We start from the raw sequence: 121,896 nt of genomic DNA, 5'->3' as shown, positions 1-121,896 counted from the left end.
AAGACCGGAGACACCCTCTTACTACACCAAAGTATTTTCACATGTGCTAATTTTCTTGCATTTGAAACCTATACCCTAGTACAGTAATACACAGGAAATTAGGCTAATTAAATTATTGATGTTTGAGATATGACAGCCTTGGAAACCCAGGTAACTATATATCTCTATGGTAATCTGTATGTGTAGGCTGTACGTGTAGTCAAGTGGGTAACCCACAACAATGAATCAGGGATGAAATTTAACAGATCCATGAAATCTTGTGAAATTAATTTATTCACAATAGAAACATCACCGTACAATACCAAACAATTTCCATTCACATGATGACTTACATCTAACGTTTCGTTGTATAAACATTCTTTTCACCAATTTCACATTCAGATTAATTCAGATGCACAACTTTTCACTCTAACTTCCTTACAATAATATTTACATGTATACACACTATCAAAAGTAGCTACATGATTGTGTTTTATGTATATTACTTGTTGGTATGGTACAAACTGCTAAATTTTCTGAGTTTTTTCTTCTATTGATTATATCTATAGAAATGTCATGTGGATCACCATATTAACATACATTTGATACCTTTAATATCACAATATCCATTACAACTTTACTTAGCAGTCCTGTTTACACACACGTACCTGTAAACCTTAACTTTATTTCGTGTGAAATTTATTTTCACAAACTTTCCATTCAAAGTTTTGTGATTATTAATCTTGGAGAAGAAGTAAGATTCCAAGTCATAAATTCATAGGTATGTGAATTTGTATGTTATTCTACAAAATGTTGATCCCTGTGAAGTTGTTTTGGAATGGAAATCACCTAACTTTATTGCCATGATCATGAATTCCAGTTCTGGTAAAAGGCAAGGATGAATACTATAAAGCACTTTAATACTTTAGGGGATCAATATTTCGCAGTTTCCTATGCCGGGCATATTTGCGGAGGATAAATATTGTGATCAGGAAAATCAATGAATTTCTGAATATTTCACTTGTGTATAGAATTTGTGGATTTCAGTGAGAACGTAAATAAAGTACAAATAAACCAGCCATGAATATAAGTGTTATACTGTAGCATGTGTGATTTGTCTGTTTAACTTTGATACCAATGTTCCCTCCTCCCTGGTCCAGTTCATAGTCATATATTTTCTGTTCAACTCTTTCAACCTCCTGACATCAAGTTAAGAATTCTGATAACAGTTTGAACAAGTTTTCTCTCAACATAAATATACATGTCGGTATGTTATTTACATCCAATCAGTTCACATACGTAAATGTACATATCTTTATCACTTCTATCAGCCTCTTAAATTCAGGCTGAAGCCATTTAATAATAAAACAACTTATAACCTCTCAAATTCGACTTTGATCAAGATGTCTAAACTGTACAACAAGCCATTTCATGGTTTTGAGTTCTGGCTATTGGCATCACAACTTTGCATCAAGTTTGTCACATCCTTTTAGATTTAGTTTGTTGGCTTCAAACTTTAATGAAAAGAACAGCAAAAGTCTTCACATTTTCTCCAGCTCGTACTTGAAGTGTTTACACAAAAGTGAAAATTTATCACATCCTCTCTAGCTCGGACTGTAATCGTTTAAACTGAGCGACAAGCCTTCGGTGATGATCGGTCATTCTCATGGTCTGTAGTTCCACCAGGTAGGTCGCCACAAAATCCAGACAAAGCGTGGAGAAGGGTCGCCTTAAAATACAACAATAACTCAAAATCAAACATTTCATTTCCTTAATCTGTAAGTATGGTTTAATGCAAGCTTCAAAAAAATTCCAATACTACTTTTTATAACTAGAAATGGCAACAAGATATAACTGCAACAGTGGATATTCCACATGGTCTAAACCAACAGCGAACACCATGTTGGTATAAGAGATATGTTGACTGTAAGATGTGATAGGACATCTCGAAAATGTAATAGTTTTAACTACAGATACAAACCTTTCATATGTTGTTATAGGAGATGGGTTGGCCATAAGATGTGATAGAACATGCAGGTAATGTAATAGTTTTAACCTCAGATACAAACCTTTCATATGTTGGTATAAGAGATGGGTTAGCCGTAAGATGTGATAGGACATCTCGAAAATGTAATAGTTTTAACCTCAGATACAAACCTTTCATATGTTGATATAAGAGATGGGTTAGCCGTAAGATGTGATAGGAGATGCGATAGAACATCCAGCAAGTGTAATGGTTGTTGAATGGTCTGCCAATATGGATCCTAGAAAAAACGAATGGAATCTTAAAGAATGACCACCTAAAGTACAGATTCATTACAACAAGGATACACAAACTGTTTAGCTTGATAGGTGCTACACAACCGACAAATAGTCATTCCCGGTACAGGAAATTTGTATTTTCAATCAATAACAAAATTTTACACACATTTTACTCCATATTTTACTCTTTTGATACCCCTGGGCAGTTTGAGCTTCTTAAATGATGGGTTACTTCATATTCCTTTTACATTCTTTTAAAAGATTATAACTATAATGTACATTAACTGCTAAATCTTAAAATCATGTTTTTGGGAAAGTTTCTCGACCGAGAAGGACTTACTCGAGACTTGAACATCCTGTCGTATATCTCTAACAGTTTCGGGGGCGGTACTCCAATCTCCAGTAACATCTCGTACACCCAGGAGGGAGTGAAACCCAGCTCACAACTCCGCTGTTCTATATACTTCACCAGAAATGCTGAAAGACAGATAAAACGTATGATGTTTCTGTTGTTAGCAATTTTACTATATATATTTTTTAAATTACATGGGGGTCAAAATACCATATACAATACTACACCTATATTAAAAAGTAATTCAAATAGAATGACGTGCTCCTGGTATCACTTACTGTACACCAAATTCTATTTCAAAATCAATTCACAGAGAGTTAGTTTTGTTGATTTAAAAATTGGATCAAAATTCTTTTCAATATAAGAACTGTCCCCAGAGTGGCCGACTAATACCCCCGCTGCTCAAATTTAGTAATAACTGTATTAATATGGGACACTCCAGAACCATATATAGTTTACTCGACTCCCAAATTTTATCAAAATCTGTCTAGCAGTTTAGGAGGAGTTTGCTGGACAAATTTGTGTTTACAGACAGACAAGCCGATTCCAATAACCCACCCCAACCCTCTTATTTTTGTTGCGGGTATAATTACTACTACGAATAGGAAGATATCAATGTACAGAGACAAATTTAGCTCAATTTACAGAATTTGAGATGCAAAACTTCATGCAAATGGAGTGAAAGTGAAATACTTATTTGATGCATTCTTCCTTTCAACTTCTCAAATTGTTTTGATATTTTTTTGCATTAAAGTTACAAATTTATCCTAATACACACAAAATCATGCAAGATGCATCATTCTGGTGTATCAAAATCTATTTTAAAATGAAATGGATTAACTTGCCCCATCTCTTACCTAAGGGGAAGTATCGTTCTGTCTTGATATACTGCTTCCCAATCGGCTCCATTTTATTCCTGATATTTTTTATTCTGTTTGGAATGGCCATTCCAATCGTAGCATCTACTTCTGCAAAAGGAAAATAAACTTTTAGGAGCAAGAAGTGTACATATAGCCAAGGTAACTGTAAAAATTTGAGAAAAACATATTGCAGACTTCTTTATCACAATGCACAAAGTGTCTCGATCCATGAATATCAGGAAAGCAAACCAACTCCCATCAATGATTGTTGTGAGAATACTCGGATCTCATCTAACCTCTGGTTAGTCTCAATATCTAAATTTCAAAGGCTTCAATTATGCTTCTATGGCAAAAGATTGTTTTTGAAATGATCCCTTTCTCTTCTGTATCCTTAAACATGTAAATTTCACCCAATAAGAGAGCCCATTTTGTTACCATGGCAACAAATTATTTTGAAAATGTTGGCACTCACTCTGTATTGAATTTGCCATTCACCGATTGACATTCAACCTCCTATATTTGCCATCTGAATGTAGTGCAACGTTGACTACAGTGGTTTCAAAAATCCTTACAGGACATGAGTAAAGTATGATTTACCGTCAATTAGTCCCACCTTCCAATGATTGTGACCTCATCGTTTGACATAATTTCTGTGACGACATAATCACTGGAAGGTATGAATAATTTACAGACAATCGTACTTTAACCAGGTCGTTTTGGGATCTGGAAACCCTAGTAATGTCTGTTGATAACAACCTTTATCAATGGTTGAAACCTTAGTATTGTCTGTTGATACCAACCTTTATCAATGATTGAAACCCTAGTATTGTCTGTTGATACCAACCTTTATCAATGATTGAAACCCTAGTATTGTCTGTTGATACCAACCTTTATCAATGATTGAAACCCTAGTATTGTCTGTTGATACCAACCTTTATCAATGATTGAAACCCTAGTATTGTCTGTTGATACCAACCTTTATCAATGATTGAAACCCTAGTATTGTCTGTTGATACCAACCTTTATCAATGATTGAAAACCCTAGTAATTGTCTGTTGATACCAACCTTTATCAATGATTGAAACCCTAGTATTGTCTGTTGATACCAACCTTTATCAATGATTAAAACCCTAGTATTGTCTGTTGATACCAACCTTTATCAATGATATCAACTTTTATCAATGATTGAAACCCTAGTACTGTCTGTTGATACCAACCTTTATCAATGATTGAAAACCCTAGTATTGTCTGTTGATACCAACCTTTATCAATGATTGAAACCCTAGTATTGTCTGTTGATACCAACCTTTATCAATGATTGAAACCCTAGTATTGTCTGTTGATACCAACCTTTATCAATGATTGAAACCCTAGTATTGTCTGTTGATACCAACCTTTATCAATGATTGAAACCCTAGTATTGTCTGTTGATACCAACCTTTATCAATGATTGAAACCCTAGTATTGTCTGTTGATACCAACCTTTATCAATGATTGAAACCCTAGTATTGTCTGTTGATACCAACCTTTATCAATGATTGAAACCCTAGTATTGTCTGTTGATACCAACCTTTATCAATGATTGAAACCCTAGTATTGTCTGTTGATACCAACCTTTATCAATGATTGAAACCCTAGTATTGTCTGTTGATACCAACCTTTATCAATGATTGAAACCCTAGTATTGTCTGTTGATACCAACCTTTATCAATGATTGAAACCCTAGTATTGTCTGTTGATACCAACCTTTATCAATGATTGAAACCCTAGTATTGTCTGTTGATACCAACCTTTATTAATGATTGAAACCCTAGTATTGTCTGTTGATACCAACCTTTATCAATGATATCAACTTTTATCAATGATTGAAACCCTAGTACTGTCTGTTGATACCAACCTTTATCAATGATTGAAACCCTAGTAATGTCTGTTGATACCAACCTTTATCAATGATTGAAACCCTAGTATTGTCTGTTGATACCAACCTTTATCAATGGTTGAAACCCTAGTATTGTCTGTTGATACCAACCTTTATCAATGATTGAAACCCTAGTATTGTCTGTTGATACCAACCTTTATCAATGATTGAAACCCTAGTATTGTCTGTTGATACCAACCTTTATCAATGATTGAAACCCTAGTATTGTCTGTTGATACCAACCTTTATCAATGATTGAAACCCTAGTATTGTCTGTTGATACCAACCTTTATCAATGATTGAAACCCTGTATTGTCTGTTGATACCAACCTTTATCAATGATTGAAACCCTAGTATTGTCTGTTGATACCAACCTTTATCAATGATTGAAACCCTAGTATTGTCTGTTGATACCAACCTTTATCAATGATTGAAACCCTAGTATTGTCTGTTGATACCAACCTTTATCAATGATTGAAACCCTAGTATTGTCTGTTGATACCAACCTTTATCAATGATTGAAACCCTAGTATTGTCTGTTGATACCAACCTTTATCAATGATTGAAACCCTAGTATTGTCTGTTGATACCAACCTTTATCAATGATTGAAACCCTAGTATTGTCTGTTGATACCAACCTTTATCAATGATTGAAACCCTAGTATTGTCTGTTGATACCAACCTTTATCAATGATTGAAACCCTAGTATTGTCTGTTGATACCAACCTTTATCAATGATTGAAACCCTAGTATTGTCTGTTGATACCAACCTTTATCAATGATTGAAACCCTAGTATTGTCTGTTGATACCAACCTTTATCAATGATTGAAACCCTAGTATTGTCTGTTGATACCAACCTTTATCAATGATTGAAACCCTAGTATTGTCTGTTGATACCAACCTTTATCAATGATTGAAACCCTAGTATTGTCTGTTGATACCAACCTTTATCAATGATTAAAACCCTAGTATTGTCTGTTGATACCAACCTTTATCAATGATATCAACTTTTATCAATGATTGAAACCCTAGTACTGTCTGTTGATACCAACCTTTATCAATGATTGAAACCCTGGTATTGTCTGTTGATACCAACCTTTATCAATGATATCAACTTTTATCAATGATTGAAACCCTAGTACTGTCTGTTGATACCAACCTTTATTAATGATTGAAACCCTAGTATTGTCTGTTGATACCAACCTTTATCAATGATTGAAACCCTAGTATTGTCTGTTGATACCAACCTTTATCAATGATTGAAACCCTAGTATTGTCTGTTGATACCAACCTTTATCAATGATTGAAACCCTAGTATTGTCTGTTGATACCAACCTTTATCAATGATTGAAACCCTAGTATTGTCTGTTGATACCAACCTTTATCAATGATTGAAACCCTAGTATTGTCTGTTGATACCAACCTTTATCAATGATTGAAACCCTAGTATTGTCTGTTGATACCAACCTTTATCAATGATTGAAACCCTAGTATTGTCTGTTGATACCAACCTTTATCAATGGTTGAAACCCTAGTATTGTCTGTTGATACCAACCTTTATCAATGATTGAAACCCTAGTATTGTCTGTTGATACCAACCTTTATCAATGATTGAAACCCTAGTATTGTCTGTTGATACCAACCTTTATCAATGATTGAAACCCTAGTATTGTCTGTTGATACCAACCTTTATCAATGATTGAAACCCTAGTATTGTCTGTTGATACCAACCTTTATCAATGATTGAAACCCTAGTATTGTCTGTTGATACCAACCTTTATCAATGATTGAAACCCTAGTATTGTCTGTTGATACCAACCTTTATCAATGATTGAAACCCTAGTATTGTCTGTTGATACCAACCTTTATCAATGATTGAAACCCTTGTATTGTCTGTTGATACCAACCTTTATCAATGATTGAAACCCTAGTATTGTCTGTTGATACCAACCTTTATCAATGATTGAAACCCTAGTATTGTCTGTTGATACCAACCTTTATCAATGGATTGAAACCCTAGTATTGTCTGTTGATACCAACCTTTATCAATGATTGAAACCCTAGTATTGTCTGTTGATACCAACCTTTATCAATGATTGAAACCCTAGTATTGTCTGTTGATACCAACCTTTATCAATGGTTGAAACCCTAGTATTGTCTGTTGATACCAACCTTTATCAATGATTGAAACCCTAGTATTGTCTGTTGATACCAACCTTTATCAATGATTGAAACCCTAGTATTGTCTGTTGATACCAACCTTTATCAATGATTGAAACCCTAGTATTGTCTGTTGATACCAACCTTTATCAATGATTGAAACCCTAGTATTGTCTGTTGATACCAACCTTTATCAATGATTGAAACCCTAGTATTGTCTGTTGATACCAACCTTTATCAATGATTGAAACCCTAGTATTGTCTGTTGATACCAACCTTTATCAATGATTGAAACCCTAGTATTGTCTGTTGATACCAACCTTTATCAATGATTGAAACCCTAGTATTGTCTGTTGATACCAACCTTTATCAATGATTGAAACCCTAGTAATGTCTGTTGATACCAACCTTTATCAATGATATTGAAACCCTAGTATTGTCTGTTGATACCAACCTTTATCAATGATTGAAACCCTAGTATTGTTGTTAATTCTGTTGATACCAACCAATTTATCAATGATTGAAACCCTAGTATTGTCTGTTGATACCAACCTTTTATCAATGATTGAAACCCTGGTATTGTCTGTTGATACCAACCTTTATCAATGATTGAAACCCTAGTATTGTCTGTTGATACCAACCTTTATCAATGATTGAAACCCTAGTATTGTCTGTTGATACCAAACTTTATCAATGATTGAAAACCCTAGTATTGTCTGTTGATACCAACCTTTATCAATGATTGAAACCCTAGTATTGTCTGTTGATACCAACCTTTATCAATGATTGAAACCCTAGTATGTCTGTTGATACCAACCTTTATCAATGATTGAAACCCTAGTATTGTCTGTTGATACCAACCTTTATCAATGATTGAAACCCTAGTATTGTCTGTTGATACCAACCTTTATCAATGATTGAAAACCCTAGTATTGTCTGTTGATACCAACCTTTATCAATGATTGAAACCCTAGTATTGTCTGTTGATACCAACCTTTATCAATGATTGAAACCCTAGTATTGTCTGTTGATACCAACCTTTATCAATGATTGAAACCCTAGTATTGTCTGTTGATACCAACCTTTATCAATGATTGAAACCCTAGTATTGTCTGTTGATACCAACCTTTATCAATGATTGAAACCCTGGTATTGTCTGTTGATACCAACCTTTATCAATGATTGAAACCCTAGTATTGTCTGTTGATACCAACCTTTATCAATGATTGAAACCCTAGTATTGTCTGTTGATACCAACCTTTATCAATGATTGAAACCCTAGTATTGTCTGTTGATACCAACCTTTATCAATGATTGAAACCCTAGTATTGTCTGTTGATACCAACCTTTATCAATGATTGAAACCCTAGTATTGTCTGTTGATACCAACCTTTATCAATGATTGAAACCCTAGTATTGTCTGTTGATACCAACCTTTATCAATGATTGAAACCCTAGTATTGTCTGTTGATACCAACCTTTATCAATGATTGAAACCCTAGTATTGTCTGTTGATACCAACCTTTATCAATGATTGAAACCCTAGTATTGTCTGTTGATACCAACCTTTATCAATGATTGAAACCCTAGTATTGTCTGTTGATACCAACCTTTATCAATGATTGAAACCCTAGTATTGTCTGTTGATACCAACCTTTATCAATGATTGAAACCCAAGTAGTATGTCTGTTGATACCAACCTTTATCAATGATTGAAACCCTGGTATTGTCTGTTGATACCAACCTTTATCAATGTATTGTCGATTGAAACCCTAGTATTGTCTGTTGATACCAACCTTTATCAATGATTGAAACCCTAGTATTGTCTGTTGATACCAACCTTTATCAATGATTTGAAACCCTAGTATTGTCTGTTGATACCAACCTTTATCAATGGTTGAAACCCTAGTATTGTCTGTTGATACCAACCTTTATCAATGATTGAAACCCTAGTATTGTCTGTTGATACCAACCTTTATCAATGATTGAAACCCTAGTATTGTCTGTTGATACCAAACCTTTATCAATGATTGAAACCCTAGTATTGTCTGTTGATACCAACCTTTATCAATGATGAAACCCTGGTATTGTCTGTTGATACCAACCTTTATCATCAAACCCTGATTGAAACCCCATAGTACTGTATCAATGATGTGAAACCCTAGGTAATGTTGATACCAACCTTTATCAATGATTGAAACCCTAGTATTGTCTGTTGATACCAACCTTTATCAATGATTGAAACCCTAGTAATTGTCTGTTGATACCCAACCTTTTATCAATAGATTGAAACCCTAGTATTGTCTGTTGATACCAACCTTTATCAATGATTGAAACCCTAGTATTGTCTGTTGATACCAACCTTTATCAATGATTGAAACCCTAGGTATTGTCTGTTGATACAACCTTTATCAATGATATTGAACCCTAGTATTGTCTGTTGATACCAACCTTTTTATCAATGATTGAAACCCTAGTATTGTCTGTTGATACCAACCTTTATCAATGATTGAAACCCTAGTATTGTCTGTTGATACCAACCTTTATCAATGATTGAAACCCTAGTAATGTCTGTTGATACCAACCCTTTATCAATGATTGAAACCCTAGTATTGAGGCTGTTGATACCAAAACCTTTATCAATGATTGAAACCCTGGTATTGTCTGTTGATACCAACCTTTATCAATGATTGAAACCCTGGTATTTCGTCTGTTGATACCAAACTTTATCAATGATTGAAACCCTAGTATGTCTGTTGATACCAAAAACCTTTATCAATGATTGAAACCCTAGTATTGTCCTGTTGATACCAACCTTTATCAATGATTGAAACCCTAGTATTGTCCTGTTGAACCAACCTTTATCAATGATTGAAACTAGTATTGATCTGTGTGATACCAACCTTTATCAATGATTGAAACCCTAGTATTGTCTGTTGATACCAACCTTTAGTATCAATGATTGAAACCCTAGTATTGTTCATGTTGATACCAACCTTTATCAATGATTGAAACCCTAGTATTGTCTGTTGATACCAACCTTTATCAATGATTGAAACCCTAGTATTGTCTGTTGATAACCAACCTTATATCAATGATTGAAAACCCTAGTATTGTCTGTTGATACCAACCTTTATCAATGATTGAAACCCTAGTATTGTCTGTTGATACCAACCTTTATCAATGATTGAAACCCTAGTATTGTCTGTTGATACCAACCTTTATCAATGATTGAAACCCTAGTATTGTCCTGTTGATACCAACCTTTATCAATGATTGAAACCCTGGTATTGTCTGTTGATACCAACCTTTATCAATGATTGAAACCCTAGTATTGTCTGTTGATACCAACCTTTATCAATGATTGAAACCCTAGTATTGTCTGTAACCTTTATCAATGTCTGTTGATACCAACCTTTATCAATGATTGAAACCCTAGTATTGTCTGTTGATACAAAACCTTTATCAATGATTGAAAACCCTGTATTGTCTGTTGTTGATACCAACCTTTATCAATGATTGAAACCCTAGTATTGTCTGTTGATACCAACCTTTATCAATGATTGAAACCCTGGTATTGTCTGTTGATACCAACCTTTATCAATGATTGAAACCCTAGTATTGTCTGTTGATACCAACCTTTATCAATGATTGAAACCCTAGTATTGTCTGTTGATACCAACCTTTAATCAATGATTGAAACCCTGAGTATTGTCTGTTGATACCAACCTTTATCAATGATTGAAACCCTAGGTATTGTCTGTTGATACCAACCTTTATCAATGATTGAAAACCCTAGTATTGTATTGATACCAACCTTTATCAATGGTTGATAACCAACCTTTGATACAAACCTTTATCAATGATTGAAACCCTAGTAATTGTCTGTTGATACCAACCTTTATCAATGATTGAAACCCTAGTATTGTCTGTTTCGATACCAACCTTTATCAATGATTGAAACCCTAGTATTGTCTGTTGATACAAACCTTTATCAATGATACTCTGCCATAGGTTTTCTACCAGAGCAGCGTCAAACAACCCCAGCACAGTGGTTAAAATGGCCAGTTTACACTCGGGACAAGTCAAATTTGTCTGCAAACTCCTCTCATACAGCTACAACAAAGAGATTTCATTGATTTATTTAAGTTTCACACTTTTTATGGCTATAACTGTTACATTTATTCTATAATACTGGTGAGAGTGGTACAGGTGTTACCTAACAGGTTTGTTGGTGGACGAAAGCCACAAACCAGTGGTCAGTATCTGGTAACTGTCCCACATAGGATTCGAACTCGTGACCCAGAGGTGGGGGACTTATGGTCGAGACATCTTAACCACTCGGCCACCACGGGGCGGCCCTGTGTTCCAACACATTAGCACTACTCCTCAACATTTAGAATAGTGAGCCAGGTATTGATTGTGGTTTGTCACCTGGTACTCCGGCTTTCCTCCACCTTCTTAATTTGGCACGTTATTAAATGATCCTAGCTAGTGCAGTTAATAGGATATATAAAACAAATCTCATATCCGATGTTGGTGAAATTCAGATATAATACCCCGAAAATTATTCACACTGATATCTTTAATATCACAGATGAATTTTACTGTGACATGCCCTGGCCTACAAAAGCATCATTACAGCAAATCAGATCACCACTTAAAATATCCAACAAAATGTTTTGTACCGATTGGCTGCTGAAATTGACTACATACCATTTCAAAGTTTTAACTACACAATCAATGTAAGCATTCATCTCTGATTTATCAGTACACAATCTATTACAAGTGTGACCTACTCACCAGGGTGAGATCTAGCAGATCAGAATCAAGCCGACTCAAAGCTTCCGTAATACTCTGATGGTTACGGTCTCGTCTTTTACTTAAAGCGTTCTGAACTTGGAGCTGTAGTCTACCAACCTACAAGGAAGAGACATTTTACATTGTACCACTTTTCTCGGTTTATCAAACAATACAAAATTGTAAATTATATATACAACATGTGCTGTATTGCAGCATGGCATTATGCTAAATTGCAGTACATGCTGCAACCTTCTCTCTATTTTATCTAATTTGATAGAGTATGATTGCAGCATGTGTTGTAATGAAGCAATTGGCATATCTCATCAGCATATTTATGCTGTATTCATGCTCAAAAGCCTGTAGCATGATGCCAGCACACCCAGCAGCATGGTTTCAGTATATGCTACATTCAGTACATGCTGCAAATTGATAATGGGCATCATTCAATGCATCCATCTACCACTTCCTCACTTTTCTGACATTTCATTTCTGCATACACTTTGATCCTCATAGACTCACCTCCATTTTCTCCTCCAGTTCATGCAGGAATTCACCTTCCGCAGCAGAACAGGTGCGTGACGTGGAACTTTTGGCACACATAATGGCTCTGGATAAGTACTCAATCCTTTGTTGTAGTCTCACATCAGTTCTACAACAGCAGGATGAAAACATATATAGAGAGAGATGGTTTTAAGGTTTTACTTGGAGAGAGATGGTTTTAAGGTTTTACTTGTACTTTATACCAACTCATTTTCCTTTTTTTAAAAGAAATTCTCATTTTGCCTAACATTTTGTTTTTAAAATTGGCCCTAAATGATCCTGACAAACAAACAAAAGTCTAACACATTTTTCATGGCAATTTTAAATTTTGCGATTTAATGCATATTTGAACCAAAGCTTAAACACTTTTGCATAAATTTCATTTAGTCCTTGATATATCAAAGCTATATTACACATGTCTATCTGCTAGTCTTGATATATCAAAGCTATATTACACATGTCTATCTGCTAGTCTTGATATATCAAAGCTATATTACACATGTCTATCTGCTAGTCCTTGATATATCAAAGCTATAATTACACATGTCTATCTGCTAGTCTTGATATATCAAAGCTATATTACACATGTCTATCTGCTAGTCTTGATATATCAAAGCTTTATTACACATGTCTATCTGCTAGTCTTGATATATCAAAGCTATATTACACATGTCTATCTGCTAGTCTTGATATATCAAAGCTATATTACACATGTCTATCTGCTAGTCTTGATATATCAAAGCTATATTACACATGTCTATCTGCTAGTCTTGATATATCAAAGCTATATTACACATGTCTATCTGCTAGTCTTGATATATCAAAGCTCCCTTTTCTAGCTAGTATTACACATTCTATCTTGATATATCAAAGCTATATTACACATGTCTATCTGCTAGTCTTGATATATCAAAGCTATATTACACATGTCTATCTGCTAGTCTTGATATATCAAAGCTATATTACACATGTCTATCTGCTAGTCTTGATATATCAAAGCTATATTACACATGTCTATCTGCTAGTCTTGATATATCAAAGCTATATTACACATGTCTATCTGCTAGTCCTTGATATATCAAAGCTTTATTACACATGTCTATCTGCTAGTCTTGTATATATCACATGTCTATATGCTTCTTTTATATCACAGCATGTCTATCTGCTAGTCTTGATATATCAAAGCTATATTAACACATGTCTATCTGCTAGTCTATGATATATTCAAAGCTATATTACACATGTCTATCTGCTAGTCTTGATATATCAAAGCTTTATTACACATGTCTATCTGCTAGTCTTGATATATCAAAGCTATATTACACATGTCTATCAAAGATTTATTACACATGCTATGACTCTGTCTTGATATATCAAAGCTATATTACACATGTCTATCTGCTAGTCTTGATATATCAAAGCTTTATTACACATGTCTATCTGCTAGTCTTGTGTATATATCTTGGAAATCAAAGCTATATTACACATGTCTATCTGCTAGTCGCTTGATATATCAAAGCTATATTACACATGTCCTATCTGCTAGTCTGTATATCAAAGCTATATTACACATGCTATCTGCTAGTCTTAGATATATCAAAGCTTTATTACACATGTCTATCTGCTAGTCTTGATATATCAAAGCTATATATTACACATGGTCTATCTTTGCTAGTCTTGATATATCAACGCTTTATTACACATGTCTTATCTGCTAGTCTTGATATATCAAAGCTATATTACACATGTCTATCTGCTAGTCCTTGATATATCAAAGCTATATTACACATGTTCTATCTGTAGTCTATATATCAAAGCTATATTTACACATGTCTATCTGCTAGTCTTGATTATATTATTTACAATGTCTATCTGCTAGTCTTGATATATCAAAAGCTATATTACAACTTGTCTATCTGCTAGTCAAAAAGTCTATTTACAAATTCTATCTGATATATATCAAAGCTATATTACACATGTCTAACTGCTAGTCTTGATATATCAAAGCTAAATTACACATGTCTATCTGCTAGTCTTGATATATCAAAGCTAATATTACACATGTCTACTGCTAGTCTTGATATATCAAAGCTATATTTACACATGTCTATCTGCTATCTTGATATAACTAAAAGCTTATTACACATGTCTATCTGCTAGTCTTGATATATCAAAGCTTTTATTACACATGCTATCTTGCTAGTCTTGTTACATCAAGCTTTATTTACACCATGTCTATCTGCTAGTCGGTTGATATATCAGAAGCTTTATTACACATGTCTATCTGCTATATTGATAATATCAAAGCTATGATCTGCTAGTCTGGTTATATCAAAGCTTTATTACACATGTCTATCTGCTAGTCTTGATATATCAAAGCTATATTACACATGTCTATCTGCTAGTCTTGATATATCAAAGCTATATTACACATGTCTATCTGCTCTAGCTTGTTATATCAAAGTATTATTACACCCAAAGCTGTCTATCTACTACATGATATATCAAAGCTATATTACACCATGTCTATCTGTAGTCTTGATATATCAAAGCTATATTACACATGTCTATCTGTCTAGTCTATCAAAGCTTTATTACACATGTCTATCTGCTAGTGCTTGATATATCAAAGCTTTCATATTACACATGTCTATCTGCTAGTCTTGATATATCAAAGCTTTATTACACATGTCTATCTGCTAGTCTTGTTATATCAAAGCTTTATTACACATGTCTATCTGCTAGTTCTTGATATATCAAAGCTTTATTACACATGTCTATCTGCTAGTCTTGATATATCAAAGCTATATTACACATGTCTATCTGCTAGTCTTGATATATCAAAGCTTTATTACACATGTCTATCTGCTAGTCTTGATATATCAAAGCTATATTACACATGTCTATCTGCTAGTCTTGATATATCAAAGCTATATTTACACATGTCTATCTGCTAGTCTTGATATATCAAAGCTATATTACACATGTCTATCTGCTAGTCTTGATATATCAAAGCTATATTACACATGTCTATCTGCTAGTCTTGTTATATATCAAAGCTATATTATTATTTACACATGTCTATCTGCTAGTCTTGATATATCAAAGCTTTATTACACATGTCTATCTGCTAGTCTTGATATATCAAAGCTTTATTACACATGTCTATCTGCTAGTCTTGATATATCAAAGCTATATTACACATGTCTATCTGCTAGTCTTGATATATCAAAGCTTTATTACACATGTCTATCTGCTAGTCTTGATATATCAAAGCTTTATTACACATGTCTATCTGCTAGTCTTGATATATATCAAAGCTATATTACACATGTCTATCTGCTAGTCTTGATATATCAAAGCTATTATTACACATGTCTATCTGCTAGTCTTGATATATCAAAGCTATCTTATTAAAGCTATATTTAGATATCACATATCTATCTGCTAGTCTTGATATATCAAAGCTATATTACACATGTCTATCTGCTAGTCTTGATATATCAAAGCTTTATTACACATGTCTATCTGCTAGTCTTGTAATATATCAAAGCTATATTACACATGTCTATCTGCTAGTCTTGATATATCAAAGCTATATTACACATGTCTATCTGCTAGTCTTGATATATCAAAGCTATATTACACATGTCTATCTGCTAGTCTTGATATATCAAAGCTATATTACACATGTCTATCTGCTAGTCTTGATATATCAAAGCTATATTACACATGTCTATCTGCTAGTCTTGATATATCAAAGCTATATTACACATGTCTATCTGCTAGTCTTGATATATCAAAGCTATATTACACATGTCTATCTGCTAGTCTTGATATATCAAAGCTATATTACACATGTCTATCTGCTAGTCTTGATATATCAAAGCTTTATTACACATGTCTATCTTTGTCTAGTCTTGATATATCAAAGCTTTATTACACATGTCTATCTGCTAGTCTTGATATATCAAAGCTATATTACACATGTCTATCTGCTAGTCTTGATATATCAAAGCTATATTACACATGTCTATCTGCTAGTCTTGATATATCAAAGCTATATTACACATGTCTATCTGCTAGTCTTGATATTATCAAAGCTATATTACACATGTCTATCTGCTAGTCTTGATATATCAAAGCTTATATTACACATGTCTATCTGCTAGTCTTGATATATCAAAGCTATAATTACACATGTCTATCTGCTAGTCTTGATATATCAAAGCTATATTACACATGTCTATCTGCTAGTCTTGATATATCAAAGCTATATTACACATGTCTATCTGCTAGTCTTGATTATATCAAAGCTATATTACACATGTCTATCTGCTAGTCTTGTTATATCAAAGCTTTATTACACATGTCTATCTGCTAGTCTTGATATATCAAAGCTATATTACACATGTCTATCTGCTAGTCTTGATATATATCAAAGCTTTATTACACATGTCAATCTGCTAGTCTAATCAAAGCTATATTTACACATGTCTATCTGATAGTCTTGATATATCAAAGCTTTATTACACATGTCTATCTGCTAGTCTTGATATATCAAAGCTTTATTACACATGTCTATCTGCTAGTCTTGATATATCAAAGCTATATTACACATGTCTATCTGCTAGTCTTGATATATCAAAGCTATATTACACATGTCTATCTGCTAGTCTTGATATATCAAGCTATATTACACATGTCTATCTGCTAGTCTTGATATATCAAAGCTATATTACACATGTCTATCTGCTAGTCTTGATATATCAAAGCTATATTACACATGTCTATCTGCTAGTCTTGATATATCAAAGCTATATTACACATGTCTATCTGCTAGTCTTGATATATCAAAGCTATATTACACATGTCTATCTGCTAGTCTTGATATATCAAAGCTATATTACACATGTCTATCTGCTAGTCTTGATATATCAAAGCTTTATTACACATGTCTATCTGCTAGTCTTGATATATCAATGTTAACTTACCCGTGTCTATCTGCTAGCCTTGACAAGATCTTGGCAGCAGCAGGAAAGTTACGACTTTTTTCATAGTATTTCCACAACATATCTAATGCTCCCATAGCCTCAGCCTGATAACCGGTCTTCCTTTTCAGGTACGGTTCCATAAATGGCGATTGAATCTGAAGAAAAATATCATTCAAATATAATTTAATATGAATCTTATGCAATTGTTACAGAAACAGGAAATTTCAGAGATTTCTTCATTTGTGACTGACTAAATCACAATACATATTGTGACGGTCAAGTGGTCAGGACTCTGTATCCTGAACCGACTTGAAAATAACCAGTGGTAGCGCGGCTACTGCCACATAAGTATTTGAGGGGTAGAAGACTCTTGCCTAACTACCTTAACCCAACCCTGAAATATTTTGGTAAGTAGTTCTAATAATAGATGCATGAATTATCTGATTGCTTGTTTAAAACGTGTGATATACATAGAAGAATATTCGTACCGAAAGTATGACAAAACGTGGTGTTGTCACAATATCTCTAGATATTCAAATATCTTCGAAGATTCTATACCAGAAATAAAGTTTCAATCAATATACTAGACATGATTGGAAGGAAAGGACAGAGGACAGGACATGACAAGATACACATGTTTTATACACTATACGCCCCGCCCATTTCTTACCTACAATACTTTCTCTGTCTGGTTCATGCTGTACACTATATACCCCGCCCATTTCTTACCTCCAATACTTTCTCTGTCTGGTTCATGCTGTACACTATATACCCCGCCCATTTCTTACCTCCAATACTTTCTCTGTCTGGTTCATGCTGTACACTATATGCCCCGCCCATTTCTTACCTCCAATACTTTCTCTGTCTGGTACATGCTGTACACTATATACCCCACCCATTTCTTACCTCCAATAGTTTCTCTGTCTGGTTCATGCTGTACACTATATGCCCCACCCATTTCTTACCTCCAATACTTTCTCTGTCTGGTTCATGCTGTACACTATATACCCCCACCCATTTCTTACCTCCAATACTTTCTCTGTCTGGTTCATGCTGTACACTATACGCCCCACCCATTTCTTACCTCCAATACTTTCTCTGTCTGGTTCATGCTGTACACTATATACCCCGCCCATTTCTTACCTCCAATACTTTCTCTGTCTGGTTCATGCTGTACACTATATGCCCCACCCATTTCTTACCTCCAATAATTTCTCTGTCTGGTTCATGCTGTACACTATATGCCCCACCCATTTCTTACCTCCAATACTTTCTCTGTCTGGTTCATGCTGTACACTATATGCCCCCGCCCATTTCTTACCTCCAATACTTTCTCTGTCTGGTTCATGCTGTACACTATATGTCCCGCCCATTTCTTACCTCCAATACTTTCTCTGTCTGGTTCATGCTGTACACTATATGTCCCGCCCATTTCTTACCTCCAATACTTTCTCTGTCTGGTTCATGCTGTACACTATATGCCCCACCCATTTCTTACCTCCAATACTTTCTCTGTCTGGTTCATGCTGTACACTATATACCCCGCCCATTTCTTACCTCCAATACTTTCTCTGTCTGGTTCATGCTGTACACTATATGCCCCCCCATTTCTTACCTCCAATACTTTCTCTGTCTGGTTCATGCTGTACACTATATGCCCCGCCCATTTCTTACCTCCAATACTTTCTCTGTCTGGTTCATGCTGTACACTATATGCCCCGCCCATTTCTTACCTCCAATACTTTCTCTGTCTGGTTCATGCTGTACACTATATGCCCCGCCCATTTCTTACCTCCAATACTTTCTCTGTCTGGTTCATGCTGTACACTATATACCCCACCCATTTCTTACCTCCAATAGTTTCTCTGTCTGGTTCATGCTGTACACTATATACCCCACCCATTTCTTACCTCCAATAGTTTCTCTGTCTGGTACATGCTGTACACTATACGCCCCACCCATTTCTTACCTCCAATAATTTCTCTGTCTGGTTCATGCTGTACACTATATACCCCACCCATTTCTTACCTCCAATACTTTCTCTGTCTGGTTCATGCTGTACACTATACGCCCCGCCCATTTCTTACCTCCAATAGTTTCTCTGTCTGGTTCATGCTGTACACTATACGCCCCGCCCATTTCTTACCTCCAATAGTTTCTCTGTCTGGTTCATGCTGTACACTATATGCCCCGCCCCATTTCTTACCTCCAATACTTTCTCTGTCTGGTTCATGCTGTACACTATATACCCCCGCCCATTTCTTACCTCCAATACTTTCTCTGTCTGGTTCATGCTGTACACTATACGCCCCGCCCATTTCTTACCTCCAATACTTTCTCTGTCTGGTTCATGCTGTACACTATACGTCCCGCCCATTTCTTACCTCCAATAGTTTCTGTCTGGTACATGCTGTACACTAAACGCCCCGCCCATTTCTTACCTCCAATAGTTTCTCTGTCTGGTTCATGCTGTACACTATATGCCCGCCCCCCATTTCTTACCTCCAATACTTTCTCTGTCTGGTTCATGCTGTACACTAAATGCCCCACCCATTTCTTACCTCCAATAGTTTCTCTGTCTGGTTCATGCTGTACACTAAACGCCCCGCCCATTTCTTACCTCCAATACTTTCTCTGTCTGGTACATGCTGTACACTAAACGCCCCACCCATTTCTTACCTCCAATACTTTCTCTGTCTGGTTCATGCTGTACACTATATGCCCCGCCCATTTCTTACCTCCAATACTTTCTCTGTCTGGTACATGCTGTACACTAATGCCCCACCCATTTCTTACCTCCAATATTTCTCTGTCTGGTACATGCTGTACACTATATGCCCCCCCATTTCTTACCTCCAATAGTTTCTGTCTGGTACATGCTGTACACTATATCCCCCCCATTCTTACCTCCAATATTTCTCTGTCTGGTTCATGCTGTACACTATATGCCCCGCCCATTTCTTACCTCCAATACTTTCTCTGTCTGGTTCATGCTGTACACTATATGCCCCGCCCATTTCTTACCTCCAATACTTTCTCTGTCTGGTTCATGCTGTACACTATATGCCCACCCATTTCTTACCTCCAATACTTTCTCTGTCTGGTTCATGCTGTACACTATATCCCCCCCATTTCTTACCTCCAATACTTTCTCTGTCTGGTTCATGCTGTACACTATATACCCCCGCCCATTTCTTACCTCCAATACTTTCTCTGTCTGGTTCATGCTGTACACTAAACGCCCCGCCCATTTCTTACCTCCAATACTTTCTCTGTCTGGTTCATGCTGTACACTATATACCCCACCCATTTCTTACCTCCAATACTTTCTCTGTCTGGTTCATGCTGTACACTATATGCCCCGCCCATTTCTTACCTCCAATACTTTCTCTGTCTGGTTCATGCTGTACACTATATGCCCCACCCATTTCTTACCTCCAATACTTTCTCTGTCTGGTTCATGCTGTACACTATATGCCCCGCCCATTTCTTACCTCCAATACTTTCTCTGTCTGGTTCATGCTGTACACTATATGCCCCACCCATTTCTTACCTCCAATACTTTCTCTGTCTGGTTCATGCTGTACACTGTATGTCCCGCCCATTTCTTACCTCCAATAGTTTCTGTCTGGTTCATGCTGTACACTATATGCCCCACCCATTTCTTACCTCCAATACTTTCTCTGTCTGGTTCATGCTGTACACTATATACCCCACCCATTTCTTACCTCCAATACTTTCTCTGTCTGGTTCATGCTGTACACTATATCCCCACCCATTTCTTACCTCCAATACTTTCTCGTCTGGTTCATGCTGTACACTACCCCATTTCTTACCTCCAATACTTTCTGTCTGGTTCATGCTGTACACTATATGCCCCACCCATTTCTTACCTCCAATACTTTCTCTGTCTGGTTCATGCTGTACACTATATGCCCCGCCCATTTCTTACCTCCAATACTTTCTCTGTCTGGTTCATGCTGTACACTATATCCCCACCCATTTCTTACCTCATTTTCTCTATGCCTCCATTTCTTACCTCCAATACTTTCTCTGTCTGGTTCATGCTGTACACTATATACCCCACCCATTTCTTACCTCCAATACTTTCTCTGTCTGGTTCATGCTGTACACTATACGCCCCACCCATTTCTTACCTCCAATACTTTCTCTGTCTGGTTCATGCTGTACACTATATGCCCCGCCCATTTCTTACCTCCAATACTTTCTCTGTCTGGTTCATGCTGTACACTATATGCCCCACCCATTTCTTACCTCCAATACTTTCTCTGTCTGGTTCATGCTGTACACTATATGCCCCACCCATTTCTTACCTCCAATACTTTCTCTGTCTGGTTCATGCTGTACACTATATGCCCCGCCCATTTCTTACCTCCAATACTTTCTCTGTCTGGTTCATGCTGTACACTATATGCCCCACCCATTTCTTACCTCCAATACTTTCTCTGTCTGGTTCATGCTGTACACTATATGCCCCACCCATTTCTTACCTCCAATACTTTCTCTGTCTGGTTCATGCTGTACACTATATGCCCCCACCCATTTCTTACCTCCAATACTTTCTCTGTCTGGTTCATGCTGTACACTATACGCCCCGCCCATTTCTTACCTCCAATACTTTCTCTGTCTGGTTCATGCTGTACACTGTACGCCCCCCCATTTCTTACCTCCAATACTTTCTCTGTCTGGTTCATGCTGTACACTATATGCCCCGCCCATTTCTTACCTCCAATACTTTCTCTGTCTGGTTCATGCTGTACACTATATGCCCCGCCCATTTCTTACCTCCAATACTTTCTCTGTCTGGTTCATGCTGTACACTATAACGCCCCGCCCATTTCTTACCTCCAATAGTTTCTCTGTCTGGTTCATGCTGTACACTATATACCCCACCCATTTCTTACCTCCAATACTTTCTCTGTCTGGTTCATGCTGTACACTATATGCCCCGCCCATTTCTTACCTCCAATACTTTCTCTGTCTGGTTCATGCTGTACACTATACGCCCCACCCATTTCTTACCTCCAATACTTTCTGTCTGGTACATGCTGTACACTAAACGCCCCGCCCATTTCTTATCTCCAATAGTTTCTGTCTGGTACATGCTGTACACTAAACGCCCCGCCCATTTCTTACCTCCAATAGTTTCTGTCTGGTTCATGCTGTACACTATACGCCCCGCCCATTTCTTACCTCCAATACTTTCTCTGTCTGGTACATGCTGTACACTAAACGCCCCGCCCATTTCTTACCTCCAATACTTTCTCTGTCTGGTTCATGCTGTACACTGTATGCCCCGCCCATTTCTTACCTCCAATAGTTTCTGTCTGGTTCATGCTGTACACTATATGCCCCGCCCATTTCTTACCTCCAATACTTTCTCTGTCTGGTTCATGCTGTACACTATATACCCCACCCATTTCTTACCTCCAATACTTTCTCTGTCTGGTTCATGCTGTACACTATATACCCCCCCCATTTCTTACCTCCAATACTTTCTCTGTCTGGTTCATGCTGTACACTATACGCCCCACCCATTTCTTACCTCCAATACTTTCTCTGTCTGGTTCATGCTGTACACTATATCCCACCCATTTCTTACCTCCAATACTTTCTCTGTCTGGTCATGCTGTACACTATACCCCCCCATTTCTTACCTCCAATACTTTCTCTGTCTGGTTCATGCTGTACACTATATACCCCACCCATTTCTTACCTCCAATACTTTCTCTGTCTGGTTCATGCTGTACACTATATGCCCCACCCATTTCTTACCTCCAATACTTTCTCTGTCTGGTTCATGCTGTACACTATATGCCCCGCCCATTTCTTACCTCCAATACTTTCTCTGTCTGGTTCATGCTGTACACTATATGCCCCACCCATTTCTTACCTCCAATACTTTCTCTGTCTGGTTCATGCTGTACACTATATGCCCCACCCATTTCTTACCTCCAATACTTTCTCTGTCTGGTTCATGCTGTACACTATATGCCCCGCCCATTTCTTACCTCCAATACTTTCTCTGTCTGGTTCATGCTGTACACTATATGCCCCGCCCATTTCTTACCTCCAATAGTTTCTCTGTCTGGTTCATGCTGTACACTGTATGTCCCGCCCATTTCTTACCTCCAATACTTTCTCTGTCTGGTTCATGCTGTACACTATATGCCCCGCCCATTTCTTACCTCCAATACTTTCTCTGTCTGGTTCATGCTGTACACTATACGCCCCACCCATTTCTTACCTCCAATACTTTCTCTGTCTGGTTCATGCTGTACACTATACGCCCCACCCATTTCTTACCTCCAATACTTTCTCTGTCTGGTTCATGCTGTACACTATATGCCCCACCCATTTCTTACCTCCAATACTTTCTCTGTCTGGTTCATGCTGTACACTATACGCCCCGCCCATTTCTTACCTCCAATACTTTCTCTGTCTGGTTCATGCTGTACACTATATACCCCGCCCATTTCTTACCTCCAATACTTTCTCTGTCTGGTTCATGCTGTACACTATACGCCCCACCCATTTCTTACCTCCAATACTTTCTCTGTCTGGTTCATGCTGTACACTATATGCCCCGCCCATTTCTTACCTCCAATACTTTCTCTGTCTGGTTCATGCTGTACACTATATGCCCCGCCCATTTCTTACCTCCAATACTTTCTCTGTCTGGTTCATGCTGTACACTATATGCCCCGCCCATTTCTTACCTCCAATACTTTCTCTGTCTGGTACATGCTGTACACTATATGCCCCGCCCATTTCTTACCTCCAATACTTTCTCTGTCTGGTTCATGCTGTACACTGTATGTCCCGCCCATTTCTTACCTCCAATACTTTCTGTCTGGTTCATGCTGTACACTATATGCCCCACCCATTTCTTACCTCCAATACTTTCTCTGTCTGGTTCATGCTGTACACTATATGCCCCGCCCATTTCTTACCTCCAATACTTTCTCTGTCTGGTTCATGCTGTACACTATATACCCCCCATTTCTTACCTCCAATACTTTCTCTGTCTGGTTCATGCTGTACACTATATGCCCCACCCATTTCTTACCTCCAATACTTTCTCTGTCTGGTTCATGCTGTACACTATATGCCCCGCCCATTTCTTACCTCCAATACTTTCTCTGTCTGGTTCATGCTGTACACTATACGCCCCACCCATTTCTTACCTCCAATACTTTCTCTGTCTGGTTCATGCTGTACACTATATACCCCGCCCATTTCTTACCTCCAATACTTTCTCTGTCTGGTTCATGCTGTACACTATATCCCCCCCATTTCTTACCTCCAATATTTCTCTGTCTGGTTCATGCTGTACACTATATCGCCCGCCCATTTCTTACCTCCAATACTTTCTCTGTCTGGTTCATGCTGTACACTATATGCCCCGCCCATTTCTTACCTCCAATACTTTCTCTGTCTGGTTCATGCTGTACACTATATGCCCCGCCCATTTCTTACCTCCAATACTTTCTCTGTCTGGTTCATGCTGTACACTATATGCCCCGCCCATTTCTTACCTCCAATACTTTCTCTGTCTGGTTCATGCTGTACACTATATATACCCCGCCCATTTCTTACCTCCAATACTTTCTCTGTCTGGTTCATGCTGTACACTATATACCCCGCCCATTTCTTACCTCCAATACTTTCTCTGTCTGGTTCATGCTGTACACTATATGCCCCGCCCATTTCTTACCTCCAATACTTTCTGTCTGGTTCATGCTGTACACTATATGCCCCACCCATTTCTTACCTCCAATACTTTCTCTGTCTGGTTCATGCTGTACACTATATGCCCCGCCCATTTCTTACCTCCAATACTTTCTCTGTCTGGTTCATGCTGTACACTATACGCCCCGCCCATTTCTTACCTCCAATAGTTTCTCTGTCTGGTTCATGCTGTACACTATATCCCGCCCATTTCTTACCTCCAATAGTTTCTCTGTCTGGTTCATGCTGTACACTATATGCCCCGCCCATTTCTTACCTCCAATAGTTTCTCTGTCTGGTTCATGCTGTACACTATATGCCCCACCCATTTCTTACCTCCAATACTTTCTCTGTCTGGTTCATGCTGTACACTATACGCCCCGCCCATTTCTTACCTCCAATACTTTCTCTGTCTGGTTCATGCTGTACACTATACGCCCCGCCCATTTCTTACCTCCAATACTTTCTCTGTCTGGTTCATGCTGTACACTATATACCCCGCCCATTTCTTACCTCCAATACTTTCTCTGTCTGGTTCATGCTGTACACTATATGCCCCGCCCATTTCTTACCTCCAATAGTTTCTGTCTGGTACATGCTGTACACTATATACCCCACCCATTTCTTACCTCCAATAGTTTCTGTCTGGTTCATGCTGTACACTATATACCCCACCATTTCTTACCTCCAATACTTTCTCTGTCTGGTTCATGCTGTCACTACTTTCTTACTCAATATTTCTGTCTGGTCATGCTGTACACTAAACCCCCACCCATTTCTTACCTCCAATAATTTCTCTGTCTGGTTCATGCTGTACACTATATACCCCCACCCATTTCTTACCTCCAATACTTTCTCTGTCTGGTTCATGCTGTACACTATATACCCCGCCCCATTTCTTACCTCCAATAGTTTCTGTCTGGTACATGCTGTACACTAAACGCCCCACCCATTTCTTACCTCCAATAATTTCTCTGTCTGGTTCATGCTGTACACTATATGCCCCGCCCATTTCTTACCTCCAATACTTTCTCTGTCTGGTTCATGCTGTACACTATACGCCCCGCCCATTTCTTACCTCCAATAGTTTCTCTGTCTGGTTCATGCTGTACACTGTATGTCCCGCCCATTTCTTACCTCCAATAGTTTCTGTCTGGTTCATGCTGTACACTATACGCCCCACCCATTTCTTACCTCCAATACTTTCTCTGCCTGGTTCATGCTGTACACTATATACCCCACCCATTTCTTACCTCCAATAATTTCTCTGTCTGGTTCATGCTGTACACTATATACCCCGCCCATTTCTTACCTCCAATACTTTCTCTGTCTGGTTCATGCTGTACACTATATGCCCCACCCATTTCATACCTCCAATAATTTCTTTGTCTGGTTCATGCTGTACACTGTATGTCCCGCCCATTTCTTACCTCCAATACTTTCTCTGTCTGGTTCATGCTGTACACTGTATACCCCGCCCATTTCTTACCTCCAATAATTTCTCTGTCTGGTTCATGCTGTATAACCAGTCATACAAAGCTACATGGAACAGTTCATCTTCACTCTTCAGGGCCAGCCGGAATATGTCAGATTTCTGGAGGAGGAAGTTAGGTAAAGTATTGTAACCCTCAGAAATTGTGTTAAACAAAGCCTTCTACAAAGGAAGGCACATTAAAACACACATAAGGTATAGGATAACAAGTTTACTAACTTTGCCATTAATGTTTGCTGATGTTCAGAATTTTGAATACCAATGTAACACTCAGTTGACTGATTTTGGTAGCATTGAGTAGAAATGATTCATATGTAAGTAAGAGATGAAGTCAAAGAACAACAAATTAATTTTAGGAACAAATATAGCACAATCTTTATGGTTTAGGTAATATTGTTCTGTGTAACTCACAAACTGGTCGGCCTCCTGTGGGGAGAGCCTGCTGGGGTCGGGGGTTGGCGGGGGCCCAGGAACCTTTGGTGCCTGTGGAAACGATGTACTGGTGGTAGACAGGAATCCTAGTGTCCCAGTGATACAGTTATAACACTCCATCCTGTTAATATCAAATCACTCATACAAAACATTCTTCCTCAATTTTAATGTAACTTACCTGTTTTGATAATATCACTTTTCTCATACCTGGAATTCAGATTTTTGCCTCACAAATTACTTGGCTTAACAGCAATATACTTGTAGTTTTTTGATTTTCTTTAGCTCGCTAAATTTATTTTCATTTTTGCGATTTTTCTTTCTGAGGTCAAAGAAATAAGATTATGACTTAAGAGATCCAGCCTCCTCCTTTGGATTCAATCCTCCATTTAGATAAATTATCTATAGATTGTTGGTTGTGTATGTTTTCTGCGACACCCCACCTGGACATGTAAGCTGACATTCCCTGGAGATCCTCCGGGGGTTCCCCACTCCTGTAGAAGTGGATGGCCAGATTCTGGGGATCACGTTTATGTGCCAAGGTGAGACACAGGTCAACAATTCCATCATAGTAATGAACATTGGCAAACTGGCTACACACGACCGTTAGCTGGAGCGGCTGCGACACATTCTTATAGAGCTGAGCAAGAAACAAATCATGTTCAACACATCTTTATAAAGCTGAATAAAAACCAAATCCTCTTCAATCTTTTATCACAAATTGTAAGGGAAAAACTCATTCTTTAGTATTTTTAGTCAGAGGTACCTTTTGATTTAACCAGAGGCTCATGAGCATAATATATAACATATTCAAAATATTTTCAATAATGACCCTTTTTTACTCTTCTTAAACATTCGTTTCAGGGAAAATATTTCAACATTCTTCTTAGCTAAGTCTAACAAAGTTTGCATTAACCACCAAATTTCAGTCAGTGTCTGAAAACTAAATATTATATAACCCATGTAGAACTCAAACTCAAAACCAAGAGATGGATGGCTAGTGGTGATATGTCAGTTCTCAGCCACTGTGGAACCATTATTAACCAGAGGGATCTTGGCGCCCACCAAAGAATGATCTATGTCTGACAATGGAAAGATCGATCTTTTCTCTACTTTTTAAACTTTTTCAAACATACTACACATAAAATTTGAGACAGATCCCTTCAGTACCTTTTGAGATATAGCAGTAACAAACTTCAACTATCAAAATCCAAAATGGCGCCTTGGCGGCCATCTTGTCGATCAATCGGCCCCAAATCGCAATTTGCACAACTAGGGCCCTAGGGGAACCTACATGTGAAATTTGAGAATGATCCATTCAATACTTTCTGAGAAATAGCGATATCAAACTTTTAACTATCAAAATCAAAGATGGCTCCTTGGCAGCCATCTTGTTGATCAATCTGTCCCAAATAATACTATGCACAACTAGGGCCCTAGGGGAACCTACCTGTGAAATTTGAGAAAGATCCATTCAATACTTTCTGAGAAATAGAGATAACAAACTTTGAATATCAAAATCCAAGATGCATTATGCACAACTAGGTCCCTCGGGCAACCTACATATGAAATTTGAGACAGATCCCTTCAGTACTATCTGAGAAATAGCGATAACAAACTTTATCTATCAAAATCCAAGATGGCGGCCTGACGGCCATCTTGTTCACCGATTGGTCCAAAAATGCTATATGCAAAACCAGGGCCCTAAGGGAACCTACATATTAAATTTGAGAAAGATCCCTTCAGTACTTTCTGAAAATAGTGATAACAAACCTTAACTTATCAAAATCCAAGATGGCTGCCTGGCAGCCATCTTGTTATTCCGATCAGCCACAAAACCTGTATGGCACAACTAGGGACCAAGGGTATCCTCCATGTGAAGTTTGAACAAAATCCCTTTAGTAGTTCTCAAGACATATCAATAACAATTTTCAACTGCCAAAATCAAAGATGGCTGCCTGGCGGCCATCTTGTTTTTCCGATCAGCCACAAAACCTGTATGGCACAACTATGGACCAAGGGGACCCTCCATGTGAAGTTTGAACAAAATCCCTTCAGTAGTTTTTAAGAAATAGTGATAACAAGCATTGTTTATGGACGGACGACGGATGTTGGACGGCGGACGACGGACTACGGACGCAGGGCGATTTGAATAGCCCACCATCTGATGATGGTGGGCTAAAAAGAAGGGATCTAAGTATTAGACATATGAAAGCATGACATTAAAAACAATCAGAAGAGATCATTTATCTGGTGGCCTAAAGTGAGACTATCAACAAAACATTTGTCAGTGATGTTGAATCTTTTCTCCTCCGGTTACCTTCAATGCCTCCCCAAGCTGTCTTATCTTTTCTGCTTGATTCTGATTGACTCGTGCAGCTTGCAACAGTTCACTAGCCTACAAAAATAAAATATCTATGTCACATCATTGTTATCAGAGTTAACTGCACTCTTAGCAAGTAATTCTTTAATTATTTGTAGGGGGTGGGTATGAAGCGATTGTTAAAAGGGTAGTGAGTAATAAATCCTTTCTGCCAGTCTTCCTTTTACTTTATATATTTTTGTTTCCAGCCTAATATCCACATAGTTTTAGAAATATCTTAAATTTAGAAAATTATTGTCACATAATAATCAATTCTCCTTATAAAACAATTATCATTACCTATGAAATTGAAATGTACAAACAGAATTTGCCATGACGGACAGGACAGAATGACACATGACAGACATGGGTAAGAAATCAACCCCCCCCCCCCCTACTACACACACCAGATTCATGAGTAATAAAACCATACCTTGGAACATGTTGCATCATCACTGCTGTAAAGAGAGGGACAGATTTCCCGTAACTTATTGTTGATAGCATCTATTGTAGCATTGTCGTCAAGGTAACGATTGATAAGGCATGTTATCAGGGAGGCGCAGATCTAATGAAAGATAATACAAGGTAACGATTGATAAGGCATGTTATCAGGGAGGCGCAGATCTAATGAAAGATAATACAAGGTAACGATTGATAAGGCATGTTATCAGGGAGGCGCAGATCTAATGAAAGATAATACAAGGTAACGATTGATAAGGCATGTTATCAGGGAGGCGCAGATCTAATGAAGGATAATACAAGGTAACGATTGATAAGGCATGTTATCAGGGAGGCGCAGATCTAATGAAAGATAATACAAGGTAACGATTGATAAGGCATGTTATCAGGGAGGCGCAGATCTAATGAAAGATAATAAACAACAATCCTGACAGTAGGAATCAAAATTTCATCAACAAGTTTAGTGGGTTATCCTGTGATACTATAAACCATTTTTACTGGTGATTGATTTCTTACATTTCACAAATGATTCAGTTTTAGAAAAGTTAAACAAATATTTTCAATCACAGATTGAGTAAACTTATATGAGGATACTATGTCTACAACAAGATTGGACCCAAAATCCTCAAATCAAATTGCTTCAATACATTGAAATATTACCAAAACAGCTACTGGAAAACCTGTTTACAGATACTCACATCCTTACCACTGACAACAAGATGTTTAAACATCATGGTTCGCAGTTGATTCTGTTGGTCCTGAAAGATAAACGTTAAATTATGAGTAATTCTGGGTTAAACCAGAAAGTGTCTTTTTACCACTATGTACAGTATCTACATTTGAAGGGATATTCCTTTGTTTGAATCCTAGGAGTGTTTCGGTTAACCGAAAAAAATTCAACCGTACGGTTCGGTTCGGTACGATAATTCTTAGTTTCAGTTCGGTTCATTAAAAAAAATAACTGTCCTATAATACTTGTAATTTACGTGTATAAACTGTATTGCAGATTATTTCATTGAAAATATGGCGAAAATGTTTGTCAGAATCCCGAGAAATACACCTGTTGACCGACATATATGTGTAACACGTGTGCAAGTTCAGTCATTCAGAAGATCGTTTTTTGCTGTCTGCGGACATTTTTTTGCACATACATAATATCTAAATGATATATTTCACTAAATGTTTGATATTTTATAATTGATGATTCTTTTATTATATTTTTTTTGATAACAATCCCCCAGAATATCAGCAGCTAAATCAAGCCGCCATTGTGTTGCCGATTGTAAACAATCCCGTTTCCGTCGGCCAATATTCCGTGAATTAAACCATTTTACGATTGAACATGCACCTGGTACGTAATAATGTTTATCTTTATCATATTTCCAATACATAATACTTTATAAACACTTTTTCTGAGATAATACCGATGTATTGATTTGCGGTAAAACTTACGATTTTCACATGTCAATCATCACATAATTATGCGTCATGAAGGATACGGGAAAAGTTTTAGTGACGAAATAATGTATCATAAAGGATACAAGGACATATATCTCTCTGTGACTGATTAATGTGTCAATATAGTACTGAAAGAGTTAAAAAGATAAGTAAATGTTCAATTATGTTTTTTAAAGATGTTCCACTGCTGACAGATCATAAATGATACTCAATATTTGAACAAAAATTGGTATTTGATCGTGTTATATGTCTAATTAAGACACAAAATGATATAAAATAATAAATTAATTTCTTTGCTGCATGCACTTTTAGAACTTCTATATAGGATATAGTGCTGTGGATTATTTTTCAGGACACAATTGTATGTTTTTAATTAGAAGTAAAATTTTGATATAGAAAAAAAAATTGTTGAAGTGATATACCATCTTTAAATCTAAAGCAAAACTTGTTTTTAACAGAAAATAGACTTAAAAAGTGTTCAAGTAAGATTTGTCTGAACCAAACCGAAAAAAACGAAAACCGATCAAAAAAAGTTGAAACCGAACCGAGCTGAAAAAACATGAACCGTGACATCCCTATTGAATCCATTTTAGAGAGTCAAAATACACTGAATGACAAAGCAGTATAATTTCATTCTTCACATCAAAGCAGCAATAATACACTCTGGTTAACTGAAAGTTTTAACACAAGTCCTCAAACTTCATGATTGAGACCTAAAATATCCCGAATTACTGCTGAACAATGTAAGAAAAGACCGTATTGTTTTTATGTTATATCTATTCCCCTCACAATGTGGTAATGACTATTAATGATAAGCATTTTATCACATGCAATCAACTTTCTAGTACATGTATTTATTATGTTGAGAATTTCAGCACTTGTTTGATGTCTAAAAGCTACAAATGTATAGACCAACCTTGGGTAACTGACTGACGACAATATGAAACTGGTGGTCTACAAGGATCTTCAGTAGACCCAACACCTCCTCAATTCTGTGGATCAGATCTTGGATGTGTTGTAAAGAAATCTTCTCCATTTTCTGGGCTTCACCTAGAAAATACAGGCAGCAAGGTATAACCGCGGGGCAGAGTAATTCTAGACTCCAGAGGCACTGTATGGGGGAGGTCAGAGTCGGACTAGAAATGTCTGTACGGGATGTGTATTATTTACCTGTCCAGTAAACAACAAAACAAATTGATAACTTCTTAAATAGTCACTCAATATTATAGCACGAAATTTATTTTAATCCTTGAAAATCAAACAAAATGGTCGGTCAATGAGTGTAGGTGAAAGGGAGACATACTGTAAGCTGTTTGTGTGTGTTTTTGTGTATATTATACTCCGAGTCTCTCACTTTGTATGCTGTTTGTGTGTGTTTTTGTGTATATTATACTCCGAGTCTCTCACTTTGTATGCTGTTTGTGTGTGTTTTTGTGTATATTATACTCCGAGTCTCTCACTTTGTATGCTGTTTGTGTGTGTTTTTGTGTATATTATACTCCGAGTCTCTCACTTTGTATGCTGTTTGTGTGTGTTTTTGTGTATATTATACTCCGAGTCTCTCACTTTGTATGCTGTTTGTGTGTGTTTTTGTGTATATTATACTCCGAGTCTCTCACTTTGTATGCTGTTTGTGTGTGTTTTTGTGTATATTATACTCCGAGTCTCTCACTTTGTATGCTGTTTGTGTGTGTGTTTTTGTGTATATTATACTCCGAGTCTCTCACTTTGTATGCTGTTTGTGTGTGTTTTTGTGTATATTATACTCCGAGTCTCTCACTTTGTATGCTGTTTGTGTGTGTTTTTGTGTATATTATACTCCGAGTCTCTCACTTTGTATGCTGTTTGTGTGTGTTTTTGTGTATATTATACTCCGAGTCTCTCACTTTGTATGCTGTTTGTGTGTGTTTTTGTGTATATTATACTCCGAGTCTCTCACTTTGTATGCTGTTTGTGTGTGTTTTTGTGTATATTATACTCCGAGTCTCTCACTTTGTATGCTGTTTGTGTGTGTTTTTGTGTATATTATACTCCGAGTCTCTCACTTTGTATGCTGTTTGTGTGTGTTTTTGTGTATATTATACTCCGAGTCTCTCACTTTGTATGCTGTTTGTGTGTGTTTTTGTGTATATTATACTCCGAGTCTCTCACTTTGTATGCTGTTTGTTTGTGTTTTTGTGTATATTATACTCCGAGTCTCTCACTTTGTATGCTGTTTGTGTGTGTTTTTGTGTATATTATACTCCGAGTCTCTCACTTTGTATGCTGTTTGTGTGTGTTTTTGTGTATATTATACTCGAGTCTCTCACTTTGTATGCTGTTTGTGTGTGTTTTTTGTGTATATTATACTCACTCGAGTCTCTCACTTTGTATGCTGTTTGTGTGTGTTTTTGTGTATATTATACTCCGAGTCTCTCACTTTGTATGCTGTTTGTGTTGTGTTTTTGTGTATATTATACTCCGAGTCTCTCACTTTGTATGCTGTTTGTGTGTGTTTTTGTGTATATATACTCCGAGTCTCTCACTTTGTATGCTGTTTGTGTGTGTTTTTGTGTATATTATACTCCGAGTCTCTCACTTTGTATGCTGTTTGTGTGTGTTTTTGTGTTATTGTGTATATTATACTCCGAGTCTCTCACTTTGTATGCTGTTTGTGTGTGTTTTTGTGTATAATATACTCCGAGTCTCTCACTTTGTATGCTGTTTGTGTGTGTTTTTTGTGTATATTATACTCCGAGTCTCTCACTTTGTATGCTGTTTGTGTGTGTTTTTGTGTATATTATACTCCGAGTCTCTCACTTTGTATGCTGTTTGTGTGTGTTTTTGTGTATATTATACTCCGAGTCTCTCACTTTGTATGCTGTTTGTGTGTGTGTTTTTGTGTATATTATACTCCGAGTCTCTCACTTTGTATGCTGTTTGTGTGTGTTTTTGTGTATATTATACTCCGAGTCTCTCACTTTGTATGCTGTTTGTTGTGTTTTTGTGTATATTATACTCCGAGTCTCTCACTTTGTATGTTGTATTTTGTGTGTTGTGTTTTTGTGTATATTATACTCCGAGTCTCTCACTTTGTATGCTGTTTGTGTGTGTTTTTGTGTATATTATACTCCGAGTCTCTCACTTTGTATGCTGTTTGTGTGTGTTTTTGTGTATATTATACTCCGAGTCTCTCACTTTGTATGCTGTTTGTGTGTGTTTTTGTGTATATTATACTCCGAGTCTCTCACTTTGTATGCTGTTTGTGTGTGTTTTTGTGTATATTATACTCCGAGTCTCTCACTTTGTATGCTGTTTGTGTGTGTTTTTGTGTATATTATACTCCGAGTCTCTCACTTTGTATGCTGTTTGTGTGTGTTTTTGTGTATATTATACTCCGAGTCTCTCACTTTGTATGCTGTTTGTGTGTGTTTTTGTGTATATTATACTCCGAGTCTCTCACTTTGTATGCTGTTTGTGTGTGTTTTTGTGTATATTATACTCCGAGTCTCTCACTTTGTATGCTGTTTGTGTGTGTTTTTGTGTATATTATACTCCGAGTCTCTCACTTTGTATGCTGTTTGTGTGTGTTTTTGTGTATATTATACTCCGAGTCTCTCACTTTGTATGCTGTTTGTGTGTGTGTTTTTGTGTATATTATACTCCGAGTCTCTCACTTTGTATGCTGTTTGTGTGTGTTTTTGTGTATATTATACTCCGAGTCTCTCACTTTGTATGCTGTTTGTGTGTGTTTTTGTGTATATTATACTCGAGTCTCTCACTTTGTATGCTGTTTGTGTGTTTTTGTGTATATTATACTCCGAGTCTCTCACTTTGTATGCTGTTTGTGTGTGTTTTTGTGTATATTATACTCCGAGTCTCTCACTTTGTATGCTGTTTGTGTGTGTTTTTGTGTATATTATACTCCGAGTCTCTCACTTTGTATGCTGTTTGTGTGTGTTTTTGTGTATATTATACTCCGAGTCTCTCACTTTGTATGCTGTTTGTGTGTGTTTTTGTGTATATTATACTCCGAGTCTCTCACTTTGTATGCTGTTTGTGTGTGTTTTTGTGTATATTATACTCCGAGTCTCTCACTTTGTATGCTGTTTGTGTGTGTTTTTGTGTATATTATACTCCGAGTCTCTCACTTTGTATGCTGTTTGTGTGTGTTTTTGTGTATATTATACTCCGAGTCTCTCACTTTGTATGCTGTTTGTGTGTGTTTTTGTGTATATTATACTCCGAGTCTCTCACTTTGTATGCTGTTTGTGTGTGTTTTTGTGTATATTATACTCCGAGTCTCTCACTTTGTAAGCTGTTTGTGTGTGTTTTTGTGTATATTATACTCCGAGTCTCTCACTTTGTATGCTGTTTGTGTGTGTTTTTGTGTATAATATACTCCGAGTCTCTCACTTTGTATGCTGTTTGTGTGTGTTTTTGTGTATAATATACTCCGAGTCTCTCACTTTGTATGCTGTTTGTGTGTGTTTTTGTGTATATTATACTCCGAGTCTCTCACTTTGTATGCTGTTTGTGTGTGTTTTTGTGTATATTATACTCCGAGTCTCTCACTTTGTATGCTGTTTGTGTGTGTTTTTGTGTATATTATACTCCGAGTCTCTCACTTTGTATGCTGTTTGTGTGTGTTTTTGTGTATATTATACTCCGAGTCTCTCACTTTGTATGCTGTTTGTGTGTGTTTTTGTGTATATTATACTCCGAGTCTCTCACTTTGTATGCTGTTTGTGTGTGTTTTTGTGTATATTATACTCCGAGTCTCTCACTTTGTATGCTGTTTGTGTGTGTTTTTGTGTATATTATACTCCGAGTCTCTCACTTTGTATGCTGTTTGTGTGTGTTTTTGTGTATATTATACTCCGAGTCTCTCACTTTGTAAGCTGTTTGTGTGTGTTTTTTGTGTATATTATACTCCGAGTCTCTCACTTTGTATGCTGTTTGTGTGTGTTTTTGTGTATATTATACTCCGAGTCTCTCACTTTGTATGCTGTTTGTGTGTGTTTTTGTGTATATTATACTCCGAGTCTCTCACTTTGTATGCTGTTTGTGTGTGTTTTTGTGTATATTATACTCCGAGTCTCTCACTTTGTATGCTGTTTGTGTTGTGTGTTTTTGTGTATATTATACTCCGAGTCTCTCACTTTGTATGCTGTTTGTGTGTGTTTTTGTGTATATTATACTCCGAGTCTCTCACTTTGTATGCTGTTTGTGTGTGTTTTTGTGTATATTATACTCCGAGTCTCTCACTTTGTATGCTGTTTGTTTGTGTTTTTGTGTATATTATACTCCGAGTCTCTCACTTTGTATGCTGTTTGTGTGTGTTTTTGTGTATATTATACTCCGAGTCTCTCACTTTGTATGCTGTTTGTGTGTGTTTTTGTGTATATTATACTCCGAGTCTCTCACTTTGTATGCTGTTTGTGTGTGTTTTTGTGTATAATATACTCCGAGTCTCTCACTTTGTATGCTGTTTGTGTGTGTTTTTGTGTATAATTATACTCCGAGTCTCTCACTTTGTATGCTGTTTGTGTGTGTTTTTGTGTATATATATACTCCGAGTCTCTCACTTTGTATGCTGTTTGTGTGTGTTTTTGTGTATATTATACTCCGAGTCTCTCACTTTGTATGCTGTTTGTGTGTGTTTTTGTGTATATTATACTCCGAGTCTCTCACTTTGTATGCTGTTTGTGTGTGTTTTTGTGTATATTATACTCCGAGTCTCTCACTTTGTAAGCTGTTTGTGTGTGTTTTTGTGTATATTATACTCCGAGTCTCTCACTTTGTATGCTGTTTGTGTGTGTTTTTGTGTATATTATACTCCGAGTCTCTCACTTTGTATGCTGTTTGTGTGTGTTTTTGTGTATATTATACTCCGAGTCTCTCACTTTGTATGCTGTTTGTGTGTGTTTTTGTGTATATTATACTCCGAGTCTCTCACTTTGTAAGCTGTTTGTGTGTGTTTTTTGTGTATATTATACTCCGAGTCTCTCACTTGTATGCTGTTTGTGTGTGTTTTTGTGTATATTATACTCCGAGTCTCTCACTTTGTATGCTGTTTGTGTGTGTTTTTGTGTATAATATACTCCGAGTCTCTCACTTTGTATGCTGTTTGTGTGTGTTTTTGTGTATATATTACTCCGAGTCTCTCACTGCTGTTTGTGTGTGTTTTTTGTGTATATTTACTACTCCGAGTCTCTCACTTTGTATGCTGTTTGTGTGTGTTTTTGTGTATATTATACTCCGAGTCTCTCACTTTGTATGCTGTTTGTGTGTGTTTTTGTGTATATTATATACTCCGAGTCTCTCACTTTGTATGCTGTTTGTGTGTGTTTTTGTGTATATTATACTCCGAGTCTCTCACTTTGTATGCTGTTTTGTGTGTGTTTTTGTGTGTATAATATACTCCGAGTCTCTCACTTTGTATGCTGTTTGTGTGTGTTTTTGTGTATATTATACTCCGAGTCTCTCACTTTGTATGCTGTTTGTGTGTGTTTTTGTGTATAATATACTCCGAGTCACTCACTTTGTTTGCTTTTTGTGTATAATATACTCCGAGTCTCTCACTTTGTATGCTGTTTGTGTGTGTTTTTGTGTATAATTATACTCCGAGTCTCTCACTTTGTATTGCTGTTTGTGTGTGTTTTTGTGTATATTATACTCCGAGTCTCTCACTTTGTATGCTGTTTGTGTGTGTTTTTGTGTATAATATACTCCGAGTCTCTCACTTTGTATGCTGTTTGTGTGTGTTTTTGTGTATAATATACTCCGAGTCTCTCACTTTGTATGCTGTTTGTGTGTGTTTTTGTGTATATTATATACTCCGAGTCTCTCACTTTGTATGCTGTTTGTGTGTGTTTTTGTGTATATTATACTCCGAGTCTCTCACTTTGTATGCTGTTTGTGTGTGTTTTTGTGTATATTATACTCCGAGTCTCTCACTTTGTATGCTGTTTGTGTGTGTTTTTGTGTATATTATACTCCGAGTCTCTCACTTTGTATGCTGTTTGTGTGTGTTTTTTGTGTATAATAGTACTCCGAGTCTCTCACTTTGTATGCTGTTTGTGTGTGTTTTTGTGTATAATATAACTCCGAGTCTCTCACTTTGTATGCTGTTTGTGTGTGTTTTTGTGTATATTATACTCCGAGTCTCTCACTTTGTATGCTGTTTGTGTGTGTTTTTGTGTATATATTATACTCCGAGTCTCTCACTTTGTATGCTGTTTGTGTGTGTTTTTGTTATTATACTCGTGTATATTATACTCTCCGAGTCTTCCCACTTTGTATGCTGTTTGTGTGTGTTTTTATGTGTATATTATACTCCGAGTCTCTCACCTTTGTAAGCTGTTTGTGTGTGTTTTTGTGTATATATTATACTCCGAGTCTCTCACTTTGTATGCTGTTTGTGTTGTTTTTGTGTATAAATTATACTCCGAGTCTCTCACCTTTGTAAGCTGTTTGTGTGTGTTTTTGTGTATAATTATACTCACGAGTCTTCTCACCTTGTTATGTGTTTGTGTGTGTTTTTGTGTCATAATTATTACTCCGTGTCACTTTGTATGCTGTTTGTGTGTGTGTTTTTGTGTATATTATACTCCGAGTCTCTCACTTTGTATGCTGTTTGTGTGTGTTTTTGTGTATTATATATACTCCGAGTCTCTCACTTGTTGCTGTTTGTGAGTGTTTTTGTGTATATTATTACTCTGAGTTCTCTCACTTTGTAAGCTGTTTTCAGTGTGTGTTTTTGTGTATATTATACTCCGAGTGTATGCTGTTTGTGTGTGTGTTTTTGTGTATAATTTACTCGAGTCTCTCACTTTGTATGCTGTTTGTGTGTGTTTTTGTGTATATTATACTCCGAGTCTCTCACTTTGTATGCTGTTTGTGTGTGTTTTTGTGTATATTATACTCCGAGTCTCTCACTTTGTATGCTGTTTGTGTGTGTGTTTTTGTGTATAATATACTCTGAGTCTCTCACTTTGTATGCTGTTTTGTGTGTGTTTTTTGTGTATAATATACTCAGAGTCTCTCACTTTGTATGCTGTTTGTGTGTGTTTTTGTGTATATTATACTCCGAGTCTCTCACTTTGTATGCTGTTTGTTGTGTGTTTTTGTGTATATTAATTTACTCCGAGTCTCTCACTTTGTATGCTGTTTGTGTGTGTTTTTTGTGTATAATATACTCCGAGTCTCTCACTTTGTATGCTAACTTTGTGTGTGTTTTTGTGTTATACTTAACACAATCCGACTCTGAATGTCTCTCACTTTGTTGCTGTAATTGGGTGGTTGTGTGTTTTTACTGTAACACAATGACTCCTGAAGACCAACTCTAATACTTTATGTTTTATAACTTAACACAACTACCAGTGAGAGTACCAACTCATTTCTTTTATGTTTTTTGTACTATAACATACTCTGAAGACCAACTCATTTCTAATACATTTATGTTTTATACTTAACACAATGAACACTGAAGACCAACTCATTTCTAATACATTTATGTTTTATACTTAACACAATGAACACTGAAGACCAACTCATTTCTAATAAATTTAAGTTTTATACTATCTAACACAAATGACCACTGAAGACCAACTCATTTCTAAATACATTTATGTTTTATACTTAACACAAAATGACCACTGAAGACCAACTCATTTCTAATACATTTATGTTTTATACTTAACACAATGACACCAGTGAAGACCAACTCATTTCTAATACATTTATGTTTTTATACTTAACACAATGACCAGTGAAGACCAACTCATTTCTAATACATTTATGTTTTATACTTAACACAATGACCACTGAAGACCAACTCATTTCTAATACATTTTATGTTTTATACTTAACACAATGACCACTGAAGACCAACTCATTTCTAACACATTTATGTTTTATACTTAACACAATGAACACTGAAGACCAACTCATTTCTAATACATTTATGTTTTATACTTAACACAATGAACACTGAAGACCAACTCATTTCTAATACATTTATGTTTTATACTTAACACAATGACTACTGAAGACCAACTCATTTCTAATACATCATTTATGTTTTTATACTTAACACAATGAACACTGAAGACCAACTCATTTTCTAATACATTTATGTTTTATACTTAACACAATGAACACTGAAGACCAACTCATTTCTAATACATTTATGTTTTATACTTAACACAATGACCAGTGAAGACCAACTCATTTCTAATACATTTATGTTTTATACTTAACACAATGAACACTGAAGACCAACTCATTTCTAATACATTTATGTTTTATACTTAACACAATGAAGACCAACTCATTTCTGAAACATTTTCATGTTTTACTTTAACACAATGACAACTGAAGACCATTTTCTAATACATTTATGTTTTATACTTAACACAATGAACACTGAAGACCAACTCATTTCTAATACATTTATGTTTTATACTTAACACAATGAACACTGAAGACCAACTCATTTCTAATACATTTATGTTTTATACTTAACACAATGAACACTGAAGACCAACTCATTTCTAATACATTTATGTTTTATACTTAACACAATGACCAGTGAAGACCAACTCATTTCTAATACATTTATGTTTTATACTTAACACAATGAACACTGAAGACCAACTCATTTCTAATACATTTATGTTTTATACTTAACACAATGACCACTGAAGACCAACTCATTTCTAATACACATTTATGTTTTATACTTAACACAATGACCACTGAAGACCAACTCATTTCTAATACATTTATGTTTTATACTTAACACAATGAACACTGAAGACCAACTCATTTCTAATACATTTATGTTTTATACTTAACACAATGACCAGTGAAGACCAACTCATTTCTAATACATTTATGTTTTATACTTAACACAATGACCACTGAAGACCAACTCATTTCTAATACATTTATGTTTTATACTTAACACAATGAACACTGAAGACCAACTCATTTCTAATACATTTATGTTTTATACTTAACACAATGAACAGTGAAGACCAACTCATTTCTAATACATTTATGTTTTATACTTAACACAATGAACACTGAAGACCAACTCATTTCTAATACATTTATGTTTTATACTTAACACAATGACCAGTGAAGACCAACTCATTTCTAATACATTTATGTTTTATACTTAACACAATGACCACTGAAGACCAACTCATTTCTAATACATTTATGTTTTATACTTAACACAATGACAGTGAAGACCAACTCATTTCTAATAACATTTATGTTTTATACTTAACACAATACCAGTGAAGACCAACTCATTTCTAATACATTTATGTTTTATACTTAACACAATGAACACTGAAGACCAACTCATTTCTAATACATTTATGTTTTATACTTAACACAATGAACACTGAAGACCAACTCATTTCTAATACATTTATGTTTTATACTTAACACAATGAACACTGAAGACCAACTCATTTCTAATACATTTATGTTTTATATACTTAACACAATGACCACTGAAGACCAACTCATTTCTAATACATTTATGTTTTATACTTAACACAATGAACACTGAAGACCAACTCATTTCTAATACATTTATGTTTTATACTTAACACAATGAACACTGAAGACCAACTCATTTCTAATACATTTATGTTTTATACTTAACACAATGACCACTGAAGACCAACTCATTTCTAATACATTTATGTTTTATACTTAACACAATGAACACTGAAGACCAACTCATTTCTAATACATTTATGTTTTATACTTAACACAATGACACTGAAGACCAACTCATTTCTAATACATTTATGTTTTATACTTAACACAATGAACACTGAAGACCAACTCATTTCTAATACATTTATGTTTTATACTTAACACAATGACACTGAAGACCAACTCATTTCTAATACATTTATGTTTTATACTTAACACAATGACCACTGAAGACCAACTCATTTCTAATACATTTATGTTTTATACTTAACACAATGACCACTGAAGACCAACTCATTTCTAATACATTTATGTTTTATACTTAACACAATGACTACTGAACACCAACTCATTTCTAATACATTTATGTTTTATACTTAACACAATGAACACTGAAGACCAACTCATTTCTAATACATTTATGTTTTATACTTAACACAATGACCACTGAAGACCAACTCATTTCTAATACATTTATGTTTTATACTTAACACAATGACCACTGAAGACCAACTCATTTCTAATACATTTATGTTTTATACTTAACACAATGACCACTGAAGACCAACTCATTTCTTAATACATTTATGTTTTATACTTAACACAATGACCACTGAAGACCAACTCATTTCTAATACATTTATGTTTTATACTTAACACAATGACCACTGAAGACCAACTCATTTCTAATACATTTATGTTTTATACTTAACACAATGACCACTGAAGACCAACTCATTTCTAATACATTTATGTTTTATACTTAACACAATGAACACTGAAGACCAACTCATTTCTAATACATTTATGTTTTATACTTAACACAATGAACACTGAAGACCAACTCATTTCTAATACATTTATGTTTTATACTTAACACAATGAACACTGAAGACCAACTCATTTCTAATACATTTATGTTTTATACTTAACACAATGAACACTGAAGACCAACTCATTTCTAATACATTTATGTTTTATACTTAACACAATGACTACTGAAGACCAACTCATTTCTAATACATTTATGTTTTATACTTAACACAATGAACACTGAAGACCAACTCATTTCTAATACATTTATGTTTTATACTTAACACAATGAACACTGAAGACCAACTCATTTCTAATACATTTATGTTTTATACTTAACACAATGAACACTGAAGACCAACTCATTTCTAATACATTTATGTTTTATACTTAACACAATGAACACTGAAGACCAACTCATTTCTAATACATTTATGTTTTATACTTAACACAATGAACACTGAAGACCAACTCATTTCTAATACATTTATGTTTTATACTTAACACAATGAACACTGAAGACCAACTCATTTCTAATACATTTATGTTTTATACTTAACACAATGAACATGAAACCAACTCATTTCTAATACATTTATGTTTTATACTTAACACAATGACACTGAAGACCAACTCATTTCTAATACATTTATGTTTTATTTTAACACAATGACACTGAAGACCAACTCATTTCTAATACATTTATGTTTTATACTTAACACAATCGAACTACTGAAGACCAACTCATTTCTAATACATTTATGTTTTATACTTAACACAATGACCACTGAAGACCAACTCATTTCTAATACATTTATGTTTTATACTTAACACAATGACCACTGAAGACCAACTCATTTCTAATACATTTATGTTTTATACTTAACACAATGACCACTGAAGACCAACTCATTTCTAATACACATTTATGTTTTATACTTAACACAATGAACACTGAAGACCAACTCATTTCTAATACATTTATGTTTTATACTTAACACAATGACTACTGAAGACCAACTCATTTCTAATACATTTATGTTTTATACTTAACACAATGAACACTGAAGACCAACTCATTTCTAATACATTTATGTTTTATACTTAACACAATGAACACTGAAGACCAACTCATTTCTAATACATTTATGTTTTATACTTAACACAATGACCAGTGAAGACCAACTCATTTCTAATACATTTATGTTTTATACTTAACACAATGACTACTGAAGACCAACTCATTTCTAATACATTTATGTTTTATACTTAACACAATGACTACTGAAGACCAACTCATTTCTAATACATTTATGTTTTATACTTAACACAATGAACACTGAAGACCAACTCATTTCTAATACATTTATGTTTTATACTTAACACAATGAACACTGAAGACCAACTCATTTCTAATACATTTATGTTTTATACTTAACACAATGACCAGTGAAGACCAACTCATTTCTAATACATTTATGTTTTATACTTAACACAATGACCACTGAAGACCAACTCATTTCTAATACATTTATGTTTTATACTTAACACAATGAACACTGAAGACCAACTCATTTCTAATACATTTATGTTTTATACTTAACACAATGACCACTGAAGACCAACTCATTTCTAATACATTTATGTTTTATACTTAACACAATGAACACTGAAGACCAACTCATTTCTAATACATTTATGTTTTATACTTAACACAATGAACACTGAAGACCAACTCATTTCTAATACATTTATGTTTTATACTTAACACAATGAACACTGAAGACCAACTCATTTCTAATACATTTATGTTTTATACTTAACACAATGAACACTGAAAGACCAACTCATTTCTAATACATTTATGTTTTATACTTAACACAATGAACACTGAAGACCAACTCATTTCTAATACATTTATGTTTTATACTTAACACAATGACCAGTGAAGACCAACTCATTTCTAATACATTTATGTTTTATACTTAACACAATGAACAGTGAAGACCAACTCATTTCTAATACATTTATGTTTTATACTTAACACAATGACCACTGAAGACCAACTCATTTCTAATACATTTATGTTTTATACTTAACACAATGACCAGTGAAGACCAACTCATTTCTAATACATTTATGTTTTATACTTAAACACAATGAACACTGAAGACCAACTCATTTCTAATACATTTATGTTTTATACTTAACACAATGAACACTGAAGACCAACTCATTTCTAATACATTTATGTTTTATACTTAACACAATGACCACTGAAGACCAACTCATTTCTAATACATTTATGTTTTATACTTAACACAATGACACTGAAGACCAACTCATTTCTAATACATTTATGTTTTATACTTAACACAATGAACACTGAAGACCAACTCATTTCTAATACATTTATGTTTTATACTTACTTAACACAATGAACACTGAAGACCAACTCATTTCTAATACATTTATGTTTTATACTTAACACAATGACTACTGAAGACCAACTCATTTCTAATACATTTATGTTTTATACTTAACACAATGACCACTGAAGACCAACTCATTTCTAATACATTTATGTTTTATACTTAACACAATGAACACTGAAGACCAACTCATTTCTAATACATTTATGTTTTATACTTAACACAATGACCAGTGAAGACCAACTCATTTCTAATACATTTATGTTTTATACTTAACACAATGAACACTGAAGACCAACTCATTTCTAATACATTTATGTTTTATACTTAACACAATGACCACTGAAGACCAACTCATTTCTAATACATTTATGTTTTATACTTAACACAATGACTACTGAAGACCAACTCATTTCTAATACATTTATGTTTTATACTTAACACAATGAACACTGAAGACCAACTCATTTCTAATACATTTATGTTTTATACTTAACACAATGACCAGTGAAGACCAACTCATTTCTAATACATTTATGTTTTATACTTAACACAATGACCAGTGAAGACCAACTCATTTCTAATACATTTATGTTTTATACTTAACACAATGAACACTGAAGACCAACTCATTTCTAATACATTTATGTTTTATACTTAACACAATGACTACTGAAGACCAACTCATTTCTAATACATTTATGTTTTATACTTAACACAATGAACACTGAAGACCAACTCATTTCTAATACATTTATGTTTTATACTTAACACAATGAACACTGAACCAACTCATTTCTAATACATTTATGTTTTATACTTAACACAATGACCAGTGAAGACCAACTCATTTCTAATACATTTATGTTTTATACTTAACACAATGAACACTGAAGACCAACTCATTTCTAATACATTTATGTTTTATACTTAACACAATGACCACTGAAGACCAACTCATTTCTAATACATTTATGTTTTATACTTAACACAATGACCACTGAAGACCAACTCATTTCTAATACATTTATGTTTTATACTTAACACAATGAACACTGAAGACCAACTCATTTCTAATACATTTATGTTTTATACTTAACACAATGAACACTGAAGACCAACTCATTTCTAATACATTTATGTTTTATACTTAACACAATGAACACTGAAGACCAACTCATTTCTAATACATTATTTTTAACAATGACATGAAGACCAATCATTTCTATACATTTATGTTTTATACTTAAACAATGACCACTGAAGACCAACTCATTTCTAATACATTTATGTTTTATACTTAACACAATGACCAGTGAAGACCAACTCATTTCTAATACATTTATGTTTTATACTTAACACAATGAACACTGAAGACCAACTCATTTCTAATACATTTATGTTTTATACTTAACACAATGACCACTGAAGACCAACTCATTTCTAATACATTTATGTTTTATACTTAACACAATGACACTGAAGACCAACTCATTTCTAATACATTTATGTTTTATACTTAACACAATGAACACTGAAGACCAACTCATTTCTAATACATTTATGTTTTATACTTAACACAATGACCACTGAAGACCAACTCATTTCTAATACATTTATGTTTTATACTTAACACAATGAACACTGAAGACCAACTCATTTCTAATACATTTATGTTTTTATACTTAACACAATGAACACTGAAGACCAACTCATTTCTAATACATTTATGTTTTATACTTAACACAATGACCAGTGAAGACCAACTCATTTCTAATACATTTATGTTTTATACTTAACACAATGAACACTGAAGACCAACTCATTTCTAATACATTTATGTTTTATACTTAACACAATGAACACTGAAGACCAACTCATTTCTAATACATTTATGTTTTATACTTAACACAATGAACACTGAAGACCAACTCATTTCTAATACATTTATGTTTTATACTTAACACAATGAACACTGAAGACCAACTCATTTCTAATACATTTATGTTTTATACTTAACACAATGAACACTGAAGACCAACTCATTTCTAATACATTTATGTTTTATACTTAACACAATGAACACTGAAGACCAACTCATTTCTAATACATTTATGTTTTATACTTAACACAATGACTACACTGAAGACCAACTCATTTCTAATACATTTATGTTTTATACTTAACACAATGAACACTGAAGACCAACTCATTTCTAATACATTTATGTTTTATACTTAACACAATGAACAGTGAAGACCAACTCATTTCTAATACATTTATGTTTTATACTTAACACAATGAACACTGAAGACCAACTCATTTCTAATACATTTATGTTTTATACTTAACACAATGAACACTGAAGACACCAACTCATTTCTAATACATTTATGTTTTATTACTTAACACAATGAACACTGAAGACCAACTCATTTCTAATACATTTATGTTTTATACTTAACACAATGAACACTGAACACCAACTCATTTCTAATACATTTATGTTTTATACTTAACACAATGAACACTGAAGACCCAACTCATTTCTAATACATTTATGTTTTATACTTAACACAATGAACACTGAAACACCAACTCATTTCTAATACATTTATGTTTTATACCATGAAACCAATATTTAATACATTTGTTTTATACTTAACACAATGAACACTGAAGACCAACTCATTTCTAATACATTTATGTTTTATACTTAACACAATGAACACTGAAGACCAACTCATTTCTAATACATTTATGTTTTATACTTAACACAATGAACACTGAAGACCAACTCATTTCTAATACATTTATGTTTTATACTTAACACAATGAACACTGAAGACCAACTCATTTCTAATACATTTATGTTTTATACTTAACACAATGAACACTGAAGACCAACTCATTTCTAATACATTTATGTTTTATACTTAACACAATGAACACTGAAGACCAACTCATTTCTAATACATTTATGTTTTATACTTAACACAATGAACACTGAAGACCACTCATTTCTAACTCATTTATGTTTTATACTTAACACAATACTAATTTTATGTTTTATACTTAACACAATGACCAGTGAAGACCAACTCATTTCTAATACATTTATGTTTTATACTTAACACAATGAACACTGAAGACCAACTCATTTCTAATACATTTATGTTTTATACTTAACACAATGAACACTGAAGACCAACTCATTTCTAATACATTTATGTTTTATACTTAACACAATGAACACTGAAGACCAACTCATTTCTAATACATTTATGTTTTATACTTAACACAATGACTACTGAAGACCAACTCATTTCTAATACATTTATGTTTTATACTTAACACAATGAACACTGAAGACCAACTCATTTCTAATACATTTATGTTTTATACTTAACACAATGAACACTGAAGACCAACTCATTTCTAATACATTTATGTTTTATACTTAACACAATGAACACTGAAGACCAACTCATTTCTAATACATTTATGTTTTATACTTAACACAATGACTACTGAAGACCAACTCATTTCTAATACATTTATGTTTTATACTTAACACAATGAACACTGAAGACCAACTCATTTCTAATACATTTATGTTTTATACTTAACACAATGAACACTGAAGACCAACTCATTTCTAATACATTTATGTTTTATACTTAACACAATGAACACTGAACACCAACTCATTTCTAATACATTTATGTTTTATACTTAACACAATGACCAGTGAAGACCAACTCATTTCTAATACATTTATGTTTTATACTTAACACAATGAACACTGAAGACCAACTCATTTCTAATACATTTATGTTTTATACTTAATACAATGAACACTGAAGACCAACTCATTTCTAATACATTTATGTTTTATACTTAACACAATGACCAGTGAAGACCAACTCATTTCTAATACATTTATGTTTTATACTTAACACAATGAACACTGAAGACCAACTCATTTCTAATACATTTATGTTTTATACTTAACACAATGAACACTGAAGACCAACTCATTTCTAACACATTTATGTTTTATACTTAACACAATGAACACTGAAGACCAACTCATTTCTAATACATTTATGTTTTATACTTAACACAATGAACACTGAACACCAACTCATTTCTAATACATTTATGTTTTATACTTAACACAATGAACACTGAAGACCAACTCATTTCTAATACATTTATGTTTTATACTTAACACAATGACCACTGAACACACCTTTCAACTCTTCTAATTCAAAGTATACAAAAGTCTCAACTCTAATGTGAACAAGAGTGCATTAAGAATTTCCAGGGATCAATGAGTGATTTTTGTTCTGATATGGTACACTAATCAGTACTGAATCCTTCGAGTCTTTTTACCTGCGGGTCCAATATTGGTGGCCATCAGAGAGCGGTCCATGGCCATCCCTCCACCAGCGTAGTTATACTGGGCCTCACCACCGTACATAAAGAACGCCATCGTCGCCCAGTTTGCAACCTATAATGTTCAGTAACATGGGGATAAAACCACTAAAACAAACTTTTTAATATGGATTTCTGAATAATCATGAATGCATACTTGATCAGTGTTATATTGAACTAAACAGAGGAACTCATTTTATTTTAAGTATTCTGCTGGTTCCAGCTATTTAAGTTAACTAAATACCTACATAATGTTTAATCCATCCCATTATTTAAAGATAATACATTTCAAATTGATAATATCTGCAACCTAATAGCCAATCAAGTGAACAATAATATAGAAATATGACAACAAGTTGACAAAGACCACTGTAAAAACTCATTCCTTGTTAGAACCTGTAAAGACTGAAATCAGCTTTGCAAGAGTGTAGCCATGCAGTGCCAAATCAGTCAAGTTGTTTAAACATGCACTGGTAATCGACATGCTGAGTAAATAACACCAGGCCACACCACCCTGTTGTTTTTTATACCAGAATTAAGAAATAAGGACGTGGGAGATACAGATGACACATGCTATACCTCTGTTCCTTTGGGTATATAATATAAACTTTATTTATTTTACATCGATTGAGAAACAAGTTATACAACTTATGTAAATCACTCTCGATGGCCCGGATGTAAGCGCGCGAGGGGTCTTAGTGTGGGAGGAAACCGGAGTGCCCGAAGAAAACCCACGTGATCGGGCAGGTGACACTTGACCTTTTCACGTCCTTGCCAGGGATCGAACCCCGGCCGGCTAGGTGAAAGGCGAGTGGCTTAACCACTACACCACCCGATCTCCCGGGTCCTTTGGGTACATATTGTTCTATTAACGTGTCCTACATGATAACTTACCGGTTGGTCAGCTGCAAGTCGAGAGCACGCCAGAATCAGGCATGTGGCACAGGCTTGTTCAATCTACAATAATAGAAACTATTGTTAATCAAATTGTTAATTATTTGAAGAGAATTCACTTACAGGTGTAGTGTTCATAGTTTCCTATTCACAACAGAAAATGTATAAAGACAGACATGTTTGTATCCTCTCGAGAAATGAAGGGAAATTTGTAAAGCCTTTGTTTGGCTTCTGTCATTCAATATACTAACAACAGCTGGTTTCATTTTAGAATGGGTTTTTTTTTAAGAAATAATTATATGTGAACAGTGCCTATGGACAGTTGTAATCTGTGGAATTGTTGAGCTCATTATAGAAGCACTGATTTCATATAGATTTTACCTCACTGACATATAGTGCTAAAAGAGATGCAAATAACAGTACCAAAAACAATATCCATTAAATATGTTAAAACTCCAAACCACAAACACGCTCTATGTTTTAACTTCAACAGAAGTAAAACATTTATCAAAGGTTAAATCCTAATTTGTGATTTGTTTTCAAGACAATATGTGAAGGAGAGCATTACCCTGAGGAGCCTAAAGTATTATCAAGATACTGGATGAAGATGAGAATTACCCTGAGGAGCCTAAAGAATTATCATGATACTGGATGAAGATGAGAATTACCCTGAGGAGCCTAAAGAATTATCAAGATACTGGGTGAAGATGAGAAATACCCTGAGGAGCCTAAAGTATTATCATGATACTGGGTGAAGATGAGAATTACCCTGAGGAGCCTAAAGAATTATCAAGATACTGGATGAAGATGAGAATTACCCTGAGGAGCCTAAAGAATTGTCATGATACCGGGTGAAGATGAGAATTACCCTGAGGAGCCTAAAGAATTATCAAGATACTGGGTGAAGATGAGAATTACCCTGAGGAGTCTAAAGAATTATCAAGATACTGGATGAAGATGAGATTTACCCTGAGGAGCCTAAAGTATTATCATGATACTGGGTGAAGATGAGAATTACCCTGAGGAGCCTAAAGAATTATCAAGATACTGGATGAAGATGAGATTTACCCTGAGGAGCCTAAAGAATTATCATGATACTGGATGAAGATGAGAATTACCCTGAGGAGCCTAAAGAATTATCAAGATACTGGATGAAGATGAGAATTACCCTGAGGAGCCTAAAGAATTATCATGATACTGGGTGAAGATGAGAATTACCCTGAGGAGCCTAAAGAATTATCATGATACTGGGTGAAGATGAGAATTACCCTGAGGAGCCTAAAGAATTATCAAGATACTGGATGAAGATGAGAATTACCCTGAGGAGCCTAAAGAATTGTCATGATACCGGGTGAAGATGAGAATTACCCTGAGGAGCCTAAAGAATTATCAAGATACTGGGTGAAGATGAGAATTACCCTGAGGAGTCTAAAGAATTATCAAGATACTGGATGAAGATGAGATTTACCCTGAGGAGCCTAAAGTATTATCATGATACTGGGTGAAGATGAGAATTACCCTGAGGAGCCTAAAGAATTATCAAGATACTGGATGAAGATGAGATTTACCCTGAGGAGCCTAAAGAATTATCAAGATACTGGATGAAGATGAGAATTACCCTGAGGAGCCTAAAGAATTATCAAGATACTGGATGAAGATGAGAATTACCCTGAGGAGCCTAAAGAATTATCAAGATACTGGATGAAGATGAGAATTACCCTGAGGAGCCTAAAGAATTGTCATGATACCGGGTGAAGATGAGAATTACCCTGAGGAGCCTAAAGAATTATCAAGATACTGGGTGAAGATGAGAATTACCCTGAGGAATCTAAAGAATTATCAAGATACTGGATGAAGATGAGATTTACCCTGAGGAGCCTAAAGAATTATCAAGATACTGGATGAAGATGAGAATTACCCTGAGGAGCCTAAAGAATTATCAAGATACTGGGTGAAGATGAGAATTACCCTGTGGAACCTAAAGAATTATCAAGATACTGGATGAAGATGAGAATTACCCTGAGGAGCCTAAAGAATTATCAAGATACTGGATGAAGATGAGATTTACCCTGAGGAGCCTAAAGAATTATCAAGATACTGGATGAAGATGAGAATTACCCTGAGGAGCCTAAAGAATTATCAAGATACTGGTTGAAGATGAGAATTACCCTGAGGAGACTAAAGAATTATCAAGATACTGGATGAAGATGAGAATTACCCTGAGGAGCCTAAAGAATTATCAAGATACTGGATGAAGATGAGAATTACCCTGAGGAGCCTAAAGAATTATCAAGATACTGGGTGAAGATGAGAATTACCCTGTGGAACCTAAAGTATTATCAAGATACTGGATGAAGATGAGAATTACCCATAGGAGCCTAAAGAATTATCAAGATACTGGATGAAGATGAGAAATACCCTGAGGAGCCTAAAGAATTGTCAAGATACTGGATGAAGATGAGAAATTACCCTGAGAATATCAAGAGCCTAAAGAATTATCATTATCAAGATACTGGATGAAGATGAGAATTACCCTGAGGAGCCTAAAGAATTATCAAGATACTGGATGAAGATGAGAATTACCCTGAGGAGCCTAAAGAATTATCAAGATACTGGGTGAAGATGAGAAATACCCTGAGGAGTCTAAAGTATTATCATGATACTGGGGTGAAGATGAGAATTACCCTGAGGAGCCTAAAGATTATCATGATACTGGGTGAAGATGAGAATTACCCTGAGGAGCCTAAAGTATTATCATGATACTGGGTGAAGATGAGAATTACCCTGTGGAGCCTAAAGTATTATCATGATACTGGGTGAAGATGAGAATTACCCTGTGGAGCCTAAAGTATTATCATGATACTGGGTGAAGATGAGAATTACCCTGTGGAGCCTAAAGTATTATCATGATACTGGGTGAAGATGAGAATTACCCTGAGGAGCCTAAAGTATTATCATGATACTGGGTGAAGATGAGAATTACCCTGAGGAGCCTAAAGTATTATCATGATACTGGGTGAAGATGAGAATTACCCTGTGGAGCCTAAAGAATTATCAAGATACTGGGTGAAGATGAGAATTACCCTGTGGAGCCTAAAGTATTATCATGATACTGGGTGAAGATGAGAATTACCCTGTGGAGCCTAAAGAATTATCAAGATACTGGATGAAGATGAGAATTACCCTGTGGAGCCTAAAGTAGAGCCTATCAAGATACTGGATGAAGATGAGAATTACCCTGTGGAGCCTAAAGTATTATCAAGATATGGTGAGATGAGAAATACCTGAGGAGCCTAAATTATCATGATACTGGGTGAAGATGAGAATTACCCTGAGGAGCCTAAAGAATTATCAAGATACTGGATGAAGATGAGAAATACCCTGAGGAGCCTTAAGAATTATCAAGATACTGGGTGAAGATGAGAAATACCCTGAGGAGTCTAAAGTATTATCATGATACTGGGTAAAGATGAAAAATTACCCTGTGGAGCCTAAAGTAGAGCCTATCAAGATACTGGATGAAGATGAGAATTACCCTGTGGAGCCTAAAGTAGAGCCTATCAAGATACTGGATGAAGATGAGAATTACCCTGTGGAGCCTAAAGTAGAGCCTATCAAGATACTGGATGAAGATGAGAATTGCCCTGTGGAGCCTAAAGTATTATCATAATACCGGGTGCAGATGAGAATTACCCTGTGGAGCCTAAAGTATTATCATGATACTGGGTGAAGATGAGAATTACCCTGTGGAGCCTAAAGTATTATCAAGATACTGGGTGAAGATGAGAATTACCCTGTGGAGCCTAAAGTATTATCATGATACTGGGTGAAGATGAGAATTACCCTGAGGAGCCTAAAGTATTATCATGATACCTGGGTGAAGATGAGAATTACCCTGTGGAGCCTAAAGTATTATCATGATACTGGGTGAAGATGAGAATTACCCTGTGGAGCCTAAAGTATTATCATGATACTGGGTGAAGATGAGAATTACCCTGTGGAGCCTAAAGTATCATCATGATACTGGGTGAAGATGAGAATTGCCCTGTGGAGCCTAAAGTATTATCATGATACCGGTTGAAGATGAGAATTACCCTGTGGAGTCTAAAGTATTATCATGATACTGGGTGAAGATGAGAATTGCCCTGTGGAGCCTAAAGTATTATCATGATACCGGGTGCAGATGAGAATTACCCTGTGGAGCCTAAAGTATTATCATGATACTGGGTGAAGATGAGAATTACCCTGTGGAGTCTAAAGTATTATCATGATACTGGGTGAAGATGAGAATTACCCTGTGGAGCCTAAAGTATTATCATGATACTGGGTGAAGATGAGAATTGCCCTGTGGAGCCTAAAGTATTATCATGATACCGGGTGCAGATGAGAATTACCCTGTGGAGCCTAAAGTATTATCATGATACTGGGTGAAGATGAGAATTACCCTGTGGAGCCTAAAGTATTATCATGATACTGGGTGAAGATGAGAATTACCCTGTGGAGCCTAAAGTATTATCATGATACTGGGTGAAGATGAGAATTACCCTGTGGAGCCTAAAGTATTATCATGATACTGGATGAAGATGAGAATTACCCTGTGGAGCCTAAAGTATTATCATGATACTGGATGAAGATGAGAATTACCCTGTGGAGTCTAAAGTATTATCATGATACTGGGTGAAGATGAGAATTACCCTGAGGAGCCTAAAGTATTATCATGATACTGGGTGAAGATGAGAATTACCCTGTGGAGTCTAAAGTATTATCATGATACTGGGTGAAGATGAGAATTACCCTGAGGAGCCTAAAGTATTATCATGATACTGGGTGAAGATGAGAATTACCCTGTGGAGTCTAAAGTATTATCATGATACTGGATGAAGATGAGAATTACCCTGTGGAGTCTAAAGTATTATCATGATACTGGATGAAGATGAGAATTACCCTGTGGAGTCTAAAGTATTATCATGATACTGGATGAAGATGAGAATTACCCTGTGGAGCCTAAAGTATTATCATGATACTGGATGAAGATGAGAATTACCCTGTGGAGCCTAAAGTATTATCATGATACTGGATGAAGATGAGAATTACCCTGTGGAGCCTAAAGTATTATCATGATACTGGATGAAGATGAGAATTACCCTGTGGAGCCTAAAGTATTATCATGATACTGGATGAAGATGAGAATTACCCTGTGGAGCCTAAAGTATTATCATGATACTGGGTGAAGATGAGAATTACCCTGAGGAGCCTAAAGTATTATCATGATACTGGGTGAAGATGAGAATTACCCTGTGGAGCCTAAAGAATCCCTTAACTTCCTCAGCATCTGGTCCTTGGCAGTCGATCAACAGCTGTCTTAACTGGTCCACTGGTCGTAGTTTACAGAGGATGTGACTTCCCTATAACAAACAATCATACATGTACCAGGTAATGAAGGAAATAAATTACAGGTAAAACTACAGTAATCAACAGGTGGCTCCACATGTCATATTGTTTATAAAAACTATACATACATAGAATGTATAGTAAACCACCTATATAACGAACACACTTACAAAGTTGTTACAATGTAGCAATTTTCATTCCCAGTCAAGGTTCCTAAAAGATGTTAACAACTAGAACTTGGAGTTGGAGAAAATCGCAGACATAGATAGAGATATTATGTAGATAGTACAATACATCTATCTGGAGATGTGTACCTGTGCAGTGAGGAGGATGAACCGCCTAGGTAATTCTGTGTGTTGTGTTACTACAGCCGGTGGATCAGCCTTCACGTTACCAGACTTATCTTGCCTGAATATGCCAGGTTCTAACGCAGGTGGAGGGATCTCACATACAGCCCAAGTCCTACCGTTAATAGGAATGGTCGTCTACAAAACACAATAGTGATATCATTAGGAAACAACTTACAGTTAAACTTCATTTATCACAAAAAGTATTATTTACAGAGATGGTAAGTCATGAAAATACTTAATAATATGCAATTAGGCTAGAAATCTGTCATCTTGTCTTATTATACATTTTTGTTCTACTTTTCTTCTTTTTTTTTCTTTTTTCTTTTTGTGTATTTTCTAATGCATAAGGTTATTTAAAGCTAAGAGGTCTTAAATCCAGTGTATCGCGTGAGTAGTGATACAGAATTCAAGGGACATTAAGAATTTTTATCAAGATCCTTTGATTTTAGAGAGATGGCATTAAAAATAATTTAAACGATGGACAGACAAATATTGTAAAGAAAGAGTTTGGTTATTTTACCTGTGCTTCCATGAGCTGACTCTGGAAGGGGAAGGAATCTCCACTGATTGTCCACATGGCGTCACTTTCTTCTGACTGTGACGACACCAACAGTAATGTGCCTAAAATAAACATCAGCATTTCAAACTGTGGCATAATTGGAGCATTAATTTACATATGACAACAAATACTGTAAAGAATCATTTTTTGGATGAGACTTCATTTTATGTTTTCATACCTGAAGACTTTTCACAGTGAATCCATTTCACATTTAACTGTTATCAAAATTCAATGGATTGAGTTGAAGCATTTTGAAACAATAAGTTTTTGTGCTTTGTAATATAACCAGGACAGTATTTTACCATTTTTGTGGTAGGTTGTATGGATATTGCTTGGTTTCTGTTATAAACATGACAGTATTTTACCATTTTTGTGGTAGGTTGTATGGATATTGCTTGGTTTCTGTTATAAACATGACAGTATTTTACCATTTTTTGTGGTAGGTTGTATGGATATTGCTTGTTTCTGTTATAAACATGACAGTATTTTACCATTTTTGTGGTAGGTTGTATGGATATTGCTTGGTTTCTGTTATAAACATGACAGTATTTTACCATTTTTTGGTGTAGGTTGTATGGATATTGCTTGGTTTCTGTTATAAACATGACAGTATTTTACCATTTTTGTGGTAGGTTGTATGGATATTGCTTGGTTTCTGTTATAAACATGACAGTATTTTACCATTTTTGTGGTAGGTTGTATGGATATTGCTTGTTTCTGTTATAAACATGACAGTATTTTACCATTTTTGTGGTAGGTTGTATGGATATTGCTTAGTTTCTGTTATAAACATGACAGTATTTTACCATTTTTGTGGTAGGTTGTATGGATATTGCTTAGTTTCTGTTATAAACATGACAGTATTTTACCATTTTTGTGGTAGGTTGTATGGATATTGCTTGGTTTCTGTTATAAACATGACAGTATTTTTACCATTTTTGTGGTAGGTTGTATGGATATTGCTTAGTTTCTGTTATAAACATGACAGTATTTTACCATTTTTGTGGTAGGTTGTATGGATATTGCTTAGTTTCTGTTATAAACATGACAGTATTTTACCATTTTTGTGGTAGGTTGTATGGTATTTTGTTTCTGGTATAAACATGACAGTATTTTACCATTTTTGTGGTAGGTTGTATGGATATTGCTTAGTTTCTGTTATAAACATGACAGTATTTTACCATTTTTGTGGTAGGTTGTATGGATATTGCTTAGTTTCTGTTATAAACATGACAGTATTTTACCATTTTTGTGGTAGGTTGTATGGATATTGCTTAGTTTCTGTTATAAACATGACAGTATTTTACCATTTTTGTGGTAGGTTGTATGGATATTGCTTAGTTTCTGTTATAAACATGACAGTATTTTACCATTTTTGTGGTAGGTTGTATGGATATTGCTTAGTTTCTGTTATAAACATGACAGTATTTTACCATTTTTGTGTAGGTAGTTGTATGGATATTGCTTGGTTTCTGTTATAAACATGACAGTATTTTACCATTTTTTGTGGTAGGTTGTATGGATATTGCTTAGTTTCTGTTATAAACATGACAGTATTTTACCATTTTTGTGGTAGGTTGTATGGATATTGCTTGGTTTCTGTTATAAACATGACAGTATTTTACCATTTTTGTGGTAGGTTGTATGGATATTGCTTGGTTTCTGTTATAAACATGACAGTATTTTACCATTTTTGTGGTAGGTTGTATGGATATTGCTTGTTTCTGTTCGTTTTGGTAGGTTGTTGGATATTGCTTAGTTTCTGTTATAAACATGACAGTATTTTACCATTTTTGTGGTAGGTTGTATGGATATTGCTTAGTTTCTGTTATAAACATGACAGTATTTTTACCATTTTTGTGGTAGGTTGTATGGATATTGCTTAGTTTCTGTTATAAACATGACAGTATTTTACCATTTTTGTGGTAGGTTGTATGGATATTGCTTGGTTTCTGTTATAAACATGACAGTATTTTACCATTTTTGTGGTAGGTTGTATGGATATTGCTTAGTTTCTGTTATAAACATGACAGTATTTTACCATTTTTGTGGTAGGTTGTATGGATATTGCTTAGTTTCTGTTATAAACATGACAGTATTTTTACCATTTTTGTGGTAGGTTGTATGGATATTGCTTAGTTTCTGTTATAAACATGACAGTATTTTACCATTTTTGTGGTAGGTTGTATGGATATTGCTTAGTTTCTGTTATAAACATGACAGTATTTTACCATTTTTGTGGTAGGTTGTATGGATATTGCTTGGTTTCTGTTATAAACATGACAGTATTTTACCATTTTTGTGGTAGGTTGTATGGATATTGCTTAGTTTCTGTTATAAACATGACAGTATTTTACCATTTTTGTGGTAGGTTGTATGGATATTGCTTGGTTTCTGTTATAAACATGACAGTATTTTACCATTTTTGTGGTAGGTTGTATGGATATTGCTTGGTTTTCTGTCTATAAACATGACAGTATTTTACCATTTTTGTGGTAGGTTGTATGGATATTGCTTAGTTTCTGTTATAAACATGACAGTATTTTACCAGTTTTTGTAGGTTGTATGGATATTGCTTAAGTTTCTGTAATAAACATGACAGCTATTTTCACCATTTTTGTGGTAGGTTGTTTGGATTATTGCATTAGTTTCTGTTATAAAAATGACTATTTTACCATTTTTGTGGTAGGTTGTATGGTATTGCCTTGGTTTTCTCGTTATTAACATGACAGTATTTTACCATTTTTGTGTAGACTGGTTATTGCTTAGTTTCGTTATAAACATGACAGTATTTTACCATTTTTGTGGTTTGTTGTATTGGATATTGCTTAATAAAACATGACTGTATTTTTACCATTCTTTCGTGTAGCTGTATGGATATTGCGTGGACTGAGAACCACGGAGGTAGACGTACATGAACCAGTGTTAAACATTATGGCGTCTTTTATTGTTCCCAAAGTTGATCACAGCTGGTAAACAGTCAAAAACTTTATGACGCAACCTAAGAGACAGAGAAATTATGTATCTTAATAGAAAATTGGTCTTTACGCACAGGTCCCAATTTGTAAAAAGATGGCAGGTTTATTTTGGCAATGTGGATTTTATTATTTAATGGCTCTAAGTTTGCACAACAAATCAAAAAGAAAATTGTCATTGTTTAAAGATGCATCCACCCATCGACAGAGCATTAATGATATTCTTCCTTTGAACAATAATTGGTGTTTAATTGTGTATATATATATGCATATTTAAAACAAGAAATAAAATATAATAATTTATTTCGCATTTGTACAGGGCTAAGTAAACAACCTTTCAGTATTTTTTGTATTTTTTTTTTTTTTTTTTGCGCGTCGTAAACCTGTGATCATACCTACCTGATTAAGTAAAAGCGACCAGGTGTACTATATCATACCTACCTGATTTAGTAACAGCGACCAGGTGTACTATATCATACCTACCTGATTTAGTAACAGCGACAAGGTGTATTATATCATACCTCCCTGATTTAGTAACAGCAAAACCAGGTGTACTATATCATACCTACCTGATTTAGTAACAGTGACCAGGTGTACTATATCATATCTACCTGATTTAGTAACAGTGACCAGGTGTACTATATCATACCTACCTGATTTAGTAACAGCGACCAGGTGTACTATATCATACCTACCTGATTTAGTAACAGTGACCAGGTGTACTATACCATACCTACCTGATTTAGTAACAGTGACCAGGTGTACTATACCATACCTACCTGATTTAGTAACAGCGACCAGGTGTACTATATCATACCTACCTGATTTAGTAACAGCGACCAGGTGTACTTTATCATACCTACCTGATTTAGTAACAGTGACCAGGTGTACTATACCATACCTACCTGATTAAGTAACAGTGACCAGGTGTACTATATCATACCTACATGATTTAGTAACAGTGACCAGGTGTACTATACCATACCTACCTGATTTAGTAACAGCGACCAGGTGTACATTATCATACCTACCTGATTTAGTAACAGTGACCAGGTGTACTTTATCATACCTACCTGATTTAGTAACAGTGACCAGGTGTACTCTATACCATACCTACCTGATTTAGTAACAGTGACCAGGTGTACTTTATCATACCTACCTGATTTAGTAACAGTGACCAGGTGTACTTTATCATACCTACCTGATTTAGTAACAGCGACCAGGTGTACTATATCATACCTACCTGATTTAGTAACAGCGACCAGGTGTACTATATCATACCTACCTGATTTAGTAACAGCGACCAGGTGTACTTTATCATACCTACCTGATTTAGTAACAGCGACCAGGTGTACTATATCATACCTACCTGATTTAGTAACAGCGACCAGGTGTACTATATCATACCTACCTGATTTAGTAACAGCGACCAGGTGTACTTTATCATACCTACCTGATTTAGTAACAGTGACCAGGTGTACTTTATCATACCTACCTGATTTAGTAACAGCGACCAGGTGTACTATATCATACCTACCTGATTTAGTAACAGCGACCAGGTGTACTATATCATACCTACCTGATTTAGTAACAGCGACCAGGTGTACTTTATCATACCTACCTGATTTAGTAACAGCGACCAGGTGTACTATATCATACCTACCTGATTTAGTAACAGCGACCAGGTGTACTATATCATACCTACCTGATTTAGTAACAGCGACCAGGTGTACTATATCATACCTACCTGATTTAGTAACAGCGACCAGGTGTACTATATCATACCTACCTGATTTAGTAACAGCGACCAGGTGTACTATATCATACCTACCTGATTTAGTAACAGCGACCAGGTGTACTATATCATACCTACCTGATTTAGTAACAGCGACCAGGTGTACTATATCATACCTACCTGATTTAGTAACAGCGACCAGGTGTACTATATCATACCTACCTGATTTAGTAACAGTGACCAGGTGTACTATATCATACCTACCTGATTTAGTAACAGTGACCAGGTGTACTATATCATACCTACCTGATTTAGTAACAGTGACCAGGTGTACTATATCATACCTACCTGATTTAGTAACAGTGACCAGGTGTACTATATCATACCTACCTGATTTAGTAACAGTGACCAGGTGTACTATACCATACCTACCTGATTTAGTAACAGCGACCAGGTGTACTATATCATACCTACCTGATTTAGTAACAGCGACCAGGTGTACTATATCATACCTACCTGATTTAGTAACAGTGACCAGGTGTACTATATCATACCTACCTGATTTAGTAACAGTGACCAGGTGTACTATATCATACCTACCTGATTTAGTAACAGCGACCAGGTGTACTATATCATACCTACCTGATTTAGTAACAGTGACCAGGTGTACTATATCATACCTACCTGATTTAGTAACAGTGACCAGGTGTACTATATCATACCTACCTGATTTAGTAACAGCGACCAGGTGTACTATATCATACCTACCTGATTTAGTAACAGCGACCAGGTGTACTATATCATACCTACCTGATTTAGTAACAGCGACCAGGTGTACTATATCATACCTACCTGATTTAGTAACAGTGACAGGTGTACTATATCATACCTACCTGATTTAGTAACAGCGACCAGGTGTACTATATCATACCTACCTGATTTAGTAACAGCGACCAGGTGTACTATATCATACCTACCTGATTTAGTAACAGCGACCAGGTGTACTATATCATACCTACCTGATTTAGTAACAGCGACCAGGTGTACTATATCATACCTACCTGATTTAGTAACAGCGACCAGGTGTACTATACCATACCTACCTGATTTAGTAACAGTGACCAGGTGTACTATACCATACCTACCTGATTTAGTAACAGCGACCAGGTGTACTATATCATACCTACCTGATTTAGTAACAGCGACCAGGTGTACTATATCATACCTACCTGATTTAGTAACAGCGACCAGGTGTACTATATCATACCTACCTGATTTAGTAACAGCGACCAGGTGTACTATATCATACCTACCTGATTTAGTAACAGTGACCAGGTGTACTATATCATACCTACCTGATTTAGTAACAGCGACCAGGTGTACTATACCATACCTACCTGATTTAGTAACAGCGACCAGGTGTACTATATCATACCTACCTGATTTAGTAACAGTGACCAGGTGTACTATACCATACCTACCTGATTTAGTAACAGCGACCAGGTGTACTATATCATACCTACCTGATTTAGTAACAGCGACCAGGTGTACTATACCATACCTACCTGATTTAGTAACAGCGACCAGGTGTACTATATCATACCTACCTGATTTAGTAACAGCGACCAGGTGTACTATACCATACCTACCTGATTTAGTAACAGCGACCAGGTGTACTATATCATACCTACCTGATTTAGTAACAGCGACCAGGTGTACTATATCATACCTACCTGATTTAGTAACAGCGACCAGGTGTACTATACCATACCTACCTGATTTAGTAACAGCGACCAGGTGTACTTTATCATACCTACCTGATTTAGTAACAGTGACCAGGTGTACTTTATCATACCTACCTGATTTAGTAACAGCGACCAGGTGTACTATATCATACCTACCTGATTTAGTAACAGTGACCAGGTGTACTATATCATACCTACCTGATTTAGTAACAGCGACCAGGTGTACTATACCATACCTACCTGATTTAGTAACAGCGACCAACGATTAGTGTACCAGGTGTACTATACCATACCTACCTGATTTAGTAACAGCGACCAGGTGTACTATATCATACCTACCTGATTTAGTAACAGCGACCAGGTGTACTATACCATACCTACCTGATTTAGTAACAGCGACCAGGTGTACTATATCATACCTACCTGATTTAGTAACAGCGACCAGGGTGTACTATATCATACCTACCTGATTTAGTAACAGCGACCAGGTGTACTATATCATACCTACCTGATTTAGTAACAGCGACCAGGTGTACTATATCATACCTACCTGATTTTAGTAACAGTGACCAGGTGTACTATATCATACCTACCTGATTTAGTAACAGTGACCAGGTGTACTATATCATACCTACCTGATTTAGTAACAGCGACCAGGTGTACTATATCATACCTACCTGATTTAGTAACAGCGACCAGGTGTACTATATCCTACCTATTTACCTACCTGATTTAGTAACAGCGACCAGGTGTACTATATCATACCTACCTGATTTAGTAACAGCGACCAGGTGTACTATATCATACCTACCTGATTTAGTAACAGCGACCAGGTGTACTATATCAGATTTAGTAACAGCGACCAGGTGTACTATATCATACCTACCTGATTTAGTAACAGCGACCAGGTGTACTATATCATACCTACCTGATTTAGTAACAGCGACCAGGTGTACTATATCATACCTACCTGATTTAGTAACAGCGACCAGGTGTACTATATCATACCTACCTGATTTAGTAACAGCGACCAGGTGTACTATATCATACCTACCTGATTTAGTAACAGCGACCAGGTGTACTATACCATACCTACCTGATTTAGTAACAGCGGACCAGGTGTACTATACCATACCTACCTGATTTAGTAACAGCGACCAGGTGTACTATATCATACCTACCTGATTTAGTAACAGCGACCAGGTGTACTATATCATACCTACCTGATTTAGTAACAGCGACCAGGTGTACTATATCATACCTACCTGATTTAGTAACAGCGACCAGGTGTACTATACCATACCTACCTGATTTAGTAACAGCGACCAGGTGTACTATATCATACCTACCTGATTTAGTAACAGCGACCAGGTGTACTATATCATACCTACCTGATTTAGTAACAGCGACCAGGTGTACTATATCATACCTACCTGATTTAGTAACAGCGACCAGGTGTACTATACCATACCTACCTGATTTAGTAACAGCGACCAGGTGTACTATATCATACCTACCTGATTTAGTAACAGCGACCAGGTGTACTATATCATACCTACCTGATTTAGTAACAGCGACCAGGTGTACTATATCATACCTACCTGATTTAGTAACAGCGACCAGGTGTACTATATCATACCTACCTGATTTAGTAACAGCGACCAGGTGTACTATATCATACCTACCTGATTTAGTAACAGCGACCAGGTGTACTATATCATACCTACCTGATTTAGTAACAGCGACCAGGTGTACTATATCATACCTACCTGATTTAGTAACAGCGACCAGGTGTACTATATCATACCTACCTGATTTAGTAACAGCGACCAGGTGTACTATATCATACCTACCTGATTTAGTAACAGCGACCAGGTGTACTATATCATACCTACCTGATTTAGTAACAGCGACCAGGTGTACTATATCATACCTACCTGATTTAGTAACAGCGACCAGGTGTACTATATCATACCTACCTGATTTAGTAACAGCGACCAGGTGTACTATATCATACCTACCTGATTTAGTAACAGCGACCAGGTGTACTTTATCATACCTACCTGATTTAGTAACAGCGACCAGGTGTACTATACCATACCTACCTGATTTAGTAACAGCGACCAGGTGTACTATATCACACCTACCTGATTTAGTAACAGCGACCAGGTGTACTATATCATACCTACCTGATTTAGTAACAGCGACCAGGTGTACTATATCATACCTACCTGATTTAGTAACAGCGACCAGGTGTACTATATCATACCTACCTGATTTAGTAACAGTGACCAGGTGTACTATATCATACCTACCTGATTTAGTAACAGCGACCAGGTGTACTATATCACACCTACCTGATTTAGTAACAGCGACCAGGTGTACTATATCATACCTACCTGATTTAGTAACAGCGACCAGGTGTACTATATCATACCTACCTGATTTAGTAACAGCGACCAGGTGTACTATATCATACCTACCTGATTTAGTAACAGCGACCAGGTGTACTATATCATACCTACCTGATTTAGTAACAGCGACCAGGTGTACTATATCATACCTACCTGATTTAGTAACAGCGACCAGGTGTACTATATCATACCTACCTGATTTAGTAACAGCGACCAGGTGTACTATATCATACCTACCTGATTTAGTAACAGCGACCAGGTGTACTATATCATACCTACCTGATTTAGTAACAGCGACCAGGTGTACTATACCATACCTACCTGATTTAGTAACAGCGACCAGGTGTACTTATATCATACCTACCTGATTTAGTAACAGCGACCAGGTGTACTATATCATACCTACCTGATTTAGTAACAGCGACCAGGTGTACTATATCATACCTACCTGATTTAGTAACAGTGACCAGGTGTACTATATCACACCTACCTGATTTAGTAACAGCGACCAGGTGTACTATATCATACCTACCTGATTTAGTAACAGCGACCAGGTGTACTATATCATACCTACCTGATTTAGTAACAGCGACCAGGTGTGTTACTTTATCATACCTACCTGATTTAGTAAACAGCGACCAGGTGTACTATATCATACCTACCTGATTTAGTAACAGCGACCAGGTGTACTATATCATACCTACCTGATTTTAGTAACAGCGACCAGGTGTACTTTATCATACCTACCTGATTTAGTACAGCGACCAGGTGATTTAGTAACAGTGACCAGGTGTACTATATCACACCTACCTGATTTAGTAACAGCCACCAGGTGTACTATATCATACCTACCTGATTTAGTAACAGCGACCAGGTGTACTTTATCATACCTACCTGATTTAGTAACAGTGACCAGGTGTACTATATCACACCTACCTGATTTAGTAACAGCGACCAGGTGTACTATACCATACCTACCTGATTTAGTAACAGCCACCAGGTGTACTATATCATACCTACCTGATTTAGTAACAGCGACCAGGTGTACTTTATCATACATACCTGATTTAGTAACAGTGACCAGGTGTACTATATCACACCTACCTGATTTAGTAACAGCGACCAGGTGTACTATACCATACCTACCTGATTTAGTAACAGCGACCAGGTGTACTTTATCACACCTACCTGATTTAGTAACAGCCACCAGGTGGATGTTGGTAGATTCCTGTCTTGTTATTGCACTAATATGAACTAGTGGCTTGAAGTTGGATCTTTCAATGGTCCTGAAAAAAAAAAACATTCAACTTTTACATAACATTTTAATTTTGATGTTTCATATATCTAAGAATACCATTTATTGAATGTGGTTGGTAAATTTTCTTTTATTTCTTTGATATTCTGACCCTAAAACAACACCTGATTTACAGCTATAAAACCTTATCTCACGGTATATGTCTTACCGAGCGATGTGCCAGGCATTCTGTACAGTGGTCTGTAGTGGAATTGAAGCTACTTTACCATACTGCTACCATCCTGGCCAAGATCAAATACCTACACAAAAACACAATGACATACTTTAAAGTCACACTATACGTAACTATCAACAAAAGTCAAGTTAGATTCCAGACCCAGTTATGTTAGTATTTGTAGATGTAGTAAATTAAGTTATAATCAAAGAATATTTATACTGATTCTTTATAACTTTGGTACAGCAAGTTGTTGAAAGTCGATTTGTAAACATGTCTTCATTTGAAACTGGTTGCCATAGAAGTTACGATTATTGCTGAACGAAAGTTGGAAAGTTCATGACCCGTTCTCAGAAGAATAGTTATGGTAGTCACTTTAAGTTATCAAAGTTTCTGAATCATTATCGCCCATGTTGACTTGCTCATTTATTCCGGTCTCTGCACGATTTACAACAGGATTTTTTTTCAAAATTCTTCTAAATCATGAAAAAAAAGACAGATAGGGATATTGGGACTTTAATAACTAATTCATTAAACAACTTATAACAAAGCATCAAACTGTAAAAACTTCTGTGCTAGGAATCAAACCGGCTTCCTTGTGTTTGACTTAAGTAATCAAATTTTCGAGAAAATCGAGTTAGTATTTATAAGGTTTACAAACATAACGATAATTTATGTGTTTTAAGCAATTTAAAAACAAACTCAGCAATTTTATTTGAGGCATCAAATAATGAATAATATTTTTTTTATTTTTTCTTCTAACAAAATTTCCTGAGAGAACCAAATGAGAAAATGTTCATAACTAAAAACCACCCCTCCTCCAAATAGGAATACAACACACAGCTTTTTATCAGTCCATTCCCTTTCAACACAAACAAAAGACTAAAACTTACCTGTATAGTGCCCTTCTCTGAGCGTTGCGTACAGTATATGTCGAGACTGGTCCAGGCTTAGTTGTAACTAGTGGATCTATCAAATAATATTAAATAATTTACCTAAAGTTTGAGAGATAACAACCTGGCTTAATAAAACTTTACCAAGAATATTTGTCTATGAATGCATAGTTTAGGCATGGGAAAATTCATCAAAAATATTATTTAACAAAGAACAGATGTGTTATTGATACAGACTAATCTTTGGTTAAAATAAAATTCAATTTTACAGTTAATATTCACACAGATAAATCCTGCTGTAACTTGAAAACTTTTGTTTAATTTGAAGCAATTTGTTAGTCTCTAAAACAATTTCCAATATGCATTCAATGATATTCAAAAAAGAGCTGTTTGAGAACAGCAAAGCTCGCCTCTGGAGATTTAATTTAGGTTCCTTGTAATTTACTCTATATGGACTACACATTCCCCGACCACTACAAGTGTGTGATGGCCTACCACACATTCCCTGACCACTACAAGTGTGTGATGGCCTACACATTCCCCGACCACTACATGTGTGTGGTGGCCTACACATTCCCCGACCACTACATGTGTGTGGTGGCCTACACATTCCCTGACCACTACAAGTGTGTAATGGCCTACACATTCCCCAACCACTACATGTGTGTGATGGCCTACACATTCCCCGACCACTACATGTGTGTGGTGGCCTACACATTCCCCGACCACTACATGTGTGTGGTGGCCTACACATTCCCCGACCACTACATGTGTGTGGTGGCCTACACATTCCCCGACCACTACATGTGTGTGATGGACTACACATTCCCCGACCACTACAAGTGTGTGATGGCCTACACATTCCCCGACCACTACAAGTGTGTGATGGCCTACACATTCCCCGACCACTACATGTGTGTGATGGCCTACACATTCCCCGACCACTACATGTGTGTGGTGGCCTACACATTCCCCGACCACTACATGTGTGTGATGGACTACACATTCCCCGACCACTACATGTGTGTGGTGGCCTACACATTCCCCGACCACTACATGTGTGTGGTGGCCTACACATTCCCCGACCACTACATGTGTGTGGTGGCCTACACATTCCCCGACCACTACATGTGTGTGGTGGCCTACACATTCCCCGACCACTACATGTGTGTGGTGGCCTACACATTCCCCGACCACTACATGTGTGTGGTGGCCTACACATTCCCCGACCACTACATGTGTGTGGTGGCCTACACATTCCCCGACCACTACATGTGTGTGGTGGCCTACACATTCCCCGCCGACCACTACATGTGTGTGGTGGCCTACACATTCCCCGACCACTACATGTGTGTGGTGGCCTACACATTCCCCGACCACTACATGTGTGTGGTGGCCTACACATTCCCCTGACCACTACATGTGTGTGGTGGCCTACACATTCCCCAACCACTACATGTGTGTGGTGGCCTACACATTCCCCGACCACTACATGTGTGTGGTGGCCTACACATTCCCCGACCACTACATGTGTGTGGTGGCCTACACATTCCCCAACCACTACATGTGTGTGGTGGCCTACACATTCCCCAACCACTACATGTGTGTGGTGGCCTACACATTCCCACCACTACATGTGTGTGATGGCCTACACATTCCCCGACCACTACATGTGTGTGATGGCCTACACATTCCCCGACCACTACATGTGTGTGGATGGCCTACACAGTCCCCGACCACTACATGTGTGTGGTGGCCTACACATTCCCCGACCACTACATGTGTGTGATGGCCTACACATTCCCTGACCACTACATGTGTGTGGTGGCCTACACATTCCCCGACCAATACATGTGTGTGATGGCCTACACATTCCCCGACCACTACATGTGTGTGATGGCCTACACATTCCCCGACCACTACATGTGTGTGATGGCCTACACATTCCCCGACCACTACATGTGTGTGATGGCCAACACATTCCCCGACCACTACATGTGTGTGATGGCCTACACATTCCCCGACCACTACTACATGTGTGTGTGGTGGCCTACACATTCCCCGACCACTACATGTGTGTGGTGGCCTACACATTCCCCGACCAATACATGTCTGTGTGGTGGCTACACCATTCCCCGACCACTACATGTGTGTGGTGGCCTACACATTCCCCGACCACTACATGTGTGTGGTGGCCTACACATTCCCCGACCACTACATGTGTGTGGTGGCCTACACATTCCCCGACCACTACATGTGTGTGGTGGCCTACACATTCCCCGACCACTACATGTGTGTGATGGCCTACACATTCCCCGACCACTACATGTGTGTGATGGCCTACACATTCCCCAACCATTAGATTTGTGTGGTGACCTATACATTCCCCAACCACTACATGTGTGTGGTGACCTACACATTCCCCGACGACTACATGTGTGTGGTGGCCTACACTTTCCCTGACCACTACATGTGTGTGGTGGCCTACACATTCCCCGACCACTACATGTTTGTGATGGCCTACACATTCCCCGACCACCACATGTGTGTGATGGCCTACACATTCCCCAACAACTTCATGTGTGTGGTGACCTACATTTTCCCCGACCACCCTTCACATTCCCCGACCACTACATGTGTGTGGTGGCCTACACATTCCCCGACCACTACATGTGTGTGGTGGCCTACACATTCCCCGACAACTACATGTGTGTGGTGGCCTACACATTCTCCGACCACTACATGTGTGTGGTGGCCTACACATTCCCCAACCACTACATCTGTGTGGTGGCCTACACATTCCCCGACCACTACATGTGTGTGGTGGCCTACACATTCCCTGACCACTACATGTTTGTGATGGCCTACACATTCCCCAACAACTTCATGTGTGTGGTGACCTACATTTTCCCCGACCACCCTTCACATTCCCCGACCACTACATGTGTGTGGTGGCCTACACATTCCCCGACCACTACATGTGTGTGGTGGCCTACACATTCCCCGACCACTACATGTGTGTGGTGGCCTACACATTCCCCGACCACTACATGTGTGTGGTGGCCTACACATTCCCCAACCACTACATCTGTGTGGTGGCCTACACATTCCCCGACCACTACATGTGTGTGATGGCGTACACATTCCCCAACTACTACATGTGTGTGATGGCCTACACATTCCCCGACCACTACATGTTTGTGATGAAGCTACCCACCGTCCTCACTGAAGCTGAAGTTGAGAAACGATGGGATGAGGAAAGAGAGTGTGCTGGTCGAATGGTTAATCTTCCGGCACTTTCGACTGAACCAGCCGTCATCTGCCTAAAATGTAAATAACAGTAATTTTTTAACAATGGAAATGCACATAATTAAGAAATAACAGAGTTTGCAGTTTTTTATTCTAAATGCACTAGTTGTTTTGGTTGTGCTCGACAAAGTCGGATAAGTTCATTATGATGACACAGGGGTGAGACTAATAATTGTTACCTGATATGCCAGCTCATAAAGACAACCATCCTTCCCTGCCATAAATATACGTCCATTGTCCGAGCCGATGATGTTCACGATGTATGTGTTGTCTGTAGGTATGGAGAACAGTGGCTCTGGTAACAGGTGCATCTCACCGTTCCCAAGTTCTCCTGGTATTCCTGTAAAAGTTCAACATCAAAATTAACTCCTCCTGGTATTCCTGTCAAAATTCAATCCTAAAAATTAACTTCTGATAATCCTGTCAAAATTCAACCCTCGAAACTGTTAAAGTTCTGGTAAGCCAACAATCTGAAATCACTTGACAGTTTTTTTGATATACATATATATCATAACCTAAATGGATATTGGTCTTGTGTTGCATGTGTATTGCTTGTCACCTCTTCTAAACATGTATGTCAAATTCATTATATATCAATAGTACAGCCAAGTGTGATACACATGCAATCATTGTAATGTATAGTGTCTGCAGTGTCTGTATTGTAGTGTAAGGTTTAGTTTTGTCCAATGTAATATTGTACTGTGTATATTATGAAAATCAATAAAAAAAAATTGAAATGTTAAAAAAAAAAAAAATAAAGTTCTGGTAAGCCTGTCAAAATACAATCCTCAAAATTAACTGAAGTCCTTGCTCTGTCAGCTTGTGTACATCAATGTTATAAAAAGACACGGTAACTTGATCAATTGTTAGAATTGGCGATAAAGAAATCTAATACCAAATGTCTCTATGTACCCCACAAAAACATTCTCCTTTTTTATTATTAAATACGGACCAATAATTGTATACACATGTTTGTAGTGTGTCCGTGCTACTTACCATCTCTGGGTTGTGAGAAACTGACCCCGAGCAGGACAATGTCCACTGGCGTGGCCAGACACAGAAGGTACTGTATGTGGGGCTGAAAAATTCCTGTAACAAGACGCCATCAAGAATGTCAACAGTGATAATAAAAAAATACTGATCAGAAACATGTTCTACTTTTTTTTTTAACTTAAAGAATGTATTGTTCATTAATAATTTCTACATTGTCCATATTCCTGGCATAACAATGATCACATTTGCACTCGTTGTTGGCTGCTTTACCGATGTGAAAAAATAAATACGGCTATATGATACACACCAACAAGAAGTGTAGGAAAAGTCAAAAGGAAGATTATACAAAGAAAGGACATTGGAAGGGATGACTCAAAACTATAGCCACCTCATCACAATGGTTCATAATAATGGTAAAAATGAAAACATGAGCCAAACCATCACTTTTCTTTGAATGTTAGTAAATACTATTAATCAGCAAATAAAACTGAATTTTGACCGCTTGTGACATTGAATTTTGATTGCTTGTGACATTGAATTTTGAACACTTGTGACATTGACTTTTTACCATTTGTGACATTGAATTTTTGAACGTGACACTTCAAACTTCAATCATATCTTGGATGTTACCTAGAGTTCTGAACATCAGATTTTGTTCATACAAAAGCTTCATAACCTTTTATCAACTCTGGGTTTAATTAAAGCGACACTCAGGGTGGTTTCTTACCAACTTTAGGTTTAACTAACGCAACACTCAGGATGGTTTCACTCAGCCCGTCGAAGTAAGCCAAGTCACTTCTGTATTAAAGACAAAAAGCAAATGTTAATATTCTCTTTCTGAAAAATAGATATATTGGTGATGTTTCTTAGAGTGTTGTATTACCTATTTTCAATTATTTTCTTATTTATGATTTTAAACGTCAATATGTTAACATTTTAATTTGTGAGTACCAGTATGGAATAAATTTCAAGCTTTATTGTCTAAAACAGGATCCACAGATAAAAACTCCATTTCAGATCTCTGTACTGTAAACCAACTTTACAGTGACATAATTGTGTGTTTATACCTCATGACTTCATCAAGATTTCATTTCTTGAATTAATCATATAGTTCTTATTTGTCGATTCACTAAATAGTTTTAAGTGATAAATTTCCATGGTTTTTAATTATGGGTCATACTCTGTATTTGGATATTGTAGTGTTATCTGCCCTTGCGGGTTTAGGTATTGATTGTGACGTCACATGTTTGTGAGCGTAACGTCATACTTTTCAGAGAAAATTGTGAGTTTTGCTCACAAAATGATGATGTAACTATGAATAGCTACCAACAAGGGAGGTAATTCTGTAATAAACACGGAATATGTAAAATTTAATCACATATAAAAACATGTTGGTTGACAGTATTATGCCTGTTTAACAATGAGTCACGTGGAAGACTCCTACTCACCCATCTTCATATCTCCACACAAATATGTCACTATCAATAGCCAGCCAAGCTCGCTCCACATCAGGGAACAGGCCCATCATACAGTTACACTGCATACCTTTACTTCAGTCAAGGATATAACCACAAAACTGTATCAGGTCAATCATACCTAGGGCTAACATTGATTCTATCATTCCCCTTTATCTGGTTTAATTTTGCATTAAACTTCTTAAAAATACAAAATAGGTTCAACTATTGCTGCACTACATATGTTGTCACTTTTCTCTTCTGTCAACAAAATGTGCTACTTCAACTATGAACCATGCATCATTCCCAACTTCATGCAATCATAGAATAAATTTTCATTTTAGACCGACTAAATGTTTAATTATTATTATTTTCAAACTCGTGAATTCTATATCAAATAATAATAGTATATGTATCGAACAACAGTTTGATCAACAGCATGATGTAATATGCATTTCAGGATACGTCCAAACTGTTCCATGAGCTCGGGAGGAAGAGGGACAAGTTTGGCATTGCTGATCTCAGGCAAACATTCGAGTCCGACTCTGGCTTCAGAAAGACTAGGATAGTCCAGCTCATTCAGGCCACTGATGCAGGGCTGGTCTACATAGAAATTCATCAGTTAAAATTCATGTTTCCTTAACTTGTGTAAATCATGTGATGATGTGGTTACCAGAACATCATTATTTATTTAATCAAGGTACAACCATTATTACTTGTAAACATACTTAATAATGAGGATTTTGTAAATATTAAATAAACATTCCTCTTCATTTTTGGCACCATCAATTCAATAGATAAAATTACGATTTATTTACATATGTATTTATAAAATATAATTTTCCAATATTTGAAATTAGAATTGTGTATCTGGTGTTTTTCTTTTCCTTTCTCCCCAAATTTCTCCATAATATGAGCAGGAACTTTGAGTTGATCTGAGAGATCTACATAATTTCTGGAGTAATTTTGGTTTGGGTTGTGTTTTAATTATGCCTTACTATATACATATGTATACATATGAACCTGAGAGTTGATTTGAGAGATCCACATAATTTCTGGAGTAATTTTGGTTTGGGTTGTGTTTTAATTATGCCTTACTATATACATATGTATACATATGAACCTGAAAGTTGATTTGAGAGATCCACATAATTTCTGGAGTAATTTTGGTTTGGGTTGTGTTTTGATTATGCCTTACTATATACATATGAACCTGAGAGTTGATTTGAGAGATCCACATAATTTCTGGAGTGATTTTGGTTTGTGTTATGTTTTTCCCCATACTATGAACAGGAACTTTAATTTGAGTTAATTGATCTGATAGATCCAGATAATTTCTGGGGTGATTCCCTTACTATGAACAGGAACTTTGAGTTGATCTGAGAGATCCAGATAATTTCTATCGTCTTGCATGTGTTTGTCGACGAGTCTCCCCGTACTGTCCATCACATCCTGGTGAGTGGGGGGAGGCATCACTCCGGGCGACATAAAGGAAGCCATCTTCTGCACATTAAAAAATAGGATACAAATTATCCAAGACCTAATAAACACAATTCAGAAAAATAAATAAGTCTTTCAAGTTATAAATATGTGCTGTAATTTCCATATTCCAACATTAAGAGACGGTATACTGACAAAATTTCCCATTTATGTCTGAGCGTAGTAAAAAGTTGTGACAGTTAACCATGAAGCTAGGTTGTGATCTACCATTTAATTTGACAATTTTATTGTTATATAATTAGTAATTACAAAGTGACTTCTACAGATATTTTTTTCATCTAAACCTACATCAAGCATAAAAAGAAGAATAATTATGTTCCAATAATTCTGCTTTTACAATACTTATAAATCACCATATATGTTTTTCCATGCCTTCGAATGATTTTCACATTCATCAAAACTATATGGTTTTCAATAGATCATACTTGAGAAAAAATATGTAAAAATGTTCATCCAGTTTAATGGCACATATCACTTTAATAGTAGCCACCAGGACTTAAAATAATGTCACCGATAAACAAGATGCAGATTTTATGCTTTCAAAAGGTGTTAACTGATGCTGTACCAAAATTAATGAGGATTATGGCAAAAATATTGTCTTCAGTTTAGTAACATGCACTTATAATTATGCGATTTGTAAAGTAGGCTAGGTGAAAAACTTAGAACTAAAATTAGAATAATAAAATTTCTCCCTAGTTTCAATAAGAGACGTTCTAGTCTCTGTGTTAGATCCATATGAAGTAGCAAGAAATTCAAGAAAACAACTTTCAGACATCTAAAAACATTATCTATTTTGAACAGTAGGGTTATTATTTTCATATCAATTGATTTACTCAGGGCGGGTTGTGAAAATAATTTAACTACATATCACTGCAGTTTGATCTTTAGTTTGATTGTATTCGTATGTGTAGATCCCACATATGTAGTTCGATCACGAGAAGGTGGGAATATAATTCAGTGTAGGCCTAACCTATAAATAGCATCAATGGAAATAACATTCAATTGTGAAAGTAAACATACATACTTACTACGGGGAAATGATAGAGTTAAGACTCTCAAATCTGTTTTTAAATCTCACTAATGACAACTAACAGTAAATTTCAATCTCTGAGGTATTAAAGCACCTCATCACTTCAGATTTGCAGTAGAACATGAGGTGCCCGCCATTATTTCTTGCCGGCTTGTGACTAATAATTTCAAGTGAGAACGGAGACGGAGAGGACCAATTCCGGATTTTATTTTTTTATTTTTATTTCTAATTATTTTTGGGGTCTTCAATAAAGTTTCAACTAATTATATAAAAAACTAAAAATAAGACCTAATGACTAATATACTAGAAGCCTAATAACTGTGTATGATCAGAAACATATATACCAAAAACACTACTGAGATTCTTTGTAAAAGTCTCTGCTGACGGTAAGACCTCCGGTTTAGAAGCATTTTCCCAGCACAAGGATCTGAGAACTAGTTACAGTAAAGTTTATATAATTATGGACTCAAGAGAGTGCCCAAAGACCATTTTTGGATGTTTTTGAGGTCTGGATAAAAAAAGGTTAAAATCATACTCTGTACATTCAGAAACATTTTGAGATTTTTACCGAATTGTATGTTTAGACCCCTAAAACATCTAGAAGTGGTCTATGGGAACTCTGATGGGTCCATAATTATATAAACTTTAACTAATCCCCAGATCACTGTAAATATCAATCTAACATATTGAAATATTATTCAACCGGACAATTAATTTATAACTTAGGGGAGAGTGGGAGTAGTTGAGCCATTTTATGCATATTAAAGCTCTTCGAAAAATTGGCACAGGGAAATATATTTATCTAATTCTATCGTAAAGTGCACATATGTCTCTATAATTTTGTATGTTAAAAGTATTTCCTTTGGCCTATATATTACAATAATAATCATTTCAAGTTCTCAGTTTAATGGCTCAACTTATCCCGTGTCCGGGGCTACTTGAACAACCAACCGGGGTAAGTTGAGCCACACACTTTTCGCGTACCAAGGACGTTGTTGGCGTTACTAATAAAGTAATAAAAGTATTATAATGATATCTGAATATGTATATACTGATGCACATGTATATCATCCATAAATCTTTAGCTTATTATTAACCAGTATGTTTTTTGCCAGCTTAAGATGCTCCACCGCTGACAAATGGTATTTTTTCACTATTAAAAACAGGAACAGACGATTAAATATTTTTCTTCAGTTACAAAAGTTACTTACTTTACACCATTACCACCATTGAAAAGTTTGAGCTTCTAATTTTACTTCAAGTTAAAGATATGAAAAATAATTAATTGCATCCCGAAAAAATTCCGTGTCACTATATCCTATATGGAAGGAAGTACTGACTGCGCATGCATCAAAGGCGAAATAAAGCATTTTATATGATTTTTTTGTGTCAATTAGACATATATATACATGATCAAACACCAATTATTGTTCAACTAATGAATATCATTTATGCTTTGTCGGCGGTGGAGCATCTTTAAGTTTACTTTGTGTACCTTGTGTAAGGGTGTGTGGGTGGGTGCACGTGTGTTTTTTTAAATGGTCTATATGAACTTTGTCTTGTTTTTTTTTTTTTTTTTTTTTTTGTCATGATATAACAAAGAAAAATGTTTACAAAAGTAGTTGAATGACAACGTATTACAAATGAGCGGTACAATTGTTCAAATACAATGTACAGTAACAAACATGTGCTGTTTTAACATAGGTCGATTTAGTCACGAATCCAAAATGCAACAAATCATTGATAAGCCTAGACTAAATATTACTTAACCTTAACTTTGTATAACGATCATATTCAAAATTAGACGAGGCAAATATAGCCAAAGGCAAATTGCTTGATCATGTATAAAATACATGTGTCTAGAGTGTCATTGTATGTACAAGCGTAGCGTACGCGTTCAAATATATATTATTCGTGAAATTATCAGAGAATCAATTCTTGTATGTATACTATGCAAAATATCAATATACAGAATATATTTGTATAAGACTTAATAGCAAAGAAAAACGGAATAATTCAAATACACTTTGTAATATGTAATTGAATAGCAGCGGCACAGGGTGAAGTAGTAGACACGTTCATTAAGTTTCTGATTCTGACTATATCAAAACATGCCTAGCAATCACCTCTGTATAAAGACCATCTGTTTAATGAGACTTTTTTTTCTAGCAACCCAAATGACCAATTTCACCACCTGACTATGTCCATTGGGTGGTCTTTATAGACGTTTCAGTTAATCTTTAAATTACCACGCATCTCAAAATAAATCATCATCAGATTCGCAGTTCTGGCAAATGTATACTGATGACCCATCGGTACATTCCTCGTGGATTCACAACTTGCAATTTATGCACTGAATCCAAGACGTTTTTGGTTCAATGGTAATGAATTCTTTGTTTCACTTGTAAAAGTAAGGGACTCGCGCCATCTCCTTGGCTTATAACTGGGAATATTAGAAACAGACATAGTTAGAGTATAATCTTTGACCCAGGTTGAACACTTGTTCTTGTTTCAAGCAATGCAACTTCCTTTTGTTTATGACCAATTCAATGGACTATCTCATAGTGAAATTGAAGGCAGCTCGGCGAAAAACATTTGACCAATCACAGGCTAGCAATGATTTCCTTTGAAGACTACAGAGAGAGCGATGCCTAACATCAAAGCCACACAATCAACCACAGTGTACCGTTATACGGCTCTTTTGATGTACATCAAAGGACTCAATTACCTGTTCTGTTCTGTTGTCTCCAGTTTTACTATGAGATAGTCCAGGGGTGTAGAGATTGTAAGTACTGGAGTATCGAGGATGGTTGTATGGGTGCTGCAAGGTTATATTATAACTGACAAAGGGAGATAATTGAGTTTTTAATGCATAAAGAATTATTCCCTCCATGGTATTCTCTTGTAACACTGTGAACAGTTGAAATAAAGATTTGGAACTGAACAGGGTGTTTGTTGTACTAAATGTAAGAGAAGAGTGAGCTCCCCACACAAAAGACCTAACTGCACTCCAAGAATGGTCGGGAAAAAGGTTCCTAAGTTTCTACACAGATAAATGTGTTGTAACAACATTGGGTAAATCATCAAATGATCCGCGCCACTACTATCTTACGAAAGAAAACAAATACCAGCTCAAGGAAGTGGATAGTCAGACTGATCCGACATCACGGTAGACTCCAAACTTACTTTTGATCAACACATTCAGACCAAGGTTAACAAGGCAAACGACATAACTGGCCTTATCAGAAGAACTTTCACTCATTTGGACGAGGAGAGCGTCTTCATGTTATATAAGGCCTTAGTGAGACCTCACTTAGAGTATGGAAACACAATATGACACCCACATAAAGTGGAACCAATATAACAGCGATTGAGAATGTCCATCGGAGGATACAAAGCTAATCCCAACTACTAAGGATCTACAATATTCAGCTAAACAAAAATACGCATTAATTCCAACCCTAGTCTACAGAAGAATCAGAGGAGACATGATAGAGAAAATGTTGAATACATAGGATCAATCAGTCATCCTGAACCTGCAACGTACAACGTAACCACAGTTTTACTAGAGGTCATAACTACAAAATATCATGTTGGGAAATATTGGTTTAGCTCTCGAATTGTGTCCCCATGGAATTGTCTACTATCCGAAGTTGTAAAAACACCGAACATCAAAACATTTGAATCCCGTCTTGACGAACACTGGAAAAACGAAAACGTTCTATAGGACAATCGCTCCCCCACCGGGAAAGGTTAGACAACAAAGGATCTGATATAGAGGCCCAAGCTTGTGTTCAGAAATCATCCTGAGGTATGTACTGTAATCCATACCAAATAAAGATATAGCCTTTTCCTATATAAGAATGTGAGGGGATGCTCATTGTCACTCACGGGATGACACGTTTCACGTAGAGCGAGACAAAGCCTCTGAATGGTATTCTATTCGGTACATATTTGACGTAGTCATACATTTATGAACAGCAAAACATATTGTTTTTATTTATAATATTAAATAAATTTGTTTTGTCAATTTTTTAATTTATATTTTTTTATGCCGAGAAAGCAAAGCACAGTACATTGTATTTCATTTCGCTACACTGTCATACACAATCTCCCCTAATTAACTGTGTCTGTTGGCGGGACACCTCCCCAATACTGGCGTCTATAAAGGTTGCCAACACTGGGTCTATCCTAAATCAATTTAACGCATTCACTATGTATCTATCCATATACAATTCACTCTTACATCAGACTTACAGGGAATTCTAATTTAAACCAATGCCAAGGTATCTACTGAAAGCAGTCTCATGTTATGCAATGGTCTTTTGGCCCAGGAAAGCGAAAATTCAAGGTAATTTAAAATCGTTGATGCGTGAAGAATTAACCAAACTTTCTGAAAAATTCCAGTTTCTCTCCAAGAACTACTGGTGTGAGCGGAGTGTATGCCACAATAAACATTTATATACATTCCAAGCATATTTTACTGGTTTTGTAAACATTCGCTGTAAATGTCTGGCAATAATAACACATTTACTCCCAATGCTATCACTACTGGAACTTATGTCTTTACCAATTTACCATTACTTCGTTTTCCGTGTCGTTTATTTCGTAATTCTAAAAATGACTCAATTGGCATCGTGCTTCAGCTTTTATTTATAAATTGAAAAAAAAGTGTATATAAACAGCCACAAAACAATAAAAATGCGGGTTATGAATCAACAGCATGAAGTAACAGTACAAATCACACGCACACGGACAAAATCTTCATGGAAAAGCTCAGTGAAACATTACGTCTGTGTGTGGAGAAACAAAATTAACAGATAAATTTGCCTTGGGGTAAATTATCGCTGTACAATATTTATATTATATGAAAATCTATGGATAAACTGGTTTATCACAATATTTACAACGTATAAAATGTCAACGAAATGTCGCGTATTGCACCATACAGAAAACAAGCATACTAATGCTTGGTGTTGCGTTTTCAGTTTTCAAACGTAACAGTTTAAACCATTTGTTTGAATTCTCTGTCCGACAGAGGTCGCCATTTCCAGTCATGTTTCTTGGCTACTTCCTCTGACATTCGATCATAACAACGTGCGTTTGTTCTCAACTTTCGGTAAAATTCATCGGACCAATCTCGGTCACGTGGCCAGTCCGCCCGTTTGAGGATCGCGTTTGCCCTGACGAGGAACGTCTCCAGGGATTTGCCCTCGTGTGAAAGTAAGAGCACTGTTGCCGTGGACAACCGTTCGTTTATGACGAGTGTTTTAAGTCCACGACAGTTCTTCACCATCATTAGAAATGATGAATCCCCTCTCTCATGGAATGATCCAGAGCGGTGGACGCGAGGAAGGCCTTTCTGGACGAAAACTTCAAGAGTCTTTCTATAGAAGTGGACAATGTCAATCGCATCTCCGTGTGAAATCTTGGCGTACGGCGTATCGAACATAATACTTGACACGGGTGCATGCGGTTGTAACAACAATGCATGTTTACATTTCCCACGAACTTCCAGCGTTACCTTTAAATATGGCGCAATTTCTTTAATCATACGCCATGCATCAGCTGACACGGGTTCAGTGGCGCATGTGTACTTGTCCTGGACCAGACAGAGGTCAGAGAGTCCTGTCCCAGCCAACATGATTGCTACCTCGTCATCAACATGCTGGTTGCTAACAGTTAGTCGTTGAAGACATTCGAACCTCGCCAGTTGTGGAATGGGCGTGTCGGCTTTAGCACAATTGACTATCTCCAGGAAACGAACAGAGTCACTGTTATACCTTAACGCAGCTTCAAACAAACCAGGAACATCTTCGTCGGCGAGCAGTAATTGGTTGATGCTCAGCGTTTTCAGGTTCTTTATGCATGCTATCACGGTATTGAGCTCCTGAAGGATCTGCCCACCAGTACCGTATATCATGTTGCCATTGATACCGCGACTTTCACACGCAAACGTGAACTGAAACGTGTGTAACATGGGCATAGGGAACTCCTCGAAGAAAGACAGGAATGAACTGAGGACGCCCAAAAACAGAAGGTTATAAAAATCAACGATTGGGCAAATAATGATTTTCTTAAAGAGAGACCCAACATTATTTAGACAGTTTTGTGCCTTTTTGGGACACAATTCGCGCGTGAACCCCTTAAACAAGTTGTATCGCCTCCTGGTGAGTGTGCCCTCTTCGAACAAGAACGTGTCCCACACGCGAGGTGAGTAAAACACTTTGTACCACGCTTTACACACACGCGACGCCTGGTGGCGGGCTTTAGGAGTCAACATGGCGAAGATATCCTCCAACAAGATATCGGGAAGCTGAGCCCAGCCATACTCTTCCTCGGTATCCTCAGGCTCAGGATCTCCAGCCTTGTCGAAACCAAATAGTCGGAGATACTGCAAATACATGAAATCAAGGGCGAATTAGTTATCATAAATGTCATAAATAAATCATAAATACTCGCACTGTAAGATAAATATGGTTTTGGAAAATATTGATGGTGATAATGCATAAACATTGCGCTTTACATTTCCCGACTTTTTACTGTGACCACCTCAGTATAAATATTACATGGGTTCATCAACATTCATTGACTTCCTTTTACGACAAGGAACCAATGTTAAATACAACATACCAAAGCCTCCCGAGACTTGAATGAACCATCATCAGCCTGACGATTGTAAGAGGTTTTTTTTTAACTCGCCTTGGCCAACCACAGTCCCACCGGAGTACAACGGAAGGGATGGTTTTCAGATCATGGTAACAGTATCGGTAGAAATTGGAGTATTTCTGCTGTCAGTTAATTATCGTCTTCGATCTCCTGGTGTTTGCCATCACTATCTTTGTATCCACCATGGACTAGGTCATAGAGACTTTGACAACTACAAAAATAGGTCTGTGTAGGCCGGTGATCGGTCCTCTTTTTCCTCTAAAAGTGCCTTCAGTTTTGCTATAACTTGGTCCGATGTTCAGGTGTGGATATAACGACAGTGATAGTAAACCATAGAGTATCAAGGATGGCACGATCAAGACTAATCCAATGAGATAGCACTATTATACCACATGCAATAGGCTACCAAATCAAAATAAGTCAAAAACACTTTCTAACACGTTCGTTAAACAGCGTCAAATATATTCCGTGGCCATCGTTTAAAACTGTTAAAATATTTTAATTTCAATTTGTCATTAAGATAAGCGACTGTTGTATCCCCTTCAGAAGAAGATTTGATGAGTACCACTAATAAACATAAGTAAATTGATCGGATGACTGACGAATTGCTATGATGTTACTTTAGCTATAAGAGCCAATTGAGAAAGATGAACAGTTGAAGCTGTACGTTATAGTTGATGATTTAGGCAGAAATGTTGAAATCAAATAATCTAATGAAATAAATTAATCAAATACTCTAATAAAATAATCAAATAAAATATTCTTATAATGTATTGCAATAAGAAATTAGCACTATTACAAAATAAAAAGAGTATATGTTTACGGTATTGTGTTGTGTCGCTACAAACTAAGAAAACATAATTATCTGGCTCCAATTGTTATTTCTTCGTGCAATAAATTACAAATAATTCTGACATTCAGACTCTCATTCAAGACTCATTTCCTCTGAGAAATCACTGCGCAATAGCAAACAAAGGAAGTCGATGAATCACCACGCAATGTCAACAAAGTATAGTGCCTGCGAATGAAGACCTAAATCGTTATTATCGTTGAAAAATAAATCCACAATGCTTTTCACAACCTGCTCTGACCTAAAAAGTATCTTTCAAAGTTGCGATTGAAGTCTTCCGACATTTGTGCGCATTATATTTCTGACCACGCAAGGCAACAACACATGAAGTCGAGTTTCGTTTTTAATATTGACATCAAATGACCCACACATATCAATTTTATCAGAGCAATAAAAATGAATGTACAAGTACTCACATGGTACAAATCAGAGGACAGCATGCCGACTATCTATCTAAATACTACACAGCAGGCTACATTCCCTCGTCTAAACCCATGCACTACTTTGTAAACAATGCACGCGCGCTCACGTGCACTTCCCTTTTCTACGTCCTGTAAAGTTATGGCGGTATAAATAACGATATGGGAGGGGCTTGTGCTGGTGCCAAACTTCGTTGCTTTGACCTCATTTCATATTTGACCCAAACTTTTGTCTACATGTCCGTGTTTATGTGTTATATAGTCCATGGATATGCGTCTTTGGCATCCAGCCATGTTTGAACAAAGAACATGTTGCTGAAGCGATACAGATGCACCCCTGCTGGTCGTGGATTCTCTACACATTCCTCCCATCGGTAAGCTCTCTCTAAATAAGAATTCTGTGATAATCCTATTGTAAAACCTGTTATTGCTACATTGCAATCATTCAATGATTAATTTATATATTTCGCGTTTCTCGTCATACTGTACAGGATCTTGACTTAATACCTTCCTCCAATCCAGTCATACTGTACAGGTTCTTGACCTAATACCCTCCCCCAATCCAGTCATACTGTACAGGTTCTTGACTTGATACCCTCCCCCAATCCAGTCATACTGTACAGGTTCTTGACTTGATACCGTCCCCCAATCAAGTCATACTGTACAGGTTCTTGACCTAATACCCTCCCCAATCCAGTCAAACTGTACAGGTTCTTGACTTTATACCCTTCCCAATCCAGTCATACTGTACAGGTTCTTGACTTTATACCCTCCCCCAATCAAGTCATACTGTACAGGTTCTTGACTTAATACCCTCCCCCAACACAGTCATACTGTACAGGTTCTTGACTTGATACCTTCCCCCAATCCAGTCATACTGTACAGGTTCTTGACTTGATACCTTCCCCCAATCCAGTCATACTGTACAGGTTCTTGACTTAATACCTTCCCCCAACACAGTCATACTGTACAGGTTCTTGACTTGATACCCTCCCCCAACACAGTCATACTGTACAGGTTCTTGACTTTATACCCTCCCCCAATCCAGTCATACTGTACAGGTTCTTGACTTGATACCTTCCCCCAATCCAGTCATACTGTACAGGTTCTTGACTTGATACCCTCCCCCAACACAGTCATACTGTACAGGTTCTTGACTTTATACCCTCCCCCAATCCAGTCATACTGTACAGGTTCTTGACTTGATACCCTCCCCCAATCCAGTCATACTGTACAGGTTCTTGACTTGATACCCTCCCCCAAATCATTCATACTGTATAGGTTTTTGACTTTATACTCTCCCCCAATCCAGTCATACTGTACAGGTTCTTGACTTGATACCTTCCCCCAATCCAGTCATACTGTACAGGTTCTTGACTTGATACCTTCCCCCAATCCAGTCATACTGTACAGGTTCTTGACTTTATACCTTCCCCCAATCCAGTCATACTGTACAGGTTCTTGACTTTATACCCTCCCCCAATCCAGTCATACTGTACAGGTTCTTGACTTGATACCCTCCCCCAATCCAGTCATACTGTACAGGTTCTTGACTTAATACCTTCCCCCAACACAGTCATACTGTACAGGTTCTTGACTTTATACCCTCCCCAATCCAGTCATACTGTACAGGTTCTTGACTTAATACCCTCCCCCAACACAGTCATACTGTACAGGTTCTTGACTTTATACCCTCCCCCAATCCAGTCATACTGTACAGGTTCTTGACTTTATACCCTCCCCCAATCCAGTCATACTGTACAGGTTCTTGACTTGATACCCTCTCCCAATCCAGTCAAACTGTGCAGGTTCTTGACTTGATACCCTTCCCCAATCCAGTCATACTGTACATGTTCTTGACTTGATACCCTCTCCCAAGCCAGACCCTTTACACCGTCTCCCGCACCTTCAGTCGCTGACCCGAACAAATATTGATGTAACGCAGTCTTCACTTCTGAATGCTACACCTGTCAATAAGGTTGGTGACAGAGCTACCTCGAGCAAACTAACGTTAACAATTTGAGAAATATTTTAAAGAAATATATATTTTCACATTCCGTTTAAACGAGAAATAGGGGGAAAATAACTAACGAACTTTATCTTAACAAAAAAGCTGCACACATACTGATCGCCATTTCGTTTTTAGAAATACTATACCGGTATATCGTCTAGCCGACACCCCACTGGTCTATAATCCATGATGTTAAGATATAATATTACTAACCCCTGTCCAGAAAGTTTACCGATAAAATCTCCTCCCATGTGTTACGTTCACCCGTGGCGCTACATGATCGACTCAAGTAATGGGTCGAGGAATTAATACCCCGAACGTTTGCTTACTTAATGTAATTATTTGTTTTTATATTGATATAGTAAAGTAAAATCAGATTGACATCACATTATATATACATATTCCAGGATCCGACAACAGAAAATATGTCCATAGATGATATAAAACTTTTCCATATAAAATGATACGTGTCGAAACTCGTTATTATATGCATAAAAAGGAGAAATGTACGTGAGAGACACGTGCAAATCAGCATGTGCTCCGAAAAACGTAAACAATAACAAAAATATCACGTGATCATTGCTCACCCCTTCTCGCAGCAATTGCGCAGAGTGGCTTTGACATTAGTGAAGTAAGCATCTTACTCACACAAGTCTGTTAATTTACCGGCGTACGTTAGGAAAAGGTGTGCGTATAATGTTGTACATCGACGAATTTTTTAAAATAACATAGGCTTGCGGTATTATTACAATGTTAAATATTATCAAAAGTTAATGAAACCCACCACTGATATCTCTTCCTCCAAGTCCGAATCCTCGAAATGCTCCGCCATGTCCTCCATACCCTTGAGATTGATGCTGGCAATCGTTCAGCTACTGTAACCAAGGGAGGCTACTCTGCGTCCGGATCAGGTTACAGGTGAACGCGTGTGTCAAAGATGCTCCAGGATCCAATATCTAGATAAATTCCTAGACACGAGAAATATTTACTAATCACTAAAAATAAATCAGAATTTTTGTTTTGGAAATAATCCAGGTCAAATTATACTCTCTTTCAGAACTCGACAGTTCTGTTTACACAAAAAGGAGTATTTCTGTAACGTGCTGTAGTTGACGTTATCTTTGTTTAGCCACCAGTTGTACACCCAGTGCTGACTCATCAACCAGTCTGCTATGTCCAGCCTTCTATTGTGGATGCTTACATCATGTTTTGTTTATTTCGGATTTTTGAATGTTTTATCAAAATAGTTGGTTTCTTCTCTTTTCTTTCTTTTGTCGGTTTAAATTCTTTGTAATTGTTTGTTACAATAATTATACAATTGGTGGTTTTTACAGCTGGATATCTGTAATTCGAACTCAATTTAATTCGATGCTTCTCGTTGGCAACTCAACTAGAACCCTTCGATAACTCAATTTTCTACTTACCCCTGAATATTGGCGTGAATGTTGCGACAAAGGCAGAGAACCTTATGTTTATTTTGTTTTCAAACGTAAGACTACACTTCATCAACAATTAAATGAAATAGTAAATTTAAAACAAAAATGAAAACAAAATTCTTTTACAATAACAAAATAAAGACCATAAGAAACGATAACCATAATCGCACTCCACAAAATCAATACAATGATATAAGGATAATGAACATTGAATTTTCAAAATTCAAATAATACTGACAAAAAAATCTATATAAACATTTTATTACCATGTTGATATAAAGATCACCAATACCACATACAAATGTAATTCTGAAAACTTACAAAAATATTTCTCACTTTGTTAAATATTGTGTTTTAGTAAATTGAAGTGACTTTCTGCAGCATGGACATTTTGCTTTAAGTACACCGCTTTCATCGGCAAGTTTAATAACATTTAAAAGTTAAGAAGATAGTTTTGTTCAACCTAATAAGAAGATAGTGTTGTTCAACCTAATAAGAAGATAGTTTTGTTCAACATAATAAGAAGATAATTTTGTTCAACATAATAAGAAGATAGTTTTGTTCAATATAACGAGAAGAAAGTTTTGTTCAACATAATAATGATAATTTTGTTCAACATAATAAGAAGATAATTTTGTTCAACATAATAAAGATAATTTTGTTCAACATAATAATGATAATTTTGTTCAACATAATAAGAAGATAGTTTTGTTCAACATAACAAGAAGATAGTTTTGTTCAATATAATACGAAGATAATTTTGTTCAAGATAATAAGAAGATAGTTTTGTTCAAGATAATAAGAAGATAGTTTTGTTCAACATAATAATGATAATTTTGTTCAACATAATAAGAAGATAGTTTTGTTCAACATAATAAGAAGATAGTTTTGTTCAACATAATAAGAAGATAGTTTTGTTCAAGATAATAAGAAGATAGTTTTGTTCAACATAATAATGATAATTTTGTTCAACACAATAAGAAGATAATTTTGTTCAATATAATGAGAAGAAAGTTTTGTTCAACATAATAAGAAGATAATTTTGTTCAATATAATAAGAAGATAGTTTTGTTCAACATAATAAGAAGATCGTTTGAACTTCTTTAGTTTTGATCAACATAAAAAGAAGATAGTTTTGTTCAACATAATAAGAAAATAGTTTGATCTTCTTATAGTTTTGTTCAACATAATAAGAAAATAGTTTGATCTTCTTATAGTTTTGTTCAACATAATAAGAAGATCGTTTGAACTTCTTATAGTTTTGTTCAACATAATAAGAAGATCGTTTGAACTTCTTTAGTTTTGATCAACATAATAAGAAAATAGTTTTGTTCAACCTAACATTAAGCTCGAAACTATAAAGCAGTATTTATTGAATATTTTACAATAATTTTATCGTCCATAAAATCAGTACATTAAGTATTTAGTATTCTTCGTAAATCAGTTCTATATAACAATGTTATCATTCAAGTTATCGTGTATAATTTCTAATTCTTATTGAAAAGAGTGAATTAAACGATGGTGAAATATACCATTTAGTTAAATCATAACTACATTTTACATCAAAGTCCTCAGATATATATCAGTTCAATCGATTGACACAAACATTAAATACAGAGCCTAACATAATTACGTTATAAACCAAAAAGTAGAAACTGATATGGCACAAGTTCTACAAGTCATGAAGCCATCTACAAACAATGTATGGCACTATAGATTGGTAACATTACAGTTACGTCAGTACGAAGCTGAAATAAAATTACCACAAAGTACATTCTTAGTCAACATTTTAAACCACTGAATTCATATTTTCATTATTATGTGGCAGAATTGAAAGTAAGGCTATGTGTGTGTGTGTTTGAGTCCTGGCGCCAGGGATATGGTTTGTGTGTGATAGGATATATATATTTAAAATAGCGCGGGTAATTCTACCCGTAACTCAAATGATTGGCTAGCCTTGCGCGTGCTGGGTATAAAAAGAGCATGCATACCTGTGCGCGTGGCACACCAGAGCGACAGGCTCACCAGTGCGACTTATACATAGTATATCATTTACAGGGTCTGTGGGGTGGACATCGTGCGGTACAGTATTTTGAAGGTGCGTTGTACAAATGTACGTCTGCGTGTGAGAGTTGTCAGTATGTCTATATATGTTGTCTTGTCTACTGTGTGGTCGTCCTAACTTTAATAACTTTAATAAATGACATGAACATGTTATCTGTGTTGTTATGTGATTACTACAGAGAGGTGGAACCCTAGGGAGATATCCTGGGTTGAACGTACATACGGAATATCATTCCTACTACAATTAAATAAAACAGTTTGATAGATATAGGTGTGTCTAAATAATTTCCCGACTATAGTTTCCAAGTGTATTGTCATCATAAACCGCTTTGCCCGTTATTATAAGAGTACAGTATACTGATTAACGAAGTCAGTCCTTATAATATAAAATACATTATCTTACTCCTTTTTCTAGGACACGTGTCTCTGGATATGCCTGTATTTATCTCGAAGTGTAAAACAAAGTTTATCAATCATGCTGAGGATCATTGCGTCCCTATTACACCGCCAGCAGTCGTCTGCTCCCTCCGCCACGCACCAGTTGTCCAGACTCAGTCTCACCACTGTGGCGGGAACGGAACTCACCAGACCGGAACGGGCAAAGGAAAGTTGACACAGCAGACTCTTTATATTTATTTTTAATTGACGGAAGTTCTGAATAAATTCGGAATCTTCAAATTCTTGCTCGTCCCCAGTCATTAGTTCCATCATGCCAAGAAAATCCGCCATAGTGTCGAAGTCCTGGCTTAGGGACTGGTAAATCTGTAAAATAAAGTCAAACACAGTACAATGTATATCCTAACTAATATCTAAATATTTACAAAAATATGTTTTTTCTTTGTTTATTTCTTTGTAAAACGTCTATTCTCATGTTTGATGCGTACATATACATGTATATGGTACTTTTGGTTGACTGAATTTTTTACAAAATTTTTTTACACAATTTCATTAAAAGCCAGGGATTAAGTTGTTAGTCTGTTTAAGTCTACAAAAGACATATCTGGTATTGCAATGTATTACATGTATATGAATTGTGTGTGTAATGTATTTATCAGAATCTAGAGTATGAAAGAAATAACTTATGTAAACTTATTGCGATCGTGGGATTTTATGTTTTATTTTCATTTGAATATCATTTTGTGCCTTTTGCACAACTATACCAGAAAAGACAAATGGGCGAATGTGTATATGAACAGACACAAGACAATACCACTAACCAACCCATAGTTCACTCTACTACTTACAGCCAAGGGAGACAAGTCCGACGTCAAAACATAATTGGTTCTGTTTATGACCTGGAAACATGGCGGGAAGTATGGTATTCTGTCAACGTCCACAGTTCTCAGCAGTCGATCCGACTCCTACAACAACAAGATAGTCACGTCACTGTTAGGGGACAGATAAGGACAAAATCGTGCACAAAACAATCACTGTTTAATATTCACAACTTTTTCATCGAAATTCATTTTGTAAAATAAAACATTGGCAACATTGATACACCCCTTTAAAATAACTGAGCTATGAGGAATATGTCCATCCGGAATTCGATGACATTAACATCATTTCTTCATTCATCTTGTAGTAAAAACGAGTCATAAAATAAAGACGTAATTTACCATTTATATTGCCGTTATACATATGTAGATACTTACATAGAGATGGAGCAGATCCGAAACGCTATGTTTCAGCTGTAAAGATTTCCTCTCCAAGCGATGGACAGTCCGTCTAAAGGAAGCCGGGATAATGACGTCATACACAGGTGCCACGTCGCTGGGGTACTGGGGAGGGACTGCATCACCACAGATGTGTTGGGTACCGATATTTAAATCTGTTAGTGCTGGCGAAAGATCACCCTTTGAGGGCCCCAAGTGTGTCGTCACACACAGACAGACCAACACTGCAACCAAGTAGACAATGTAAATTAACGAATTTCATCGTATTTAAAATATCATTGGATCGTTAAATGTAACAAAAGAAAATTAAAAAAAACATCAAACGTTCAATCCAAATACTTAACATTACATTTTGTTACCAATACCAATTAATAAGGCATGCCTTAGAAATGTCAAGATTGTTTTTGTGCATGTACAATATTGTCTCCTTGACAATGAATGTCAACTAATACCAGAAGCGATACTGAGAAGAATTATTTTGTATGGGAGCTCATGATTAGGCATTTGTTTCGTCCAGGACAACCCTTTTGTCTTTTTTTCAGTTTGTAGTGAAATCAACACTACATATATCGACTACTTACCATGGAATATTTTCATATTTTCAAGCACGAAGAACCACTTGCAACCTTAGTGAAGTCGAGTCTGAAGTTTATGTTCTTATAGGGAAAATTTGGAAAACCCCATCGCAATTTATGGAAAATTGGATTATGTTAGTCATTTGCCAGCTTAACCAAAGGATTACGATTCGCTACTTTTCAGTTTTCTTCTCATTCAATATTGGCAAGTTTTAATTTCTATGTCTATGGTTCGAAGGATATAGAGAAGAAATCAATGATCCTTTTAAAAGCAGTATAGTATCATTTGAGCTAAAAAGAAAACAAAGACAGAGAAAATACTTGTAATTGGTTAAATGGAAATCAATGATATCAGTAGTTTGATGTATGAGGGTGTTGACAATGAGCCATACAATGGTCACGCAGACCTTTAAGTCGTTCTCCCACTAATCCCAATAGGTTTGCATGACACGGGACAATTATAGTTCTCTAATAGGCTTCACATACCAATGTGCCTTGTCAGGCCAGGACTTTTCGTTCCGACTTTAAAACGTGGGAGGTGACTGACCAATACCAAAACGTATTATACCAGAGTTGAAATATGAAATGGGAATTTATATCAACAGGATGAATAGACTATGAAACTCTGGACAATTGTGGAAATATCGTCATGGAAAGTTTTACTTTTGAAATATTCTCATAAAAGGATTACTCATAGTGGTAACAGATGTGTGTTTGACAAAGAAAACTACAGTTTGTAATTAGCAATATTTTTCTTTTAAAATAATGTATTACGTTAATGGAAATCTGCGCTTTCCAATGAAACCACTTTGCACTCAACGCCGCTTATGAAATCAAAATCTTTATACAGGTAATTATGCTGATTTTATTCAATTATTTTCGGAATAAAAATAAACAAAATTTCGATGAAAGAAAAACTATTATTTTTATGTGTGGAAATCGCAGTGACCATCTGAGCGTGTAATTTGTATTAGAGATGTTTCATTATTCAGCTGAAGAAGATGTATTCCAAATAGTCTAAGAGCAATTATTCCCAGTTATTGTAAGGCGGTGTTATGTCCCGGTAGGTTGTGAAGTAAATTAATTATTTTACTAAGACAGAAAATTAGCATATTTGTCACTATAAATATCTAACAGAATTTAACATGACCTCTCTTTCCATCAAATTAGACGCATGTTGACTTTTTCCCCAAGAATTTGGTCCATTTTTTTTAATAATCCTCGAAACGTGAAAGAGCAAAAAATATCATTTTTACTCCAAATTTTATCTTTGGTGGGACCTTATACATTATGATTTTTGACAATTGACATGATGACTTTGATTAGTATACGCAGCTGACCCTAACACATCTTCATGCCAAGTATCATGCTTATCACCAAAAGACCACCAAAAGGCCCTCCTTTAGATATAAAATATTCTTATCTAAAGAGATAAATTATAATAATGTATCTTTTGTCTGGGAGTTCAGTATTACATTTCCATGTCATTACTGACCATTCCTATCAAGTCGTAAAGTAACTATCCCTAGGGATGTTTTAAACACTCATGATACAAGTCGTAAAGTAACTATCACTAGGGATGTTTTAAACACTCATGATACAAGCCGTAAAGTAACTATCACTAGGGATGTTTTAAACACTCATGATACAAGTCGTAAAGTAACTATCACTAGGGGTGTTTTAAACACTCATGATACAAGTCGTAAAGTAACTATCACTAGGGATGTTTTAAACACTCATGATACAAGTCGTAAAGTAACTATCACTAGAGATGTTTTAAACACTCATGATACAAGTCGTAAAGTAACTATCGCTAGGGATGTTTTAAACACTCATGATACAAGCCGTAAAGTAACTATCACTAGGGATGTTTTAAACACTCGTGATACAAGTCGTAAAGTACCTATCACTAGGGATGTTTTAAACACTCATGATACAAGTCGTAAAGTAACTATAACTAGGGATGTTTTAAACACTCGTGATACAAGTCGTAAAGTAACTCTCACTAGAGATGTTTTAAACACTCATGATACAAGCGATAAAGTAGCTATCACTAGAGATGTTTTAAACACTCATGATACAAGCCGTAAAGTAAATATCACTAGAGATGTTTTAAACACTCATGATACAAGCGATAAAGTAGCTATCACTAGGGATGTTTTAAACACTCATGATACAAGTCGTAAAGTAACTTTCACTAGGGATGTTTTAAACACTCATGATACAAGCCGTAAAGTAACTTTCACTAGAGATGTTTTAAACACTCATGATACAAGCGATAAAGTAACTTTCACTAGGGATGTTTTAAACACTCATGATACAAGTCGTAAAGTAACTATCACTAGGGATGTTTTAAACACTCATGATACAAGTCGTAAAGTAACTATCACTAGGGGTGTTTTAAACACTCATGATACAAGTCGTAAAGTAACTATCACTAGGGATGTTTTAAACACTCATGATACAAGTCGTAAAGTAACTATCACTAGGGATGTTTTAAACACTCATGATACAAGTCGTAAAGTAACTATCACTAGTGATGTTTTAAACACTCATGATACAAGTCGTAAAGTAACTTTCACTAGGGATGTTTTAAACACTCATGATACAAGTCGTAAAGTAACTATCACTAGGGATGTTTTAAACACTCATGATACAAGTCGTAAAGTAACTATCACTAGGGATGTTTTAAACACTCATGATACAAGTCGTAAAGTAACTATCACTAGGGATGTTTTAAACACTCATGATACAAGTCGTAAAGTAACTATCACTAGGGATGTTTTAAACACTCATGATACAAGTCGTAAAGTAACTATCACTAGGGATGTTTTAAACACTCGTGATACAAGTCGTAAAGTAACTATCACTAGGGATGTTTTAAACACTCATGATACAAGTCGTAAAGTAACTATCACTAGGGATGTTTTAAACACTCATGATACAAGTCGTAAAGTAACTATCACTAGGGATGTTTTAAACACTCATGATACAAGTCGTAAAGTAACTATCACTAGGGATGTTTTAAACACTCATGATACAAGTCGTAAAGTAACTATCACTAGGGATGTTTTAAACACTCATGATACAAGTCGTAAAGTAACTATCACTAGGGATGTTTTAAACACTCATGATACAAGTCGTAAAGTAACTATCACTAGGGATGTTTTAAACACTCATGATACAAGTCGTAAAGTAACTATCACTAGTGATGTTTTAAACACTCATGATACAAGCCGTAAAGTAACTATCACTAGGGATGTTTTAAACACTCATGATACAAGCCGTAAAGTAGCTATCACTAGAGATGTTTTAAACACTCATGATACAAGCCGTAAAGTAACTTTCACTAGGGATGTTTTAAACACTCGTGATACAAGTCGTAAAGTAACTATCACTAGGGATGTTTAAACACTCATGATACAAGTCGTAAAGTAACTATCACTAGGGATGTTTTAAACACTCATGATACAACCGTAAAGTAGCTATCACTAGAGATGTTTTAAACACTCATGATACAAGCCGTTAAGTAAATATCACTAGAGATGTTTTAAACACTCATGATACAAGCGATAAAGTAACTATCACTAGGGATGTTTTAAACATTCATGATACAAGCCGTAAAGTAACTATTACTAGGGATGTTTTAAACACTCATGATACAAGCCATAAAGTAGCTATCACTAGAGATGTTTTAAACACTCATGATACAAGTCGTAAAGTAACTATCACTAGGGATGTTTTAAACACTCGTGATACAAGTCGTAAAGTAACTATCACTAGGGATGTTTTAAACACTCATGATACAAGCCATAAAGTAGCTATCACTAGAGATGTTTTAAACACTCATGATACAAGTCGTAAAGTAACTATCACTAGGGATGTTTTCGTAAAGTAACTATCACTAGGGATGTTTTAAACACTCATGATACAAGTCGTAAAGTAACTATCACCAGGGATGTTTTAAACACTCGTGATACAAGTCGTAAAGTAACTATCACTAGGGATGTTTTAAACACTCATGATACAAGTCGTAAAGTAACTATCACTAGGGATGTTTTAAACACTCATGATACAAGTCGTAAAGTAACTATCACTAGGGATGTTTTAAACACTCATGATACAAGTCGTAAAGTAACTATCACTAGGGATGCTTTAAACACTCGTGATACAAGTCGTAAAGTAACTATCACTAGGGATGTTTTAAACACTCATGATACAAGTCGTAAAGTAACTATCACTAGGGATGTTTTAAACACTCATGATACAAGTCGTAAAGTAACTATCACTAGTGATGTTTTAAACACTCATGATACAAGCCGTAAAGTAACTATCACTGGGGATGTTTTAAACACTCATGATACAAGCCGTAAAGTAACTATAACTAGGGATGTTTTAAACACTCGTGATACAAGTCGTAAAGTAACTATCCCTAGGGATGTTTAAACACTCATGATACAAGTCGTAAAGTAACTATCACTAGGGATGTTTTAAACACTCATGATACAACCGTAAAGTAGCTATCACTAGAGATGTTTTAAACACTCATGATACAAGCCGTTAAGTAAATATCACTAGAGATGTTTTAAACACTCATGATACAAGCGATAAAGTAACTATCACTAGGGATGTTTTAAACATTCATGATACAAGCCGTAAAGTAACTATCACTAGGGATGTTTTAAACACTCATGATACAAGCCATAAAGTAGCTATCACTAGAGATGTTTTAAACACTCATGATACAAGTCGTAAAGTAACTATCACTAGGGATGTTTTAAACATTCGTGATACAAGTCGTAAAGTAACTATCACTAGGGATGTTTTAAACACTCGTGATACAAGTCGTAAAGTAACTATCACTAGGGATGTTTTAAACACTCATGATCACAATCAGGATAACTCCAAAGGATATAGCACCTTAAAGATACTCCACCGCCGACAGAGCATAAATGATAAGCATCATTTTAACAATAATTGGTATTTAAAGATGCTCCACCGCTGACAAATGGAAATTTTTCACTGTCAAAAACAGGATCAGACAATTTGGTATTTTCCTTCAGTTACAAAAGTTACTTACTTTATACCATTACCACCATTGGAAAATTTGAGCTTCTTATTTTACTTCAAGACAAAAATATTAGAAATAATTAATTGCATCCCGAAAAAAATCCGTGGCACTATGTTCTATATAGAATGAAGTTCTGACTGCGCATGCACCAAAAGCAAAATAAATTATTCTATATTATTTTTTGTGTTAATTAGACATATAAATACACGATTAAACACCAATTGTTGTACAAATGATGAATATCATTTATGCTCCGTCGGCGGTGGAGCATCTCTAATCGTGTATATATATGTCTAATTAACACAAAAAATAGTTTAGAATAATTTATTATGCTTTCGGTGCATGCGCTGTCAGTACTGCATTCTATATAGGACATAATGTCACGGAATTTTTTCGGGATGCATTAATTATTTTTATCTTTTATCTTTTGATAGAGCTCAAACTTTTAAATGGTGGAAATGGTGTAAAGTAAGTACATTGATTTTGTAACTGAAGAAAAAATCTAAATCCTCTGCTCTTCTTTTTGATAGAGAAAAATAACCATTTGTCAGCGGTGGAGCATCTTTAAATGAAGTCTGGAGAAAAAAAATCATACTGTGAACAAATATAACTTTTAATTTATCAATTGTACAAATCAATTTATAATATGTACATTATAATAATTCCTTGTAGACTGACAAACTAACAGATCAAATAGAGGTATCGCATTTTAGGTACTGCACTAAAATGACATCTTTTCAAAGTATCATAACTTCGCTTAAGAACACCTACCGGTAATGCAGACCTTAACGATGCTAAAACGCTGACGAATGGTACTTTTTCTATCAAAAACAGGAGTAGACAATTTAGTATTTTTCTGCGGTTACAAAGGTAACTTACTTTATCCTATTACCACCATTGAAAACTCTGAGCTTCTTTTTACTTTGATATACAAATATTGACACTATGCCCTACGCGGAATGAAGTACCAGTTGCGCATGCACCACCAAAAGAAAAAAAAAATCAATTTATTTTTGTGTAAGGCATATATACACACGATGCAACATCAGCTATTGTTCAAATGAGGAGTATCGTTGCTACACCACCGACAGAACACGCTGGGTATTTATTATATGAACAATTATAAAGATTATAAAGTATTTACTAGTGTAGGAGTATCTGAAATAACAAATTACTAATACATGAAAATAATCATTTTCGTTTAGCCATGTACGCAATCAGTATTTACTAGGGATCGCATTTTGTCGACCTGACCATTCGACATTTTAGGATTCCGTTTTAACCTATTTCTGATTCCACTACATATTTCTTAGTTGTAAAGTTTCAAAGAACTACTCCATGACTTCGGTTATAGATGAAAATTACAACTTCGTCGAAAAACATTTTTGTCGGTATTAGTTTTACAGATATAACACTCGCCTTCTGATACAATATGTATGTACGTACGTTGTCTGTAAAGTACTTAGTACCTAGTCAATTATCGAAATCGATGTTTGTGACTGCAGTGTTTTATGTATGATACTATCATGTTTCACTTGTGCTACTCCACACAGGAGTCGGAACATGAACTAACAACAATAAAAAATCATGTATTGCACATTTTTATTATAACATAAATTCAGAAGACATCATGTAATAATACAGTATGTGACGAGAAATATAACATCGAGGTAAATTGGAATATACATGTACATATATGGCAAAAAAATGTTATGTAAAAAATTTAATATTCATTCGAAAAAAATTTAAAAAAAATCATAAAACTTTGATTGGTAATATTATAATATAAAATACATGTGATATATATGAAATAGATATAAAATTTGTCAATTGACTATCAACTTACTTACTTGGCACCATAGATATGTAATCTTAAGAAGTGGATATCAGATAAAATGTAATTATAAAAAAATATCACATTCACTGTGGAATACTGGTCGTCTTCAATGTAGATACAACAATGACTAAAATGGTTGTTCTTAATTTCCCTTACATAATCTCTCACACCGATAGTAGTCGCCATTGCTTTCGGGAATCACGTGACGGCGTAAATTTAAATGATACGTATAATAGCTTTATAAATCACAGTTTATGGGGGTCAATGAGGAACCTATTAGCAAGATATAGAAAGTTCTATTGATTTTCGCCGTAGTAGATTCAGCCTTGTATTTGACGAATGAAAAACTCGCAGTCATGTGATTCCCGAAAGTAATCTTATTCTGACAGAGGTCTTGGGTTTTGGAAGTATATGTATACGTGAAAACGAGATTTCGACGGAGGACTGGGTCAGCATATTAATGTTCACAGCGTATCACATGACTAGACAATAACCTATTGTACTTGGTCTTAACAGCCTGGGAGGTACTTATGAGTTTGTCCATCGCTATGAAGTTGCGTATGTTCCAGTCGAAACAGTTGTCTGTGTGGCACCATGACATTAGGACAGGGTGGAGAGGACTACATGGGAACTCTCCCCCACCACTCGGCAAGGCCTGCCCAATCTGACACATCAGCTGTTTCGTTAGGGTTTCCGCCGATAACATACGACGATGAAGTCTCCCGTTGTACTCGCAATCTTCTTGCATTTTCATCAATGCACCAGCCACTTTACCTAACATGGTATAATCGGCTAATAAACTGTCTCTCATCTGAAAGAGAATAGACATACATGATATGTAATTGTTGATATTACCAAACTCAATTTAGTGAGTTGACCAGCTAGAGAGTTTGTCATAAAACAAACACTAAATTCGATAGAGGATATTGTAACCGATAGTTTATCTCATTCACATCAGTCCGCTAAACCTGCCTATATTATTAGGTTGTTTTTTTTTTAATCCCAATTTATATATACATGTATAAGCAAAAAAATATTAAAAAGCCTAATATTATAGGCAGGTTTAGCGGACTACATTCACCCCTGACATTTCATAATGGACTCGCCTAGTCTTTGATTTAGAAGAGTCCAAATGCGCCTTCATGGGTGAATGAGTTAAGAGAAAGTTTCGTTCATCTTGTGTTTTAACAAATTGTTTATGTTTTGAACGAATTCTTAACGATTTTCAAATATAATGAGATGTTTATACCTTTTGCACTAACAATACTTCTTGCGATAACACGCAATAACAATAAGGACTCCAGACAAGGTTCTGTGGTGTGACTTTCATGTTAAACATTTCCATGTCGAGACCGTTCACATGATTTAACATTACCTTTCATAAATATGTCCTATATAGATACTTTCTTTATGTATGGCTGGGCCAGCCACCTGACGTTGTCCCTTACCTGTTGTTCTGTGATATTCCCGTGAGGAAGACGTCTTGGAAGAAGGGTTTCCAAACACTGGTCACACTCCGATGTGGTAGGGGGGACAACACTAGGCCTCAGCCTGTCATACTACAGAAAACAACACAGTTGTAATTCAGTTATCAAAATGTAAATGCTACTTCCACTCTTATATTATCATGGTTAATTGGAACAGAATGATACAACTTAACTGTAACAGCCTCAGGAAGCGATGAAAGCAAATATTGTAACGGTTAAACCAAAGAAAACACCTCTTAACTTATAACAGCAGGTACATATGATTCACATTTTGCTTAAAGGCTTAAGCGTGATTGATAAAAAGGTTTGACAAAGGTTCTCACATATTAAAATATATTTTTTATTAGTATTTTATACAGAATCCATCTCACCAGACTATTGAATGCCGCGTCTACTCGTTTAGCTTTCTTCCACAGTTTCAGCCTCATGTGCCGGTTGAATGCCTGTCCAGGACTACCGTCGGTTTCAGACTGAACAGAACGAGGGATGGTTTCCATGGAAGAACAGATATCCACCTGGTTACCGCACACTCTTTGTATTTGAGGCGTTGGTACATTATAAGTCAACCCAGAACATGTGGCCAAAACTCCAAAGGCCTGAGTCAGGAAAACTCCTGGTACACAAAATATTTTGATTTTATTGCAATTAACATAGAACACTACATTGATGGGAAAAGGATAGATTTATGCGGATACATTGTACCCATATAAGATTCACATCTACTTTGTGGGAATTGATATGTGGCTAATAAATATTTCTCAGAACGCACACTACTGAGTCGAGTTTTTTTTTATCTGTTGATGGAACCAAACCGTTCTTACCAGCGGCGAAGAAGTCCAAATAGACTTAAGATCTCTCTTATTATGTATAAAAATCATTTTTAGACTTTGGGGTGAACTAGACAAAAATGATAACATTTCCTTCAATACAGCATCCCATTCTGTTAAGAAATTGGGCTAATGAAAACGAATGTTTTCATCTTCATCGCAGTTTGATAAATTAATTCATGGGAACGTTTTTTTAACTACGCGACTTATACTAGTACTATAAACTATGGTTAATTGCCATGTCTATGTTAGCTTATGACATTTACAAAGACAGAACTTACCTAGGTAAAATATAACAAGCATAAGTATTCTAAAAGTAAAGGTATGCTCAAATATGTTTTAACAGTCCTTAAAAATTGACAGTTTTCATCAATTCAGAAGAATATTATAGGGCTAAAACGAGGGATTCCCCTCCACATTTTTGTAAATTTTTACCGTTTCATCACTTCAATATTGACTTTTCGATGTCATTCAGGTTTTCGAAAATTCAGTTTCAGTTTTGATCAACCTTAATTAATCGGCTTACCATGTTTAGAGATTCCCACCAAGAAGGTACGGCATTTAAATTTGGTAGCACTTCAAGGAAATCTCTCAGTCTAAGTACAGTTCGGGATTCCCGTGCTAGAGGAATCCAATGCAGGTCAAATGGGTGTAACGAGATCACATCGACTGACCGTTCAATAGGCTCGTGCCACTTCCTTGTCCGGTACCAATGGTCCATAAATCCTTTGGTTGAATATTAACTTAGTACTTAAGCTTCTTATTACATGGTTCAGTACTACTAACACAAGTGGTAGAGATTTGACAAGTTGAAGTATGTCTTATCGAAAATTATCTCCCCCATTCATTTCTGTTAGACTATTTTTGAAAAAAAAATAATGTTGTCCAACCCCGCTCATCTCCTTTGTCCTCCATTGCCAATTTTTGTATCACTATCATATTTTGATATATTTTATATCATACTCAACACTATTGCTTCCTAAACGAAAGTCACACTGTCACATGACTTATTAATCTGTTAAGAATATTTGACCTAATTCCGGGTTTAAGTCCGGCACTTTCAAGTGGCATAATTATCCAATGATTCATATAGTCTAAAATTATCGAAGGTCTTCTTAGCCAGGAAGTTTGAATTCCCCGTTTCCAGCAAGGAAACGACAGAGTTCGTTCCTTCAAAGTAGAGAACGCTATATTCACATAAAGGAAACAACAGCCGTTTTTCATGACATATATATAGGAAAATGTACTCAGAATATTTAAGAACCGGTTCATACGGTCCTTTTTGGTTGAATTTGTACAACAACGAGCATGAGGACCGCTTAAATCACACTGCAAAATCCAACTGTTTCATCCTTTTAGCTATGATTCTTCAGTTGTCTAAATACAAGTTACTACAGTCAGAGTACTTAAACATATCAAAGGAAATGACAATTGTGTCACATTAGAGGCAGCAAAGATAAAAATAAATAACTTTAAAATATTAAATATAGATAAATAAAATCAATACAGAATAGTATTTTTAATCATTTTCAATAAGTCTCTTAAAGGCCATGATTGGCATCAGTAATGTATTCATTCAACGTAAATAAAAATGAGGTAAATAGTCCATATAGTGTCACAGTCATTTCATCCTTCTAAGTGTCAAGGTCAGATTGTGTGGGAGAACAAAGAACAAACAAACCTATTGTCTACATCGGTTTCTAAGAACCATCAAAAGCAATATATCAGTAGACTTATATCAAGTATACAATCATGATCAATTTCCTTACACAATAAAAACAAACCTCGGGAATCCATCACGTTTATTTCAGTGACGTGTAGGGTTAACAGAAGGAAGGAATCATCGTTTAATTACGAAAATATGTTTTAAATTGCACATTATTGACAACGGCTTAAAATAAACCTTCAACTATTTTTCTTGGAGATTGTTAATGCATTGTTGAAATCTTGTGTTCAAACTTTCAACTGGCATTAAACTGTCAATGTGTAGTTGATTTGTATATATAATGTCTCAATTGATGACCATTTCTGCGTCTTCTTCCATGTGGCATTTAAAGCGATTGTAAATAATTTTACTACTAATAAGCATTGGTTGTAATAACTTGACAGGATAATTGTTTAATTACAATTTAACACGACACCTCTCGAGTTGTGAGGGGAAATTGCTTTAATCTTCCCTATGTGCCAGGCAGGTGTGAGACCAATGGTGTAAAGGGACCGTCTTGGTTGTTTCCATTAACTAACAGACACGTTTTTTTCTTGTTTCCGGTTAAAAGGTGTTGACAGGATGGTTATAGATATCACTTAACGTTTCATCTTATGTCAGGATCCCAGATTTACCCAAAGTTCAGTTGGTGCATTCACCTATCAAGACGAACTTTGGGACCGTTTATACATTAAATATTTAAGGAATTGTTTTTTGTTTTTTTTTTAATTTTTTGTTGTTGTTTAATGGTGTGTAAACTGCATTTGTTGGACAGATATTTTTATGTTGAAAACGCAGTTTACACACCAGTAAACAACAACAACAAAAATTAAAAAAACATTCCTTATCTAAACATTTCAACCGACTATTCCTTTTAGATTTAATGTTCCTATAAAATAAAACTGTCCAACAGATATTTTATTTATTTTTCTTTCAGAAAGATGTTCAAAACGCATATGATATTTAAACATAACATCAACATTCAAACACACATTCACACAAGTCAATCATTTAAGTTCAACTGTCTACTAAAGTATTCAACAGATATCTGTACATTTTATTATTGCTTGGTTAAGACTATAAAATAAATATTGAAAACAGTTTGATAGTCCCCCTGTCACTTGGCGTTAGAACAAAACACATCCTGTGACCATTTGAAATGTTACTGTGTTGATTTTTACTGTGAGAGCTGTTGGCGTGATGTTTGAAATCAGCTGATCGATGCACGAGAATTGTTGTATTCATAGTGTATTCATTTAAAGTTATAGGTGCCGTAACTAGCTCTGACGCGGATAAAAACCATCATGCACACACACACTTTCACACTCTTATATACTGGCCTTATATTTTTTTACTATTTATAAATTTGAAATCTTTTCTTTTATATATTTATATTTGTAGTTACTTGTATGCATTAAAATAATTTCATTAATATCATTTGAAAAATCATTAGATCCAGATAAAAGAATTTCAAAATTAATAAAACCTATCAGATTAGAAATAGCAGTTATGTGGTGTCTGACATCAGAGAATAAAGTACAGTCAAGAAAAAATGTTTCGAATTTTCAATTGGAGCACCACACAAACATGAACCATCATCAGTCAAATGATCAGATAATTTATCATAGTTTAGATCACTGGCATTGTTGCGTAATTGACATAAAAGTATATTTAAATTCCTTGGTTTAAAATTCTTGAATATGTTAGAGGTTAAAGAAGGGAAGGTTGGTTTTAACTTTCCTTTGAAAGACGAAAAAGAGGTAGAATTTCTGATAGTTGTATAATTATAGGTTTTACGATGTAAGATGTTTTAACTTTCCTTTGAAAGACGAAAAAGAGGTAGAATTTCTGATAGTTGTATAATTATAGGTTTTACGATGTAAGACATTTTGTTCATTCTTTACTTCACTAGATCTGTTGGTTAACAAAGGGATTAAATTGAATTATTGGTCTAGTATCTTTATCATGAGGCTACATGAGTCTCCCCCGAACATCAGCTCTGGGTAAGATGGGGGTGTTTTATAGGGGTTAATTAAAGGTGTACATGTGTTGATATGGAGCTAAGTCTGTCTCAAAAGTGTTCTCGTTGCAAGATCACAGGTAAATCTCGGGTAAATCAACTCACCTGGTAGGTGATCAGCAAACCAGTAACTGTTGATTATTGTAAAGCTGCTACAGAATACATTTTTGTGTTATTTTTCACCGTAATAAGTGTAAATATTTTACAGAAATAATATAACTTGCTTTAGTTTTCAGATTTATAATAATATAGACTTAAAAACATCTATAAAACATCTGTAGTAAAATTTGTCCCATTTATAGTTTCTTATTAATTTAAACTTGGTTATTTTTAGTTATAGTGTAAATACATGTACATAGAAATACTGTACTAAATAATTGAATTGAAACGTATTTTATTGTTGAATAATAAAAGGATTGGACACGAGTTATATCAACTTATTCAGTCCTTTCCTTAATAATACTCTGCAAAATAATATGATATAAATCATCACGTGATGACAACAAAATACGACAAAAAAACAAAATGTATAATAATATATTTTTTGGAGAGAGAGGGAAAGATAGAGAGAGAGAGAGCGTTGTAAAAAGAGATGAAGAGAAAGAATGTGAGATATTTTTTTAACACGAGTTACGTCTAGTTTAGTTTACATGAAATCAAAATCTATTACAAGACCTTATAAATCTATGTACATGGTTGAAAATAATTGTATTTTGGCCTACAGAAAATTCAGGACTTCCAAAAACTATTAGAGTACATGTACTTGTAAATTTATGTTGACATTCAGCTCATCTAAATTATGAAATAAAACAAGGTTTTGAGTTTCAAATTATTTAAGCTCAAAGATGATTGTCCTCTGTAAAGGTGTCATCTTTATCATGGCTTCACCTCCGTGCTTGTCACGTGAACTAAACCTGTGTCTTGTTAGAACTTTCGAATTCTTGATATCCAAAAATGAATTCTTGAAATCCAAAAATGAATTATTGATATCCAAAAATATTTTTTGATATCCAAAAATACTATTTGAAATACGATATCAATAAATCGAATTTTGGATATCAAGAATTCGAACTTTGGACATCCAAAAAGCGGAGAAAATAGTACAACGGCGCCCCATACTTATGCAGCTATGGTTAAAGGGACATAACTCGAGATGAACTCTACGATCGGTAGCAATCGTTTTGCATATTTTGATGGGGCGAAAATAACCGGTCGTTATGGATCGATTGATTTGACCTATGTTACCTTGAATGCATGACCCCATACTTGATGCAACCCCCAGATGAAATATCAAAAGAATTGTGTTAATTCAACTTTTTTCACTGTGAAAAAAGGTCATACATGATAAACTTATTTTGACAGTGGTCTATCATGTTACAGGTCTACGTATGCTGTAATCGATCTTTGATGTAAATGTGTTCTACAACAATTGTACTGTTGTTGCATATATGACCTGTGTGACCTTGAATATAATTCTAAGGTTAACAAAAAGGCATTTGCATTTGCAGGAACACATGCATGTCATAAGTTTTTGAAATATGTTTCAAACTTTCGGGTAATATCGGAAAACCGAGTTGCATCACGTCACCGACATCGGCGTTACCCGTATAGATCGGAACCTCCCGAGTCATATCACGTGGCCAACATCGGCAATACCTGTACAGATCGGATCAGTTCGGAGAGTTCCGAGCTATTTTATACCAATGTACACGTTAAAAATAAATATTTACATTTAATTGTTTAATAACTTTGAGAATACGAATTTTACAAACCTCTGTCAATATGGAAAGTTTAAAACTTAGAGAGGCGGAGAAAAATAAGTAGAACACTTGAAATACTTTTTCTATGCCAAAAATACAGCAAGTCACAGACCATACAACTTTACACGTGTACAGTACACGTTACCAATCAATATTTAAATTTAATCGTTTGATAACTTTGCGAATACGAACTTTACAAAAGTCGGTAAATATCGAAAAACTTAGAGAGGCGGAGAAAAAATATGTAACACTCTAAATACTTTTTCTATGCCAAAAAAAGGACTGCAGTACTTACAGTACTTTGATTTTCTATAGCAAGAATTGTACTGAACATATATAAGATTTCCCTCATCTACTCCGACAGAAACGTATCAAAATAGACCTAAATGTTTTAGAAGTCAGCCATGGAGATTATTTACCAACCGCAATATCGGAGAAATTTCCGGCAATCTGCGGAAATACGAGTTGCTTATTGACAACAAGGTAACTGTACGAGTTATCTTCCCTGGTGCTCCACTTGGTGGCGCTGAATCTTTATTCGCCAATCACAATCGGTGTAATTCCGCGAATTTTAAAACGTAGAGGTGTATGAGGAGGTTGGTGAAAGTTAGGTTAAACATAAAATCAAGATGGATTTGAGAGATGCCTACAAAATCAAATCATCAACGATTGATGCAAAGGAATTACGCTTGAACAGGAGGTCAATAGATTGGAAAAGAAATCGTCTAGAGGAAGCGAATAAAGGCAGGCGTATTGTAGATCTGTCGCCCCTTCAAGAACTCACCAACTCAGGATCGAACTCGCAAATAATTTACGAAGGGAAAACACCAACGAAAGGACAGACAACAAATGGTATACAAACATAAGCTAATTTCAAAATTATTTCATGCTGTACTAGATTACCGGTTGTCACGACAGTTTTGAATACTTAAAAAACAAATATTGAGTTTCCGATAGCCTACTTCTACAGTCCACAATGACATTGACATAGTGGATTGGCTAAGGTTGATTTTTCAGCAAAAATCGTTCAAAGTTTGAAGAAAGCATGAACAGTTGCGTATGGCTTCTTTAGTACATAAGATTTCAGGAAAAAAATGGACCGTACTTGAATATCACGGCCCCTGGAGGCCGCCATATTTATTTTCAAAATAGCCGCCAAAAACACACATTCTGCGACCAATGTCTCACTCTCACGTTCTATAACTAGCTTCACCCAAATCTTAAACGTCTACACCCATATTATTGATACTTAGGAACATTCTGGTAGTGTTAAACTTCATAACAATACTACACACTGTTAAACCATACACTCAGTCCAGCAAAAATTCTTAGGCATAACACTACAACATAAACTTTGCTGGGATAAACACATAAACAACATCACATCATACACAATAGGGCTGCCGCGGTGTACCGGTATATTGGTTTATTGCAATGCATATGCGCGCACCACCAAAAAATATTGTACCGCAATACAGTCTTCCTGGTTTTTTTTTACTATATATTTTCTTAGTATCATAATTTTATTAATTTGATATAATTAAAATGTCCTGTCATTAAAACAGAACCAGAAAGTTGTATTTGTTTTCCTTTCCGATGATATGAAGGTAATTTGGTAATGATAACTAACTCGATGAATGTTACAGATAATAGTAAAAGAAAAGTCAAGACCCAAGAGGAATACAAACGAGAATTTACCAAATGGAAAAAAGAAAAAGAATTGAAAAGGAAACTGGAAAAGAGAAATCAGAAGCCTCTATTTAAAGTATATCATGTGGCCCATGCCGATACCAGCATATATAACAAAAATGCTAAGAAGGGGAGTTCTACTTTTGTACCATCTAAAACTAAACAGGTACAGTTGAGTACTGTGTTATAAAATGATACATACTACTTGTCTTTAGTAGTTTTTCATTCTTTTACTCAAGGTAACTTTAAGATATATTTCTGCTGGCAGCTGGTAACTATCCAGTGGCAGTCCTCGCTAAGTATCAATTCTTCCCAATGTATCTATTTAAGCAATCTTTTTGCAGAAATTTTGTTGATATGAAAATACACATACACTTTCGAGAATCAGCTCTCAGCAAGAACGTCAGTCCAGACCATGAAACATCTAAAAGTTTTGACATAGCCAATTACAGATGACATTATGAAATATTACATCAATTTATATTGACATTTATTTGTCAATAAAAAATGATGTATCTGAATTTAGAAGTCGAAGATAATTTAACAATCTGATGGAGTGATGCCTGGTGGCTAGCCAGTATTTAAAACTGTTTGGTTCATAAGTGTTTAAAATTTTCTGATCTGATCACATCTTACAAATTTTTATCGTGCCCACTAAATAAGCATGAATTAATTTATCATAATAATACTAAGGTAACTGTAGTGTTACAGCCCTCATTGATGCAGCCCCGACTCTTAGTTCATTGTAATCATAATAAATCTGTCATTTTAGAAAATAGTGGAACCAGAGGCCCAAGTAATCAAAGCTCCTGCCAAAATACCTGCTGTGAAGTCAAAGAAACCAGAGGTACGTATATATATGCCATATATGCAATTTTACATTAATATTCTATGTCTATTTTGTCAGGTTTTCACCAAGTTGGAATGAATGTGTAAATTTGTCTGAAACCAGGAGATGTTATTGCTGTCTACTATAACACATTACTTATACGTTTGTAGTTACTCAAAGTTAATAGATAAATAATGGATATGCATAATATCTCGAAGAGATTCGAGTAGAGATAAATCTTATTGATTACATGAATTGCACTTAAAATCTTATTCTAGATCCCAGGGAGTAGATCTTTCTAGAAATTTAGCAGAGAAACTGTTTATAAATCCAAGCAAGTAATTTATAAATATTTATACAAAAAGTAGTGATTAATCAATTAGTCATCTAATGATTATTGATTTTACAAGCCATTTTCCTACTGACAATTCTTGATACAAACCTCATAATTTTACTTGCAATTTTATCTTATGCTTTTTAAAAAATATGTTTAGGTATCTAAACCAGTCTCTAAGGTTTCGGCTCTTGCTCCAGTAACAGGACGAGTTACTTCGTCACAAAATGCTGCCAAAGAAAACAAAAATGTGAACATACAATCCAAACCTAACAGGCCAACAACAAGGAGCACAAGGACTTCTCAGAAACAGAAAATATGTGGTAATTAAGTTTTAGGATTGATATATATATATGTGGTAATTAAGTTTTGGGATTGATATATATATATATATATAAGTCCTTCCATCACTTTCTGAGTGAGAGAGGAGTATTTGTGTGTTATGATGTCATTTGTTATGCGATCATATATAATGCCGTGCTTTTTCATGGAAAATAATGTGAGTTTCGCTTACAAAATAAGGACACCTGGCAGAATGGATACCTACCTGCAAGGGAGGAAACTTTGTAACATACTTAGATAGAACAGTTTTGTGTAACATGCTTAGATAGAACAGTTTTGTGTAACATGCTTAGATAGAACAGTTTTGTGTAACATGCTTAGATAGAACAGTTTTGTGTAACATGCTTAGATAGAACAGTTTTGTGTCTCTTACAACAGAGTTGTCAATGTGATATGTAGGGATAGCTAACTTATGTAAATGTTCAGGTTTTTATGTTTAGCTCTAGTGAAGTATTTCTGACAAAGAATAAGAGTCAAACGGGTGTTAGTTTGAATAATTTGATGATACAGATGGAAATTTACAATTATGACAGATTCTGTGAAGACATCTGCAAGTAAAAAGAATGTGAATGAAAAGAAAGTCGCTGGAAAGACATCTGCAAGTAAAAAGAATGTCAATGAAAAGAAAGTCGCTGGAAAAAAGAAGCCATCAAATCTGAACTTAGAGAAAGTATCAACTAGCAGAGGAATTTCCTTTGCCCCGGACGATTTCACATTCAGTTCTCCATCTAGTGTCTCCACATATGAGTTTAAAACACTCAGTCCTGCCAGCACCGCTAACTTTCTCTACCCCGCCACCACATCTTTCATCAGCACAGATCCTAAAAGGTATAGATACCAAATAATTTTCTATATTGTTAATTAAGTCTGGGAGTGTTTAACTTAATTAGTATCGGGTCTTAAGTAAATGTGAAAATTATCTGGACTGTAAATTAAAGTAAACTTGTCCAGTCATAACATGTCCAATAACCAGATTAAATGTTTGTAATTGTGGAGATCGCCACCTCATAACTAAATACATGCAGTGATAGTGTATTATTGTTGAATGTAATGAAAGCCACTGAATATATATATTAGTGTATTATTGTTGAATGTAATGAAAGCCACTGAATATATATATATTAGTGTATTATTGTTGAATGTAATGAAAGCCACTGAATATATACATTAGTGTATTATTACATTACAAAGTCATGTGAGGCACTGATACAATCAACTATCTTGTTTGCCCAGTTGTACATTGTTGATTTTGAGATTTAATCAAAAACAAAATAGCAAGAAAGGTTTTCATATCACTGACCACGGAAATTAGTTTGATCTTTCAAAATAAACGGGAAAAATTGAGAAGTTGAGAGAAGATAAGTTACAGTGTAACTTCCCAAAACCGAACCTTCTTAAAACCGATCACCTCTAGAAACCGAACATGGATGTCATGTACGAAATTAATTCCTCTTTATTAATAGTATATAAAACTTCCCGAAACTGATCCCTCCCAATTCCGAATACCAGACCGATTTTGAGATTGGAATAGTTAAATGTAACTAAAATACACTTCTGAAAACTGGCCTTACCTGAGCGACACCGATAGATTGCATTGAGGTCTGATCAACCGACCGTGAAATACACATGTACCTGTACCATAGTTGTCTCATGCCATGTCCTGGGGCATGTATACAGATGTGAAGGCTATAGGTACACGGTAATTATACCCGAGATGGTGGTGTAATTATTTAATCATGTCTATTGTTTAGATATTTAACTAAGGTCTACCACGCGCACACTGTTTGCTTACTGTAGGAAAACAAGCAGAGCTAATAATAAAGAGAAAGTTTCGTATTCAAATCACACAGGTTTTTATTTACATATGTAGTTGTCGGATAATGTAAATTATCTGTATGAAGAAGCCGAAGCCATGTACTGTTTTAGAAAATGACTATGTCATATAATGACCGGCATCCACTGATCATCATGTAGGTAATTAGACCATATAATTTGATTCTTGACGTAACCGGAAGCGATCGGCCGTATGTAGGTTATTGTAGACGAGAACATTCCCAAGAACATTCACGCAATTAACTAACTAAACTACGTTTATAAGCGGTAACAAAGTCAAGATTGTTGTAATCCATTCCTTTTAAATGTATGATTCTCTCTTTTGTGATAACATTCACATTAACAATCAATATCGGTCGGTTTTAACGAACACTAGGCATACATAGCAGTACACTAGTGTAAAAAACGACTTCCAATCGATTAAATCCGGATCGTAGTTATCGGTATTCAGTTCACTTCTCCAAACCGAACCCTCTCTAAACCGGCCGAAATTATATGCACCGACCATGATCGGTTTCAGGAGGTTCCACTGTATATCTAATATGATTGATGATGGTACTCCGGTTCTGACGTTCTCTGGAGGATCTCCTGTTATACATTGGTTAGAATGATTACACGAACCCGGCCTACTATACCTTTCGGCCGGGTACGAAATGGTGTCTGTGTTGTAGAGGAGCACTGCCTCAGAAAATCACTCACAATTTTCTATACTTTGTTGTAGGTTTCCAATTATTTGAATCATATACATGTATTAAAAAATTATTTTTGTCCAAAAGAAACATAACGACCATTCTTAATATCTACTTTACTACTCATATGTCTTCAAATTCATAATTTGTAGACTTGTCGTATAATTTTCCTTTGAAAAAGACCATCATATTTATATGTGAAAAAATAATGTTTCGCTGTGAATATGATATTTATGGGGTTCAATTTTATTGCCTAGTAGATAAATGATAAAAAATAAGAAGGATAGAATGCATACAGACGTTTTAATAATGGTTTGCATAATCATTACTTTGCTCCATTAGCAGTAATAGGCACCAATTGCAGCTCTAAAGACGACACCATTATCTGTCTAAAAGTGTTTTGAGCTACAATATTGCAGCTATACATTGGTGTGATACCATGAGGATATTACCGCGGTATTAGGAATACCTGTGGATAAAGAGGACCCAATTTTTTCTTTTGTTTTTTACAGATGTTCTACTCCCAAACCACATTCTCATGAAGAAGGTAAGATCTCCCAACATGTATAATTATTCAGAAAAACATGTCTTTCAATTTGAAAATGTCTGAATGTAGCAAAAAATCAACACAAAATACAATGTACAGTTAACATGTCTAAACTGGACCCTGTACAACCCGGAAACTTGACCATACTGATTAAATTGTGTGGTCCCGGCATATTTATAAATAAAATATAGTACCTAAAACCTGTATAATCCAGAACCTGTCTTCTCTGTTAACCGGACTTATCTTGGTAATTTTACTCCACTTTGCAAAATTAACTTTGGCAAACCGGAGATGGTGTTTTCACAACACGGCACAATTAAAACAAGCACAATCCATTCACAACACGGCACGATCAAAACAAGCACTATCCATTCACAACATGGCACGATCAAAACAAGCACTATCCATTCACAACACGGCACGATCAAAACAAGCACTATCCATTCACAACACGGCAAGATCAAAACAAGCACTATCCATTCACAACACGGCACGATCAAAACAAGCACTATCCATTCACAACACGGCACGATCAAAACAAGCACTATCCATTCACAACACGGCACGATCAAAACAAGCACTATCCATTCACAACACGGCACGATCAAAACAAGCACTATCCATTCACAACACGGCACAATTAAAACAAGCACAATCCATTCACAACACAGCACGATCAAAACAAGCACTATCCATTCACAACATGGCACGATCAAAACAAGCACTATCCATTCACAACACGGCACGATCAAAACAAGCACTATCTATTCACAACACAGCACGATAAAAAAAAGCACTATCCATTCACAACACGGCACGATCAAAACAAGCACAATCCATTCACAACACGGCACAATAAAAAAAAGCACTATCCATTCACAACACGGCACTATCAAAACAAGCACTATCCATTCACAACACGGCATGATCAAAACAAGCACTATTCATTCACACCTTTGATTCAATGCTACTTTCCAATGATGAGACGCCTACGGGAGTTTTACCTGTACTGAAGACAGTGACAGCTTTTCACTTGTACATGTTTTATGAATACTTTTCATGTAATCATACCCTGCCTCCATTCCATTACTGGTAAGGTTTGTATAATTTTATATACTGTTGAAGTAAAATATTGTAAGTTATACCTTATAAGTAAACTTACAAAACTTTATAACGAGAAGTATCATGGCGGCAGATTGAGCCGTATCGGAGATGTGAACCATTGGAATGTGCTTACAATACAATAGACATGGAGCTGGGTCAATAAATGATCAGATTATTTTAGAAATGTTGGATATTGCTGAATTAATAATCGCAAATTTATTTGACGTCATTTCCATTACTGGACGTTTAACAACACTATGGTTGATGGGAAGTAGTCGTATTTGCCGTCATTCAGAACTACGTCATCGCAGATAACCATGAAAAGGTTATATTCTCTACAAACCAGACACCTGTATTAATGGAAAAAATTGACTGGTCCCGTTAACATCCGGTTTAGACAAGTTATACTGTACATGGCAGGTCACCATACACAGGTTTTATAAAATGACCATTAAATCTCAATTTGGTCAATTATTAATTGAAATGAAGGAATTTTTGCTTGCCATGGTCTCAGATAAGGGGTAGGAGACATTAGTTAGTCATTGGCCTATAGTTGTTTCATTCTGTGTGTAACTTTGTTGTAGACTCACGTGTCAATACAGTGGACTGTTCTTTAATGCTTGCTGACGTCTCCACAAGGTCTCGGACATCTGCTTCAAAAGTGAATGGTGTGGACACATCGTACCAAAGGTTACCAAAGGCTATACCTGAAACAAGGCGGGTCACACGTAGTCTCCGACAGTCCATTTTGGATACGACCACACCAGTGACTGAAGTCCATGACCAATCAGACTGTCAGTCTACAACTAAAACCTGCGAGCAGACAGACATATCTAAGGATACAGAGTCTGGTAATTGTGTAAAGCTCAGTGCTACACCCTTGGACATGAAAAAAGGTGACAAAGCTGTCCCGAAGAGAATGACGCGAAGTCTGAGGCGGTCCCTATGTATGTCACCTCCGTCAGAGGCTCTAGATTCTCCAAAGAAGGTGTTCACTCCAAAACACAAAGCAAAGCAAGTACCTGTGCTGGCCACTACTGAGGAAGTTGAAAGTTCAAAGTCATTGGAAGATGAAGTGTTCTCCAATTCCCCCACTAAAGAAAGCGATGTGAATCAGACACCAGAAAGAAGAAATACCAGACGGACTATGAGCAACTTTGCAACATTTGCACCTCCTAGTAACGACTGTCTGGTGTTGTCAGCGCCTCGTAGTAAGAAGAAGAGGAGGAAGACGCAGCATGATCACCCAGTCAATCCAAAGAGTCCAGAAGAATGGTAAGAATGGTTCATCTTCTAGTTTATAACAAAAGGATGTAATATTTCATAGCCAAACCTGAAGGCTCTGTGTGCGACCACCAAAGAGTCCAGAAGAATGGTAAGAATGGTTCATCTTCTAGATTATAACAAAAGGATGTAATATTTCATAGCCAAACCTGAAGGCTCTGTGTGCGACCACCAAAGAGTCCAGAAGAATGGTAAGAATGGTTCATCTTCTAGTTTATAACAAAAGGATGTAATATTTCATAGCCAAACCTGAAGGCTCTGTGTGCGACCACCAAAGAGTCCAGAAGAATGGTAAGAATGGTTCATTTTCTAGTTTATAACAAAAGGATGTAATATTTCATAGCCAAACCTGAAGGCTCTGTGTGCGACCACCAAAGAGTCCAGAAGAATGGTAAGAATGGTTCATCTTCTAGATTATAACAAAAGGATGTAATATTTCATAGCCAAACCTGAAGGCTCTGTGTGCGACCACCAAAGAGTCCAGAAGAATGGTAAGAATGGTTCATCTTCTAGATTATAACAAAAGGATGTAATATTTCATAGCAAAACCTGAAGGCTCTGTGTGCGACCACCAAAGAGTCCAGAAGAATGGTAAGAATGGTTCATCTTCTAGATTATAACAAAAGGATGTAATATTTCATAGCAAAACCTGAAGGCTCTGTGTATGACCACCAAAGAGTCCAGAAGAATGGTAAGAATGGTTCATCTTCTAGATTATAACAAAAGGATGTAATATTTCATAGCAAAACCTGAAGGCTCTGTGTGTGACCACCAAAGAGTCCAGAAGAATGGTAAGAATGGTTCATCTTCTAGATTATAACAAAAGGATGTAATATTTCATAGCCAAACCTGAAGGCTCTGTGTGCGACCACCAAAGAGTCCAGAAGAATGGTAAGAATGGTTCATCTTCTAGATTATAACAAAAGGATGTAATATTTCATAGCCAAACCTGAAGGCTCTGTGTGCGACCACCAAAGAGTCCAGAAGAATGGTAAGAATGGTTCATCTTCTAGATTATAACAAAAGGATGTAATATTTCATAGCAAAACCTTAAGGCTCTGTGTGCGACCACCAAAGAGTCCAGAAGAATGGTAAGAACGGTTCATCTTCTAGATTATAACAAAAGGATGTAATATTTCATAGCCAAACCTGAAGGCTCGGTGTGTGACCACCAAAGAGTCCAGAAGAATGGTAAGAATGGTTCATCTTCTAGATTATAACAAAAGGATGTAATATTTCATAGCCAAACCTGAAGGCTCTGTGTGCCACCACCAAAGAGTCCAGAAGAATGGTAAGAATGGTTCATCTTCTAGTTTATAACAAAAGGATGTAATATTTCATAGCCAAACCTGAAGGCTCTGTGTGTGACCACCAAAGAGTCCAGAAGAATGGTAAGAATGGTTCATCTTCTAGTTTATAACAAAAGGATGTAATATTTCATAGCCAAACCTGAAGGCTCTGTGTGCGACCACCAAAGAGTCCAGAAGAATGGTAAGAATGGTTCATCTTCTAGTTTATAACAAAAGGATGTAATATTTCATAGCAAAACCTTAAGGCTCTGTGTGTGCGACCACCAAAGAGTCCAGAAGAATGGTAAGAACGGTTCATCTTCTAGATTATAACAAAAGGATGTAATATTTCATAGCAAAACCTGAAGGCTCTGTGTGTGACCACCAAAGAGTCCAGAAGAATGGTAAGAATGGTTCATCTTCTAGATTATAACAAAAGGATGTAATATTTCATAGCCAAACCTGAAGGCTCTGTGTGCGACCACCAAAGAGTCCAGAAGAATGGTAAGAATGGTTCATCTTCTAGTTTATAACAAAAGGATGTAATATTTCATAGCCAAACCTGAAGGCTCTGTGTGCGACCACCAAAGAGTCCAGTAGAATGGTAAGAATGGTTCATCTTCTAGTTTATAACAAAAGGATGTAATATTTCATAGCCAAACCTGAAGGCTCAGTGTGCGACCACCAAAGAGTCCAGAAGAATGGTAAGAATGGTTCATCTTCTAGTTTATAACAAAAGGATGTAATATTTCATAGCCAAACCTGAAGGCTCTGTGTGCGACCACCAAAGAGTCCAGAAGAATGGTAAGAATGGTTCATCTTCTAGTTTATAACAAAAGGATGTAATATTTCATAGCCAAACCTGAAGGCTCTGTGTGCGACCACCAAAGAGTCCAGAAGAATGGTAAGAATGGTTCATCTTCTAGATTATAACAAAAGGATGTAATATTTCATAGCCAAACCTGAAGGCTCTGTGTGCGACCACCAAAGAGTCCAGAAGAATGGTAAGAATGGTTCATCTTCTAGATTATAACAAAAGGATGTAATATTTCATAGCAAAACCTGAAGGCTCTGTGTGTGACCATTGAAGAGAAGTTAGTTTGGTACTTTGAGGTACAAAAGAGTTGAACAGTGGTTTACTGTGGGCGCTGCTGTCTGTAATTTCCAAAGGAAGTCTGCAGGCCTGTGATCCATGATTGGTCTGGTTTTTAATCCCCCTTGAAACAAGTTTGCGGGGGATATTGAATTAAGCTCCGTCCATCCGAGATTCTTTTCCAGGCTATAACTCAAAAAACATTCAAAGCAGCTCCTTGAAACTTTCTGTATATATAAGACAAATGGCCCTAGTTGTGCCTTTTGCTATTGCAGACCTTCAATTTTTTTTAATTTTTAGATCAGCTGACCATAGGTCATGGTGACCTATTGCGATAGTCTTTTGTCCGTGGTCGTGCTTTGTCCGTTAATATTTCCTTATGAACGTGATAACTTGTGTAAATATTCACCAAGCTTAATGCCACGCTTTGCCGCTTCTTGTTTCTCCTTAACTGACTTCAGTTTTGCTATGAAATATTCCAGGGGTGGATATAATGACAGTGATCACTGGGGATTTGAGGATAGGGAGAGTGGAAGGTCCTGCAATCAAACTTGATAGATTATGTGGGTAAATCAGTACTAAGCATTGTTAACAAAACTTTTTTTTTTTAAATTTAAAGAGGTAGTGGGGTCTTCGAATTCCTGCACTGTGGTTAATTTTGGAAAAATCTAATTATGGAAAGGTTATTCCATGAAAATATTTACCCCACACCAGAGTTCAGGACGCAAGTTCAACTTTCATTAACCACCACAGTTTTAAATATGATTCCGACCATTCAAAGAAATGGTTTTATGATATGTGTATTGTGGAGTCTGAGGGTGTATGAGGTATTATAGCAGTTCTGATTATACCTAATGACACATAGCTTGATATTTTTGTCATAATTTAATGGCACTTTGAAAACAATTTTCTGTTTTAGGGTCAAACTACTGAAAAACAGTCCTATGGTGGAAATGAACAGAAGAACACCAAGAACAACACCTTTAGGTAATAGCATTTTAGAATGTATACTAGTTAAACATGGCGAACTCTGTACGAAAATCAGTGATGCATAATAATTGAAGGCGAGGGGCGAGCGACAGGATAGTCTTATAGTGTGGACAGAGTTACAAGTCAGTTTGTTTCTAGTCCAAGATACATTGCTGTGAAGGACTGGCGTTGACATGCACTCGTTAAGTTTTCCTCTTGAGTCATGTCGTGTTGTTCGCTGGACAGATGAGTGTCCGACTAACTGAAATTTGACAATTTCCTGACGTAACAATACTTCTAGAGCATGGTCTACGGTGAACTATATACCAAATCAAAGATAAATTATCTGTCTTTTAATTGAGACTAATGCCAGCTGCATAACTTGAACGGTTATTTCACAAACATGTTTTCCCCGAAAATTGGGTCGTTTTACCAGGCCAATCGAGTTACTCACCTTGATTATATATTGACATATATATTGTCAGACGAGTTTAATACCTATACGTTAGATTATATAGGGACACAGTCAGGACCGTGCAACCAGTTTGACAAATGGGGGGTATTAAAGGAATCAGGGTTCGATTTGGAGGAGTTATACTGTATAAATATCAGTCTCAGTATTTAATGTAGCGGAATATACATTTCGACTCAGGAGACACAGATTACAGAAAAACCCACGGATAACGTACGACTTTACTGAATAACGCAGTTACGAGTACTGCGAGTACTACTGTCAAATTCTTCCTAATCTGTTGGAGAAATGTGGATATGTTTGAATTTATTTACTATGGAAAAGACTGACTGAGACATATATAGAGGTGATATGTTTGATAATACTGATTAAAAAGATCTGGCAGTGTTGTAAGTTGTTGCTATTTTAAAGCTTTCAGTAGATAATTAACTTTACTGTTGTAGAACCTCTGCTGGGACTCGACTTAGATATGGAGTTTGATGTTGACCAGCAGACATCACAGCCAACAGGCGAGACAGAAACTGGCACAATGTCACTTCAGTCGACAGAATTACCGAATGCTCCCTCCACCACGGTAAATGTGGCTGTACCATGTACACTTCAGACTGACTCAGCTCCATGTCAACAACTTACATCTGTAGTTACTCAAGGTATTGTCTATGTAGTTAGTATTATTGTTGTATTAATCTTTGCTTTATCGTCCCCTTGTATCATCACCTGTTGCAGTGTATGAAGCATTTATAAAATGCCTTGAGCTCAACTCAACAACGTATATACATACCCAGCCTGTATACCTTTCGGCCGGGTACGAAATGGTGCCTATGTGTCTTAGTGGAGCATTGCCTCAGAAAATCACTCGGGCACAATTTTCTATACTTTTTTGTATGTTTTCAATTATTTTAAGAGTATACATGCATATATATATTACTTTTGTCCACAACAAACATAACTTCCTTTCTTAATATCTATCGTACCGCTCACAAGACGTCAAATTCACAATTTGTAGACCTGCGTATAATTTTCCTTCGAGATGACCTTCAAATTTGTATGTGAAAAAATAAGTCCTCTTTGTGAATTTTATATTTTATACAGTTAAGTTTTATTATCTAGTAGGTAAGTGATATAAAACAAGTACGATAAAATCACCAGGGCTAGTCATACAAACCGGGCTACGCTATTGACGCCCGTACACAGTATAGACGGGTATGCCATATCATCGTTGAAAAGTGTGATTTTTTCCCTGTGTCTGCTACGTACACAGATGTGTTGATAGATTTATATGTAATGACTATCCTGTGTCTGCTACACAGATGTGATGATAGATTTATATGTAATGACTATCCTGTGTCTGCTACACAGATTTATATGTAATGACTATCCTGTGTCTGCTACACAGATGTGTTGATAGATTTATATGTAATGACTATCCTGTGTCTGCTACACAGATGTGATGATAGATTTATATGTAATGACTATCCTGTGTCTGCTACACAGATGTGATGATAGATTTATATGTAATGACTATCCTGTGTCTGCTACACAGATGTGATGATAGATTTATATGTAATGACTATCCTGTGTCTGCTACACAGATGTGATGATAGATTTATATGTAATGACTATCCTGTGTCTGCTACACAGATGTGTTGATAGATTTATATGTAATGACTATCCTGTGTCTGCTACACAGATGTGTTGATAGATTTATATGTAATGACTATCCTGTGTCTGCTACACAGATGTGTTGATAGATTTATATGTAATGACTATCCTGTGTCTGCTACACAGATGTGTTGATAGATTTATATGTAATGACTATCCTGTGTCTGCTACACAGATGTGTTGATAGATTTATATGTAATGACTATCCTGTGTCTGCTACACAGATGTGTTGATAGATTTATATGTAATGACTATCCTGTGTCTGCTACACAGATGTGTTGATAGATTTATATGTAATGACTATCCTGTGTCTGCTACACAGATGTGTTGATAGATTTATATGTAATGACTATCCTGTGTCTGCTACACAGATGTGTTGATAGATTTATATGTAATGACTATCCTGTGTCTGCTACA

General features: G+C 36.0%; 5 protein-coding genes and 1 long non-coding RNA gene across 6 annotated transcripts in view; 2 read left to right on the top strand and 4 right to left on the bottom strand.

Annotated features, from left to right (window-relative positions):
- Positions 1 to 255: 255 nt before the first annotated feature.
- LOC138326554 (nuclear pore complex protein Nup155-like) lies at positions 256 to 85,239 on the bottom strand. The gene is given in 38 exon segments (XM_069272651.1): positions 256 to 1,708; positions 2,137 to 2,243; positions 2,582 to 2,718; positions 3,451 to 3,561; positions 11,522 to 11,609; positions 11,611 to 11,648; positions 12,332 to 12,452; positions 12,855 to 12,984; positions 17,870 to 18,024; positions 27,111 to 27,215; positions 27,525 to 27,666; positions 27,986 to 28,182; positions 29,863 to 29,940; positions 30,338 to 30,469; positions 31,062 to 31,121; positions 32,738 to 32,967; positions 41,115 to 41,140; positions 50,165 to 50,304; positions 51,123 to 51,185; positions 56,417 to 56,527; positions 56,828 to 56,998; positions 57,384 to 57,484; positions 57,725 to 57,761; positions 59,111 to 59,184; positions 67,480 to 67,577; positions 67,755 to 67,815; positions 67,818 to 67,845; positions 68,654 to 68,677; positions 68,679 to 68,720; positions 68,722 to 68,729; positions 71,871 to 71,976; positions 72,142 to 72,302; positions 72,959 to 73,051; positions 73,683 to 73,753; positions 74,404 to 74,500; positions 74,875 to 75,012; positions 75,765 to 75,912; positions 84,875 to 85,239. Coding segments are annotated over 38 exon segments (3,789 nt in total). The 5' UTR covers positions 84,899 to 85,239; the 3' UTR covers positions 256 to 1,572.
- Positions 81,575 to 84,054, bottom strand: LOC138326035 (uncharacterized). The gene is made up of 2 exons (XM_069272142.1): positions 83,573 to 84,054; positions 81,575 to 83,333 (listed from the first exon to the last, which is right to left on the bottom strand). The coding sequence occupies exon 2, from the start codon at positions 83,220 to 83,222 to the stop codon at positions 81,945 to 81,947; it is 1,278 nt and encodes a 425-aa protein (XP_069128243.1). The 5' UTR covers positions 83,223 to 83,333; positions 83,573 to 84,054; the 3' UTR covers positions 81,575 to 81,944.
- A 1,492-nt stretch (positions 85,240 to 86,731) lies between the features above and the next one.
- On the top strand, positions 86,732 to 92,008 carry LOC138326038 (uncharacterized). Its single transcript, XR_011208858.1, has 2 exons — positions 86,732 to 86,855; positions 90,804 to 92,008. It is a non-coding gene; the product is annotated as an uncharacterized lncRNA (long non-coding RNA).
- LOC138326036 (uncharacterized) lies at positions 88,569 to 92,779 on the bottom strand. The gene is made up of 4 exons (XM_069272144.1): positions 92,643 to 92,779; positions 92,041 to 92,285; positions 91,633 to 91,749; positions 88,569 to 91,150 (listed from the first exon to the last, which is right to left on the bottom strand). The coding sequence occupies exons 1-4, from the start codon at positions 92,656 to 92,658 to the stop codon at positions 90,800 to 90,802; spliced, it is 729 nt and encodes a 242-aa protein (XP_069128245.1). The 5' UTR covers positions 92,659 to 92,779; the 3' UTR covers positions 88,569 to 90,799.
- Positions 92,780 to 99,480: 6,701 nt separating this feature from the next.
- LOC138326037 (uncharacterized) lies at positions 99,481 to 101,537 on the bottom strand. Its single transcript, XM_069272145.1, has 3 exons — positions 101,403 to 101,537; positions 100,993 to 101,103; positions 99,481 to 100,355 (listed from the first exon to the last, which is right to left on the bottom strand). The coding sequence occupies exons 1-3, from the start codon at positions 101,526 to 101,528 to the stop codon at positions 100,002 to 100,004; spliced, it is 591 nt and encodes a 196-aa protein (XP_069128246.1). The 5' UTR covers positions 101,529 to 101,537; the 3' UTR covers positions 99,481 to 100,001.
- A 7,424-nt stretch (positions 101,538 to 108,961) lies between these two features.
- The window catches only part of LOC138326553 (enolase-phosphatase E1-like), a 19,371-nt gene continuing 6,436 nt past the window's right edge, over positions 108,962 to 121,896 (top strand). The window contains exons 1-8 of the mRNA XM_069272650.1: positions 108,962 to 109,198; positions 109,805 to 109,879; positions 110,356 to 110,518; positions 111,071 to 111,365; positions 113,572 to 113,606; positions 115,295 to 115,985; positions 119,296 to 119,363; positions 120,261 to 120,467. Coding sequence (XP_069128751.1) covers positions 108,962 to 109,198; positions 109,805 to 109,879; positions 110,356 to 110,518; positions 111,071 to 111,365; positions 113,572 to 113,606; positions 115,295 to 115,985; positions 119,296 to 119,363; positions 120,261 to 120,467 — 1,771 coding nt within the window. The remainder of the gene's footprint in view (positions 109,199 to 109,804; positions 109,880 to 110,355; positions 110,519 to 111,070; positions 111,366 to 113,571; positions 113,607 to 115,294; positions 115,986 to 119,295; positions 119,364 to 120,260; positions 120,468 to 121,896) is intronic.

This window comes from Argopecten irradians, chromosome 6 (genome assembly GCF_041381155.1).
Source record: "Argopecten irradians isolate NY chromosome 6, Ai_NY, whole genome shotgun sequence".
NCBI classification, from domain to species: domain Eukaryota; kingdom Metazoa; phylum Mollusca; class Bivalvia; order Pectinida; family Pectinidae; genus Argopecten; species Argopecten irradians.
Note: the sequence above shows the minus strand (reverse complement) of the source record. Positions and strands in the feature narration are given on the sequence as shown.

Bases quoted from the DNA above. Each gene is read 5' to 3' on its own strand.
- LOC138326035 (XM_069272142.1), bottom strand. From the start codon at position 83,222: ATGTTGACTCCTAAAGCCCGCCACCAGGCGTCGCGTGTGTGTAAAGCG.
- LOC138326036 (XM_069272144.1), bottom strand. The intron at 91,750-92,040 runs GTAAGTATCTAC...TTGTTGTTGTAG, and splicing joins CGGATCTGCTCCATCTCTAT to GAGTCGGATCGACTGCTGAG. The intron at 91,151-91,632 runs GTAAGTAGTAGA...TTTATTTTACAG, and splicing joins CGGACTTGTCTCCCTTGGCT to ATTTACCAGTCCCTAAGCCA.
- LOC138326037 (XM_069272145.1), bottom strand. From the start codon at position 101,528: ATGGAAACCATCCCTCGTTCTGTTCAGTCTGAAACCGACGGTAGTCCT. The intron at 101,104-101,402 runs GTGAGATGGATT...TGTTTTCTGTAG, and splicing joins ACGCGGCATTCAATAGTCTG to TATGACAGGCTGAGGCCTAG. The intron at 100,356-100,992 runs GTAAGGGACAAC...ATTCTCTTTCAG, and splicing joins GGAATATCACAGAACAACAG to ATGAGAGACAGTTTATTAGC.